This window comes from Tetrao urogallus (assembly GCF_951394365.1).
Source record: "Tetrao urogallus genome assembly, chromosome: 1".
NCBI classification, from domain to species: Eukaryota; Metazoa; Chordata; class Aves; order Galliformes; family Phasianidae; genus Tetrao; species Tetrao urogallus.
In genome coordinates this window covers 136,038,933-136,183,111 of record NC_136813.1, presented here as the reverse complement: position 1 = coordinate 136,183,111, position 144,179 = coordinate 136,038,933, and the positions used below count along the sequence as shown (strand labels likewise).

The following is a 144,179-nucleotide window of genomic DNA, read 5'->3' as shown; positions in this document are numbered from 1 at the left end:
CTCCTTGAGTCCATTACTACAAGATTAATCTCCCTTTCCTTTATCTCAAACAGCTCATCTAGTCCGTCAGGGGCTCTCAGTAGTGTATAGAGGGCCAGGGATGTGTCTGGGAACTGATGTACCTCAGCTGCTGCCACAGGATAAAGTATGGTCCAGGAGAACCTCTCTACCCTTTCCACTATGGGTTGTTGTAGTTAGCTTAGAATGTGCCTCCTCAGTTTTTGGAAGGCTATGAGGTAGTAACCTATCTTCTGACTGGTCTACAGATAAAGAAATCTTGTCCATTTCCACAGTTTTAAGTACAAATATTCATATACTGCAAAGACTTAATCAAAGTAAGCACAAATCAGAGTGTGTGGAATTTGAATTGCTGAAAGGGTCTCCTAGACACTCATTCCAGGAGAAAACATCATTCACTAAAAGTGCAAGTACAGCTTCTGAGGCCCATTAAGCCTATTTTCTAGAACAGGAGAACTTAAGAGACAAGACTTACCTCTATTTTTCTTCATTTTTCTCTATATATCAGAAAAGAAGAGGAGAGGAGAGGAGAGGAGAGGAGAGGAGAGGAGAGGAGAGGAGAGGAGAGGAGAGGAGAGGAGAGGAGAGGAGAGGAGAGGAGAGGAGAGGAGAGGAGAGGAGAGGAGAGGAGAGGAGAGGAGAGGAGAGGAGAGGAGAGGAGAGGAGAGGAGAGAGGAGAAAAAATAATGATTGAGCTTTGAAGCCTCAGTCTGATCTGCTTCCTTCTCATTTTGCTCTTCTATGAAGTGCACGTAGATCTCTGTGTTGCAGAGTCCATACCACCCACAAAAGAAAACAAGGAAGTGTATTGATAGCATTGCTGAGATAGCATCTCTAAAGGCAGGAGGGCCAGTGGAGGAGTCAACAATACAATGATTTTACAAGACACTTAAACAAATATCAAGCTTTAAATGTGAAATGTCCTCTTCAACCAGTGTAGAAACAGGACCTTTGTCAACAAAGCTGTTCATATTAAAAAGCTTTCCAGAGAGTGCAGTAAAACAGATGAGCTGGGAGCTTTTGGCTCCTGGAGGCGAATAACTTACAATCATTGTATGAGTCACAGAGACAGGCAGATACAAATATGCTTGTTAGCTCCAAGGAAAAAAAAATATTCTGCACAGGAGATCAGCATTCTCATCAGGCCACCACTCTGCCACATCTTGTATACATTCCTAGCTCAGGGCAGATAAATAGGTCATTTGAGAGAAATGGACTTCAAAGAATTACAAAACCGGAGTAAAGGACATGCACTGCCTCACTGCTGATTTTTCTCATTACTTTCAAAGGTACTGTTCAAGGGCTTGGATTTGTGCTTAGATATACTATATACAATTCAAAATCAAAATTCTAAAATAATGTAGTTGCAGCTCAGTGAAGGTTTGCGCTTCTTTTCGCAGACAATGGAGCATAGAGAACCTTTCAGGACAAGAGTTGGTTGCTTATTTTCTGTTCTCTAAAAGAAGGTGTTTTGTCTTCTCAGAGTGAAGACTTATATTTTCACCAGGGAGTAGAGCAGAGAAAATGAACAAGACTGATGGACTGTTCTTCCATGAATTTATCTCCTTGCTTTTGTAATCTACATATACCTTTGACCTCCTGAGCTTCCAAAGGCAGAGATTTTTAGAGTGCAGTATATGTAAACGTTCTTCCTTTAGTGATTCTTCCTTTTATGAAAGGAAAAAGGAAAAGAGAAAAAAAAAGGTTTATGAAGTCTAGGGAGATGTATTTGTTTACAGTAACATTCATGCAGTTCTCCTGTTACATAGCTATTGTTTAAAAATGGATAGACTCAGCTATTTGGACACGGCAAATAGTAAGTACTAAATCACTCTCACTGGTTACCTGAGCTACATATCTGTGAAAATCTGTAATATAATACACACAGAGAAGAGAAACTGATACAAAGCACAACAGTAGAGCCACATGCCTTCAAACAGGAGAAAGTAGTGGGAAAAATGAAAGGAGTTCTTTTTCCAGAATTTTATTTCTTGGAACATTTTGCCAGGATATGATCTCAAAACTGTTAGGAGGTTGTCCTGTGATTCCACTTTGGATGGCATCACCTCTCCCGACAGCTAATCAAATAGAATTCGTCTGCCTGGCAGAAGTAACCATATAACTCCAACCTCTGTTCTTTTTGCAGGTTACAAGGATCATAAGGAAATCTCAGGAGGCTAAAACCAGAGACAAGTCAGCAATAACAGTAGGCCCCAAATAGACCTTCCAAGGTGGCTCTTGTAGGCACCAGTAGTTCATGAATGTGAGTGGCACACTTCCTTCCTTCACTATTGCCTTTTCTGCTCTAGAGAACCAGACTTTCCTTCTCTTATAATGAGAGCTAAAGGAATCAACAGCTCTTCTAAGATAAAAGTTACAGTGGATACACTGGATAACCACTATGGCGTGACCAGGGCTATAGAATTATTTCAAAGAGTCTAGATTGGATACTCGTGCTCTACATTGTATACACATGCACATATGTCAGAAAGCTTGTGTGATATTGTAACACCATTCGTATGCCAGGTTAAGAGGTCCATAAGAAAGGAATTAGAGTTATTCTCTGAGGATTAGTGTGACTACCTTGCAGTCGCCTTAAGTGAAAACATAGAAATAACAAGCTACAATAGTAGCTTATGTGAAGAGGTTGTCTTATTCTTTCCAAATGTCTTTCTTTCTGAAATGTACAGACATAAAATCAGATCACTTTCCAGAATCAGAATATTGCTTCTTTCTTCCAAATCCTTTGTTCTTCAGGGACAGTGAACTAACACTGCAATCAGTCAGTGTCTAACAAAAGCAAGGTACAGTAACATAACAGAAACAGTCTCTTTTACTGTGCAATTTATATAATCCCTTGAGCACTATATAGAAGATCTCAAATAGGCTGACTTGCATTCTCACCCTTCCAATATGCCATACATGCCCTAGAAATGTTGTGAGATTTACTGTTATGCCACTGATTATGAGAAATGTACTGTAAGCTTTACTTCTGGAGACTGAATCTTGCTGAACTGATTTTTTCTCTTTATAACACTTCCTATCTTTTTAAAGGGATCTCCTTGACATTTCACACACCTTAAAAAAATGTGCACCTGACTGAAATAACCAGGGCTTCTGTCACTGGTAATGGCAAAATGAAACAAAAATGAAACAAAACCTCAGCTTCTATCCCCTCTGAGTAAAAATTTTCTTTGCACCATTTTCATGTGCTTTTCATGGACTACAGTGAGGAAGTGGTTGTCAAAAAACATCTTCGCACTAAATTCCAGGAAATATTTCCTCATGGTCTTATCCTAATCAATAAACTTTGAATCTCATCAATGCTCATTTATCTTTGCTGAACTGGCAAAGGAGAAGTGGATTTTGGAGATGAACACTTATCTCAGTCTCAGCCAGACAGAGGTTACTGTCTCTTTGAAATATCTTCTGGCAGACATGAATTCTAATCAGCCACAAATGATGATTTTCATTCAGTGTAGACTCAATCAAAATTCAATCAATTTTGAAATCAAAAACAAGAGGTGATGGAGCTCAATCTTGTTAATTTCCTGCGTCTTCAACTTGCTAAACTTAATCATATGTTACTGATATTGACCTTTCTTTCCTTGATATCAGGAACAGGGTGGACCTACTGAATTCTTTTCCTCCAACCTGATGGGGTTGCCTACAATTCCAACAGACTGTAAGATGTAGATAATGATATGAATTCCCTCTCTAATGATCAAACACAGATGATCCCATTGACACTCGTTGACAAAAGCCCACAGTGAAAATGCTGGACTAGAAACAATGTGATTTCTATGCTATATATTCCTCCCTGTGCCTGAGGGAAAATGGAAAAACTTCGCACATGGATAAAGAATATTACTTTCTGGCTATTATGGAGTTCTATATTCTAAGGTATTTTTTAAAGATGAACTAGAATGCATGCATTTTTGAACATGAAATTATGTAGAATTTGACCAGATCTGCTGAACTATAACCAGAAATTGCTGTTACAACACATCAAAAAGACATTTAAACAAACTGGGGCCGTTTGATCACTAAAAATACAAGTTCAGCAGATATAAAGAGTCTTGAGTGAATACCTGACAGACATCAAGAGCTGAGCAAAATTAATCCACCTTTCAGTAGAAGGTACACTAATTAACAAATTACAGACATAGTTCTAAACAGATTATATGCCCCATATACCCCCAAATATTCTTGTGTGTCAGAGCAGTGAAAACATTCAGTCGTTCAAGTTTCTCTCCACATTTATGCTAAAAAGCCCACTTCTGCTGGTATAGCTACAAAATGGCTTACTAGCTCTCCTGAGGAGGAAGTCAGTGTTTGTTGGACGTTAGCTGGCTGCTGTATTCTTTGCTTGTGACAGCTAACCAAAGGGGAAAACATAAACACGAGTCCTTTTGGTTTGGGGTCAGACTACAGGATGGCCCAATAAATATATAGCTAACTTTTCTTACATCGGGATGAAGAAATCAGTCTGTCAATTTGTTTTGTGTCTTGACTATTCTCACCCTCACCCTCTCAGAACATGACACTGCTCTGCTTGTGGCTTTTTTTGTTTTTTTGTTTGTGTGCTTTTTTTTTTCATATATATGTATGTCCTTTCTCAGCCATAGCATTCTGAGTATTATGAGCATAGGAACAACAGTGAAAGTATATGAAAAATTTATTTCCTTTACTCTCTCCTTGCAATTATGTTTTCACTGCTTCAATAAATAGTAAAATCATTCCTTTCACACATCATTACCATTGAAAAGATTAAAATAGACTGGATATAAGAAAAATAAAAGTTCCTCAAACCAAGGAGAAGGTTCTGCATGTACCCATCTGCCCCAAATTCCAGCATGTGGTCTCTCCTTGCTCAGAAATGTCTGTATCTTTCCAGAATTACATACAGGAGAAAAGGAGAACAGAATTACTTACAGGAGGTAGTCTCCCTCATACAGCCCAAGCAGCCATGAATGTGTTGAAATATGAGCAATGAAAACAAAAATGGATCATTAAAACCAAGATAAAGCAAAACAGAATACAAAATAAAACAAAACTAACAGCACACAGAGAAAAAAAAGAAAAATAAACAATGTGAAGGCTCTTTGCCTGCAATCTGTCAACAGCTCCAGAAAATCAAGGAGTCTCTAATCTGATATCCAGAACAAGGCAAGAGGCTGGAAAGGGCCAATATTTCAGTGCCTGAGCCATTTTTTAGTTCAGTTGTGCCTGTGCTATTACACAGAAGAATGTGTTATGATTTGTACTGGGAGTGATAGTTCATTATCCCAAAGAATATGTTGAACAGCTTCATTACACACACAATGGATTCATATAGCTGCTGCCTACCTTTTGTGAGACAAGCTTTAAGAGCAATCTATTGCTTCCTGGACATTTGATGAAAATATATTTAGACTCTTTTCTCTAAACACAGGTTTATTTGATAGGTTCCATGTCCTAATTATAACATTTCACTGCACGATAAATTGAACTCAAGAAAGAGCTATTATCCATGGTCTGCTCAGCACTTGGTACAGTGGGGTCATTTTCATGATAGAGGCCTTGCTGCTCCATTACAATGCAAATTATTTTAGAATAATAATAGGAAAACTATTTCTTATTGATTGTGATGTCTAAGCTATTTTGTAAGCAATATATAATAGCTCACGTTGTGTCTTATTCAGAGCAAAATTGCTATGGTTTCTTTCTTATGCACAATGCTATACATGAGGCACACGGTTTTTCTCGAGTCTGTGGTGTCTTTGTGTGTACATCTACATTGCATTACAAATACTCATTTGCTAAAATAACCCTAGGTATGTCATCCAGAGCTATGTCCTTGGCAATCTCACATTACTGCTGAAAGCTCCAATTCTATTCTGGCAATCTTTGCTTTTGCTCAGTAAGTTCCTCAGCTTTCAGTGTTGTTGCTAGTTAGCCAGCAAATGATCTCCAGCAGTATTAACCAGAAAAGTCAGGCTGCACACAAGAGACTCTTCAGCAGTGTGCATCTGACCTTCACTGCTCCAAGTCAAAGCCACACAGGCACAAGATGTTGGGTAATCTCTGCTGTGTCTCACATTCTGTCTGTCTCTTTTACTTTACTCCCTTTAAAGTCAGGTAGGTAACATTAAGAGATGGAAATTTTCCCCTGACTCCATCTGAATATTAAGGACAGCCCTTAAACCCTCAGGGAACAGGCAAGTATGTGAGCTAGATCATGCTGCTTAACACAATTTGTCTTCATGAAAACTCTTGTCAAAAGTAAACACCTGCTAAAAGCTGTTTAGGTCTGCTGTAATTCCACTGCTTGACTTGCCATATTAAAAACACGATTAAGGAGCTTATGTCGTGTGTCATAACTGCTCACTACTTTGTTTTTGTAGGTCATATCTTACTTATGCTATTGTCCCAGTGTACTCACTGGACCTGCAATATTCAGAAACTCAACAATTACTGTGCTACTAGGCTGTGTTACTAGGCTAAGCTAGAATAGGCTAAAGTTGGAGAGGGGAGGAGAGGAGAGGAGAGGAGAGGAGAGGAGAGGAGAGGAGAGGAGAGGAGAGGAGAGGAGAGGAGAGGAGAGGAGAGGAGAGGAGAGGAGAGGAGAGGAGAGGAGAGGAGAGGAGAGGAGAGGAGAGGAGAGGAGAGGAGAGGAGAGGAGAGGAGAGGAGAGGAGAGGAGAGGAGAGGAGAGGAGAGGAGAGGAGAGGAGAGGAGAGGAGAGGAGAGGAGAGGAGAGGAGAGGAGAGGAGAGGAGGGGAGGGGAGAAAATTCTGAAGGCTGCTTGAATTAATTGATAATTTCTTTTTTACTTTTAGGCCTTTTTTTCCAGCATGTTGGTAATTTGACACATTTTGCTATATTTAGAATAGGTTTGGGAAATGAAGACGAGCCACAAATCTATAATTAAAATCTTGGTTTTTCATCTTAACCATCATGACCAGATTTCTTTACTCCTGTGACCACAGAATGTCCTATTATGGGTGTGTACTCCAGAACGTTATTTAAATTCTATCTCTCCGGGTAGCTAGGGATTACATCAGAAACAATCTCTGCACAGTGCCATGTTTCTGTTACTCTACAGGTTTAAATGTCAGATTGATATGAAGACAGATGCAATTACTGAATCATTCAGATTTTAAGGTTATTGTGATAAACACAATTGATTTTAATTCTAATATTTCTGTTTCCAGAAGATATAACAATGTTTTCCTAAAAGCAATTCCTTAGGAAATGATATATTTTCCATGAATTTTAGTTCTATGCAGTTGTTTGAGTTAAAGCTTGTAATGTGGGTACTACAAGGTAATGTTTTACCTCGTATTTCTATACTCAAAAATGCTAGCTGTTTAAACATGACTTGTGCTGTGAATTTCCTGGGCCTCAAAAGAATTAAAACAGTGTTGTAACAACTTATTTCTTAACTTTTGGTTACGTGCCCGCACATTAAGTTCTACATTTTAAAAATAAAATATTTATGTCTGAGCACTCTAAAATAGTTTAATATAAATTTTAAAACTTAGATACAATGCACATCTGTCAATATTGCCGAGGATTTGTTGCTAGCTAATTTGTAAATCTTTTCAATTCCCTTGTAACAGTGAAGCCCCAGAGTAGTGCAAAGACTGTGACCAGAGAAACTGAGAACCCAACTGAGAAAGCACCATGCAGCCAGTGATGAAGTCATTATGTAGTTTGCAGTTTCTTTGCTGTCTTGTAGGGTGTGATAACACAGTCACTTCAGGAGCTGCTGCTTGTGCTACTTAAACAGTGAGTGTTCTTAATTGGGATTATGGCCCTGAAACCTGAGATTGTTCAGCTCGGAGAAAATTAAGAGGGCATCTTATCAACGCTAGTATCTAACAGGTAGGGGTCAAGTGCTCAGTAACAGAACATGGAGCAATGGGCACAAACTGGAACACAGGAAGTTCCATCTGGACATGAGGAAAATCTTCATTACTGTGAGGGTGACAGAGCACTGGGACGGGCTGCCCAGAGAGGTGGTGCAGTCTGCTTCTCCAGAGATATTCAGAATGCATCTGGATGCTCTCCTGTGAACCTGCAATAGGGAACGAGCTTTAGCAGGGGGTTGGACTAGATCAAGTCCAGATGTCCCTTCCCACCCTTGCAATTCTGTGGTTCTGTGAATGCCCTATCTTTGTTTCTTGGCCTCTCAAAATGAAGTTAGATTCTTCTTCGCAAAGAAGGTCTCTAATCCAATCTACAGCAAGTTCACCTGGGCTATAACTTACCCTTACTTGTAGTCTACCTGCTATTACTTCGAAATGCTTCCATGCTCCTTCACAGAGTCTTGCAAACTCCAGCCTGGTAATGTCTTAAACCATTCTATCTAGCCCCTAAAAGTCTCCATGAGTGAAATTATACAATATAAAGGAAGCCAAAAAAGCTTATGTTGCAAAGAACTCTGTAGTTTAAAAACTTCAGTGTTCTTACTTCAGCTCTGACAGTTCTTTCTACCTTATGCAGCCAAATACTAGTTACTAAAAACTTTTGATAACATTGCAAAAGCTGCCAGAGCTCTGGGATGAGCTTTTATACTGGTAACAATGAAAAACACTGAAAACGATTTTATTTATTTATTTATTTATTTATTTATTTATTTATTTATTTATTTATTCTGTTTGGGAAAAAATAACAGTTTGCCATTGATAACCTTGGAAAGAACAAACTTCCTCTGTGCTGAGTTTGGGGTAACAGAACAAGCCTATGCACTCTCCATCCTGACCTATAAGGCACACATCAGATTACTCAATCCCTGTCTGTATTCTTTTCCTGGTGCCTCTTCTGTTCTGTTAAATCTGGAAGATGGAAGGGAGATGTGAGTAGTGGCATATTCAGTCTCAAAGGTAATAGAGACTTGCCCTGTAAGGGATGTTGATATTTTATTTAGGACAAATCTTAGTTTATCAGAATATTAGCAGTATATTAGCAAACAATGCAAGAGCTGAGTACAGGATACAACATCGGAAGATGATATGTCATGATTAACATGCCTATCACCTGGAATGAGCTCCTATCACCTGGAAAAAATTTTGTTTCATGCTGTGGAGTTTGACCAAAAGGTTTTAAGATGTTCCCAGGATTTAATAATTTCTATCTCCTCTGCAATGAAGGCTGAGACAAACAAGTAAATGCAAGATGTAGTACTGCTTGCCTTAGAAGTTTGAATTTCTTAGATTTGACATCCTCAAGTGTTAATGTAACATTGTTATAAAGCAAAGCTTTTCATGTATCCAGTTACTGGTAGGAGAAAATTCCTGGGAATGTTGATATTCTACTCTCTCAGGCCCTTAATTGAAAAAAAGTAACAGGATAGCTGTAAGCAGCTTCCCAGGAGTAAGACAAACCAAAATGCCAGCTATACCCAAGGTCTTGAGAAATATGTGCTAGTCCCCAAAGAGTAACACGTGGCTTTAAAGTCAACTGCTGCTGCTGCTGTGACAATTGGTGACTGACCAGCAGCCCTGGGTTGCATGGTGCTTTCAGTTGGCTCAGGATGGTGATTGAGACTCATAATAACTTGGGTATGCTGGGCTGTGTCTGCTGTGTGTAGCTTTCATTTTTACTGCCTTTAAGTAACTATGCATTGGTCTGTGGCTCAGTTGTGTGCACATTTATTGGGAGGCTCACCAGATGTGTTACACAATTCATGCCTACATCAGGGTATTCACCATTTTCTCTGTGTTTCTCAGTGCCACTTGTTTCCTCTTTACTTAATATTGACACAGAAGTGAGTGCTGGAGTTGAAAGTCCTTTAAGTGTTTTCCTCTACGTCAGTCAATCTGTCACACATTTTTTAGGCAGGAGAATAACAGATGTTAAAATCAAATTATTTTTTAATGCTCATTGATAGAGCCAGATTGAATCTTCTCCTCATTTACAAGTAGAATAGTAAAGACCATACCACAAAACACTAGAAATAAATAGAAATAAACATTCCATTGTATTTGGTAGTCCTAAATGCATGATTTCTTCTCTAGTTCGAACATATTGATGACTTCAGAAGACGCTTGCAACATCTCAGTTCTGTGACATGAGAACATCTGGTGTGACTGGCTAATGCCGCACTGAAGCAGTTAATCCTCATTTGTGGCATTGTAGGAATACATCTCTGATGGAGGGACAGAAAGTCTTATCCTTGTGAACAACAACACCTCGAATAACTTGTGTTTGATTTTCCCACTGCTGGTTTCACGTCAGTCCTTAGCACAATTTCTGCTTATGCAGCTATGCCATTGGCAGCTTACGAGCGTGTCTCCACCAATGCAGACCTGTGTTTTACAGTCAGGCGAGGCTGAAGATCTTTGAACAGTCATTTCTCAGCATTTAGTGAAATAACTCTGAATATGTCAAGAGATGAAAACAATTATGTCAGGCCATGTCGGTGTTTGCTTTCTGCAAAGAAAGCCTCCTAACAGATTGTGAGTATTTCTCACCTAAAAACATTTTACACATTTTACTTTATTTTCTGAGGGAAGAATAAAAGGATATGTATCTCCTTTAAGATACTTAACATGCAACAACTAGTATTAAATCAAATCCTTGTAAAACATTTCTGTCTGCAGGTCCCATTTGAGTTAGGAGATGAATATTGTGATTTGGTAAGGAAACACATTGTTTAAACCAGTCTATCAATTTCTGTGGTAATAATACATTGATTTGTCTTTACCTGAATTTCTATCTCATTTTAGTTCCCTCAGTATCACTAAGAAGATTGTCTGGATCTTGATTTCTTCTATTTCTTCCTGAAAAGAAAACCTTACACTCTCCTACTGCTCTGTGAGGCCATGCAATGCTCAACAGCAAAGTTAGAGGTCACCCTTCTTAATTTCTTCCGGAATATTCATCAGTTTTGTTCAAAACATATCAGAGTGGGCAAAGATCTTAATGTAATCTGAAAGTCTCCAGTTAGGCTACACTGAGTGGGCAACGAGTGTTGAATTCTTCAAATCCAGGTTTTGCTACATAAACTAGCAGTAATTAGTAAACATGTATTCTAACCATCATCCAGAAGCAACTTGTGATATTCTTTCATTACCTGCCTTGCAAAGACATTAGGACTGGGATTTAGGTCAGTGAGCCTCGCCTCTCTGGAAAGTGAGTGCCTGGGAAGATAATGGAACAGATCCTCCTAGAAGGCATGTTAAGACACATGAGGGATGAGTGGGTGATCCAAGACAGCCATCCTCTGACGGCCTTTTATGATGGAGTGATGGCATCAGTGGACAAAGGGAAAGTGATCAGTGTAATCTATCCAGACTTGTGCAAGGCCTTTAACGTGGTGTCCCACAACATCCTTATCTCTAAATTGGAGAGATAGAGATTTGAGGGGTAGACTATTCATTGGATAAGAAATTGTTTGGAAGGCCGGAGACAGAGGGTTGTGGTAAATGACACTATGGCGATGAGCAGTGTCCCCCAGGGGTCTGTCCTGGGACTGGTGCTCTTCAACATCTTCATCAATGACATCAGTGATGGACTCAAGTGCACCCTCAGCAAATTTACCAATGACACCAAGCTGAATGGTGCAGTTGACACAATAGAAGGGATGCCATTCAGAGGGACTTCAACAAACTCAAAAGGTGGAAAGGTGAGCCTGTGTGAACCTAGTGAGGTTCAACATAGCAATGTGCAAGGTTTTGCACTTGGGTTGGAGTAATTCCAGGTATGCATACAGACTGGAAGAACTCCTTGAGAACAGCCCTGCAGAGGAGGACCTGGGGGTTCTGGTGGATGTAAAACTAAACATGAGCCAGCAGTGTGCTCTTGCAGCTCAGAAGGCCAATGGTATCCTGGGTACCATCAGAAGACAAATGGCTCAGGGAGAGGGAGGGGATTGTCCCCTTTCTACTAATGTCCCTCTGCCCTAATGAGGCCCCATCTGGAGTACTGTGTCCAGGCCTGGGGCCCCAATACGGGAAAGATGTAGAGCTGTTGGAGAGAGTCCAGAGGAGGGCCATGAAGATGATAAGGGGGCTGGAGATCCTCCCCTACAAAGACAGGCTGAGGGAATTGGGCTCGTTCAGCCTGGAGAAGAGAAGGCTGCGCGGAGACTTCATTGCAGCCTTCCAGTATTTTAAAGGGGTTTATAAATAGGAGGGGAATCAACTTTTTACAAGAGTGGATAGTGATAGAACAAGTGGGAATGGTTTTAAGCTCAAGGAGGGAAGGTATAGACTGGATAAAAGGGAGAAGTTCTTCACAGAGAGAGCAGTGAGGTGCTGGAACAGGCTGCCCAGAGAGGTTGTGGATGCTCATCACCTCCACCCTTGGATGTGTTCAAACCAGGTTGAATGGGCAATCCAGTCTAGTACCAGATCTGGAGTTTGGTGGCCCTGCCTATGGCGGGGGATGGAACTCCATGATCTTTGGGGTCCCTTCCAACCCAAGCCATTCTATTACTCCACGATTCTATGATTAGTTGCCTACACACATGCCACTTGCCATTTTAGGCTCTGTAGGACTTATCATTTGGCCTCCAGTGATCACTCCATAAAGGCATAGGTTCACTTTTGATTCACACTATATCTGCCATACTTGTGAGGATTGTTCCAGTGCTTTAGAGCATCAAGGTCATACGTGTAGTCCCAATGTCCAGATTTACAATAAGCTTTCTGAGAGGCAGAGCAGGAACTGCTGAAAAAAATCCATGTTTTTTAAGGTAAGAGATAAAGTCGTATTAGCTAGAAAGTGACGAAGCTATTGGTTTGTGGCAGATAGCCTCCTTGATTCCTAAAACCATACTGATTGCATTTTCTGCAATGCTCCCATTCACTGTGCTTGCTTCCTGCTCTGCTTCTCTTGCAGCTGTTCACCCAGCACTCTTTCCTGAAGGCTGCTGACTCTAAAACAGTCAACCTCTTATTCGCAGGAGTAGCTTTCTTATTTCAGGGAATATGTGTACATGCTGGAAGTAATGACTCCACTTAATGGATCTGCAGGATTGAGGCCAAATCACTCAACCTCTTCGAGGGTGGGATTGTCCGAGAATAATCTATGTATTTGGCATATAAATTAAGAGTCTATTACAATTATAATAAATAATCAAATCCATGATTTTGTACATGGAAAGCTGGGAGCTTAAAAACTAGCACATAAAACATGAGGAGTCAGAAATTTGCCCTAGGGCTAATGCCTGGTTTTAAATAAATCATTGAAAATTCTGGCTTTCAGTTCCATTCCAGGTTATGCACCTCTATGTCTTGCCATCCTCTTTCTGGATTACTTCATTGCTTCTTTTTCTGCATTTCTTCTGCTTCTTCCATCATACTGTTTTTTATGTCACAGTATCTAGGGCTGTACCTTCAAATAAAAAGGAAAACACTTCAGTGTCTCTACTTACTTTCCTTATTTCCTTGTTTTACAGCCCTACATGTCAAACCTTTTCTTCCAGGGATGTTATCGGGGCAAACTGCAGTACTATTCTCCGTACTCTGGTACTTGCTCTACAACACAGCTCAGAGATTGACATTGGTTCCATTACAAAACAAACAAAAAAATTGTTTTTCTCTATAATTAAAATAAATTTCCTCTTTCTCAAAAAACAACAGAATGCATTTCATTTTGTTTAGCAACTTTGTATGCTCAATTTTTTAATTACCACAGAACAGAAACATTTGTGTGAGTTTGTTGTTTTGTTTTTTTTTTTAATCACCATCTGCTAATCATGAAAACCAAAGGCATTTTTGCTTTCTTATTTTCAGACACATTACTAATCTGAGTTCAAGAATGAAAGAATTGCAGGCAGGATATTGATATATTTTGATATTATACTTTGCATCAGTAAAGAGAGAGAAAATGCTGCATTATTTTAGGTATTTCTAATGTAATCACACATAGGAAACAGCCATTTCAAGGCCCAGAGCAACCTTACCTTCCTCAGCACATGAGATATGTTCCCTTGTATAAAATTTCTACCATAGTTTCTGTAATACTGCAACTTTTTTCCCTCTGGCACAGTAAAAGTCTGAATTTACATTTTGGCTGTGGTCTTGATTGCTACATTAGGGATGTTACAATGCAAGCTTTTGCTGCTACACAAATACCTTTTTTTTGTTGGTGGTGGTTTGGTTGCAGAAAGATAAATAAAAAACATAGATGGAATATATTCTCCAATGTAAAACTTAATTGAACTTCACTGTAATCCTAGTTAAATCAGCCCTCAGACTGTGCATCCTGTGGGAACAATAAGGAGCTATATGGCAATGCATATTCCTCAACCTACAGAGGGAAAGAGAGATCAGAAATGTATACTCTTTAAAGGTAAAATCCACAGAGAGAAGCATTAGCATTTACATTATTCTAGTGCCCTTTAGATGAGATTCAGATTTAACTTTCCAAATTACCATCTTCAGGCAATTTGCTCTCTGAAAGTCAGGGAGTGCTGTTCTGTATGCCCAGTGCAATGTTTAGTCATTAATATTCAAAACAATGTCCCAAAGTTATGATATTGTTCTTTATTTGCCAAAACTTTATTAGTCTCTCTCTACTCAAAGTTGGAATCACTGGAAAAAACATCATACCATTTAGGTGTGGTCTGTTTCCTTCAATATCCAGATGCCCAATAATACATTTATATAATTTCAGCTAGACACAACTCCATGCAGCTCAACTGGGTTTTGCAGAAATTTCTTGGCAACACATAAAACATGTCTCCTCCAGAGAAACATAGCATTTACACTAAACAACAGACAGCAGTGATATATCGAAGAACTCTAAATGTGGATCAACATTTCAGTGCTCCAACAACATTTGATTTGCCTTTAGGTGCTGCCGTGACAGCTTTTCACTTGGGACAGGAGTTTCTGTCCAGGCAAGTGGCCACTCATCCACTACATCTATCCATCTTTTTTAACACTTGTGCCCAAGTGTGCCTACAAATGGTATATCTCAGTGAATGGTGCTGGTATATGCTTGAAACTGAGGTAAAGGGAGGACTTCAGTGAGGTCTTTGCAATTGTAATTGTAATTGTAATCATTAATCTAGTTACTACATTGGACGATGTTCTGTGATCCTTAAAATCAGGTTTCATATTCCTTTCTGCCTTGGAAGTTAGTATTTCATGTAATGCTCTAGATGCTCTATCATGTTAACAGCGTCAACACATTTTTCATACTATAAGAGCTTTGTTTAAACTACCTTATTTCCTCAGCCTGGCAAAAGAATTTGTCTCATTAAGAGCCTTTCAGTGGTCAAAACTAGTTCTCAGCATGGACCTAACTCTGTACCCTGCAAACTGAGATCAAGGAGATAATAACTCTTCTTTGAGTTTAAACATTTAACTATACAATCCTATCATAATGATTTTTCTTTCTTATATTACATTATTTAAAGCAACAAGTTGGTCTGGAGGTTTGTTCTCTTCCACTGCAGAAAAATGACCAGGTCCAATGCCATAGATTTGACCAGCAGCTGCAAGAGTGGAGGCCCCTGCCACTCACCATATCAGATGACACCATACAATTTGGTATTTGGTTTCTCTGAGTGCAGAAGCTAAATAGTGTCTCCTCTCACCACTCTCTTCCTCTCAGTCTCATTGGTTCATTTCATCTACTGTTTCCTCCTCCCAGCTGCCCAAGCTGGCATTAGAGATGTGCCAGGAAATTCTCTATATCAGCTCTGCTTCCCCAGAATTGGTGAGAACCAGCCTGGTGAGGTGAAGCAGCCTTCCAGCTTGAAAGGAGTTCACTGGAAAGACAGACCAGCAAGCAGGAAAAAGGCACAATGGGGAAGTGTGTTCCTTTATAATAACACCCTACTGCGAAGGCCAGTCTTGATGCTTGCCCTCCTTTAGTCATTTGTGCCCTGCAGTCTTCACTCATGCCTGTGCTGGTAGAGGAGGAAAACAGAAAAGAGACTGAAGTGAAGCTGCATGATAATGCCTGACCAGCAGTGCATAAGAGCTGGAATACAGGGGTGATGGGAGCACAGGAGCCTTGAAGACCGTGAATCAGGTTTTCCATCCCAGTGAAATTATTTATTTATTTGTTTGTTTGTTTGTTTGTTTGTTTGTTTTTATTAAAATAATATTAACATTTTGTAAACTTATCATGCTTTTGTTTTAATATGTTGACTGAAAGAAACAGTTTATATGTTCCCAAATTAGAATGTTTTGTTTGCTGAACTCAGCTGAAACCTTTTATTTGAAGTTCGTTCAAAACGAACGTGCCTCTGCCAATGATGCAGCAAACTGCTGACTTTCCACTTGCTTTGAGAAATAAAGAGTGAGATAAAGGAGATTTGCCTGTAATGGAGCATGATGAATAAGTAATATGAATTCTGACATAACAGAATTTGAAGTGTTCAAGAAGAACATTCTTCTGAATATACTGTTATGCCATGTAGTCCTTCTGTTTGGGAGACAGGGTACACTGGCATGGCAGACACAAAGGAACAGCATATTTCCACTCAGCCAAATGCAGCAATGGGTCTCTAGCAGTGCTGTCTTCCCATAAATGAAACTTGTTGCAGCAGATCAGCACGTGTTTTGTTTCAAAAAGTACCCATTGCAAACTTTAAGAAAAAAAAGATAAGTTCATGGTGTACAAGAAAAATGAGAAGTATCATTGTTGCAGGGTTCTCTATTTAACATAACAGGAGTACTCAATGTGCACGACTTTCTTTATAAGTTGCCGGGATCACTGCCAAATACTCAATACTGTGTGAAACATTTAACTATTTTTATCCCATTCCAACAGATAAAATTGTTTCTGAAAGTTCCCGTAGGCATTTTCATATCAATAGCACAATGCTTATTTTAGACATTTTAAAAACTAAGCTAAGTCCCAGATTTCAGTTTATGTTCCTTCCTTCGCAACAACCCCTAGGACACCTAAATCATCCAGCATCTGGAGCACTGGGCCTGGGAGATGAGATTCCCAGGTTCTATGGCTCTGCAGCCTAGCAGCTAAATGAGTCTGATGCCAATTTCACTTCCCTGTACTGACAAATTGTTGGTTTTGCCCTATTAAGCCTGAATTTTTAAGTGCTCACACTGAACATCCCAATGCTCCAGGTTCCTGCTGTAGAGGTAAGATCCTAGCAGTGACTAGCACTGGTTACATGCATCAGCTAAGTGCAAGCACTCCAACAGCTTTTAAACTCAATTTCATCAGTGGCGAATTAAAACACTTGGCAGTTAGTCTCAGATGATACCAAAAGTATTTGGTGGAGCTGAGACTTGAATGCAAGCCTGTGAAGTAAGAAAGACACTGTAGGCCACTGACTATCTGAAATGACTACTACATGTGGAAAACTTCAATACTGAATCACTTGTTACACAGCAGCAATGATATCATCTGGCACTGGAAAAAGGTGTTCAGTGCCTTCACACTGTTTGCAGTTCTCAGACTGAAACCAGTGGAACCACAAGGAATACAGAGCAAGTTTCGTCATTCCACTAATTTCTCCCGAGTACCAGTTTCACACTGTGATGGGATTTTCTCTCTGTCTTTGAAGGTCAAATATTAGTTTTGGTTTTTTTTGTTGCTTTTTTTTGAATTGCTATTATTTTTATTAAATGTTGAGTCACAGAACAGCTTTCTTCTCTGTAGATATAACTACAGATCATGGATGATCATTCAGATAGATTGCTAGGATAATGGTAATATCCTAGGATATGGAAATATTTATAGGCACGTGCAAGCAAAATAATCTTTACAAATGCCAGCCTCTACTGACACTTTTCACAAACAATGTGGGTTAGATGATATAAAGAGCTTGACACTGTGATGGCTGGAGGAACATTTGGAATGCACACAAGAAAGACAGAAACTGACAGAATTTTCCAGGCATATTTTAACAAGGAACTTCCTTGTCTCCATTTTTCTCCCTGAGCTCAGGATGGAGCTCACAGTATTCATCCAATTGAATGGCAAAAATAGCTTTTCCTTTACATAGGAATAGATAAAGTGGTCACCAAACTTAAAGAGTACTGTTCCAAAAACGTGTTCTTCAAGCACCAGTCAGGAATATTCAAGCCCACAGCAACCTACCTTGTAGATGGCATGGACAGGAATTCTCCAAGGGCTGGGAAAGTAAGTAATGAGAGGAGAATGGCAAGTTAGAAGAGAAGGCAAGATCCTCTAAGGCAGTGATCCAGGATGTACGAACTAATTTAGAGTGGAATACTTATTTCTACAAAGTAAGTTAATTTGTTCTATTACTATCATACTGCTGAAGTGATCAGCTCTGGTGCAAGTGTGTTCAACAGTTTTTGACTGCAGAATACATGGGCATTTCCTAAAATGTCAAGATGGGCAGTCAGAGCGTGGCTCAGCACTTGGTATGGGAGTACATGCAGAGAGGGCATTGTCACTCCATCACTTTAGGCTGCTCAGGGAACTAGTTAATAATGTCCCCTGGGAAAGCAGTTTTGAAGGCGTTGGGGTCCATCGCCTGGGTGGAGCTGGTCACTCTTTAAGTACAATTTCTTAAGAGCACAAGAACAGAATGTCAGAAGTCAAACAGGAAGGAAAGAAAGTTTACTTGGCTGAGCAGTTATCTTCTAGTAAATGCAGGACTGTCAGTCTCACTTCAGTACCTGGTAAAATAGAGAAGATTATTCTGGGAATTATTGAGAAATATCTGAAGAGAATGAAGTCACTGGTCACAGCCAACATGCACTCAGGAGGGGAAAGCCTTGTTTAGCAGACTTAATATCTTTTTATTACAAGATTACACACCTAGTTGTCCAAGGAAAGCCAGCTGATGTAATCTTCCTGGATTTTAATAAAACTTTCAATATTATTTCTCACAGTACACTTACAGACAAAATGCTCAGCATAAGTCTAGACAAAAAGATAATCTGATGGGTGAACAGCTGACTGATGGGTTAGACTCAAAAGGTTGAAGTAAATGAGGTTACATCAAGCTGGTGGCCAGTCACTAGTGGAGCTCCTCGGAGTTCCATTTTAAGGCCAGTTCTTTTTAACATTTGCATCAATGACTTTGTTAAAAGACTTGAAATCATATTAAGTAAGATTGTGGGTAACACTAAACTGGGAGGAGCTGTTCTCTTCCTCAGAGAGGCCTTGCAGAGAGGTCTTGACAAATTAGATGGCTGAGCAAACCACGTGAAGTTTAATAAGAGCAAGTGCTGGATTCTGCATATGGGACAAAACAACCCCTGATCTAGGTACAAACTGGGGGACAATGCAGGAGAGTAGCTCCACAGAAAGGGATCTGGGGGTCCTAGTTGATGGCAGGTTGAATCTGAGTCAGTCGTGTGCCTTGGTGTGGCCAGAAGGTCCAGCCATATCCTGGGGTGCATCAGGCCCAGCACTGCCACCAGACAAGGGAAGAGATTGTCTTGCTCTGCTCTGTGCTGTGTGGCCTCACCTCAAGCACTGGGTGCAGGTTTGGGGCACCACAATGTAAGAAGGACATAAAACTATCAAAGAACTTCCAAAAGACGGCTATAAAGATATGGAAAGGTCTGGAGGGCAATGTCTGAGGAGCAGCTGAGGGCCCTGGTTTTGCTCAGCACAGAGCAGAGGAGCTGAGGGGAGGCCTGATGGCGGCTGCAGCTCCTCAGAGGGAGCGGAGGGGCAGCGCTGAGCTCTGCTCTGTGTGACAGCGGCAGGGCCGAAGGAACGGCATGGAGCTGTCAGGGGAGGGCAGCTGGGGGTTGGGGACAGGGTCTGCAGCATAGAGTGGTGGGCGTGGAACAGAATGCCCAGGGCTGTGGGCACAGCCCTGAGTGCCTGAGTTCAAGGGGCGTTTGGACAATACATCTCAAGATATATGATTTAGGTTTTGGGTGGTCCTATGCGGAGCCAGAAATTAGACTCCATAATCTATGTGGGCTCCTTCCAATGCAGGGTATTCTATGATTCCATGATCCTGTTCTGCATGCAGAAGACATTATTCTATGTGTTTAGCATGAAGCTATCATAAGAAAAGTGTGCCATCTTGTGGGAAAATAGAGAAAATATTAAATCATGTTCTCATGTACATTTCACATACATTAATCAAAATGAAGAGCATGAACAAATGTTTGAGGGAATATTCAGGATGTTGTTAACCAAAGAGGAACTCCTCAGCATTAAAACAAAATAAAATCTTCAATAGACAGGTTTAACTTTCTGATCAAATGATTTACGTGGATTTTATAATTCTCAGAGATGATGAACTCAACCAGGAGATTTATCTCCAAAAATTTCCAGACTGGTGGATTAATCCCAGTCAGCTGTGAACTCCTTTAGCAGGCAAGCAGTTATAGGACAAATCAGCATAACCCAGCTAAGACATACTATCTTAAGCTAACAGCTTTTTTTTTAAAAAAGTATATGCAAGTTGATCAAAAGAGACAGAAAAAATTAGTAGAAAAGGAAGAAACAAGAACTACTTGCAGAACAGAGCTTGAATCAGCAGGGCCTCAGTCTTTGTAATTGTTGGCAAAGAACAAGCCAGAAAGACTTCATATCCTAGAGAATCCAAAGATATTAGCAGTGTAAAATGAAAACTAGGCAATAGAAATGAAGTCTTGGTTGGAGATCAAATACTCTACATCTTATCATTGGATTTGTGTAGTTTGGAAAAGTGATACTTTTCAAACAGAGATTTGGATGTGAGTATTAGTGGACTGCTGTTGCTAAGCAGTCCTGCTGATAAAAGCGCCATGAGGCAGAGAAGATGAGAGAAGAGTAACATGCATGTGTGGGGTCAGGGCTTAGAGGCAAAGAAGAAAGGTGAAGAAGCTTGTCCAGTAGCAAAGGAAAGAATAAATAGTAGACATCTTTAGTAGACATCTGTGGAAAAAAATGTCATACTGCACTCTTTCCCACCCCAATTGCTAGTGAGCCTGCCAATGGCCTATGCAGCATGGAGGGAACACACTGCTCATCTCTTTTCCTAACAGTTGGCTCAATAACTATGATACAGATCTTCTAAAACATGGAAGTTAATGAACTATTTCCAGTTCAGGCTGTTCAAGACTCAGAGTTGGACTTATCCTTTGATACAAAAAAAAGTGTCAGATCAGTCTCATTAGCTGTTCTACATTCCTAAAGCCTTCAAAGGACAACAACAACAACAGAAAATAAGATTCACAGAATCACAGAATCACAGAATTGTAGGGGTTGGAAGGGACCTCCAGAGATCATCGAGTCCAACCCCCCTGCCAAAGCAGGTTCCCTACACCAGGTCGCACAGTGTGAGAATCCTTCTTAGTTTTTTTTTGGCTCAAAGCTTGCTTCCTGAGGTTTTTCTTGTGATAAGACTCTGAGTGACTTGTCAAGGAGGCAACTGATGGGTGCTAACTGTGTGACAATCGATATCGCTTTGGGAACATTTGCAAGCCCCTTCCCCCAGAGCTACTTGCTCTGTAGAAGAGCGGAAGAGAATGCTCAGGAGTGTTCACTGGCGGAAGATCTGGCCTGTGGCCAAACCGCTCCAGCTAAGTATGGAAGGCTGGGGGATGATACCATTGTATCTTGCGAAGGCAAGATGCAAGTTGGTGCCTCCCTGCTTCCTCTTATCTGATGGCAAGGCCAGAAAGATAAGAACAAAGAAGGTTCCTGCTGAGATCCCAGAGCCAGAAGCTGCCACCGCAAGGAGAACTGACTCAACCACCTTGGGTTTGAGCTGTCACTCAAAGGAGAGCTGATTCGACCACTTTGGATTTGAGCTGTCACTCCAAAAACAGCTGACTCAACCACTTTGAAGCATTGAAAAAGGGCCATCATCACCATGGTCGTCGTCGTCATTGGCAACAGGACAACTCTGCCTGACGACCCACCACTACTGAGGATCAAAGACGGAACTACGAACCTCGCTGGATCCATGGTGGTGACTATGTCCCTCTTGCTGCCTATAAAGACTCCTTGCCTCTCCTTTTCTATCTTTTCTATCGCCCTCCTTCCCTTCCCCCATTACCCTAATTCATAATAGTGTCCGTTCTCCCCTTCCCCATTTCCCTGATTAAGATTTGTAATAAACTGGTCGGACCAACATTTGAACCGTTGCTTCTTAATCTCACGCCGGGTATATAGATAATAAAAGAACCTCCTCTCCCTCCTATAAATTGGAGCGAGACACACAGGTAGGCATCCAGGCAGGTCTTGAACATCTCCAGAGAAGGAGACTCCACCACCTCCCTGGGCAGCCTGTTCCAGTGCTCCGTCACCCTCACTGTAAAGAAGTTCTTGCGCATGTTTGTGCGGAACTTCCTATGCTGCAGTTTCCAGCCGTTTCCCCTTGTCCTGTCTCCACTCACCACTGAAAACAGTCTGGCCTCGCCATTCTGCCCCCCACACCTTAGATATTTATAGACCTGGATCAGGTCCCCTCTCAGTCTTCTCTTCCCAAGGCTGAACAGACCCAGTTCACTCAGCCTTTCCTCATAGGAGAGATGCTCCAGGCCCTTCACCATCTTCGTGGCCCTCCGCTGGACTCTTTCCAAGAGATCCTTGTCTTTTTTGTACTGGGGAGCCCAGAACTGGACGCAGTACTCCAGATGAGGCCTCAAGAAAGAAAGTTCCACTGAATTGAATATAATAGGAAAATAAAACAACAAACAAAAACATGGGTTAGGACCAGAAGCACTGCTATAAAATCATACTTGAGGTATGCATGCTTTGAATTGAAAAATGACCGAAAGATACTAAGCAATTGAAGAAAAAAGGATATTAACAAAACAAAACAAAACAACAACTACAAAAACCAGACTAGCATAAGTCTTATCAACCAACAGAAAAGAATATCTCATGTTTTTCTGATTTTTTCTATCTTGTTACTTTGAAAAACTTTCTTTGTTATTTAAAGTCCCTCCAGATAAGACTGTATCCAACGTATCAAAGAGAAAATTTTTCAGTTTTTAAAATTTATTTTAGTAATAAGCATGCTCATTACAAATTAAAGAGAAGGTCCAATATCAAAACAAGCAATGATTTGATATGCGATATGTCCAAAGTGTTGACAGAGCTCATTCTGAGTGAAAGTAGGCTCATAGAGTGGAGCAAAGCTCACACCAATGTCCGGATGCTGAAGTATAGGGCATAATTGTTTTCTGTTTTCTGGAAGTTGGTGAAGAAGTGAACTCCAGAGCCTTCTTTAGTTTTAGCTAATTTAAATTGCTTTTGAAGGAGCCTAGATCTCCCTATAGATCAGAGCTGTAAGTTAAGGACTTCAGTTAAATGAAGTTCAGGAGGAAAAGAGAGGAGGGAAGGGAAAGAAAGGGAAGGGGAGCGAAAGAGAGGGGAGAGGGGAGGAGGGGGGGAGGCCACTGTGCTGAGTGGCCTCTTTGTCAGCTCAGCACAGATATTTAATTGTATTCCGATTTCTTTTTTTGCACAATTTAATTAGTTTCTTAAAAGAAAATGTAGTAGCATTGTTGCATATTTACTCTAAATTCCTTCCAGTTGGTTTTGACCGTTCTAAAAGTATAACTTACTTTTGAGTTTTGGCTAAGGATCATTTTTTCTCACTGTAGTTCCTGACTAGAACAGGGCAATGTCATCATCCACTGATGCTAGGGAGCACATGATAAGTTCTGGCAATGCCAGGGAGCAGACAGAAAGCTCTTTGGAGGAAGAAGGATGTTTGTGAGATAGGAACTCGCTTGTCCTTGCATTAACATAGATTACCATGGGCCAGTAGGTAATGTGCACTGATTATACCACATACCTCTTGTTCTCCTTTGTTTCTCCTGGCAATGGACACTCTTCTGGCCCCTTTCCCAGCCCATGCTATTCAATTTGAGACAACTCCAAACCACAAAATTGAATCCAATTTAAATTTCTCAAAGGTTGGGATGGGATTTTAGTTACATATCTAGTTAAGAAGGCTGCTTCTTGTAACAAAATCACTTCTTTGAAAAATTTAAAATCTAACATACATCTTATGTTGCTGACAAGTCCAAGTATGGCATTATTCCAATGAATTTTTTTATTTTTCTTTCAGTTGAGCCCAGACTCCCAAGAAGAACTAACACACAGCTCCACTAACAGGACTTTTAGATGGTTTTGCTGCTTTATTTCCTCAGCACCTTTGGAAACTTACAGCCTTATGATTTCTAAAAAGCTCACTTCTAAGGCAGATCATCTATCTTCCCTGCCCCATCTCTCTAGAAATTCTTCTCTCTACTCTTTCTAGTCACAAGTTCTGCATTCTTTAAACAAACAAACATGCAAACAACAAAATCCAAAGCTGTTTTACATTACATGTATCGTATTTTCCTCTTTGAAAATTCACGGAATGAGGTGGAGGCAGAAGGAAATGTTTGCCTCCTCCTAACCCATACTCACAGTCCAAGGAAACCAATTAACAAGCCAGAGAATCATTAAAGGTGTATTACTAATCTGCTTGGGCCAGTACGAGCCTAGGGCAACCACTAGCAAATGAAGGAAATAAGTTATTGTATGGTTTAGAATGAGTCCCTGGAGGTTTTAGATCAGAACTTCAAAACTCTAGCAGGCAATTTTTTGTCCTTTTTGTTCTTTTCCAGAAAGGAAAAGTAGGTGACCTTATTTCAGCTTCTAAAAGTTTTCACAAGCTACAGTGCAAGAAAAATTTTACCTACTCTGGCTGATGACAGCATCTGTTTTCTGAACCTGGATCTAGTTGGTGCTAGGCTGTGCTAAGATGAATTGCACAGGCGGTTTTATGTCTCTGTCCTTTAAACCACATTGTTTTTAAGAAGTAGTTCACAGTATTTTTATAATTTTTTTTACTGGTTTTCCAGTCTGTCTTAGGATTTCATTTTTGCCAGATATTGTAATCATTGGAAGTAAAATTTTCACTGCATTTACTTCCTTCTGTGAAAAAAAGGAAGCTCATTCATTTCTAAAGACTGAACATTATGTTGAATATGTGCTGAAAATCTCTGCTGTCTGTATATGTCTTATGGGCACTTTTATGATGTCACATATTCACTCAAACATTTGTGCTATTGTGCTTTTTATTTGTGCTATTTAGTACTGTTCTCCAGACCTCCTTGGAGACCATAGACCATAGCTTTTTCTTTGTGCTCCTTGTTTAACCCCAGGAGGCAGCTAAGCCCCACACAGTTGCTCTCTCAGTCTCCTCAGATGTGACAGGGAAGAGAATTGGGAAAGCAAAAGCGTGAGAGCTCATGGATTGAGGTAAAGTCAGTTTATTAGGTAAAGCAAAAGCCACATATGCAAACATAGCAGAAGAAGAGAATTCATTTGCTACTTCCCATCAGTAGGCAGCCATTCAGCCACCTCCAGGATGTGCTCTTCTATTCCTCCTTCTTGGATATCATATGGTATGGGATATCTGTTTGGCCAGTTTGAGTCAGGTGTCCTGGCTCTGTCCCCTCCCAGCTCTTTGTACATGCCAGCTGGCTTGCTGTTAGGGCAGCATGAGAACAGTGAAGTCCTTGACTCTGCAAGTTCTGCTCAGCAATAGCTAAATCACTTGCGTGTTACCTACATTATTCTCATCAAAAATACAAAATGTAAAATACAAGCCTTTACTAAGAATATTAACTATCCCAGCCAAAACCATGACATTCCTCTACAAGAAATAGACTCCCTATCAAATTTCTTACTCGCTAATTAGAAAGTTTTCCTCTGGATGCATGTTTCTTCCATATTCTGCTTCTTTGAGCCGTATCTATCTATAAATGGGTGCAGGAAAGAAGAGACTGAATTATAGTGCTGTAACGGTTACCCTACAAGATCCCAAGGGACTAAAACTAATGGGAGACCACTGTTCCCCTTCATCTCATCCCCTCAGTGAATGCAGATGCTCTCAAGTTTCCCTTTTTTATTTCCAGAGGCTTTGTTTGAGGTTGAGGTTTGGTCAGGAATTGTCATTGTAGCTGGCAGCTCGGGTATGGTTGAACTTTGAGCCTGTTTGATAGTTAGCAAGAAAAGATTCTGTAGGACCAAGAAAGAAGAAGCTATTAGAGACATTACTCTGAAGCATATGCAACAAAACACTAAGAAATAGGGACACAAACAGGGAAACTAAGTTAACAAACACTTTAGCATGATCACTGATGGACAACCGCCTTTTAAAGCCAGACCAGCCCCATTATAGCTCCTAATTTATTATTCTTCTCATCCATCCCAAATGTTCTAGTCAATATATTTTATATGAATACAGGCTTTCAGCTGTTCCTGTGATCATATTCATATACATATTCAGCAAGGAGAGAAGATGTGTCATAAACGTCCTCTTGCTAACTAATGTCAAGAGTCAGGATGACTGTACTCTAGCAGCCAATCCAGACCAGGAGCTAAAGCAAGGGATTAATCTGATGAAAGGTGCAGATAAGCCTCATTTTTAAACTGCAACTGACTTCACTGGGAATCTAACCAGAGAAAGAGCTGCTGAATTTTGCCTGAGCAATTTAAATAACATGGGAAAACTTGGTCAGTTTCGTAACTAGACAGTCTCTTTAGATTTAACCCAACTTCATCAAAAAGCCTCTTTCTCTGTACTGAGAAGCCCAGTATTGAGCAATGAGACTGTGAAAAGATGCACTTTGGGTATGTTCTGTAGTTAAAATAATCAGTGATTGTGATTCTGCTTAGAAAATCTCTTAACAGACAGTTGAACCAGTATTCATCTTTTGATATCCTTGTTTAGACAAGATCCAGAGCCACCTGCTCTTGATCAGGGTTTGAATCTCCAAAGGCCCCTTCCAAATTTCATTTTTCTATAGTTCTGTGAATCCAGTGTTACAGAAAAGCTCTAGTACAGCATATCTTATGTGTTATTTATGAGTGTTAAAATTGACTCACTTCAGATCCTCCTCCAGACTTCACTACTTGTGTGATTTCATCAATTTCTAGAGCACTGCTAAATGAGTGAGGCAGTGCAGAGTACATATGTATATAATGTACCTGCTCAGACTTCACTGGGACAAAAGAATCAGCCTAGTGTATAGGACAGTAAATACCAGAAGATGGAAATACTAAATACTCTGTTGCTTAGTGACTTGTCACACTGCTCCTTTCACCAAAAATGAGACAAGTTGTGACAAAAATTATTTTGTTCATGCAGAGATGACATTATATCTTCTCATCCTAATACGGCCCTAATCAAGTGATCTTCAGTGTTTATGCACGTGCAGTTTACAAATTTCTGTTGAAGTGTCTTTGTGGTGACTGTTTTAGTCAGCAGGATCAAAGACTTGGGACATTTATGAGTTATGTGACAAATGAGAGTGTCACAACTGTTTATGTGACTTCAGACTGAACTTGCTAAGTTATTTGGATATCTAAACATGCAAAGGAACACCACAGGGGGTTTCTGAGAGTCCCTCTACTGATGTAAACAAGCACTTACACTTTAAAGGTCCAACTCTACAAAAGGACTGACATTTAAGCTGAAATTTAGGTTCCTTTGTCCAAGATTTATGTTCTGATCATCTTCTATTTGTTTGAAGGAGCTCCTAATCAGTGTTCTCTCAAGGAGGTGTTAGGGTTCTGACAGTTCTTTCTGTTGAAAGAGTAATTTTGCTTGAAATAACTGAACTATGTCAGGCCTAGAGAGAGACACCGAACATGACAACCCCAATGACCGAAAGGTAGGAAAAGTGAATCCATTGAGGAAAAGGTGAAATACCTTCCAGAAAGAATGAGTATGGAATCCTTTTGGTTATTTTACAAATAAATAACAGCTGAATTAAATTTGCCTTAGGACCAGTGTGCAAGTACAAGCACTCAGCTAGAAGGTACAAGGCTTCAGTTCCTAACCTCAGACTTACTTCCACTTCCTTTAAGGATTAAAATAATGATGTTCATTCCTTGATTTTTTTTGGCTGGGCTAGCCAAGGTGAGGCAAAGCTTGTCTGCTTATGTGAGGGAAAGGCCTCGTGCTTTCATATCACTGGACTATGGTTGTGCCTTGGGCACAATGGGGCCGTATATCCAGGCTATGAAGAGCTATTCAGCACATACACTGTGTCACTGAACTGTAGAATCATAGAACACCCTGGATTCGAAGAAACTTAAAGCTTACCCATTTCCAACCCCCTGCTATGGGAAAGGTTCACACCCACCAGCTCAGGCTGCCCAAGGCCCCTTCCAACCTGGCCTTGAGCACCTCCAGGGATGGAGTATCCACAGCTTCTCTGCATAGATTGTGCCAGTGCCTCTCCACCCCCTGATTAAAGATTTTCTTCCTAACATCTAATGTAAATCTTCCCTCTTAGTTTAAAGCCATTTGCCTTTGTCCAATCACTGTCAGACCATGCAAAGTTGATCCGACTCCTGCTTATAAGCTCCTTTGAAGTACTGGAAGGCCACAGTGAGGTCTCCCCGGAGTCTTCTCCAGGCTGAATGAGCCCAGCTCACTCAGAATGTCTTTGGAAGGGAGGTTCTCCAGCCTTCTGATCATCTTCACAGCCCTTGTCTGAACCCACAGCAACAGCTCCACACCATTCCTGTGCAGGGGGCCCGAGCATGGATGCAGTACTTCAGATAGGGCCTTACAAGGGGAGAGCAGAGTGAGACAATTACCTCCTTCTCCCTGCTGGCCACGTCTCTGTTGATGCAACTCGGGATACAGCTGGCCTGCTGGGCTGCAAGCTCACACTGCTGGTTCATGTCAAGTTAGTCGGTAGTCCTAACTCTTCCCAGAAATGTCTCTCTTTGACATGCATGCAGTAAATCAGCAGCTCTCTCCTTGGGATTTTATTTATGAGAAAGTTACTAAGTATATTTGTACTGGTTTTATATTTAGTTATTTATCGGCATTATATTTAGTTCCTGAGAGGATTAAACTGTGTATTTTCTCATAGCTTAGTATCACCGAGAAAAGCACCATTGTTGAAAATCTTATTAAAGGTTATTTCATATCTTTCTGCCTCTGTTTATGACAATGTTAACTATAGTGGTTAATAAACATGTATCTACTTAATGTTAGGGGCTCCTTTTACTGTTCCTTTTTTTAGTTAGAGTCAGATTAGAAATCCAGCTTTAACATCTAGTTGTTACTGTACTAATCTCAGTTGGTAGCAAGAGGGATAACACCTGCCTCAGAGTTCTCTGATCCTTTGTATTATTTACAGAATTACAGAGAATTGTTAAGAGGAAAAACTGGACTTTTGTTCTTGTTTTAGTATTTTTTCTTATTCGTTATTAGTGAAGTTCTGTAAAGAAAGGAATAAGGGCTTATGTTCAGTGAGCATGCACAAAGGAGGCTGATGTGTGCTTTATCTTTGGTTTGGTTATCTTTGGTTGTTTTTAAGAGTAAGCAGATGTAAAGTTCTGATGATAATTCCTAGACTAATCTGTGCCTGGAAGAGAGATAGCAGGCTGCTAGTCTGCTTTATTGCTCCGCGAGTGGAAATCTCACTCTTGCTCTTTTCCTGAGAAAAGCAGGGAGAACTGTACTATGCATTCCCCTGTCAGGGCAGGGGTACAGCAGCAGTAACTGGTATATAGCTGGTAAGTAACCCTACTTCTTGAGCAGAGTGAGCTGAATTCTTCTGTTCTGCTGCAGTTTCAACCAGTTTTCATAAGCTGCAGGCAGGAGGGATGCTTTTGTAATCATGTGAACATCTAAGAGTAAGAAGGGAAAAAAGAATAATCCTGTGCTAAGGAGCTTGAGATTTAAATACAAGCACATTGTTTCAGGATTTAAACGGATTAGCGCAACTTAACATGAACACTGGGCTAGCTAACTCTGACCTTCCCAGCTCCCTCAGCCATACCTAAGTTAAATGGCCACATGTGGAGGATCAAAGTTCTCTCTTGCTCTCTACAGATCTGTGCTCTACAGTTCTGTTGCTATCAGCTGCAGTTATCAACACAGGCTGCACATCCAACACAGGCCAAAGCGATACATTTCTCCTCCATCAAGAGCACTAAGAGAGAATTTCTGTAAACAACAGACTTTCCCAAAACAAATTTTTTAATGAATCCCTTAAAAATAGTAATTCTATAAACTTAGCTAACACTCGAAGATGATGGCATGCTATATGGGCATGCTAGTGATGGGAAAATGGTTGGAAAAGGTGATCTTTGTGGTCTTCACCGATCTTAATGATTCTATGACTTGCTGTTTCCTGACTTGCTGAAAACTCAACTCCTTCAGGCTACCTCTGGGTCACAACAGATCACATCAAATCTTTTGTCCTCCTCATCTTGCTCTCAACAAGAATCCTCAGCTGCAAGCCTTTTCAGTGGCTTACTTCAGTACTGGCAATGCAGCTAGTTTGCTATCTGAAAAAAAAAAAAAAGGGCATTATCCTGCAATCTTTTCCAGTCCCACTCCTTCCCCAAACAACTTTATTCTAATAACATTACATTTTCCAGTTTGTGTCTTTCTTATTATCCATTAAGGAAGAACAGCTTGTTCACAAAATATTGTAACAGTCCTTGATGTATTCATCAACCAAAACTGATGCACGGTATTATGTACTACCACACTTGTATTATTCCATAGTGACTTCATGTCTATCATGATAAAAATAGATCACATTAGTCTATTGACAAGAAGCATTGTTGTGTTTAGGAGGTGGCTCTGCCTAGGTAGGAGCTTATGTCACTAATGCTATTCAAGAAGTTATTCTTATGGGAAGCATCAAATACTGTTTATACGTGAAGCATAGAAGCATTCTTTTCAAGGTGTGAAAATGAGATTGTTTGTGCATTCAATTTCATTTAAAATTCTACGGGAAAAAAAACAAAACTTGAAGATGTCTCACTGTCTCACAAGACAGTGTACATGCACATGCCATTCTTTTGTATCTTTCTATATAAAGCAGCTATCAGTTGTGTTTTCTGAATCAATTGGCTCAGCCAAGTAAATATCATTAAGTTCTTGTTCATGTGTCTTTCCAGCATTTTTTTTTTCCCAGATTGGAAAAATCTTCAGCTTTGAGCCTGCTTGCTAGGGTACAGGTTAAGACAGTGCTCTGTAGTTAGATCCCAATGAACTCAATTAGTTTGAATAACCACTCAGCAAGACACAGTAATTTTGATTGATAGAAAACATTGATTAGAAGACTGACTAGGTTCAGTATTTTATGAACGTTTGTATCTTCAGCTTAATTACAATCATGTATTCCATAACCAACTGAATGTCAACCCACATTCTCAAGCAGGTGAGAAAGTCTGAGGAAAAAGCCTCTCTGAGCTCAGGTCTCCGCTTGAGTTTTAGTGCTAATTAACACTATAGTAAAAAAAGGCTCTCCAAGCTCCGTGAGACATCAGTGCAATGAAGCTTGTTCAGCCCATCAATTTCAGTGCATTTTTCTGTCAGGCAATAAAGCACTGATTTTGAACAAACAAACAAATACCAAACGATTAAGTAATTCCATGTACAATAATAGATGCATCTATAACAATGTAGGAGTTTCTATAACAATATGTATAGTGCATTTCTTCTATGCACATAAAATAAATCATAAAGTACTAGAAGGTAACAACATAGATTAGGTTTTAGTTCAAAGTACAAAGAATGAAGAAATAAAATCTAATTTCTTGTTAAGGGCTCGTGTTGAATTTTCCAGCATAGTAGTTCGAAGTTTCCAGCATAAGTTAAAGGTTAAAAAGTTGCTGAAAATGTATGTATGTGTGTGTATAATTATAAAAACAAAGGCCCTGTAAACAGCATTATTATTTCAAACCTTGTACTTCCTTCACTTTCAGTGTTGCTTGAAGAGGAGAAAAACAATGTATGAGTGTTTTAATAGTCACTTCAAGCAGATGAGAAAAGGTGACCTGTATTATTTTTGCAACAGGGCTTACAGATATATAATACTACATAGCAGATATTATATCTTTTTTCATTCCATTGTTTCATTTACTAAAACAAGATTTTATGAGAATTTGATATTGTTGTCGTTAACCTTCTCTCCTGAAAGCATTTACTATAACTTCTACCATCACTATTCCTTTCATTGGCACATACATATAAGGAAATTAAATCTTTTATTTATGTTTTTGATATACTGATGTTTTTTTTCCTGTTATGCCTTGACTTAAGAAAAGACTCTATAAAATGATCAGTAAATCAAGCATGTGAAATATACCCATCCACTCCCAGAAACAGCCCTGGAATGCACATAAGTCTGAAAAGAGGAAAAAAGAGGAAATATTTTACCAAACAAAAAAAAAAAAAAAGGAAGAAAAAAAACCCTACAAACAACAACAACAACAAAAAATAGCTATTTTGTTTTGAATCACAGTTTTTCATCCTACCATATCCCCAGAGAAAGGGGTAGCTGCTTTCCACTCGAAGACACAGAAGAAGAAGAACCAAAGGCTATACAATAAAAGTGAGAGAAAAATAGACATTTTCTTTGTCAAAGGAAGACTGTTTCCAGTTTATTTGTCATACTGCATCTGTATTTTCTTCTGAATTTGTTGTGGCGTTTGTGTCAGCGCAGATTTCACTCTAAGATTTCCCTTTAAGACAGCATTGTCTAGGGACTTGAAACACTTGAAAAAGCAAGAGAAGAGTTTTCAACAGATGGCTTACAGACTAAAACAGCAGAAACTTTGAAAATAAAAGTACAGAAGGCTTAAGATGGTCTAATGAGTTCCTACCACTGTAAGGGGAAGGTCTCCCTTGGCTTCCCAGCCTCTTAAGATACCACTTCTGGGCTCAGCCACACGCTTTCAATACCATGCCATGCCAGTGGGTTTGCATGTCTGCTGGTGACTCCAAGGACCAGAGATCTCATTACAGTCAGTGAATCACTCAATTCTGTTGATTTGGCAAGAGAAATGACCAAAGAAAGCAGGTAAGGTCACTCAGTCATTGTTTCACTTTTGCCTGGAGTGAGGTATTGGATTGACGTAGGTATTCCTATAGTCTGACTTGAGCTCATGGTTTTGGTGAAGGAAATACAGAATCCCGCTGTGATTCAGGTGCAAACAAACATAAGCCCTCTGTTTAAAAAAAAAAAAAATCACTTTAATCTCAGGTTATGAGCTGTGGCAGTGATGGGAACATTCTCTCTTTTTTTTCTTTTTTTTGTTTCTGCATTTATGATATTGCTTTTACATCCCTGTAAAAGAAATATTAGGCTATCAGAATGACAGTATGTGTGGCAAGCAGCAAAAATAATCTTGGAACACATAAGAACCACAAGAAAAAATGGCCACACACAAAACTCTCATATTATATCCCGGTTTTCTGTTTAATCCTGTACTATCTGAGACACCCACCCTTAAAAGGGTGCACATTTAATGCTTTATTGAATTCTTCTTCTGTTACAACCTGAGAGCACTGAAAATGATCGTGATTCAATTGCTGGAACCTTCTCAGTGATATAATATGAAACATCAGCTATGCAAGGTGTATCTTGATTAAAGGGACATTTCCCACACAAGGAAATTTGTGCCCAGGAAATGTAGTTATTTGTTCTTCTAACTGTGTTATTTCTTCTAACTGTGCTCATGTGATTCCTCTGTACAAACTAGAAAAAAAAACCACTACAACAACTTGAAGTTTTCATTGAAGTCAAACAAATACAGGTATGTTAGGAAGGAATTTTTTACTCAAAGGGTGGTGAGAAGAAGACTGCAGAAATAGTCTGCTCTGGTCTTGGTTGTTTTCATAAAAAGGAAATCTGTAATCTCAGAAAGCATTAGGCTTTTGCAGCTCATGGTTTAAGGGAGAGCATCTAGCATCTCAGCTATAACTATGGGAATTGACACCAAGAAACATCTACTGCTGCAGACCTTGTAAAATAAAAAAGCATCTAGGAGGGTAAAAGAAGTTGCATATGTGGTTTGAAAGGCAGCATTTGGCCACTGGGGATGCCGTTCATTCCAAAACAATATTCTCCCCTAGGATGCTGGCCAGTCATGCAATTCCAGGCAGGCAGAAGTATGTCGCCCAATCCTTATATAACCCTCCTCATGCCGTAGAACAAAAGAACATAAGTCCTTAATTGTTAAGATTCCTCTTCACCCATTCATTGGCCCACAAGTGATGTTTCCTTTACCAGGAACTTCATCACAATGCCAGTACTCAACAGGAAGGATTAACTAGCAAAGGGAAAGGATAACATGAATTTTGGTCTTCAGCCCAGCACGAAAAAAAGTTCTTCTCATCAATACAATGACCCTTTTTCCTAGCTCAGAGTGGAACTGTCTCACTTTTTGCACAAGCACATTTGCAGTTTCTCATAAAGTATTTCACAGCTACTAGGGCAGTGATAATGTAGTTCTACAATTACTCTTATGACATAGATCAATACTGAAGTGCTTGTTCAGCTAAGATATAAAAGGATTAATCTTTGTTCTCCTATTGCCTGCTAGCACGTCACCTTTTCCATGCCCTAGCATGCCTGAAAATCTTCATTCTGAAATAGTTTTCCATAGCAATCACAGAACAACAGTGATTCTATGATCTACATCGTGCCTCATTCATCCTGTCTTGCTGAGGAATTCTAAGGTAGTAATATAATAAAGGCAGCACAATTTATCATTTATTTAGTCCCAGTCTAGTGCCTTGATCACCACAAAATCACCTTCTTTACCTCAACTTGGTTTGTAACCTCAGTGGAATTCATCTGTGCTAAATGTACACTTTGTATACTGAGGACTGGTTACTACAAAGTTTCCTTAGTGTATGTTTTAGCTTTCAGTTAAACATTTTACTTTTTTTCATGGAAAACAAAAGCTAAATTACCACAGACATCCTAGTACACCAGAAATGCATGGTAAATTATCTCTCTCCTCAGATTGGGTTAGTAATTACAGTGCAACAAATGAATAGCAAACACAGGCTTTTTCTGTGTGCATCCTATCTAATTATAAGTGAAGTTAATCAACGTGAAAGATGAAGCATAAGCCTTTAGAAGAGTGTATGTGGAAGGGAGAAGGATACAAAAGAAGCACCCATCCATGCACTCGCTTCTTGCTGTCATTTCTATACTGAATCTTTTCTACCTTAAACTTGCCTGTATGTAGTCAGTAATCAAAAGAAATATTAAAACACTTCACAAGCAAATTACCCAATAAATCAATATGAATTCAGCCTTGGCTCACCTACTGAGCTTCTGAAAAAGATAAAACGCTGCAATAACAGCTTCCTGAAACTGCTGTGGGAGTGCTCACCTAGACTTCCATTTTCTAAGAAACTTTGGGAGTCTTGGGAATAAATGCCAGTGAGAACGTTCCTCCACAAAAAGTATGTGACTATGTAATTTTATTATTTGTTGTGCAGCTTTAAATTAAAACACTGTGATGTTGATAACGAGGCAGAATTTTTATAAGGTGAATTAATCCCAGTTGCACTGTCTGAAAATACAGTTGTGGGTACGACCTTGTCTTTTTTTAAATAGCCATAAGAACAGTGCAGCTGGACGTAAGATAAATAAAAAAACAGTGGCATAACCAAATGCAGAGTATGAATTCCTCTGAAGGCATCACCTTTTGTGCCACTGAGATTATCCATTTCCTGTACTGCCTTTTTACTCATATGACTGTACTCTGTGCTTTGGTGTCTTCAGTACAGTTTAATTTCATATTAATTTCATTCCATGTAACTAGTAATAGGACAAGAGGGATTGGCCTCAAGTTGTGCCAAGGGAGATTCAAGTTGGATGTTAGAAAATACTGCTTCTCAGAAAGTGATCAGACGCTGGCACGGGCTGCCCAGGGAGGTGGTGGTGTCACCAACCCTGGAGGTGTTCAAGAAACATTTAGATGTTGCACTGAGGGTCATGGTTTAGTGGGAAATACTGGTGACAGGTAGACGACTGGACTGGATGATCTTAGAGATCTTTTCCAACCTTGGTGATTCTATGATTCTATGATCTGACTACAAAGTGTACGTCAGCTGGAAATGCCATATTAGTCAATTGAAAACAGGAACATTTGGGCATTATTTGAACTTCAGTTTTCTGTGTTATGATGTTCTTTTCAGCTAGTTTTCAGCTAGTATTTATAATTTCATCAGAAAACATTAGTATTTTAAAAGCCTTAAAAAATCCCCTAATCTGTAGTCAAATCCACAGGTTTGTTTTTTTTTTTTTTCCTTGGAAGACAAGACAGGTAGGGTAACTCTTTATGTCTCTTAAGTGTCTATAAAAGAAACCATATGAATTTGAAGTCTAATAGAAGAGACTTTTTGTGGTCCAAAAGTTCAGAATATGGGTCATGTTTCATGACTGAGAAAATATTTCAGAATAGGTTATTTCATATTTGAATTACGGTTTTTATTAGAAATACTTTTTTAAAAGTTTTTACTTTTTTTTTTTTTTTTAATTTGTACTTATGATGGTGTCCAAAATAATAATTCAGATAATTTCTTTATTTCATTTTTAATTCCCCATGGCTTCAAACAGATAACTCAAAGCTTCCTTAAACTTTGAAACAGGAGGAACACGTTTTGCTCCTTTATTTCAAGGAAAGAGAAAAATATTCTCATGAAAATAATTTTAAGTTAGTCCTCCAGTCTAGTACCAGCAGAAGGTCGGAAATTCAGTGCTTAACTGCAATATAAAGCTCAAGTATGTCTGTACTTATAAAGGTTTAATCTCTTTCTTCAATTTCACTGGGCTCTGAAATTGTGGAAAACTTAAAAGTAGACAAAATGTTCATGATTGTATTTCTCCATTTTGGGGTAAGTGGAAAATTAATCCCTTTCTGTCAGCGCAGAAACTTTGTTGACCAGCCCTGCAGTGCTTTTTAGCCCCCAGTTCTGTATTTTGCTAGTGGGGAAGGAGCAGCCCCTAGCCAAACTTGGAGCTCCACTTGCCATTGGCAGCACCCCAATTCCATCCTTTGATACAGACAGCCCCTAGGATGCAGGGAAAGAGCTTGGAAAGGTTGTGGATTCCTCTGTGAGTTTCCCTCTTCCTCCAGTATCAGCAGAGCCTCCAACTATAATACTGACCTTAGCTGAAAATACACCTATATATCATCTTTGCTGTTTGTATTGCTGAGCTAGAGCTCTCTCTGCGTCTAATCTGAGTGGAAGCAGATGACTTTCCAGGTGAGAAAATGGCTTTTCATTTCAGCTGTTGTCCTATGTACAGGATGAGTGCACCAGACTCCGGTCTCTAACTGACAAAGCTCACACCTGAAAGCTCAGAAGGATCTACCAATTCAGCAACATCAGCAGTCTGTGCTTTTTTGGCAGCAGCTATCCATCTCAGTGAGGTGTCCAGGGAGTGTTTTCCCAGTGCAGTGCATGCTCATTTGAGTTACACTGAAACATAATATTTTCTTTCTGACACACAATTTGAGATTTTCTTTTACAAATTTTTCAGAATGTACATTTTTATTTCTTAAACTTTTCCAAGGCTTCTCCAAATTTGCAGTCAGCAAGTATTTTCTTTCTTCTGATTTTATGCAGTCCTCACATATTTACAGATATTTTTAGAAGGGCACTCACATTGCAGGCAGAATTTTAGTCCTGCAATCAGTCATATATTGAGATTTTCTTTCTGAAAACAGGAATTCTTTTCCTCCAGTTTTGGAGTAATACATAAGTACAAAAAATATATATATTTATTAAAAAAATATATCCAACATGGCTTAAAAATAGACCTTTTATATATATTTCAGAGATATTTTCTCTATGAAAAACAGCCATCTAAACAGAAATAGCTCTAGGCTCAGGTTAATGGTCATAAGGCTCTAAAGAATATGACATTAATTTTCTCAAGACAGTTTAAACCAGATGAAATTCATATCAAAAAACAACATGCCTTCCTAGCTGGCACATGCACCAAAATCCAATGGCCTTATTTTCTTACCACAATCTGATAATTAATAAAGAAAAAGCAGCTCTCTTGTTAAGAACAAACAGTTCATTTAAATAGGATTCATAGCTTTAGTACCAAGTTCGAGATCTTGAAAATTTAATTTCTCTAGGGGAGGAAGAAGTGTTCTCCTTTCCTTGCCCAAATACAACCTTCAGTTGCACTAGCTGAGATGGGCTTTGGATATGTGTCATGACACAGCAAATGATGATTGTTTCATTTTGACTCCTGGGTGAGCATTCTGTACTCTGTGAGGACGGGAGAGAAAAATGAACTGTTGGAAGAGGCTTGAAGTGCTGTGAATGGCCATTCACATACACAGGTAGTCTGCCAATGAAGGTGAGGGGACAGCAGCCTCAGTCCAAGCAGAGCCCAGGTTTTGACCATAGGTTTAGAAAACCTCCTATCCAGCTCCATATAGAAGCCTGCTTTAACTGTGCAGGGGAAGACTCAGGCTAAGACACAGTTACAAGATAAATAAGAACATATGTTTCCTAAAACATGTTTTTCCTTTCCCTCTCACAATGGTGAAAACTAATTTTAAAAGAATGTGCTCGTTATAAGGCTGACCAAGGTCCCATACGGGCGTCTTCCTAATTTTTTCAGTACTCTCAGGTGGGGTCTTGGACATTTTGGTCACTTTTTTTTGCCAGTGGGGTCAGCTGCTTCCTCTGTGTTGATGTGTGCGCATGTGAGAGAGGGAGACAACAGCAGGAAGGTGTTAGCATGTTGGTCTTCACTGCACATCCTGGAATCTAGCAATGCCTTAGCAGACTATTCAGCAAGCCACAGGGAGTAAGTGCTTGAAGATATTCCAATTAGGAGTAAACTAATGAGAGAGAGACCTCATCAGGGAAACCTCATTGTGGCCTTCCAGTAAATGAAGGGAGTTTACAAGCAAGAAGGGGACTGACATTTTAGGCAGGGTGAATGACTTTAAACTTAGATGGAAAATTTAGATTAGATGTTAGGAAGAAATTTTTTTACTCAGAGGGTAGTGAGACACTGGCACAAGCTGCCCAGAGAAGCTGTGGGCGCTCCATCCCTGGAGTGCTTAAGGCTGGGTTGAATGGAGCCCTGGGCAGCCTGATGTAGTGGTTGGAGCCTTGTTCATGGCAGAGGCTTGGGGCTGGATAAGATTTGAGGTCCCTTCCAACCTAGGCCATTCTGTGATTCTACAGTCTTATGAGAGCATTTGGACAAGGAGGGAGGCAGACTAAACAACTGCATGTAAAGAGTTCAAAGTCACAAACCTGACATACAGCCCTTGTCTCCAAGTCTGCTCTCCTCCTGCCATTCACCCTGTCCTGGGCACTGATATGGGAGGAAGCAGGAAGCTGGGTCCCTACAAGGGGAGACTGTGGGACACAGGGGAAGGAACAGCAAGTGGAGCAACTGTATTTGCTGGAGATAATTTAAATCCTTCCCACTTTGTGACTTTCTACAAGTCAACAGCATCTGAATGTCTTATCTCTTTTCTGGCAGTCAAATGCCAGACACAGTTACTTTCCATTCAGCTCTCCATAAAGACCTATTGGGTCTGCTGTGAATATTCTGCAATTAAAATGGGACTCCTGTTATGTGTAAGGGCCCCTTGTCTGAGAGTGTTTCAGGACCAAGCCCTAGTTTACTAGGAGAAAATTAGAACAACGTCAGAGCTATTATCTCCCTGGGACACATGCTTGAACCCATTTATCTGCTCAGTTTCTACTTTCCAACTAGAGGCAGTAGGAGATGAACATCCCCAGAGGGAGGGGGTGGAGGGAATGAAAGAGGTTATTGTCACAGAGGCAGTAACCTGCAAAATCTGCAAAGCTGCCTTCATCTTTTCCCTTTGCTGTCCAATGTTTCATCAACTTAGCTCAGCTGTTGGTATTTTCCATTAGGCTTACTGTCAAAATAAAAATAAGAAGGAAAGATAGAGGCTGAAAGGGAGAGAGAGGGAGAAGAGACCAAACATCTTTAATTTATAATTTCAAAAAGGATTATGTTAAATTCCCTTTTTTATGCTTTCACAGTTTGCTAACATTTACATTTAATCTCACTTTGATACTTACCAGTATCTGCTTTAGCATAATCTGTCTCTTACCCTCATTCTTCTATTTTGACGAAAATGTGACATAACCACAAGATTCAGCTCTTAAAGATACAGGATCATATTTTGCTTTTCCCTCAGCTCTGCTGACAACAGCCAGCATTATTCCAGCAGATTGTCAGACCTTTCGCAAGGGAAGTGAATATCTTTGTGGGGTTCTCCATGCGTCTGTTCCTGTTGTATTTTAATGATCAAGTGGTTATAGAAATCACAAAAGGAGGCTATCCTGTGAAGAGCTTAACAGTGATACAGAATGTACATTCAGAGGCTACTTGGGCATAGCAGTAGTCTCAAGAGGTACAGTATCTGGACATTTTCCCCAGCACAAGAAAGATGTGGAGCTATTGATCCAGAGGAGAAAACCAAAAATACTCAGAGGACTGGAGCACTTCTTTTCTAAAGGCTGAGGGAGCTGGGCTTGTTCAGCCTGGAGAAGAAGGGGACCACATTGTAGTGTTCCAGTACTTGAGGGGAGCTTATAAGCAGGAGAGGGTCTGACATTTAACATGGTCTGACAGTGATAGGATGAGGGAGAATGGCTTTAAACTAAAAGAGAGAATACTCAAGTTAGATGTTAGGAAGAATTTTTTCACTCAGAGGACAGTGAGGCACTGGCATAAACTACCCAGAAAAGCTGTAGGTGCCCCATCTATGGTAGCAGACTGGACCAGGCTGGATGGAGCTCTGAGTGGCCTGATGTAGTGGGTAGCAGCCCTGCCCCCAGCAGGGGCTTGGGACTGGATAGGCTTTGAGGTCCCTTCCAACCAAAGCCATTCTATGATTCTGATTTTTTTCTACTCTTTTTTGAAGTCTTATTTGGTTTCTAAACCACCTTTTAATGCACACTATGCACTATACTTGTTACTACTATTGCTCAGAAAAAAATGGTCCTGCATGCTTGCAGCATCCAGCCATCTGCATGCTTGCAGCATCCAGCCATCTGCAGGCCCTCATTAGCAGAAGGCACAACATATTTCCTGGAAAAAAACAGGTCTGGGCCAGTGAGGCCAAGGAGGTCCCACCTGCACCAGCTGGATTGCCAAGAAGAGAGACCAGTTAAGGGCTCAGGGTTGTAATGAGTCTATACGAGGTAAGGAAGCTGCTCTGGCTGGAGAAGAGTAGCCTTCCACTTCCCCTAAAATAGAGCAGTGTCAAGTGAGGATGGAAGTATTCATGGCCTACTAAGCCCTTCAATAAATCAGCTCCTGTGAAAATATTAGGTAGGGACTTACCAGTACCCTGAGGCTGTGTATTTTCCTAGTTAGGAGCAGATTTTTAATGCGTGCAGTTTGGTGTTGCTGAACCTCTACTCTTAGTTTTGGCTCAACAAGTCCCAGCTGAGTTCAAAGCATGCACTTGAGAGTCAGAAGAGAACAAAGGTAGGGCTTGGGAAAGTGTTTCATTTCCCCTAACTTTAGGCATTTGTGATAAGGAAATCTGTAGCTGAGCAAGCTGTCTGCATTCCTTGGGCAGTCAGTGAAGAGTCACTTCAGACGTTGAGTCTGGGACTTGTACAGCTGTACTGTGGCTACAGCAGAGGCTGGCTCCTCTGTGAGAGCAAGGGGCAGGCCCAGTCTGTTCAGTACTTGATGCCAGCATAAAATGACTCCTTGTTTTTTTTTTTTCATTTCCAACTATTCTTTGCAGTTTGGCTCAAATTTGTGCTTCTATATTACAACTACACCTGCATTTGATAGGAGGGTACCTCTTTTGTGTTTCACATTTCTTCTCCATGCTCTATTCTCTTGCGGAAAAATGGCTGCATATTTTTTGGTGTTCACAGGAATATGTTTAGTCAGTGTTTCAAAATGCATACAATTATTTACCATAATTTGAGTTAGCACTGTACTGCACCCTCCCTCTGCTCTGGTTTCAGCCGAAATGGCACTGACAGCACACTGATGTTGGGCTGTTGCTGAGTGATGGGTGCATGCTTAGGCCTGGGCTGGGCTGCTTGGTGCGGGGCAGGGCAGGCCATATTGCAAGCTATGCTGAGCCACATGCAGCCCGCAACCCACAGCCCACGTCCCATGGAGTGGACATTCCTGAGTTAATCCCACCATGTCATTGATGTTGCACAGCTCTCCTACTATGGGCCCTATGAGCAGACCCTAATGCAAACTGGCCTAAGTCTGGTGTCTTGCCAACTCCCATGCTATTCTCCTCTGACTCTCTTGATGGTTCTCACTATCTGCAGTCTGTAGAGCTGAAGCATTTGTCTTTTCTGCACTCTGGATAGCCATGCCACTGCACCCTCTCAATGCTGAGATCTTCCAGTTAGACCCAAGTTATTAGAGATACAAATTCTGCTTGCTGGAGCCTAATATCTGAAGGCTGACTTAAAGGCACAATGTTCAAACAGCTGTATGAACGTAGACATATGAGACAAACAGATTAAGTGTCTTGCTTTACATTAGATATTTACATGTTTCTTTAAAAAGAATATTCATAAAATCTGTATCTACAGATTAAAACCTACCACTGCTTTCAATGGAGCCTGATGTAATGATTTGGTTCCAGGGGAAGCCAAACTGGAAACAAGTCTTCAGCTGTTCGCAAAGTCTTCCTGAACTCTGTGAGCTCAACTATCAGAAATACTAAATCCAGGCCATCCTTGATTTGGACTTCAGTATCCACACCATACTTAATTAGGTTTATTAAATTCTGTTCTGATATCTTGATACAGAGACACAATTAATACTGAGTGAGAACTAGGCTTTCTGACCTATGAAAGCTTTTCTAACATCAGAAATGTTTTATTTGTGTTAAGACAAAACTAACATCTTTAAGAAGAAGAAAGAGAAAAGTTCTACTTCACTACATTTGTGAAAGGGGTTTCACCTTTAGTAATTACTCATACAGAATGAAGAAGGCATTACTCAGGGATACAACATTTTCACTGGATGTAGAGGTGCCAGTTGCCTCAGTTAATATTGGTTTACTTGGAAGAAAGTTAGTGCTTACAACAGAAGTATCAGAAAAGCTCTCTTCAATGCAGTCAACAGACAGATAAGGATCTTGACTCAAATATGGGATTTACGAGGTGTTGAGCCCATGTTTTCCATACCTTGTAGCAATGCAGTGGAAAATTTCATTCATCCTGAGGCCTAGATGTTTGGCTAGCAGTTCTTGCTGGGGCATAGAAGCATTTTCTCCCAGAATTAGTACGTTTCCCTTACTTTAGAAAATTTCAGTTTCGTTTAACTGTTGTTTTCCATGAAAAAACATTCATTTCATCCAGTTCCCTACTAAGTCTGGACTACCTGAATTGCATTGATTTTCATATTTACAAAAGGGAGACAACACTTTCTACCTCTCCTTTGCATTAACACTATCATCTATAAGTACTTCTTGGTTTTTTCCACAGGTTCTGCACAAGAAATGAGTTAATGTGACATCCACAACAGAGTGGCTATTGTGTAATACAGAAGCAGCTGGGAAACATGGTAGTGGTTCAACCTGAACTGAACTGAAGCGACTTAGCAACAGGGAATTGGCCATCTTTCAGACAAGAGCTAGATCTCTTACATGGTGTAATGTACCACTAGTTTATTAGGGGATGGTAGCAAGCATAGAACTAATAAGACTGTTCTCTTATCTCTTGAAACCTGATAGCACACCCCAAGAGGCAAGGAGCAGCTGATACAGATTTTCACAAATGACAAATACAAATATCACAGAAGTAAGGTTGCTGCAATGTAAGTGATTCCATACTGCTTTGCCTCATAGGGATGAAAGAGAGTTTTGTTTCTCTTGGGGGGATCTGTTCTAAGTAGTATGCTCACATTCTCCATACATATACTCACATATCGTATACAATTATATGTGTAATTCTGGAAAGAATTTGCTGTTCTTTTTCCATTACATTTGCTTTTAAGCTTTCGTGCCAAGCAGAGGATGGAGGAAAATGATAGTGCTTCAAAAAGAAATCAGCCCACATCCTACTAAGCAATAAGAAAGGTGATTTGTTGTGCTGCCACTTGTCCACTGTGCCATACAAAATCAAGAAATCTTGGCAGATAATAAGCACCATATGCTATTAATTTTGGCAGTTTGTGGGTGCGAAGCACAGGAGAGGAAACCAGTTCTTGAATGGGGCACAGAAATATAACAGGCTGCACTGCAAACTGGATTTTCCCCTGAGGCAATGTCTGACACAATTGGCAGCTCATTTCTCTTGCCTTTGGATGTGAGCTACTGCTGAATGCCTCCCTTGTGTAGGGCTGGTACTGAGCTCAGAGTGGGCCTCTTGCCAACGATCACAGTTCCCATTAACTGGAATATACATTTACTTGAGAGATTGTGGAGCTCTCAAGTGAGGGAATGATCTGCTGTGTGCATCCATTATTTCTCTGGAGAAGGAGCTCTGTTGTGTGCTTTTTATTCACTCACAGAATCTGTTTGTTTAGCTTGTTCTTGCTGGTTTTTTTTCTTCTTTTAGGGGGGGGGGGGGGGGGGGGTCAGGGAGACAGGAACTGGCATTATTGAAAACAGTTCCATAAAGGCCCTGGGCCAGTTTCATCACTGTTCTTCAGGATTTCAGGCTGTACCACGGCACTGGGCAGCCTCAGACTGCTGGGGATGGGGACATACCTAAGCAATAAGTAGCTCTCTGAGCCCTGCAGAGTAGCTGGGAGTTTGCATCTGCCTCTGCCTCACCACGTATGTATGTAAAAGGTGAGAAGATACCCTAGAATCCTGAGCAGAGAGAAGGATCAGAGCTGAGAAGACAGTATCTTGGAAGTGCAATAGTTCAAAGCAGTTATAAGAGCTGTTCTGAACCTAAGACTCTATCCGTGGTTTAGATTCACTTTTGTTGCTTTATCCTTGAATGAGTTTGCCATCCTGGACAGTTCTTAGGTACAAGCATAGGTTGTTAAATCAATTGGCTGTGAATCCTGAAGCCTACAGTACAGTTTCTGGCTTGAAATGCTATTCACTTTATACATAAAGAAAAAAAAAATGTTCACATGTGAGAAAATATGTCCTGAATAGCCATCCAACTCTTCATGTGTTCAGGGCATTGATTTCTAGTTTGGTCTGTACAGTCTAAAAGATTTAATTGGTCTGTCTTGACCTCCTTTCTCTCTCCAGCCCGTGTATTATCTTCTGTTCTGTCAGTAAAGCCGTGTGTGTCTCAGCTCTTCTCACTAGATCAAGTCATGATTCACAAAAGAGAGGTGAGGAAAGCCCTGGAGAAATGAGGAGCGAGTATCTGCTGCTGTTTTTCCTTCCCCACTCCCTTCCAATATAAAAATATGTCTTGAAATTTAACTTCAAGGAGTTGGCCATTTTTTTCACCTCCTTAAGGCACTGGAAAATCTCTGTGCTAAATATCACAATTGATCAGGTCATTTGGCAATGAATTGGGATGTGGCCTGTTGAATAAAACAAAGGGAAAATACCTCTCTCTCCTCATCTTGGTGGCTCGCTACAGAATCATATCATGGAAGACTGATTCAACACCAAAAGTCCCAGAAGAAATTAAGTCTCTCATGTTATTGATGTGACACACTCTCTATTCAAAGCATTTTACAGCCTAAAGAGGTGAAGAGATGAGGAAAAAGGGCAGCATTGCCTTCCCTACACATGAAGAAGTCAGCGATTTACTCAAAGTGCATTTTACTTGAAGCTTATGCTGCACAGAGAAAGATGGGTCTGTGAATACCTCTTGAAGACCTTTGACACAAAAGTCTTCTTGTATTTGATAATCTTACTGCTTCAGAAAATAATTAATTTGTTCTCTAAAGGTCTGACAGCCAAGCATGCTGATAGCATGGAAAAATAATTTCTTTATCTCTGAAGATCTGAATGTGCTCAGTTGATCTGATGTGTCAGGCATTCATAAGGCTTTCTCTTTTTTCAGGATGTTTTATCTCCCTGCATCTTCCCTACCTGCAAAATAGATCGAAGGGCTCACTTAAACAGGTAGAAATGACTGGGATTTAATTTTTCAGAAAAAATTAAATTGATCTAAGATTTTTGAATGTACAAATGAGCTTTATGGGGCAGCATTGCTCATTTTGTGAAGGGGAATACTTAGTCTACAGATTAAGGCATGTTAAAGTTCAGACATTGCTTTGCAGCTCAACTGTTGCATCTCTCCTTCTTTTGCCAAAGTGGCTGTTTGTGGAGAAAGGAAGAGCTAGAATACTCTACTTCTTCAATGTGAAGGGAAGGGTCTGAGTTTTTCTCATCATTCTCATGTTTGAAGTCACCAACGTTTCATTAAGGAGTTGCACCAGTGCTACACTGCAGTCAGCAGAAAAAGTTTTCAGAGCAGGAACAACTGAAATTTAACCTTTATTTTGCACTTCCCGTTGTTTTAAGCTTTATCACAGACCTTCTGTGAAGAGCCCAGCTCTGTTCAGTGTCTCTGTCTGTATGTTAATTCCATAACCTTGTGTGCATCTGGCACTTATTCTTAATCCCACTCCTCTTCTGTCATCCTCTTTTAATGATCTAACTTCATCCCACTCCCATTTGACTCTTTATATAATGCAACTCCTTACCTCTAATGCTAACATCACCTAATCCATCTTTTCTGTGTCTCTAATATCACAGTTCTTGCAATTATTAGCCAGAGACTTTGCCTCTCTCCTTACTTCAGAACAATTCCTTCCACAGTTTTTGCAAATTCAGAGTCATACTCCAACTAAAACAGAAAATCTGTGGATCTCTGCTCTGGCTGTTCTTGACTTGTGGTAATAAGCTTGTATTTATCATTTGGTGTTTCTTTCCACTCCAGAGATGGAATCAATTATTCTTGATTTTGTATTGTCAAATTCTGTTTTTCTTTTGGTCTGGATTTAACATTTCATGGCCATATTTACTGAAGAGATTTTTTTCTGATGTTCTGAGGATTCAGTCATAAAACTCCACCTGTGAATGTTCACTGTAGTCATTATTGACTTTCTAGGCTGAAAAGCAGGAAATTCTCTGCATAGCTGATCTTCCTTTATGTTTTTAGCAGTGACTTGTGACACAAAATTCTAGTCTGCTTCATTTCAGACCTTGTCCTACAGTAAGTAGCTCTGCTAACAGCATTTTCTGTTGCTTAACTGCAAGTCATGGACTTAATGTTTGCATTGGCTTTGTGTCACTAGGGCTTATATTCATGACCAAGAGACTGCAAAAGAAGAAGAATAGATGGAATATTTTTAAAAGTTTAATCTTTCAAAAGGGTGGTGCTGTGTTACCCAGCAAGGGCTACTTCCTTATAAGCTGGTGTAAATCAGCATAGATTCTCAAAGATAGGTGGAGCTCTGGTGAATTTACATCAACAAATTCCCTTCAAGCCACAGTCTGTATTTTATAAGGTGCTGCCAGAGAAATAAGTCAGACTTTCATCAGTGACTTTCCATGATAAATTCTGTATTTCCATGCTGACTTCTGTAACTCCATGTTCCTTCCTTTGTGGGCTGGCTTGAGTACCATATCTTGACTGATGCTTGAGGAAAAGAATAAAAAAATTCAAACCAACTAACCAACCAAAAAAAAAAAAAGAAACAACCACTTCCAACAACACCCTGCTTATTCTCGTAATAATTTGGGGCAAATATTTGAATTCCTCAGTTTTCATGTAGCCCTACACTCATTTGATCAAAACAACCTTCCTAGCACGTTAATTTTTATGAAGATCTGAATCAGGACTCTGGCTCAGCACTGCAGTGCTTAACTGTGATCATACTTTACTTTGAGCTGTATTCACAGTCCCAATTGCAGTATCTAGGTTGTCTGTACAGTGCCTAGGAGAGAGTTTGATGTCTGAGAATAGTTCATGTAATCCAGGATGAAAACCAGAAAGATCTAAGCTAGTCAAGAGGAAATACCAAGGAAAAAGGAGCATATTAAATTCTGTATCTCTTTGGAGCTTCAAACTAGTGGAAGTTATTTGCCTCATGTTCATAAACATGAATCCTCCCCTGACTTTTTGTATCTAATGTAGGAGAAGGATCTCTTCTTGGTTATTGGTTTGTGTGCATAACTAGGATTCAAGAAACTGTATTCAAATACCTGTTCTTCCTAAGGCAACTTGATCTTTCATTCTTCGTATGCGTCTGGTGGCTATAATGTTATTCTGTTAATGGAATTAATCCTGCTCCAAAATAAAAGGAAGGAAAAAGTGGATATCTGAGTATCTGAGCAGATAACATGTATTTCATGTATGAATACTATCATCATGGCAGAAGTGTCATCCTTTCATTCTTTCTTTATGCCAGAATGAATATTTAATTACCTCTTGTACATAGCAATAGATTCAGGCCACGTGAGATTCTGTTATCCAAACTGCTGCTGCAGGAAACTGCAAGAAGCAGTTGAGGGGCCATCTGAAGTTATCACCAATAATGAGATTCAGCTGCCAGTAGTGTGGTATTGAAAAAACTTTTCATCTCCTGTAAGTTCTTGTGTGCAGCTATATCCTTATTATGAGGGTACTACTTGGCATTTTGTACAAGCTTCTTTCTCTTCTTGGTAGACAACACTTGGTGCTGTTTGAGCTGTGCAGACTGGGACCTTATGTTTTGGGCAGAGAAATGAAAAGACTGGCCCTCAGTTTCTAAACCCAGCTCTGCCATCATTCACTAGCTCATTACATGAGTGAGTCAATTCATGTGTATGTCTAAGATTATCCATCTCTATGGTGCAGTGGATTCCAATGTCTGTGTCACACGTAGACATTCCACTGTGCTGGCATACCAGCAGGCAGATGCCTCATGGCTTATTTAGTAGGGCAGGAGTCTGGCTGCAGAGCAGAGCTTCCAGTTCAGAGGAAGTTCCTCCCCACAGTTTTCAAACTGAACAAAGATGAATCTGGAAAAAAAAAATATATATATATATATATATAGTATATATATGTAATCTAAATATATATATATAAAGATTTTTGTGGAATTAAAGTAGTGACTGAGGTGTCAGGGCAGACTGGAACTCCATATTGGGTTTGGCAGAAGTTCATCAAAGCCAAAACTGAACTGACATGAGCTGGTATTCTCCAGTGAATCATCTTGGAAGACCCAGTAGGCTGCTGATCTTGGATTATCTGGTGTCTTATTTCCCCATGTACTGTCTTTTTAGATTGAAAATTATTCCACAAAATGAGCTACTGAAGATAACACAGGGGCACCTCACCTAAATTTTTGGTTACTACAGAGCATCCACTGGAAAATACAAGTTTTTTATGCTTCCAGCCTGCTGAAGTCCTTCGCCAGGATAATATCTATGATGGGAAAGAAGGGCAGCTTGGAGATACCACTACTAGCTCTCTGCCCCCATTGTGCATGGGCCACAAAAGGATGAGTGACTTCTTCCCTGCTCAGCCACACCTTTTCCTCCTTCCTTATTTTTCCTTATATTCTTTAAAAGGTGGTGGTGGAGCAGCAGTGTGTACTGACACTCACTGACAGCATCAGGATGGATGACTTGAATGGAAAAGCTTGGAGTCTAGTTGTATTGCTGAGAGTTATATGAATGTTTATTCTCACCTTAAGCAACCTGCATTTTCAGTGTCTGAAAGGACTCACAGGTACTGGAGTTCTGGAGGACTTGCAGTTCCAACACTAAAATGTATGAGAACTACCAAAACATACAAATTTACCTTAATATGACTGTGTCAATGTCTGGCACTATGCTGCTTTAAGATCTAAATATCAAGCAGCCTGGAGACTAGCTCTCTGCTTCCTGATTTCATCAACATGGTACACTTTCTCAGAAAACACATCTTCAGGATGAACTTCACCATAAAGCTCTTCAGCTTCAAGTTTTCAAAGCAATTTAAGAGTGTTTAATACTTGTAATTATTGAGGATTTCTGTACTCTTTTAGCAATCATTGTAGTTGCTGTGATTCAAATCTTCAACAAAGCCAGAAACTGCCTTGAGCCATAGCTGGGCAACGATCTAATAAAACATAGTCAAGAGATGAATAGAAGTTCTAGAATTGAAGTACCCTGGGCACATTTGAAAGATTTATCTCCTAGTTTCATCTGGAGGGCTTTTTATAGAGAGAAGATATTGCTCTGTGTGTGTGCATCCATATGGGAGAGAAAAACATCTATAGTTTTAAGCGGTGGGAATGGGCCGTTCATAGTTCTTGAGGAGATGCCACAGAGAAAGCATTCTTTATTTTGCATGGTCCTGTTATATCTGCAGCTGAATTTCCTTTAAGAAAGCAGATGTGAGTACATCACTCATGTTCCTAATGCCAGATTTGCCCTGCAGTTGTGGTACATGCATAGCTGCAGTCTAACATGGACTATCTGAAGGCTCCAGTCAAGGGTGAGGTCTTGGACCACAGGTGGGGAGAGTTTGTGTCTGAAATAAGGAAAGGCCACTAGAGAGGATCCTGCAGCCAGTCTCAGTTTAAGGATAAATAAATAAATAAATAACACAAAAAATAGTAACAATAGAAATAATATCACAGAAAATATAGCTTCAGAGCAAAATCTCTGGCATCTGAAAAAGGAAATTTCTGTTGCTTCTCTGTTCTCCTGCTTTAGAGGCTGGAAGTAGAGTGGAAGATTAGAGAACTAAATTGCTGTGATTCTTCTCCTTTCCCTATATAGGCTAAATATATTAAGCAGTGACAGTGAATGAGTTTAAGAAGTGTCCTGTTGCCAGCAAAAAAAGCAGGGCTTTTCCAGCAAAATAGTGTGAGACAGAGCCAATCTGAATTCCTCTCTTCTCAACAGCTTTTTCTTTAGATAAGGAGTGGAATGATACAGCACTTCAGAGCACATCTTTTACTCTCTACCCACTACAGGGATAGTCATTTTCTTGTGGTACCCTCTTTTCTTTTTCCTTTCTCTAGGCAATCTGAAAATGAGTTTATCCCTGCTTCATAACTACTGGACAAAGTTTTTGTGAAAGCTCTCTCCTAGCTATAACATTATATTCAGTCCCATCCTTAATATGTTAGGGAAACAGGATGATTATACAGCAAGAGAGTTAGTCACCCTCTGTTTTAATGATGTCTCTTGCCATCTCTTTGGCATGCAAAGTTCTGTCTTACATTCATGCGCTCATCATGTGGGAGTAACCTGAAGCAGTCTTAGCACAGGAAAATCTGTACGTGTAGGAAGACAAGGGGAGTCTCCTTAGGCAAGGCAACCTTATTTGACCCTCCTCCTTCCTTTACAGCTGGTATTACTTGAAGCTGGTGCAGAGAAGAATGAGGGTACTGAGGCAAAGGCCAGAATTTGGCATGAGTGAGGCGGGAGCTGAGCAGGTTTTCTCCTGCCTTCTTGCCAGTGCCTATTCATTCTGAGCCACATTGCTGTCTGTCATTCCAGCTCCTAATTCTTCCCCATAATTCTGGTATTTATAACTTCTAAGCTAGAGTCTTCTCTCATGTATGCCAATTTTACACCAGTATAAATAAAGCCAGTGTATTTTTTCTGGCTTACACTTACCTGTAAAAGATGTGAGCTAGGCTCATCACTTTGACGCACCAAATGGGGTATAGCCTTTACCTCGAATCTCTTAGGTACTCTTTGTGTCCTTCTTTTTCACCTGTCTATTCCAACATGCAGCAACTTGCTCTGAAGCTGTTGCTGCATCAGAGAGTATGTACTTGTAGGTCCTCCATGCTATCTCTCTTTGTGATAACAGTACCAGTGTTGTTTTCATCAGGGCTAGTGTCAGTGAGGAAAAGACTGACAGTAACCTTTTTGTTCAGCCTCACCTCTCCACGTTCATCCTGGCTATTGCGGATTGTCCCACAGTCCCACTGAAGAGAGCCAGTTAAGGATTTGGACCTTTCTGTGCTCTGCAGTGGCCAAACAGAGGAAGTGGCCAGCACTTGTCCTGTAGAAGTCTAAGCACAAGCATTATACGTTCCTAATAAAGAACTGATTATATGAATCACAGTAGCAAAATGTTCTTGCAGAACATATGCTCCACTCCCTGACTTAAGAATCCAAGTGCAGCTGTACATCATTCCAGAGAAGCTTTTTGACTTAGATCCAGGTTAGCACATACCTCCCTGTGTTACAGAAAAGTAGCAACATATCTAGCACTCAAGCGCACTTTAATGAAGTTTTTTGTGGCTGTTTTATTGGATGAAAATAAATTCCAACTGGCCCATATAACAAATGAAACTCAACTACAAAAATGTAATGATATTTATTCTCACAGCTGCCAGCAAACTCACATGCACCATGAGTCATTCCAGATGTGAATAAAAACAAAGTCTGTCTGTAAAAGTAAGTTTCCTGATCCTGAGGAGACTTGGTTTGGGAGAGGAGCTGCACGCTGAATTCAGCTGCACTCAGAAGATCAGACAGGTTCTCCTTCAAAGGGGAAGGGGGTGGGGGGTAGGAAAAACCATTTATTTATTCCTGAAAAGAAGGGAGGTAGGAAAGAAAGAAACTAATATATAGCTAGACATACATATTTCACAGAAAAGGATGCTTTGGAAGACTTTGCTTCTGCTGCTGTTCTATTATAGTGCTCATGCCACTGTAAACTACAGATGGAGTAGAGGTAAGATTTAAGCATGAAGATTACTTATGAGAAAACTTTGAATGTGTAGATTTGATCTGAAGTTATTTTGCATTATATATGAATGTATAATTCAACCTTTCCAGATCTGGAATTTTTTCTCCATCAAATGGGTCAGTTAAACAAATACACAGACAAATAGAAAATGTACCTGCACAAGTGCATAAAGGTAAAATGATATATTCTGCTATAATACAACCATATACAAGAGATATCTCAAGAATATAACTGTGCTCTTTTCTCACTTTCTCCTTTCTCTTTCTCCTTTTCCTCTTGAATTAACAAGAATTACAAGTCATGAAACCTCAAAGCAAGATCCTTTGCAACCACAGGTGGCATAGTTCTCTGCCCTATCAAGCAAACACCTGCTAATAGGAAACATAGCAAAGCAAAGCAAAAAAAACTGCCTGGATGCCTACCTGTGCGACCTGATGTAGGGAACCTGCTTTGGCAGGGGGGTTGGACTCGATGATCTCTTGAGGTCCCTTCCAACCCCTACAATTCTGTGATTCTGTGATTCTGTGAAAGTTTGTGCAAGGTGCCTAGAAGTGCTTATGATGTTACCTTGATAGATCAGTAGGTACAATACGGAGAAAGCTAGCTAGGGTGTTACCAGTTTTCAGTGGACATTATTACAGCACATAGTCATGATATGTTTGTATTAATGTGTGTGAAAGTAATTTATAAGCCTGTTTGGAACAATCAGATTTCATAGGAAGGTACTTCTTTGACAGCTAGTCATGATGGTCTTTGTTGTTGTTTTTTTCTCTTTTTTTTTCAATTTTTTCCTCTGATATTTGGCACGAGTCCTGTAGCTACTTGGTAAATCTGCTGGAAATGGAGAAAGTAAACACCTCCCAAAAGGCGTACTTTATTCTTATATAGAAATGTACATATTCTTAAAGGCACTGGAGTCTGTTAAAAAAGAAAAAGAAAAAAAAAAGCAAACAACAACAACAAAACAATCCACTCTCTCCCACTCCATAGTTCTGATCTTCCATTCTTTCTCATTATATCTAATTTCTTTTCAATCTGCTCTTTGGATTTAGTTCAAATTTTGTTTGAGAGACAAATTCTGAGTGACGTAATGACGAGACATTCAATTCTGCTCGGTCTGTATAAACATTTAATTCTTCCTTACAGCTAGTGGGAACCTTCTGATAGGGCACTGACCCAGGACTCAGAGTGACAGATTTTTTCTGCAGTTTTTCCATCAGCCTCTTGTATGATATGGGATGAGTAATTATATTTTCATGTACCTTACTTTCTTCTGACTTTAATAGAAGTATAAAAGAAGTTTAATAGAAATAATAGTACTGATTCTTCCACTACTTCAGTTCTCTAGATACCTTTCCACTGAAGACACATAAAAAGGTGAGGAACTTAGAACTAAATCTGAATATCTGAAACAAATCTATACGTATATATATATATATCCTACCTTTTGGAAGACTTATTACATCTTTTCTATGAAGGGATAAATAAACGGGGAGGTGTCCATTACCATGAAATAGTCAGTATGCAATTTAACTCAAGGTTGTTCTTGGTGTTTGCTAACTCTCTTATTTTAATTAAAAAGCAAAAACATAACCATAAAAGAAATCCATACAACTAGAAAAGTCCAATTATAACCACCAGAACATTTAAAGGAAAATATCAGAACTCTATTCTTCCTTTTGTGAAAGCAGATTATTTTCAAGCTGGAGGCACTACCGCTTGGTTTTAGAGGCTTTGGAGGAAAAAGGAGATTCAGTCCCTGTTGTGATAAGGAGTTCCTTTCTTGCAAATATTAGAGATCAGCTGAGGAGGAAGCCAGAATAATTCTCCACAACTGCTGGGATTTTGCAGCACCAAATATGTTTTAAAGGTTTGATTCTTTCAATAATAGCTACTTCAGAGTCACTTAAAATATCTATCTGTCAGCACAGTCAGTCCCATCTTATTCTGCAGTATTTAGGGGGTGAAAGAACCTTCCGAAGTTGTAAATTGCTCCAAAACGTCAGAGGAAATCTGACTGAATAGTGAGGCACGACACACCCTTCTGTGCATTTATTACTCTTCTTTCCTTCCACAAGTCTCTGGATTAATTCCAGTTACTTAAATCTTATCCAACTACTAGTCTGTGTTCTGCAGTGGAAAAGCAGACAGATCAGCCTCTGGTCTGATGGAAATAAAATACAAATCTGCATATTAGCTCCATATTGACCAGTAGTTTGCAGAACAGTAGGACAGAGGGCCCTGATTTAATTAGCTACAGTTGATAGGTTCTTTTGGTTTTGTTTGTTTGTTTTTCCCAAAATAAATAAACAGTGTAAATTGGATAAAGCAAGATCTAGCTTATACTTTTTACTTTTCACTAGAGGTACTGGGGTACCTTCCATGCCCAGCCCTGTAACAAAGTATTTAATCTTTGCTGGGAAAAAAAAAAAAAAAAAAAAAAAAAAAAAAAAGCAGTCATATGAGGAAAGATGAATATGCTTCCATTGACCGGTAGGTAAATGGGAACTCCAGTCTGCCACCTCTCTTTGCTTTTATGAGCATCAATGAATAGCATAAAATAAAATAATCTGACAGGAAAATAGAGCTCTTCTTTTTTTTCCCCTTTGCTTTTCTCTTTTTTTTTTTTTTTCACTCCCTCATCCTTTTGCAAGAAAAATGTCATACTTCCCTCAGTCTGTTTCGATCCACCTGTGGACATTGCTCTAGAAGTTACAGGCAGATCTTAGTCACGAGGGTTGATGTGTTCAGAACATTAAAGATATCCTGCATTATACTGCATTGGTGCAATCTAACCCATGCACTGGGAGCAATTTATGCAGCACAGTATGGAAAGGGCATAAAACTGATAGAGAGCATCCAAAGGAGGGCTATGAAGATGAAGAAGGGTCTGGAGGGCAAGGTGTGTGAGGAGCTGCTGAGGTTCCTGGTTTTGCTTAGACCAGAGCAGAGGAGCTCAGGGGAGGCCTGATGGTGGCTGCAGCTCCTCAGAGGGAGCGGAGGGGCAGCGCTGAGCTCTGCTCTGTGTGACAGCGACAGGACCCAGGGGATTGGCAGCTGGGGGTTAGGGACAGGGTCTGCACCAGAGGGCGGTGGGCACAGCCCTAAGTGCAAGAGTTCTTCAAGGAGCACTGGGATGCTGCTCTCAGAGGGTTTGGATTTTGGATGGTGCTGTGTAGAGCCAGGAGTTGGCTCGCTGATCCCTGGTGGATTCCTTCTAACTCAGGATATTCCGTGATTTTATGATTTTTAGTGGTGACAGTGATTGAAATAATCAGCTCAGCTTTCCTCAAGCCTTCTGTAGCCTCTGCTCTATGGCATTAGCCTCTTGCATTTGTGAAGTACAGGTCTAGGGACAAAACATAATGTTAGGCCTCTAGTAAACTGAATTCCCTATAGAGTGGTAGAGGTGATGTGATATTAATTTCAGAAAGGAAAAAAAATAACAATTCCAGTTCTTTAGAAATGTGTTTACTGTAGGAAAAAAAAAAAAAAGAGGGAAAAAAAATAAAAATAGCACACACAACTGTAGTAATATGAGCCAATATCACTTCTTGTGATCCAGTTGCTTTCCTTGCACTGCTCTGACAACTACTAGTACACTGATGAGCAGAAGTGAGTTTCAGGGCTACATTACAAGAATTGCCTATTCCCTGAGTAGAAACCCTAGGGCAAGTCTTGTTAGTACATTTCATCTCAGCTGGCAATATTTTCTTTAAGGGCTTCCCAGTTCAAAGAAATGGCACACAAACAATAGAACACCAGCTTCATGGTTGCTGGGGGGAGAAGATGCAGTGCTATTCCTTGCGGTTGTGGCTTCTTGGACAGTGAGAAACAGCTGTAGTGGTAATTACCTCTCACTGGGAATGAAGTAGGAAATACTGGAAGACACACAATTGGAAGACATAAATTGTCAATGAGAAAAGGATATACTAACTATAGTGACACCGATGAGGCTTCATGCTTTTGCAAATGGTTATGGTGTGCCTTTCAGGCTATCAGCATTATTATATGAAGCTATATCCAGATTTACCTGGTCTGCATGCATTATTCAAATAAAAAGTTTTTTCCAGAACCCTGGAGGAGTAAGTTGATCTCCTTAGAGGCTCTCTGCAGGAGCAATTACTTGGAAGAAGAGAAGGTCCATAGTCTTTGATTTCTGAACAATGGTGAATAGCTTTATTTTTTTCTCCAGTGCTTTGGTAACTCAGTTTTTGAGTTTGATGAAGCATGAGAAACTCTTGCAGACTGCTTCTGCTGATAGGCTTAGCTGCAACAGACTGGAAGCTCCAGTGTCAAGAGAAGGAGGACTACACAGAAGACTAACTGCTTCCAAAGAACCATCCAGTCCTTTTACCAGGAAGTAGAATTTAAAATTTTCTCTACTATGTGATCATCTATATCTGCATACCAGGTTGGTTGGTGGCAATTTTGCCATATATATATAAAAGATGAGTGCCTTGGATTTAAGATATGCACAGCATCTTTGAAATAGAATCATCTGGAACATCTAGAACATGTTGCCCAGAGAGGTGGTGGATGTTCCATTCATGGAAACACTCAAAGTCAGGCTCTAAGCAAGCTGATCGAGTGCAGATGTCCCTGCACGTTGAAGGGTAGTTAGACAATATGACCTGTAAATATATGATGGAAATATATGACCAGGTGCAAAATACAGGTCCAAATCACATGATTCTATGATCTCCACACATTTTTGCCATATTTGCCTCTCCTTCCTCTATCTCATATTGCACCGTTACAGCCAGGCACTCCCTTCTCAAATGACCTCTGGGATTCCACCATTGACAGTAATACTAGTTTGACTATGCTAGTTTGGATGGCGTGAGGAAAAGGAATATGACTTGAACACAGCATGTAATTATGACATAAATGGTCAAACACATATTCACATATAAACCCAGAAGTCCTCAAATATACCAGGTCATGGTTTTGGCTTATTTTAAAGTATCCAAAGGTCTGGCTCAAGAAAAAAGGCAAATTATGCAATCTGGACTGCATACAAATTTTTTTTAAAATGCAACATTTATTTACTTTGATTTTCATGAAGTTATTTTTATCCAATTCATAAAATATGTGTTGCACATAAAACTATGAAAGATATGAAATGTTATGGAGCAGAGCCAAATCTTCCCATGCCTGGCATAGGTTCCTTCTTGTGGAGAAAAATAACAGTGTTTCCCTTATCTCTGGCTCCCACGTGGTCACTTGGAGAATTGCATCATCTGTCCCACCTTCCCAGCTTGTTGGACCTATTACACTGACATCGATTTGATCAATCTGCTGCAGAGGTTATTCTCACCTACCTTGCATCTGTTTCACAAACCTTTAACAGTTCCTGAGAATGCATGTTTGTAGGCTGTAGTGTTCTGGTTTGGAGGTTCATCTGCCCAACGCAAATCACAACTGCACTAAATATTGCCATTGTACCTACAAAAAGATGGTGACACTGCATGAATGGCAGTCAGGGATTGAAATTCAGAGGAATTAGCATTGAAAATGATGACCTGAAGAAGAGAGTTTTTATATCATCTGTGCTTTTATTTCCCCAGCAAAGAATTTTGCAACAGATGAGTGTAAATCTACGTATATAATAGGTCCAAATAATAGGTCTTTAAAAAACATTAGGGAGGAGGCATTAGAGGAATGTTTCCTGCCCTTTCATAAGTTAGCAGTAGACAAACACAAAAACATGTTTTGAATCAAGAAAAAAAAAAAATTGAACATTAATGAATGAAGACAGCAACTAGGACATCTGTGCTGCACAGAGGTTTGTGGAGCAGAGATCACAAACCAGGAAAAAAAAAGCAGCACAGTATGGAGCAATGCAGGGACCTCAGCTGGATTACTGGCAGGTTGACAGTCACACACATGGCATGTGTCCAAGGGAAAGAGCTCTGCCTTTCAGCAGGCTTCACCTGGTTGGACCTAGTGCCACACTGATGTGACCATAGTGTCTGGCTCGAACATCTCTTCAGTGGGAAGAGAATTGAGGAAGGTGCTGAAAGGGAATTTATTCTCATATCTCTAAAAGCTGCTTGGTGTTGAAAATACATCTAAACTACAATTGTCCCTGAATGAATTTCACCTGAATAGGAAAAATTTCCAACAGAGTAGGGCTATAACTGTAATCAAAATCCTTTTTAGCACATCCTGATTCCCCAGGTGCTTCTATAGTGCAGACTTAATTAATTTAACCTGTATGAAGATGACCCATGAATCAGAATTCACAATGGGTACCTGAAACTGAAAGACATAAAAAGGATGCTTAGTAAATCACAATTGCCCTATTCTAGGGCAATTGTGCTAAATTGGGATGAGATCAGAGGAAGGACAGATTATAGAATTTTTCACATTTTAGTTTAGATCACAGATTTTGTACTCTATAAAGTAGTCATGCTGCTAACAAGGAAGGATCTAAATGATTCTGTGGCTCCTATTGCCACAGGAAGCAGTCAAAAGTTGGGTAAAACAGCTTATAGTGTCATAAATAGCTTGACAGAATCAAAAGTTGAAAGACAATTTTAATGACATCTGGGTAAGCAACTTTAGAACACGAGGAACACATGTAAGGTACAGCAGTTTTTTCTTCAGTATGTGTTAGACTAAGCGAGATGCACAAGCTGAAAGTGGACCAGTAGAATCTTCCCAATGATCTCAGTTCTATCCCAGTATGAGGACTGGTGAGCCAGTAAGGCACTTTTCTATTGACTTGGTGATTCTTTTTAGGATTCCGGCATGCCTAATGTGTGTTTGTGTTTGTCTCAGTCCCAGGTGTAGAATTGCCATGGGATCTGGATCAGTTTGCACAAGGGTTCTTATCTCGCAGCCAAACTCTAGCTCAGAAGCAGCTCCTGCCATCCAAATTCCTCCTTACACTTTCAGGCTATAGTAACTCCTTCCCCTTACCTTTACCAAGCCACTCACTGTTCTGAATGCACAGTGTTCACTTCCACAGGTGAAGCAGCTCTGTCAGGAATGAAATAACTCATGTACCCTTTCAAAGACAGCAGAGCACTCAGAGTCCCTTCCTGATTATATTTACTCCACTACTGTGGCCCAAGATCCCACTTGTATCTGAGACTGTGTGAACACACATAGAAAAAAAGTCTTTCCTTCTCCAAAGAGCTTTCAGTGTAGTTAAGGAGGGAAATGTTAACATCTCTTTTCTTTATGAGGCGCAGAGTAATTTAGTAATTTGTCTCAGACCTTTTCAGGATGACTGCGTGCATGTAGTCCAGTATGTTGGCATTACTGGTGATTTTTTTTTCCCCTTTTTGTGAAGCACAAAGTGTTTTTCTTGTTTTCTTGGAGCAGATCATGCCAGATTCAGCAGGAGGGTAATGACTTCTCAAGCAGAATGCAATCTTGTCAGAAGCACTGAATAGTGTAGTGTCATTGAAAGGAAAGTCAGCAGGTCTTAACAAACATTATCAGGCTGTAGAGACTCTGATTACTCAGACTGTGCCTGGCAAGACGTAAATCACTGAGGTAAAATGCAGAACAGTGGAACAATTAACTCTGCATGCAATGCCAGTACTCAGGTTCAAGGCAGGGCAAGACTCAAATGCTGGGCTGGGATCCTGAAGACCAACACTGGGACACTGGGCTCTAAAACCATGCACTATTCCTCTGCATCCCACTGAAGGGAGCTTTTGGGATGCAGAGAATCTAGAGAGTGTGTGGACCCCAGGTGCAGGGAGTTGTATGACTCTAGATCTGCTGTGTGTAAGACTATCTGTAACTTGCTTTAAAAGCACTAATATGTGCACATCGACAGCACTGATGTCAGTGGGAGTTTTGCCACTGTCTTGAAGAAGCCTATGATCTTGATTGTTGTCTATTACTTAATTTCCTAATAGCACTGAGTATTAAAATATCCCAAACTCAAAGTGTTATTTGTTGGTTACAGTGTTTTTCAACAGGATGGCACTGGTATAGGTTAAGCTCATGCAGGTCAGCTACATGGAAAGCTGGTGGTACAAAGTAGAGAAGGAGATATGTCAAGGTATTAAGAATGGGAAAAAAAAGGCAAGTAGAATGAACTACAGGTAAAAGTTGCAGACAAAATTTCACAAAGGGACAGTCATCTATGGGGTTTTCACCTCCACTGAAAGAAAACAAGTTGAAGGGATCCCATATGCCTCTGTTTTCCCTGTGTCCCTCATTAACCCCAAATTCTGTTTTACTTGGCTGTTTCTTTGGCAGCTTTATGGTACATCCCCCGCATTCTTGCTCCATAAGAAATACAAAACTAGCCTGAGTCTACAACCCAAGTCACAGGGCTTCTTTCCTACTCAATGCATTATCCTTTGGCAGCAGCTCTCCTTATATCCCCAAGGTGAAGTGGGTTGCAGCAGTAGTTTGTACCTCTCACCTTACTGCTGCTGTTCTTGTACCATAGAGGACTTTGTGCTGGGCTCAAGGCTAAAAAGAAATCCAAGAAGGAAGAAAGTGGAGTTAAATAAGCTCCACTATTCCCAGTTTCCACAAACATTCCTTTCCTGGCTCAGCTTGCTGGTTTGGTTTGGCAGTTCCCCAGTTCCCCTGAGATCAGCACACATACCGCTCGTCCTCTGGAAATTCCTCACTGGCCACAGGGAAACAGGTCACCAGCCAGGATCTGGGCTCCAAATTCATGAGGCTCTCTCTTTTCAGAAGGAGCCAGGTGGGTAGCTGAAAAAGAGTTGCTGAGAAAGGGATAAATAAGGTCTTCAAAGCTCAGAGGTGATCTGGGGAGGAAATAGGGGTGTTTGAAAGCAAAGGTGGCAAATGAAAGCTGTTAGTTTGAATGAAAGAAAAAGAGGAAGAGAAGGGGAATGTGGAGGGACAGAGAAGATGTGATAAATATGGATAAGAAAGACTAAAGCACACATATGCTTAAGATTAGGGTAGCATTCACCCCCTTGTCAGCATGGTATGCATCCCCATTTGAACCTGCTCTTCACCATCTGTCACAGCTGGTCTTCATCTATCTTCTCAGGCTCATGGGATGGCTGCATCCTCTGGGTCTGGCACTGCCAGCCTCAGCCTCTTTCTCAGGGATGTATTTGCTTCTGGTCCCCACCAGCTTCCCTCTGCTCCAGGATGTTGAGATACAGCAGTCTGGGCAATTCACCACTGGTCACTGTGTAAAAGGTAAAGTTACTACTGCTGAATCAGAAATGTGCCAGGGTCCTCACATAACTCTTTTTGCTCACCTCCCTTTGAGTTTTTAAAATTCTATATGTATGAAAGGAATTTTTTCCACTGTCCAAGAAACAGCCTGTTTTTCACATGGAAGTTGAAAGAAGCACATTCTTTTACAAGGTTATGGGACTGCAGTGTTCCCCAGTAAGACCAATTGTCTTCTGCCATTAACATCAGTCACAGCAACAGTAATATGGTTGTCCCTTTTTTCCCCCCTATCAGACTCTGGAGCCTTCATTTTCCTCCCTGGTTTCCATAATGCTCACAGCCATGACATTATGTTTTATGTTTGTGCCTGTCTCTTAAGAGGCATAAGTTACCTTTTATTGATTTTGTTTATTAAATGCAGATTCTCTGTCTGAGAGAATTTTTTTGACTTAAAACATCTCCTAAAATAAAAGACATTTAATGCATGCTTCATTTGTTGCTATTGTTCATGGCTTGGCACTGAACAAACTCCTTTTCCAGTTAAACACTACTTGTAGACATCCTAATATAGTGCAGCATGTTTTAAGTGAAAGCATTCATTTTTCAAAGTCACAGCAACTTCTGGTTTTCTGGATTACCATGCCAACTTGGCAGAAAGTGATAAGTCTAATGACAAAAACGTATATGCAGGTTGTTTTGATGCTTTATTCAACCAGGGTTTTTGCTGGGACAGAATTAGCTTGGCTTGGACTTATTAAATCCAAAACTCACCTGGCTTCTCACAGCGATACGGAGTTAGAAAAGCACCCATGAGTTTTTCATCATCTGTGTGCCCCATAATGGGAATCATATACAATCAGTTCCAGTTAAGCTCAAGTCACAAAGAGTGGTTTTGGCCAATAAGCAGAGACCCAAACCTGCCTTCTGCCTCAGGAACCAAGCCTGTGGTTCTTGCCTGTGTTGCCCAGATCCTTTTCTTTATGAGATCCCTGTCCCTCACTGTTCTCTGTCTCTCCCTAAAACCAAGCCCTGATGCACGAAGGGAAGACAGCAGCTGCTTGGCTGAGATCTGGACAACAGCACATGTGGTGGATGTAGGGAATCCTCCAGGAACGCAGGAAGCTGAGAGGAGATTCAGCTATTTATCAGTGCAGCTGAGAAAAAACAAGGCAGTCACAATCTGGCTGTAAATGGACTTGAGGCTTGTCTTGTCATGGTGTTGTATTTCTCATGTTCACAGTAAGGAAACTTTGTGGGCTCCAGATTACTAAGAAGACCTATCCATGTGGTAAATTGCTAACTGTTAAGGATACCCTACATTTGCCTAGAAAGACACTCCTTTTCTAGCCAGAAATGGTGTTTATGGAGTGGCTGTTTGATGTCTACTGAGAATTTCTGGATGCCCTTCAAACCCTGAATGACTGATGCATGTGCCACAGACCATCAGTCCAGCATTGATCCTGGCATGTCAGCCCTAATCTCTGTGCATGCTGTTCATGGCCAGCATGCCCCAGTAGAGGTGAAGTCCAAAATAAATACGTGTATATATATATATATATATATATGTATCCTACAAAGGAACATACAGGGACTCTTAATCAAAGCATCACCATCAAAGCAGATGGTGTTCTATTTGCACAAATTTGTAGGTGGGGAAAACATAACCAATTCATCACATGTATTAGATACCCCATACTCACCCCTCCTTTCTATTTATTTGATGCAAATTTAAGACCATCACATCAACCTGGCTCTTTACTCCAGACATAATGTCCTATGGTTTTCACTTATGATTGCATTCATGTTGACAAACAAGACAATAACCATCAAAGGAACAAATGTGTCTCCCCCAGCACTTCTGTGTATGAATATTGCTGAACCCAGTGCTGGACCTTAGTACCCCCAGAATGCCTGCCCATTGAGGTGGAAGAGTGCTGACCGTCTAGCTGCAATTCAGCCAAGATCAGCTATTTAATTATATTTCATTTTATGTATCTTCTTCCAAAATTTAATTCATTTCTTTTTGCATGCTTTTGTTTACCAAATAAAGCATGTATTAGCTATATGAAGCTATAAATCATCTTCTGAATGTCCCTTTCCCGACAAACAGGAGTGTTATCTGCAGACGAATGCAATGGGTCATGGCTGCTTGATCAGATACAGGGTGTCTGAGGTGCTTACCCCACTATTTTACATTCTTCTTCCTTTATGCAGTGCTTAGAGGTCAAAACAGAATTAAAAGAGTACTGGGGCTCCCATTTAGAAATAAAAATACGAGGCCAAGCTGTCCCTACCTCTTTTGGCAGTCATGCTAAATGTCAACCTAACACCATAAATGATTAGTTTGTTTTATGTGTAGTGTGTGTTTCAGTACCTGAAACAACGATTGCCTCTCGCCTACAATCCAGATCAATAATAACACAGTCATTATGTAATGTTATGATAGCATAAGATGAATATCAATCATGTACTCAGATCTTGATGATCTCTCTCAGCTTCCCTTCACTACGATTAAGCTGAGGAAAAAGTGTCATGCAGAATTATCACATGATGAAATTTGGTTTTTGCAAAGAGTGTTTCTCTAGTCACAAGACAAAAGAGTCAGAATCACCTAACAGTGCAAATTCACTAAGTGTATACTTATTGGTAAAAGCTATTCTAAGCAAGCACATTCCATTATGAAATCTTTAAAGATTTTAAATTAGTGAGAAGAAAGCCCAAATCTGGGTAAAAGCATGTTAATATTCACAATGTAAGTATGACAATAACTTCTATACACTGCTTCTCTACAGTCATGTCTTCTTTTCCCATTCCCCTACACTGAAGAGTTAAACCTAAGAATAAACTCCCAGCTGGTTTCAGTCAGCAACATGCTAGATGTTTGCACTCGAAATCAAGTCTTCCTCCCTTCATTCATTTCATTCTTCCAAAGAAAGAACATGAGATCATTAGAATTTTTTCCTTAAAAACTTATTTAGACTATTTTCATGGAAGTAAAATTCCATTTTACAAATTCATCTCAAAAGACTCTAGAACAGATTGTATGAAAAGGAAAAAAAGTTCTGAAACAAATATCTGACAAACAAATTGGCAGGGTCTTCTTGCCTGGACACAATTGTGTGATGACATTTGTAGGTGACAGGAAATGGAATAGCAGAAGCTGTAGAGTTTTGAATTTTCACCAGTGTCAGGAGAAGCTCCCAATGTTTGATACTTTTTAGGTCCTTGGAAGAAGCATTTTGTAAGATTTTGTAAGATTTCTGGAAACCTGGATCTAACCTTATAGAATTAGGGAATCAATTGAGATGGAACAGATTCTTAAGGGCCACCAAGTCCAACTCCCCTGCAATGAACAGGAACACTCACAGGTAAATCAGGTTGTCCAGAGCCCCATCCAGCCTGACCTTAGGTGTCTCCTGGGAAGGGGCATTTGGCAATCTGTTCTGGTGCCTCACCACCCTGACCGTAAAAAGCTTCTTCCTTATATCCAATCTGAATCTCCCCTCTTTTGATTTAAAACTATTTCCACTTGTTTTATCACAGCAGGCTCTGCTAAAGAATCTGTCCCTTTCCTTCTTATAACCCCCCTTTAGATACCAAAAGGTTACTCTCAGGTCTGAACAGCTTCGGCTTTCTCAACCTGTCCTCACAGGGGAGGTGTTCCATCCCTGGGATCATTTTTGTGGCCCTCCTCTGGAAGCATACCAACAGGTCTACATCTCTCCTGTACTGAGGACTCCAGATCTGGATGCAGTACTCCTGGTGAGGTCTCATCAGCACAGAGCAGAGGGGCAGGATCACCTCCCTCACCCTACTGGCCACACTTCTTCAGATGCACCCTAGGATACGGTTGGCTTTCTGGGCTGTTAGGGCACATTTCTGGCTGGTTCATGCTCAGCTTGCCATCCACCAGTACCCCAGGTTCTTGTAGGCAGGACTGTGCTCTATCCATATTTCTCCCAGCCTGTACTGATAGAGGAAGTTGCCACAACCCAGATCTTGCACTCATGAGGTTCTCCCAGGCTCACTTCTCGAGCCTGTGTAGGTCTCTCCGGGTAGCATCCCATCCCTTGGGCATGTCAGCTGCACTACACGGCTTGGTATCATCCACAAACTTGTAGAAAGTGCACTCAATCCCACTATCAGTGTCATTGATGAAGATGTTAAAGAGCACCAGCCCCAGTAATGACTCCTGATGGACACCACTTGCCACTGATCTCCACCTGAACACTGAGCCATTAACCACCACTCTCTGGGTATGATTTCGCAACCAGTTCCTCATCCATCGAACAGTCCACACATCAGATCCATGTTTCCAATTCAGAGAGAAGAATGTAATGAGAGATCATGTCGAAGGCTTTACTGAAGTCCAGACAGGTGACACCAGTGGCTCTTCCCTTATCTACTGAAGCAGTTATTCCATCATAAAAAACTTTCTATTTACACTGATCCTAAACACACCTTTCACAGCACAGGGCTCTCTGTGACCTGGCTGTCCACAGAGCAGCACCATAGGGCTAGTGGTGGTAGCTCAGGTCATTTGAGGACCAAATCCTTGGTGTACAACCACCTTTAGCAGTTTGCTGTACTCAGGGTTCTGGTTGGTCTTTCTGCATTTAATGAGGAATCCAGTTGTATATCTGTCTTGGCTTTATTTTGGCAAATTATGAAACCTGAAGGATCCAGGAACATTCAAATTTTAGGAGCATGAAACAACAAACAATAGAAAAATGTCAACTTTGTAAGGAGGAAATCTCATTTGCGTGTTTGTGAAGTTGGGGAGGCAGCTATAAAATGAATTCCTTTTGTATTTATCCTTCAAATTTCTTTGATGTGTTTCTGACAATACGGAGACTGATGAAATTCTGCTAGCCCATCATTGCTTCTGCACATTGAAACCTACCTTTTTTTTTTTTTTTTTTTTGTGGATGATTATATTTGAGTTCCATTAATTTTTAGTATTATTTTTATGGAAATGCAGAAAATAACACAGTGGGGCCCAGAAATGAGTGCAGGTCTGAACTTAGCAGAACAAACTCCTTCTCACTTTGATCCTCCCACACTACTTCTGAAGAAACATGTTATCTCCCTGCTTGTTAGCCGGGGATACAGAATGGATTTTCACCCCTGGTATTCTGCTCAGGTTGCAAAACAGCTGTACCAGTCTAGTTCAGAAATGTAATGTGAATGCACCCTCAGCTCTCAGCTACTTTCTCAGACTTCTTTTCTTTATCTTCACTGCTAAAAAACACACAATACTTTGAAAATACATTATCCTCAAACATAATTCACTTATTCGTGAAAAGGACAAGATATCCCTCTGTTTGTTTTTTTTTTGTTGTTGTTTATCGAGCAATGCTGATTTATACATTTTTACAATCCAGCTTTTATTCATGTCATTAAGAAAATCATCAGCAGGTGCACTGACATCTGGAGCTCAATGAACAGCTGGAAAGACAGCTGGGGTTTTACTGTTTTTGAGTAGTGGAAGCAGACAAATAAGATTTATGCATTCTGCTCCTACTGAAGAGTTTAGTGAAGACTTGAAGGAAGGGGAAAGAAAATTTTGATTCAGTCTAATCTGAGGGAGAATTGAAAATTGAAAATTTTTATGTTTGTTTGTCATCAGTTTGAGCCGTGATACCGATAAATAGTCTGAGAATAGCTTGTCATTTTGCATGTCTTCAACTATATGTGGGTGAGAAGTTCGTGCACAATTTGAAAAATAAATATTTTGTTATCAGCTTAATAGCAGTTCCTAGATTGACAGCTATATGCTGGAATCTACCTGCTAGTAGAAGGTATTCACAAATGGCTTAAATGAATAATTTCAAGGACTCCATCTTTTCTGTTTCTCTTTACCTCAGCTAACAGCTCCATGATCTCAGTGGAGTAGTTCCCACAGTATGATTCACCACAGGACAACCGAATCAACAGCAGCAAGAATCCTTCATTATTTTCTTTATTTTGCAGATAAGCATATGGCCATAGATTTAAAGTCAGAAAGCCCATTTATTTTTCAATTTGGCCACCTGCATAGACTTTCATGCAGTGACCTTTACTACAGGTCCAGTGCATTGTGTTTCATTATTGCAAATAAGACTGATGGGTGAACTGAAAGGCACCAGGAGACAGAAATCTGTTAATTCTCCTATTAGCATGTAGTAGGGGACTGCCATTCTCCGGGTTGAAAAGGCAGGCTAATCTTAAAGAGAGTTTCTAAATCTGTGTAGTACTAGTTGTCCAACTGATAACCAAGATATTATTTCTACTTTCTGTATAGAACATTTTATGAAATTAGTCAACAACAGCAATAAGTAATTCCACTGAAGAAACTGAACTGCAGTTCATGACTGTGACAAAATCCATACTACTCCCTGCTTGATCTGTGGTTCAGACTGGATGTTTGATTCCTTTCTCAGCATTCAGGCTTGGAATAAATTTGAGATATTCTTTACTCCTGTCAAATTTACTCTCTTAAAAGATAAGGGGAGTATAAGCATAGAAGAGAAGGAAACGGTCAGCAGCCTGTTGTCCTGCAGCCTATCTTCATCTCTGGCAGAAGCAACTGCATTTAATGAGTTGGCCATTCTCTAAATGAGCACATGAACTTGATGGCTAGATCAAGGATAGGTCCCCTGCTTTCTTAACCAGAGCTACCACGTACCCTTCGAGACCTGGAATCATCACATCATTCGAGACCTGGAATCATCACTAAATATCCAAAGATCTGTTGGATCACATTTACACTGGGAGTTGCTCACAAGGAGGAGCACTGCTGGCAGAGCAGCTGTGAAGGGGAATAAGGGAGCTAAAAGCTACCACACTTTTTTTTTTCTTTTATTTTATTTCAGCATTCATTCACAACCAGCCAGATTCCTGGCTTGGCTCACTGTGCGGTTGCACAAAGCAGAGTTGGCCGAAAGGAAAGGAGGGAGAGCATGGCTGGAGGCAGGCACATGGGACTGCTCCTTACAGCTGTAGCTGGGATGAGGTCAGCCTGAGCAAAAGCCTAGCCACACAGTCACCTTTTCCTTCCTGGAAATCAAAGGAACCTGACTGAAAAAGAAAGTACAAAAAGATGCTACTCAATCTTCGAACACCAGTGCCTAGCTGCACTTTTCCCTCCCTCCTTCTCTTCATGGTAAAATTGGAAGTTCATCATTATATCCCCTCATTTAAAGAAAGCATTTTTAAATGGATTGATTTAAGATTGTTTTCTACTTTCCCATTGCAAAAGGCAGTTGGAGAGAAGTTCTGGAAAGCACTGTTATGCAAATAGGGAAGGACAAGTGGTTCCTACAGTGAGAATGGAAATATAAAGCATTAGTCTGTTTCCCACCTTTACCTGAGGTGGGAAAATATCTTATTGCCTCTTTGTTAGGTCTGTGCAACAGGGTTAGTATTATCTTTTCTTATTGCTGTGTTTCACTCATATACTACACTGTCCACTACAGCCTATCTCCAGTTCCTGAACTATGTCAGTAAACTGAAGTACAAAACATTTCACTTCTCTCATTCAGTTTCTCTGTGTATATTTTTTCTCTTCATCTCAGCTTCAGCAGCTTTGCTCCAGCATATTAAAAAAGCTTATTTGGGACACCTGCAAGATTTTATGAGCGTAAATAATTTCAGGCAGGGATCTTCTCTTCATGACCAAGGTAAAAATAAATAGCACAGCATACATTTTTCCAGGCTGGGAACAAGTGAAAATACTGCGTAATGGAAATCCCATGTGAGGAAATAAATTTTGAGACCCTTTCAGTTGGTTGACACTAGTCAAATATTACAAAGCATTTACATAAACCATAAAAGATATACTGCTACTCTCACAAGTGCAGGCTCAGATGGACTACTTCCTTCTCTAGTAGTATGCATTACTGTAAATAGAAGTTTTTTTGATCTTTTTAATACCCCTTTAAATTTCCTACTCATGCCTAGTAAATAGAAAGTCTACTACCTTTGTTTAACGTAGGAACTTCACTATACACAATCTAAAATAATGTAATCTAATTTAATCTAGCCCAGTCTAGACTAGTCTCATATACTTTAAAGTAATATATCACAGGAAATTTATGAAATGCAGAAGTATAATGTAGGTTGGATCCTCCTGCATGGAATTAAAACACCCATTTAGAAAATGTATCTTTTTTTAAAAAAAGAGATAAAATAATGAAGTAACTTTGAAAGAACTGATTAGGTCATTAACTATGGAATTATATACAACTTGTCATTAATTCTAAGATTTTTTAACTTTTTTTTTTTCTAAAAAGTGTGTTGGCTGTTGCTGTTTTTCATAGGAAGATCTCTTCATATCTATATTGACAACAGTCAGACTTTTAGGATGGAGCCTTTCTCTTTTTAAGCTTCAGTTTATAACTGAAGAGGAAATAAATGCCTATTCTCACTCTTAGCCAACAGGCAGGAAGAAAAAAAAAGATAATTTTCATTTTAGATTTCATTCTTAGAAGCTAATATACCAGCAATATGGAGCTAAAAGTACAAAGACAAAAATTCTCTTGGTAGTTGCTTTTAAAAAGTGTGCTACTTCATCTTGCTTTGTAATTAAAATGTCTTCTCCATCTCACTACTGTGCTCTCCTGAGGGGCACTGGGATTTCATGTCCTAATAGTAGAGATTTTAATGTATTAAAGCTGGAATGCACAAGTCTTTGCATAGCACTTGTTGTCATGGGAGCTACTTGTGTAAGTAACTGCAATTCCATATACAGATTTCAGAAGCTGGCCTATAGCACTGCTGTGGTTTTCCTTGTCTATTTTTTTTTTTTTATTATAATTTATTTATTTTGTATGTGCTTCCTTTCTTTCTGTTCTTCTTATTCTTTCTCCAGATTCCCATTCATTTAATTTCTCCTGCAAAGTATTCAATTATTTCTAATACAGCAATTTTGATACAGGAAGGCAAAATGTCTGAAAGCGTAAAGAAACTGTGCTTGAGCACACTTCATTGCAATGCTGGCCAGCTAAAACTCTAGTCCTGTCCCAGGAGAGACCATAGGTCCAGGATACCTTAAACATCTTGTATAGATCCTTCTGGGGACAAAGCCAAGCAAGAAATAAAGATGGTTGAAGTTACTGTGCATAGATCTGCTCATTACTTAATAACACTCTACATTCAGTGGACTACAGCACAACTTTTGCTGCCTGCCACAAAGCTCCCACAGGCTAACAGCACTCCACTATGGAGGAAGTAATTCTTTTGGAATCAAGATCTGCCCCACAGCCAGAGCAGGTAGTTTCTAAGGGCAACAAAATATTCAGTGACTTTGAATGACTGCAGGAAAGTAAAGGCACAAATTTCACAGTCTGAGGCAGTTAACTTCTGATAGTGAGTTGTTACTCTAGCAATGGAGAAACTCAGCCCAAATTAAAACTGTTTATGCATAAAATATGCTCTGATCTGATTAAAAACTCTCGAAGTGATGAAAGAGAAACTTGAAACAAAAAGCTTTCAGACTTTTGCAAAGCTTTTGCAGACTTCAATACTCATTTACTCTTCTCTGCAGTGTATGGTCAAGAAAAAATGTGGGGATCAATATCAAAGCAATACTTCCCATACTCTCTTGAAGAAAATCCTCTTGCAAGCATTTCTGATATTTGCCCTAAGACCCAAGGTAGCAGTGATCCCTAGGAAATGTGCTGCAACCTACACAAGTTCAACCAGTCTAGATTACAAATAATTTTTATGTGACATTATAATAGCTGCTGTCTGCCTATACAATCACCCTGTGGGCAGTGTTCAGATCATTTGCTCTGCCAAATACTTGAAATTCTCTTGAATAAGGAAGAAAGGAGAAAATCATTTAACAGGTTACCAACAAATATCTTCTCTGACAGGATCCTCTGGGTGTGCTGAGATCCATTTAGTGCAAATTCCAAACAGATTAAACAAAAATATCACGACACCAAGAAAATTTTCATCTTCCTAATGGAACCAGCATGTGCTCCATGCTGATCAACAACAAGCTAAAAATTGCTAAGCATTGGAGCTGATTTTTTTTTTACTTTTGTAGAAGGTTGCATAAAAAAAAAGAAAAAGAAAAAGAAAAAAAAAAAAAGGAAAAAAAAAGACTGAGTAAGCCACAGATTTTTTCATTCTTTTTTCTAATCGTGTGATTTTTAGACTATAACTGGAATATAATACAAATGCTGTGTTTCTCAAAGATTGTCATAAACCAGAACAAAAAATAATAATAAATAAAGAGAAATTGCTGTAATTATGATTTGGGATGCATTAACTTCCTTTTGTTGAGGCCTGGAAGTCATGACTTCAGAAGCTTTAGGCAAGAAAGCTTCAAAAGCTTTAGGCAAGAAAGGGAAATTTTTGCTGTGAGGGGTCAAGTTGGATGTACCACCAAGTGTGTAGCAATTTCTCACAGCTAACCAGTGGAACTAGATGATTCTATGATTCTAATGATTCTATGACAGTAACAAGTGTTTAGTATATGGCTAATGAGGTCCAGAAAATTATGGCACAGTTCTGAAGAAAGATGAAAGCATCTTTAAAACAAATCATAGAATCATAGAATGGTTTGGGTTGGAAGGGACCTTTAAGATAATCTAGTTCCAACCCTCCTGCTATAGGCAGAGATCCCTCCCTCTAGACCAGGTTGTTCAAAGCCCCATGCAGCTTGGCCTTGAATGCCTTCAGGGAGGGGGCATCCACAATCTTCCTGGAGAATCTGTTCCAGTGTCTCACCATCATCACAGTAAAGAATTTCTTCCTAATATCTAATCTAAAGCTACCCTCTTTCAGTTTAAAGCAGTTTCCCCTCGTTCTGTTGCTACCTGCCCTTTTAAGAAGACCCTCCCCAGCTTTCCCCAGCTTTTGATATATTGATAGCTTCAGATTTTTTTTTTTCAGACATCACATTTAAACAATAAAGAAATCTCAAAGCTGTTGTGAGCTAAATAGTTAGAAGCAGGACAATTAGTTGGCAAACCCTACTGTAGCTGTTGTTAGTCCTCAAGGAGAAGTGGAGTTGAGTTAGCAGTCATACAAGAGTGGCCACACTCCTGCAGGGAACAGTGGGGAGGAAGATGGGTAGTCCTTCACTACTTTTTGAGATCACTTTCAGCCACCTTCAAGATTAGACTTGTTGGCTGAGCACCAGTTCCAAGCCCATGCATACTCCTAGGCACAGGATGAGGCCACTCTGGGTGAGGCTTGGGAGCAAGTGGCTATGTTCAGACACTGCTCCATCTTTCTACATTAGCTATGCATTTTCACCAGCTATGAACAGAGCTTGCATGATGCACTCAGAAAAATCTGCACCAGAGGAGGTAACTCACAGTTGTGTTGCCACTGCTGAAATGCACCACCTCACCATGCTCACATTCACTGTTCGGTTTCTGTAAACATTCAGCAAGTGTTAATGAATGTCATTGGATGCCATTTTTTCCACAAAGAGGAATTCAGTTCCACACCTTTCACTCATCCACACTTCCATGTCAAACACCATTTGTCAGACTGCCCTTCTGCTGCCGTCTGTCACATGGCAACAAAATGTAATGGAATACTGGTGGAAAGATTCAACCTATACTACTGTACCAACAACCTCTGGCATCATGGGCCGATATAATAAAATAAGAGGCATTACTTTCAGAGCAGCCCTCATATAATTGAAAATGCTTTCAACAAGATTAATCAAAACCTTTTTTGTTCCACGTCATTTCATACATTATATACTTTTTATTATGTGACCACTCAGTCTTTTCAGAGGAGTACCCATAACTTATTTGGAGATCACTCAGTACATTTGTAATAGAACTAGAAACAATAAATCAGAAGTTTCTCCATTGCATTAGAGCTCTGGGTTGGGCCTTCTCTATCAGCACGGATCAGGGATCTCTTGTCTTCAGACATTCAACCAGCCACTGAAATGAATTGTTTGTATCATCACCACAAAATGATGCACATTGGTCTGCATCTTTCTATGACAAGGAGAAGAAAATGGCTAAGAAATGGTAACTGTTTCAGTGAAGAAAAGAGGTGGTAGCTAATCTGCTACTCACTGATATGGCTCATCTAAATTATCTCAGATCTGGAAGTAGATGAGGGTGGAAATAAGGTCAGCAGAAGAATTTAAAGTGGAACTTGCAATCACCAAATGCAGAAACTCGCAGCAAATCTTTCCCTGACTCAGTTTTTGTGCTAAACTTTTAAGTGTGTTATATCAGTGTGACAGAAGTCAGATAGCACTGGCTCTAAATGCTCACTTGGTCTCTGAGGAATTTGTGAATTCATGAGGAGGATGGTGGAGGGACAGGGAGTAGAAGGATTTAACTACTGCGCAGGAAGAGAAAGAGAAAGAGAAGGAATCAAATAAAACGTGGAGCAGGAAAATCAGATCACCATGACAAATACAAATGAGTTCAGAAAGAGTTTCTGAGTAGAGTTTGCAAGAATGGTAACAAAGTTTAATATGCTGTGGGAACAAGATAATGAGATCAGGGAGTCAGTGCTAATCTGACCACTATAGAGGTATGGTTCTGATACGCATACAAAGCCCTTTCTCACAACACAGCAGCTCAGGCTTGAGTCTGTTTGAATCTCCTAACGTAATCCATGTTATCCTGGGAACAGCTGGTTAGGAAAACCCAGCTGCCTGCTGTGATGTTACCTGTGATTCTGTAAGTAGGTCAGTGCTCAGTCAATAATACATTATTCAGTAGCCTGAGGATTGCTTAAGTTAGGCATTTCTGTTCGTGTGGTGATGGGCTAAATCTGAAGTCTTCCTGCCAAGGTCTCTGGTTGGAATCTGCACTTGGCCTGAAAGCTAAAAGCGGTAAGTGTGATGATAATAAGCATAACAGCACCAAAACTAGATGCCACAGACAGATTTTCCATGGCTCGTGGAATATTTTACATGTAAATTCATCTGCATATGTATAGGTACTTTGCACTCTGGCGCTGTTTCCATTGAAAGGGCATATAAAAGATATAAAAATGAATAGTCATCATTATGGGCTGGACTTCTGCCAGCTGCTTAGTAATTAGAAATTTAATTGCCCAGTGATAAAAGTTTTAATTACTCGGCAATTAGTACTGAAAGTTTCAAGTGCTTCACAAACAACTTGATTGCATTCCTCAACTGCCAATAATGAAGGATGAAATAGCTCTAGGACGTCTCAGCAATGCTCTCAGCAAGAGGGATGACATAACGGCAGCAATATATGTGGATAGCCCTGCTTGTCAGTGACTAGCCAGTTTGGCTCGGTCAAGGGTGGTGAGCATTGGAATAGGTTGCTCAGAGAGCTGGTGGGTGCCTCATCTCTGGGGACACTCAAGGTCAGGCTGGATGGGGCTCCATGCACCTTGATCTACCTATGGGTGCCCCTGTTCATTGCAGGAGAGTTGGACCAGATGGCCTTTAAGGATCCCTTGCAACTCAAACAATTCTATGATTCTATGAAACCCATATATTGGATAGCTGAATTCTCTTTTCCAAGAGCAGGAAGGCCATAGGGAGGATGCTAGAGAGGAGGTTTCTACCAACACAGGGCATATTGACTGCCAGGCGAAGAACTGCCCTAGGTGAGGCCTGTTCTTTTGATCACTTCCTCCCTCCCACGGTACTCCAAACACAGGGTCAAATGGACTAAATCTGAATTGTCTCACTACAGGAAGGCAAACTCACACCCAGAGCAGAACCTTCAGTCAACTTGTGACCTGTACCATTACTTGATGCATTCACTCTTTCAGGCTTTTAGTCACATACAGTGCAAGCACCATTCAGTTTCTTAAGGAAGTTTTAATCTTAATTCATATGAATTTGATATGAAGCACCTAGCTCTGGAGGTGTTTTAATAAATTGCCTGACTCTCATCACTGCAGGATTTACAAGGGTTGTTCTGAAAGTAATGCCTTCTATTTTATTATGTTGGAGCATGACACCAGAGGCAGATGTTGGTGGTGTGACAGTAGAGGTTGAACATTCTACCAATATTCCCCTACATTTTATTGCAATGTGACAAAGGGCAGCAGAGGGACAGTCTGACAAAATGGTGTCTGACATGAAAGTGCAGATAAAGCAAAGGTGTGGAATTGAATTCTTCCATGTGAAAAAAATGGCACCCACTGACATTCATCAGTGCTTGCTGAATGTTTATGGAGACCATACACTGGATGAGCACAGTGAGGTGGTGGGTGGTGTAGATTTTTACAGGTTTTTTGTAGGTGTGGCATGCAGGCTCTTGTTCGTAGCTGGCAAAAATACATAGCTAATGGTGGTGACAGAATTGAAAAATAGCGTTTTGTATCTGAGAATTTGCTATATCAAATAGTGTTATTGTGCTCTTTCCATCTGCTGTAGTTTCCATAGAAATCAATAGGAGGCATTACTTTTGGAGCAACCTATGTATTTACAGTTTGTAGTATCCAGCTGAAGTTTTTTTATTGCAATATCACAAACTATTTTAACTATACTATATTGCCCAGCTAGCTCAAGTGGAAAATACTCTCTCCTGGGTCAAGCATGAACTACTTTATACCTGGTATTATCCAATTAATTTTCCATATGCCAAATAGCAAAGGTCCTAATTAAGTAAATCTCTTAGGGCCTAGTTTCTTTCTCATGGAATTGCTAGAACTTAAATATCATTAACAAGTCAAACGTTAACGAAGTCAACAGTTGGCAACAGTCCAGGAAACAGGACTGCATTTAGGCTACGGAGTTCAGAAAGAACTGCATATTTGTTTTCTTTTTCAGTAATCAAAGAGGAAAATTATCTGAGGAATTGTTTGGTTAGGGAGCAGGGACAATTTTTGCACAAAATAATTACAGATACTGCAGAAATTTTTGCATGTCCAGCAAAGAGTTCTTTAAATAACATTCAGGTTTTCGACAGACAGCGTGCAAAATCCATCATGAGGACTTTGGCAAAACAAGACAAAATTGAGCTAGTAAAAATATTTCATGGAAAAAAATATGGTAGACTGAGGATGAGATTAAACTTCTCAGAAATTTAAAATAAGCTGAATGTTCTATTAAATGTTACTTGTAAATATATATATATATTGGGATTGAGAGGAGAGGGGGGAGACAGTGAGGGAGATCATAGTGTCTTCCAAAACTTTTTCTCCTTTTTTAAACTGTTTTCCAAATTTAGCTACTGTTGAAAAACAGCTAAGGTTTAGAAGTGAAGCTTATGAGAAAATGCAGCAATAATCGTGCAAGCATGGCTTAAAAAAATGCCTTCCTTTTCCTGGGCATTAGAAGAAATCCAGCAAACCCTAAACATCAACATCCAAATCATATGCATATAACACTGAATGAAATATTTTTTCCCCTCAACTCCAAAAGGAATTTACACCTTTAAATATTACTTGGCCAGTAATTATAGTAACTCAAAGCCTTTAAGTGGTCTGTAATACCACATCAGATGTTTTCTATACTCCTGACTATCAAGGTCATTGATTCTGCAAAGTCTTTTCCCAACTGATGTGCTGGGTTCAGGGAATATATGTATGCTTGCTTTCTTATTTCAATAGTTCATTTTGAAGCAGAGAATAAATATCTGATCGTTGACTGTGTCTAGCTTTAAGACTGCATAGTATTAAGGTCATAATAAATCGGGATTCACCTCACTGAATGTAGCTGTCTTGTGCAAGCTGGTACCAGGCTTAATGAAGAGACATAAACATCTCCGAAGGATGAGTCACTCCTTCCAGACATAAATACCGGGGACAAATGAGGTGATCTAGGAGCTATCAAGTACAGAGAGATCAACTTCTAGACAGCAGAAACAAGGAGAAATGTAAAGTCTTATAACTGTGACAGCTGGAGAATGGCCTGAACAACACAGGTTGCATGTAGGGTCAGCATTGGTTTCCCCTTGCTGAACTAGGAGAGGAACACACATTTCAGGCTGTGGCTCAGAGTCCCAGGCCGGATCATAAATGACACTCTGCTGGATACTGGATACAACACAAGGAGCTGGTCTCTTCTCCCAGCATGTTGCAATCAAAACAGCCCATGTGTCCCATTTATTTACAGTGAGAAATTGTACTTTATAATGTTTTTGCAGTAGGCAGTTATTTAGCTCAATCAACTACTGAAAAAGTCCCATGTTTGGCACCGTGTAGAATTTCTCTTTTCCCATTATTATTTTCCAGCTATGCTTTACCCAGCTGCTCAACGGTTGAAGAGGTCCTCAGCTGCCTTCCTTAATCCAGTGCTACAAAACTCCCTGGAAGATGTGGTGCTGCTATATGAGGTTCAGTATATGGGAGCAAATGGTACCTCAAGTGCTAACCAAGTTCTGAGGTTATTGTACATGATGGGATTACCTACTACCTGTCTTCGTGCCACCTTTACTCACCCCAGTCATAAACTCACTGAACCCTAACCCTATATACTACCTCTTCAGAAGGGAGAAAACAGACATATATACACCAAATACCAAACACCAAGCTCTTTCAGTACTTAAGCAGGCAGCAGCTGCCCACACAGTACTTCAAATGTGGGTTCTAGCTTACAGACAGATACAGGGAAAGTCAGAGCAAACAGCTTACCACTGAAAGTAGCTTTCTTCCAGAATAATCGTATATTAACAACACAATGCATTTTAATTCTTTGGTCTGAGTCTCAGTCCCAAATTACTTGTTCAAACAATTAAAACAACAAGTATCAATCACTGCAAAATAATTCCAAGGGCATGACTGTTATCTTCAAAGATATTCAGGCCCACTCTTGCCCAGCAGTGGAGACTACAATTCTACTACACAGTCCAGAACAGTGTTGTATGATTAGCTAAAGGAAAGTAGCCCAACTGAAGAATGGCCAAATCTAGTTATCCTACATGTTCAGAAACTGATACTGGATGTTCAAGAAAGGAAGATGGGCTGGGAAGCCATTGCTGTCTCCGTCAGAGTAGAGGGTATTTCCCAGTTGTGTTGCTGCCCCCATCTCTAAATCACATGTGATACCAGCAGCAACATATGCCTGTTTTGGACAAAAGAAGACTACCTGCTTTTTCCTTTTCTCTCTCCTTTCCCCGTAGCTGGTCTCTAGTTTCCCTAGAGACGGATGTAATAGAGGAATCCAACATTCACATATAGATATCTGATCTGCCCCAGCTTCAGTCAGTGGCACATGAGGTTTTTCTTAATCTCACCTATAACAAAATCCCAAGGACATGTTGTTAATTTGTGTTAACTCTGCCTAGAGTCTCTTGCAGAAGATAAGCAGCTTTCTGTGTTCTGATTTTGTGACAGTTTCTTTTAGCTGAGCTTGACATTGACAAAGGTCAGAGGATCTCCATCAAAGATGAGGAGCTGGCTTCGCTTAGGAAGGCTGCTGAGTTTGACACCATCTGCAATGAGGTTATTCCCAAGAGCATCACAGAGATCCGCAGGCTGAGTAGCAGGCTGTCCTCTTACCCAAGAGTCCTCAAGAAAGAAGACTTTGAAAGGACAGTGCTGACCATGGTCTACACAGCCTACAGGGCTGCTCAGTCCCAGGGACACCAGAAGGACACTTGGGCGGAATCCTTTGTCAATCTTTACAAAGCACTGAAGAATGACTTGATGTTTCCATACAACAAAGAGACATCATAGGAGACTCGAAACAGCAGCTGCTCAGCCATTTCTTCTGGTTGATAAGGGGCACACTTAGCACGTCCACCCCTTCATGCTATGAAAGGTTTAACAGCCCGCTTCATGAGAGATTATTTGTTTTCTAGCTCCCTCTTGTGGAATTCACTTTATAGATACATGTTAAATGGGGAAAAAGCTTGTCTTCAATCTCCCCAGTTTTTGTTTGTTTGTTTGTTTGTTTGTTTTGTTGTTGTTCTTTTTTGTGTTGGCTTTGAGGCATTTTCTGTAAAAGGAAAATAAGGAAGTCTGGTGTATATCCCAGACAGATATGCCCTTATTTCATCTGTGTGTTTCTTATAAGCAATGTGCACGTGTGCTGGAGAATGCTGCTTTCCTCGCTGAGGAAATAACTTCATATTTCAGCTGCTCAGTAAAAGAATACTAAAAAGAGATGCAAAGGCCTTCTGTAAAAGGAAGAGGTTTCATAACTGTCAGCCTTCAGAAATTATGGAAAATATACGCATTCCAAATATTCCTGTAAACAAGCACTGTCTGACTCACTTCATTTGGCTGAGCCAGTTTTTAATCACAATAACATTCGCAGAAAACAAAGGGCATTGTGACTACCAGCAGCAAACAATGCCTGTGAACATATTCCCCAGTCCCCAGAACCACCCTCCCGATGTCTTTCACTATTTGCACATGACTTTGCTTCTGCTCCTTTATTTTTGAGTTGAACATGGATTTATCCTCTGTGGAGTAAAAGGCAAAACAAAAGCTCTATTTAATTTAATGATGACAATTTATTTTCTGATTCTATCACTTGAGCTTAGATCATCTAAACCAGTGTGTCAGAATCCCTCTGAGGAAGGGGAAGAAGGTGGATTAAAACATACATGGTGCTGAATTCATCAGTGTGGCTCATTTCTGATTGTAAATTATGTTGTTCACCTGTGTATATGTGTGTGTGTTTGTGTGAGTGCATGTGAGTGCATGGAAGAGTCTTATTTTATTCACTCAGGAAATAATTATATCCAAGCACCTGGAAGGAAAGGCTTTTCTTCAGTCTGGTGGTGGGAATAGTAAATGTGGGAGCAGAGGAAAAGCAGTACTTGTTTATAGCAAAGCCTGTTTGTAGAAGTCATGCAACAGATTATTATAAACTGTTAAAGAAAAAGTGTGGAGACTGTGGCTTTAATGGACAGAGAAAGGAACTACATCTTGTGACAGAAATGGCAAACAATGAAGGATCCAAACTCTTCATACTTTGTCCACAGGTTATATAGATACTGGTTCTCTACTGGCATTTGAGTTGTTTCTGCTTCCACAGTGTAAGAAAGAGATGAGCATATCTCATCCTTTTATACCAGCATTCTTTCTATTTACATAATTTCTTAAGGAGAAAAAAAAAACAGAACTGAGGCTGTAAAGGATGGCTGAGGATACCAAATCAGTTTCTGAGGCATGTTTAATTGCTTTCACAGCTATGATGTGCTTCCACACATAGGGTGGGGTACTGTGGGTGCCCCATCTCTGGAGGTTTTCAAGCCAGGCTGGATGGGGCCTTGGGTGGCCTAATCTAGTGGAAAGTGTCCCTGACCACAGCAGGGGTGTTGGAACTGGAGGGGCTTTGAGGTCCCTTCCAACCCAAACCATTCTGTGATTCTATGTTTCTATAATCTGGGCAAATGGAGCAATAAGATCTACATCTATTAACAGGAATACTCCAAGGCCTGGAGAAGAAAAAGCCCATCCAAAGCCATTTAAAAAGAAACACTCGATCAGTCAAAGCACACTGGGTTTGGCAATTGCTTGTGGGAATGGGGGCTCACAGCAGCCTTAGTGACAGGTTGAAAATGGCAAGAACATCTGGAAAAATGGCATATGAAAGTCAGAATCAATCTTTTTTGTTGTTAGCGGTTTCACTATGAGCATGCATGAGTATACACAGTTGCAGGTACATAGACATGTGTAGTTTTGCTTTTGCACCTGAAGGCTTTTGGTGGTCATTTTTGACATCTGACAGGTATACTTCAAAGGAAGCTGAAAATCTTAGCTACAAAAAAAAAAAAAAAAAAAAAAAAAAGCTATGAGGTACAAATACCTCCATCTTCAGTACTTGCGTACATGGATCAGTGCCCACAAAGAAGCCTTGCACTACAGCTCACATACCTTTCAAAGCCTCCAGCATAAACATTCTTGATGTTTGTTCTTTCTTCCCTTTTCATGCTTTAGAAAGAGAGGGAGCACATTTCTGCCTTTACGGCTTTGCTGCTTCTTGGCTCCCTAAAGCACCACTTGTTTGTAGAGCCACAAACAGGGAACATTCACAAATCCTTTACAGACAGTGACTCCAAATCTGCAAAGATAACAGGAAAGAGCATCTCAGAAAATCTTAATTACTGGCAGTCATCCTCCAGAGAAATATTTCCCAGCCACCCCACAACAGAACTGTCCGGCAGGCAGTATCACAGGTCCTTCAGAAAGGAATTGCAGATAGTTTTGAATACAAAGTCATTCCCAATAGCATACATACCTTACAGGTTGGTATTTAAAACCTTTATCTCTGCAGCATAAAATAAAGTTTTTCTGAGTTTGTTTTGCCCCTTTCATTACTGCAGGAAAAGAAATTTATTTCTCAGGAATGTGCTTGGACTGCCCAATTTATTTAAGAGAAAACAATTACTGTAATAATAAAATATTCTACATAAAACTAATTGTATTTCCGTTGTATTGATTTCAGCAGATTTGCTATTAAGAGACTGGCAGCAAGAAAAACTGGTTATCCCAATCTATAAAACTCAGTGGGATCAGTGGTACAGGAGAGAAGGGGGCATAAAACATTCCCTTTAATGGTTGAGAGGAGGAAATAAATTGGGAGCAAGACTGTCTTTTTTATCCAGAGTTTGAATGGGAAGGAGCACTGTCTCTGGGCAGCATTCTGGGTTTAGGGCAGCTTCCCTCAGTACTGCATTTCCTGCCTCAGGTCCAGGGAGCCTGTTTCTAAAAGAGAGGGAGAAGCTCTGCTATCTATGCTTTGCTCCACTTGCCTTTCATTTCTTCAGAATGAGTCATGTTCATAGATGGTCCCTCTCCCATGGGGCAGAGTCATTTCATTGCCTTTTTTTTAAAGAGGAGTCTTTTGTTCACCCTTTGACCTTGCAGATCACGAAGAAGTAAAATAAAACATAGTTTTGTTCATCTAAAAGTACTCTGGAGTATTTTTGACATCCTTTAAGGGGGGGTGTTTTCTTTGTGGTTTTGTTTTGGTTTGGTTTTCGTTTTTGTTTTGTTTTGAAGCAACTGCTGAAACATATAAATTCCCTGGCTGTATTGTTCTACTGGCAATTTTTACACTGATCAGATTTTTGCTTTCAGATTTAATTGCTAAACTTACCTTAAGGTTCTCAAGGTGCTGATGTCTGATGGCAGTTTCAAGGCATAGAAATACTACACAGTCCTGGAAACACTTGCGAATTTCAGGAAAAAAATAGTGTTATGCATTAGACTCATCAGATGAGACAAAGTCTTCTCAGGCAAAGATCTGCCTTTCCCAGCTCTCCATGATCAGTGTCACAGAGATGCACCAACTCAGTCAGGGGAGCCAGCTTCCACTTGACTAGCAGGGTTTGAGGAAATGTTCAGCAAGCTGGATAGATTTGTAAGCATGGAAAACATTAGGTGTGAGATATATGGTAAATGGGTGATTATTGTTGGCACATGGGTCGGTAGATTAACTCTTCTGATTTCTTTCTATTCCATGAGACCATTAGTCACAGAAGAACTGTAGAAATGCTCCTCCAATTGAAGATCAGAGTAGATAGACTAAAAATTCTTAATTTGATCCTGCCTCTTACTGTCACTAATGAAACACGTATCAATGAAGAAATTAGCCCATGCCCATGAATAAGTGATATTCATGGGTCAAAATGGAAGAAACATGGAAGACAAAAGTTACTCTTTATAAAAAAATATGCATTCATCAGCACAGGGACACTAAAACAATAACAAACTGTCAATTGGAAAAAGATCTCCTTGTACAGAAGAAAGAGAAGGCGGCTGGTTTTTTCAAATGCTCTGACTGGGTTTTAGATAATGAGCTGAGCAAATACAGCCTCCTGCAGTCCTTATTGGTGAATTAGAGTTGGGGGGAAAAAAAAAAAAAAAAAAAAAAAGGTTTTAAGGTTTTTTTGGGGGTTGTGGCTTTTTTTTCTTTTTTTTTTTCTTGAGACTGAGTATAATCTGTATTGGAATTACTACCCTGTGAATTCCAAGCTCAGGGCAAAAGTAGGCGAAAGGTAGATTCAGAGGGGAAGCTAAAACTACAAAGAGACAAAAATCTGAACAGAATGGAATATGACGAACTGTAATTGGTTTGTTTTCTATTTTTTATTTTTTTTAAGAAAGAATTCCTACAAATTTGTTTCTGTGCAGTGAACAATAAATAATTTTCCAGCAAAAAAGAAACCTATATTTGAGAAATTCAGACTAGCTACCAGGGAAAAAAAAGCAGCACACCAGAAGATATCCCACCCAGCTTATGAAAACAGAAATTACTTTGCTGAAAATCAGATGATGGAAGAAAAGAGCCTTTCAAAATATGGGGATAAGGATGGAACACAGTCATAACTGTGACTCTGAATTAAAAAGAGAAAATGTCAAATGATCATTATGATCCAATTTGCAAACATCGTGTTATGGTGTGAAAGTCATTTGGATGTGCTGGTGAGCCCTACAAAAACTGAATGCCTTTTTAACAGAAAAATCATTAGGGTTTCTCTTCAAAACAGCAGACTGAAGAATAAGCAAATTAAGGGAGCTATCTGAGGTGGCTGTGTGAAAATAGGAAACGAGGCAGAGAGAGCCCTGTCTGCAAAATCCAGGCAAAGGCAAAGGAGAACGTGGAGTGGAAACTGGACAATCTGAAGAAATTCAAAGAAAAGAAAATCACCACTAAAGGGTATGGCAGTGGTGAAGGAGATTCTCCGATCCAGAAACATCTTGCTCGTTGTTCTCATTCCACTTCTGCTGCTTCCTCTGCCGCTTTTGTACCCCTGCAGCGTAAGTACATTTTCTTTTTCTACAAAGCCTCTGAGTACAGCAGGCGCTCTAGCTGGATAAGCCTACAGTGGACAAAAAGAGAGGCAAGGATCTAAAAACAAAAACGTTTCTCTCAGAAATATCAAGGACTCAGATTTGAAGGAGTGAAAGTTATTGGGCAGTCATCACAATAACAATCAGAGCTATTATGAGCAATGTCACAAGCAGAGATGAAGAACTAGGTGAAGACTCATTTTAAGACAGACACTTTGCATCTCTGCTGTTTCTTCAGCGGTGTGTGTGAGGGAGAGGTGTTTAAAATGAATACTTAGAGTGCCTTTCATTTTTAATAACAAATACGCATGGAAGAACTTTCTATTTGGTGCATGTAGAACAGTTGTTCAAGTGAACTAGGAGCTAGGACTTGGTAGGACAACACGTGGCATCTGCTACAATAAAGCAAGTGTATGTACTGACATACTGCAGTTCTGACATTGGCTAACAAATGATAGCTCAGAGGCATTCACAACAATACAAAGGAGGGAATCTTTGCTTAACACATAAGCAAGGCAATGGCAATGAATACCCCTGGTTAACTTCTCTCCATGCATATCTCTGCTGTGGTCAAGCATAAAATAATAGTGCACCCCTACCATATAGAAATGGTGATGTTTAACTTGCCAACATTTGCACTGTCTTAAAAATTCTGCGGCTCTGGCTTTCACTGTGCTAGACATAAATCTGGCTGAATGGTGCAGCAATTTCCATTCCTTCTTTTACCCTGTTAAAGATTAATTCTTCTTTCTAGCACTAGAGGATTTATGAATACTACCACTGTTATCAAATGACAGTTCAAAGGATTAGAAAACTGTAGGTTTTTGTTTGGAAAGAAAAAATAGGATTCACAGAAAGATAATGTTTTTACACCAGTGAATTGTATTTTACAGTTTGAATGAGTTCTTCTGCACTCTTATAGTGGTTTTACATCTCTTGTGACTTGAGTGAGAATGGATGACAAGAAATTGTACTTTCTTCAGAGAACAGTAATGCCCCCCTTTTTGCAAAAACCTGTTTTTAAAAGGATTTCATCTCCCCCAGTGCCACTGAAGGGGCAACATAAAGAACAGATTTTCTGTGACATGCTTGTATGATACTGAAACTACAGCATGCTCTGTATCCCCTGAGACCTTCTCATAGGCAACACAAGATTCACTGCATTGAGACTTGTCACCTATGTTTGCTCACTGCCAGACTCGAATGAAATTCTGTAATAACCAAGGGATTTGTAGTGGTATGGTATGAGTTTTGGAACAAGAACTGCTATTATACTGCATGTGTTCCATAGCAATATTATTCTGCACCTCATTGTGCTTCTGTACTGCAAAGTGACTTGAAAAGTCATCAGATGATATTTTATATTCATTTTGCATATGAGTGAATACTGCAGATGGTAAAGCATAGCTGTTAATCTGGCCCAGAGCTGGACAAACATTTATAATGCCATTAAGAAAACATCTATAGTTAATAAACTCATTTGACAGGATACTATTCAAGTGCTTTAAGCTAGTATTTACTTTGCTACAACGCATTGACTAAGATTACGTCTTAAATCTGAAGATTAAATTTGCCTCCTGATGATTTTCTTATATTTTCACTTATCAGACAATTATAGTAGCTTTCAGTTTCATAGAGAGCAGAATTACTAGGTGAATTATGTTTGCATTTCTGCAGGGAATCAGCTATAGCCTCTTTGGTGATAGCACAGCTCTGGAAATGGGGTAATGTTATATGTGTAGTGTAAAGGGACATCAAAAGGAGCATGGGGACTCAGAACTCTTTATAGATAAGGTTTATGGGAATAATGTCCACAGCTTTCTATTATTTTGTGACAGTAAATGATTGGGCAGAAAATAAACCTGAGGAAATTTGTTTGAACTCTTCCCAAAATTGATACCTGAAATGTGACTTCTGCAACAGGTCTGAGACACTCACAGACATTTTCCATACCATGACAAATGCAGAAAAAAAGTCTTTTCCAGACAGTGATATTTTCTCATTCTCGTAATCTCCTTAGCTGTTAGTAGTGACTATTTCTACCATATTTGTTTCATCCTTATCCTTATTATTTTTTTTTTTTTATCAAACCACTGGTGATACCATTAGCATTTTACATGGAGTCGGTACTGGGTATGGTCTCCTGAGGCCCTGGGTACTATGTTTGCAGTAAGTCCAGTTAAGGACCACTGATTGTTCCTCAAAAGGCAGCATGCACAGAACAGCTACGGCTGGCATATTGTCATTTACCTTTATTTTTGCTGTACACCCTCTGAAAGGAGGAAATTACACTGTGACCCTGTCAGCAAAAAGATAGCAGACCAGAGGCTGAACTATCACTTCTGTGCATAGCTTAACCACATGCCTATATGCAAAATATGCATTGCAGATTTTTATATGGGTAAATCTTGAATCCAGACTTTATTGTTAGTGAGTATTCTGAGATTCTCAGATGGTTTAGCTACAAATGTATTGTGTGTTGAGCATATTATGGAAGTTTCAGCCATGGCATTCCTTTCAGTCCTCTTTTCTTTGTTTATAAGATGCAGACTGAAGGTAGGTGGAAGCTCCCCCAGCCATCACGTAAAAGCTCACTGAAATGTATTTTCCTATTCTGGGCTACATTCCCTTCTTAGGTGTGTTTAACATTCATTTTCACCTCTGCAAAAGAAGTAAAAGAATGAAAAAAATAAATAAATTACATAGCCATTATTTCAATACAGTATTTAGTAACTCTGGTAACTATTACATAAATACAGAAATTGAATTCAATTGAATAGAAAAGATTAATTTATTTCTTCTTTCGAAAGAGCTGGTTTAGAGCACTGAGAATAAATAACAGTAATAGGAAATAAGTAGCACAAAGATTTAGTGCCTGTCCCAATTAATTTTTCTTAGAGAGGTGACTTCCCTATGTCCTATTTCATTTCCACTATTAGTCTATTGCTACATGCATACAGATTATATAGAATAACTATGCTCAAAGAAATTCTAGAGAAAAATATTTTTGGAAGGAGAAAATAGTTTGGGATCAGGTTAGTATAAAAACATTATTCAGAATTTTTTCAAAATATATCTCTAGTTTTTTATATCTGCCCCATTTTAAAATAAAAATTAATGCTGTTTCATTCAAGCAATTTTGTCTTCAATATTGCTGGACATCATGGAGCCCATGTTAAAAAAAAATATATATATAGCTTGTTAGCAGAAATTAATTAGTTAAATAATAAAAAAATATGTTAAATAGTCACTTGGTCACTAAAAGAACCCTATCCTTTGCTCTCTGTGGAATATCAACCATCAAGTTGAATGCAGTTAAAAATTACTAAGAACAAGTTGGCTAATGTTTATGAGCCCATCAATCAGTGCAGTGACTCACACCTAGAATTGTTTTGTCTTTATAATAGGGATTACTAAAATCTCTAATCCTCATCATCTCACTTCCATTTTAATTCAAAAAATTTGCTTGCATTTTCTATAGAGAGGTCACTTCAAGCTGATACAGCTGGAACACTTGTCTTTCAGAGCTTGAAATAGTATAGCAATTCTATTTCATAAAATGTGTTCATCATAATCCATGAATATTTTACTAAAAAAATCTCCCTTATCCATTATAACCCAATACTTTCTAGCCTACCTTACAGCTTTTGATCTTGCTAACAATGAAGCTACATCTGCAGCAAAATCTTTTACTATTATATGTGAGCAGAGAGGACTAGTGAAACCTGTTTTTTCTACCTTAAAACATAAAACACTCCTATAATGAGTAAAGGAGAGAAATATGTATGTTTTTTGTGTGGTGCAGGATTTCAGATGGTACTTTTGGGTACTTTCCTACCCAAAAAGAAACACTTCAGAGCTAAATTTGTCAACTTGTCCAGTAGCATTCCAGATACTCTCAATAGTCTCTAAAATCATTGGACTTTATCTGATTCAAGAAAATTATATTTCTTAATATCTCTTTTTTTAAAAAAAATTTTTTTTATTTTCAGGCTCTAGTTACTTGGATTAGAACTATTAAATGTTATAATTTTCTGAATTAGGAGTCAGAACAAGGTCTGATAGCTAACTTTAACCCATGTTTCTGAGTAAGTTTGGCTACAATTTTCAATCAAGTAAAAGAAATGATACATGGTAATATATCTTGACATTTTCTCTGGGTTTTGTTCTGCTTGTTATTACCATATTGTATTGTTGTACTGAAAAAAAAAAAAAAAAAAAAAAAAAAAACAGCTGAATGTGATTCTTCATACATCAGAGACAATGTAAAAAAATACATATAGAGATTTAAAGAGAAGTTAGTTATTGGTTCATTCCAGTGAATCCATGCCCCTGTTTAGACTCACCTTTGACAGTCATACAAGCCCATTGATTTGCACAAAGACCTGTAGGAATTTCCTACAGGTGACTTCTTGAAAGCTGTTTAATTTGTGAATCAGAAAAGAAAAATAAGAAAATCCTATTTGATCTATTTGAACTACCCACTTATAAAGAGTGCATTTTCTAAACCGTAGCCATTGTGAGCCGTGAATCCATATGACGATGTCGTCATAGGAAATAATGAAGGGCAGATTTATAGCTAGTGTAAATCAATAAGAACATAATGGCTTCTGTAGAACTTCTGGGTAACCTCAATACCTAATTTGACTTCAAATTTGTGAATAGGGAGATCAAATATTTTTTCTGAAGTTAATTCCTCTGATTAATAACAGGAAATATTTCTAAGTTTTTAAGAAAAGTAAAAGAAAAAAGGGTCCCACTTAAAGCCATAAGTAACGGCATATCTATCTAAAAAGCATGTTTTCCTGTAGAAATGTCCAGGAGATACCATCTCACTCCATCTCTCACCAGTTTTAGCCCTGACAAAAAAGAACCTGGGTGTACTGGTAGCTGGCAAACTGGACATGAGCCAGCAAAATGCCCTTGCAGCCCTTAATCCCAAACATATCCTGGGCTGCATCAAAAGAAGAATGGCCAGCAGGGCAAGGGAGGTGATCCTGCCCCTCTATTCTGCAGTGGTAAGACCTCACTTGGAGTACTGCATCCAAGTGTGGAGTTGTCAGTACAGCAGAGGTGTGAACCTCTTGAACAGCATCCAAAGGAGAGCCACAAAAATGATTCCAGGGATGGAACACCTCCCCTGTGAGGACAGGCTGAGAAAGCTGGGGCTGTTCAGCCTGGAGAAGAGAAGGTTGCAAGGTCATCTGATAGAGGCCTTTCAATATCTAAAGGAGAGCTACAGGAAAGAAGGGGCAGACTCTTTAGCAGGGTCTATGGTAATAAAACAAGGGAAAATGGCTTCAAGTTTAAATAGGAGACATTCCAGTTGGATATAATGAAAAAGTCTTTTACAGTGGAGGTGGTGAGGCACCAGAATAGGTTACCCCATCCCTGGAGTATTTCAGGGTCAGGCTGGATCAGGTCCTGGGCAACCTGATTTACCTGTGAGTGTCCCTGTTCATTGCAGGGGAGTTGGACTAGATGGCATTTAATAATCCCTTCTAACTCTAAGGAGTCTATGATTCTAAAGCTCGGGACCACATTCTCATGGCTTTGTGTCCCAAGATTTTGGAAAGTAGCAAATTTGCTACTAGATTAACCACATGACCCAGTGGCCCGTAAACCCATCTGAACTTTGGTCTTTCTTTTCACAGAGAACTGCAGAAATTACCTGGGAAAATACAGTCAAATATTTCCCAGAAGAACCACTGTGTAGCTTTGTCCATTTTACAGCATATGTGAATACTTTTGAATTATTCTGAAAACTCCTCATTCCTGTGCTTGCCCAACACTGGGAGAAAAGCCAGGTAGACATACAGGCTCCATGGGGCAAATCTGAGGAGTCATGGAGAAATTTTTGTTATATACTGGGTTATTTCAAGCAAACAAATCCATCAATGAACCTGGAACCATGATTTTGCTGATAAATAAGTATACCTAAATATTTTGCACTAGTTTCTGTGCCAAGATTTTTATTAGCAACATCTTCTTCAGGTATTGGCCTTTCAGTTTGCAGCTTAGATTTCACATCCAATCAGCTGTGCTTTAGAACACCCTTGTGTGAACATTGTTGAATTATGAGGTGCTGGCACATGCTGCCCAGAGATATGGATGCTTCATCCCTGGAGGCATTCAAGGTCAGATTGGATGTGTCCTAGGGAACTTGATCCGGCAGATGGCAGCCCTGCCCATCGCAGGGGATTGGAACTACATGGGCTTTATGGTCCATTCCAACCCAAGCCATTCTATGATTCTTGTAATCCAGGCACCCTCAGCCTGATGAGTCCTGTGTACATATTCACAAAAGTTTTCACAGCAGGTTGTATGACAGCAACATTTAACAACAGTGCTTTCTCCATATAGGAAGCCTCATGTGCCTACGTGTTGATTGTGACAGCTGTATACTGGGTTTCCGAAGCAGTACCTCTTGGTGCAGCAGCCTTAATTCCTGCTTTCCTATACCCACTTTTTGGAGTCATGAAGTCCAGTGAGGTAAGACCAGCGTGCACATTTTTGTCATTTCATCTTTTTACTCTCAGTTAATTATATGATTAAAGCAAATTTTAGTGGACTAGCAAGAATGAGTCTGGGAGGAAGAAGCGTACATCTTACAATAAGTAACATGGACCAACCAGCCCTTACTTGCATTGAAAACTAGACATAGGAAAGGACATAGTAGCCAAAGAAGTGTCCATCCTATTGGCTACTGCATCATCAGCATTCCTAACACATACTGCACCATGATTCGACCTTTCACTTCCTCCAAAAAGTACATATGGGATAAACTGGAAAGTTTACTTCCAATGAGGGATGGAAAATGTATAAGCCTTACAGAATCACAGAATCACAGAATCAAAAAATCCTAGAAGGGGCCTCAAAGATAATCTAGTTCCAACTATAGAAAGGGTTGCCAATCACTAAATTGGGTATTAGTTCAGGTTACCCAGAGTCCCTTCCAACCTGATCTTGAACATTTTCAGGAATGGGGCATCCACACAGCTTCTCTGGGAAACCCCTTACAGTGCCTATAGATGATGTACAAGGTATGAGGCCACATATGCTAAAAAGTATTACCATGTAATACTAGGAAGATGCCTAGTACTTTTTCCAACCAGTAATCCTAGTGGTGCCTTGAAGTCATCAGTTCTCAGGAAAAGGACTAGCTGTACGAAAAGTCTCTTTGATACATTCTGAATTTGCTTCATCGAGTTTCTCTTGAATGTCATTTTCTTTCAGGATATGCCAAGAATTCCTTCAATTTCATCTGCAGCTTTTATTTCTTACATTTTTCCATCTCCCTTTCTTTTTTTTTTTTTCTTTTTTCTTTTTGTTGAGTGAAGTAGCACCACACTTGGTTTATTAGAATTAGAAATATAGGTAGCACAGAAGAATATATAGCAACCATAAGGTTGGTTAAAATTCTAACACAGTCTGGCAATGTGCAGGCTCATAAACATCTGTAATCAAACACAAAACAAGAGTTTTATGACATCTCTTATTCCTTCCAGTACTGCAACAATTGTATAATATAATCAAATACATTTCCCCATCTGCATATTTCAATATTTTCAGGATCTTTTTCTTAACATAAAGGTTAGCACAAAACATTGTAGCATATCAGAGAAAGAAAATTTAGGGGCAGCCTCACAACTTCAATGTAATATTGAATGAAATGATATTGGGATTACTGCAGAGAATGTATTATTTACTTTAGGAAACAGAAGTAAAATCCTGTTTATTAAAATAAGCAAAGCTGATGGTGCTGCAGTATTTCCAGTCTCCTGTTCTAAAGCACCATAGAAACTGGGTCTCATACCTTGGAGTTTAAGCTACACTTCACTCACAGGCCTTGAGAGCATGAGTCTGGGTGCTGTGTGTGTGTTGTATGTATAAATAAGAACCTTAGTATTCGCTTGTTTCTCAAAATTGGTTGTGAAAGGGATAAAGCAAAACAACAGATTCTTTGTGCTGCTGGCTTGGTAGATTCCTTTCATTCAGTTCAAGATTTTTTGAACAAAGTATTAGGAAAATAAAGTTAATGAGAAAGAAACCAGTAGAAGAAAGCCAAAAAAAAAGTGATATTTGAAAGCTCTGGCATACAACCATGATGGCCAAGTCTACTAAGGATACTAGGGGTATTTGTTAAATAAATGTAACAATATCCTTAACACTTACTGCAACATGCACAAAATAACACTAGTGCCGTTTGTATATTTTTATCAGAGTGTAAGAATAATGGAGGATAATGGAAGGAATATGGCTTAAACTGTTTTAAAATGGTAGGGCCTACACTTGTTTACAGCAAAAGGCATTTATACAGACTGGAAGGAGCAGTCCCTCAGAGCAGCCCTGCAGAGAAGGACCTGGGGGTCCTGATGGATGAAAAACTGAACATGAGGCAGCAGTGTGCTCTTGCAGCTCTGAAAGCAAATGGTATCTTGGGCTACATAACAAGAGGGGTGGCCAGCAGGGACGGGGAGGTGATTGTCCCCCTCTACTCTGCTCTTGTGAGACCCCATCTGGAGTACTGCATCCTAGTATGGAGCCCCAGAACAAGAAAGACAGAGAGCTGTTGGAGAGGGTCCAGAGGAGAGCCACAAATTTGATCAGGGGGCTGGAGCACCTCCCCTATGAAGGCAGGCTGAGGGAGCTGGGCTTGTTCAGCCTGGAGGAAAGAAGGCTGCAGGGTGACCTCATTGCAGCCTTTCAGTACCTAAAGGGAGCCTACAAACAGGAGGGGAATCAACTCTTTACAAGGGTAGATAACAGCAGGACAAAGGGAAGTGGTTTTAAGTTGAAGGAGTGAAGATTTAGGTTGGATGTCAGGGGGAAGTTCTTTACAGAGAGAGTAGTGAGGTGCTGGAACAGGCTGCCCAGAGAGGCTGCGGATGCCCCGTCCCTGGAGGTGTTCAAGGCCAGGTTGGATGGGGCCCTGGGCAGCCTGGTCTAGAATTAAATGGGGAGGTTGTTGGCCCTGCCTGTGGAAGGGGGTTGGAGATTCATGATCCTTGAGGTCCATTCCAACCCTGGCCATTCTGTGATTCTGTGATTCTGTGAAACCAGAGAGTCCATGTTTAAGAAAAAAATTGTAGACATATCTCATGAAGCATTTTATTTAAATAAAATAAAATATTCAGCTAGATTCCAAACACTCACTTATTTATAAATTTTATTCTCTCCTGTTTTGTTTGTTTTCACCAAAAAAGTGTGTGATTTTTTTTCTTATTATTTTTGCAGTAGTTTCACAGAGTATCTTCTTGTGTTTTAGCAAGTCACGCATTCAAGAATTCTGCTTTGGAGTTGTTCCTGCATTGTCTCTGAATATTTTCTTAAGCCGTAGTTGATTTTTGATCATCCCTTCCAGATTGAAGTTCTCTTTATTTGAAATTTTGCCTTCTTTCCCTAACACAATGCAGGTGGATTTCCACTCTGAAAAGTTCTGGCACAGTGTCTGCAGACCATCAAAGCAATATCACAACCTTTATTCATTGCATTCAGAGTGCATGTCCCCAAATAGTTGTTTTTTTTTTTCCCTGAAGCCACAGGTTCTAGAGATGCCAAATTTTGCACAACAATTGAACATGGCTTAAGAAATACAAACAAGACAGACAATGATATTTCCATAACCAAAAAGCAGATGACACACATAAATAAGGTGCTCTCAGAGCAGAATTTTGTGTCTGTTTCAATTTGTGCCTCATTGAGCTACAACTAACTCCAGGCAATGCACATCCTGAGCAAAGAAGTAAGATTTCTCTCAATCTCTTCAAAGCTGAGAAATCTACAAACAAGAGGGGATGCAGCTCTATTACTTGTAAATGCCAAATGAGAGAGATTGAATACAGCATTATGACTTCTGAATTCTTCAGTTTCCCTGGCTTGCTGTGATTCTTCTTGTGGGAGTGTGGAAACCCACAATATTTCTTACTCTTCAGCATGATCTCTGTGTTGGCTAGCTACTGTGTTTTTTAACAGATTCTTTCCCCCATGTTCTTAATGCAGGTGGCTGCTGAATATTTCAAGAACACAACTTTGCTCCTCATGGGTGTGATTTGTGTGGCAGCTTCTGTAGAAAAATGGAATCTCCATAAACGTATCGCTCTGCGAATGGTCATGATGGCTGGAGCAAAGCCAGGCATGTGAGTGGATCTTCAGATTTCAGGGCAATCTGAGGTTAATAGAGGCAGCTTGTAAAAGCAAATAACTCAGGCTCCTCTATCCACAGACAAAACCCAGCTGGGTTTGGGGCAACTGTTCCTACCCACTATCCCTGTCAGAATTTGAAAGCTTTCAAACATTCTCAGCAATTTTTCTGCCACCTCCTCCTCCTCCTCCTTGACTTACATAATTCCATTGCTTTCTATTTTCGGCTGATTCTTTATTCCTAATCCCTCTGTTCCCTCTTTGTTTGTTTAGCAAATATAAAATAATTCTTAAGGTATCCCTGAACGCACTGAAAATCAGTCTTTCTCAGGTCACTGGTTTCCAAGTGGGGAAACAAAGGGTTTTCAATGATATATGATCTTATGACAATTCTTAACACAAAGCAGAATTTTATCAATGCACACAGTAGCATTTTGGTACCAAGAAAAAGAAAAAGACCCTACCTATATGCTTACCATCTGACTAATAAAAAGGTTAGGTAGGAAGGCCTTTAGTATTTGTGAAAGTGCCTCAAAGTCTCACTGTGTTACACTTCAGGTTGCTTCTTTGCTTTATGTGTTGCACCACGGTGCTTTCCATGTGGCTTTCCAACACATCCACCACAGCCATGGTGATGCCAATTGTGGAGGCAGTGCTCCAGGAACTAGTGAATGCTGAGGAGGAGCGTGATGTCATCAGTACTGCAGGCAGCACCATTATTGAAGAAAACGAGCCAATAGGTATTTGCCAATATTGGCCATTTTGTTCTCATTTATCAGTGACCAGAATGATTGATATATATAATTCAAATTCTCCCCAGATCATAGCTGTTTGATTTGTACTGCCAAAGATATTGGTCCATTCTTTTTCTTTTTGCATGGTGATATTTCTTCCAAAATTGAAAGACAGTTTTGCCTTGAAACATAGCAGAGGCCCAAACACATGCTCTGTGACTATCCCAATCTTGCCTTTCTACTCCTGCCCTTCCAAGCTGCCCAGTTCAGACCAGGTGCCAGAAAAAATTTCTTCTGCACTGGTATGAGCTTTAGCGGTTTCTGACATACCCAGAAAGAAAGAATTTGGGAAGAAAAAAATCTCCCATTTCTTTCAATTCACAGATTCCAGGCTGAACAATGACGTTATCTAACCTTACTTAAATTCTGGCATCGAGGCCTTAAGTCCCACAGGCATGACAATATTTTAATTGTAAGAGGCATGCTCTGAGGACAATAAAACACAACAAAATGCCATGTAAGTGTCACAGAGTTACCTGAGAAGATCCAGACCAGCTTTTGCTTGCAATAGTTTCTCCAAGTTTAGTCACCCAAAGGCTCAGATCAGTTCTTACCACAAGCTTCCTGTTCCTTCTTTACAGGTCTCAACGAAAAGCATGACCAACCTTCACTGGAGCTTATCTTCATCAATGAGGAGTAAGAATGAACCCCGTACGACTGGAGATTTGAGCCCTACACAGGTTGCAATGAAATGAACTGAGGAATAGAGCAGGAAGGGCGTGGAAAAGCTTATAAATTGATGTTTTACATGTAACTGACGAAGGCTGATATGAGAAATAGGATTGATGTAATGGTCTGGATCTCACTAATGTTTGCAGGGATCTATTTTATTTATTTATTTATTTATTTATTTTAACATTATTACCACTATAAAGTGAAGGAAATACCCACTTACAGAGGATTCTTGAGGGAAGCCTTAACTGCCAAGAGTATTCAAGAAACAGGTGATGGCAGAGAGAAAAAAAAAAAAAAAAAAAGAAAAGAAAAGAAAAGAGAAGAACTGTAGAAGATTTATTTGAATGCAGCCAAACTTCTTCAGAAGTTTATAACACTAAAAGATTGAACCAGGCCTCTATTTTTGGTAAAATAAGAGCAGATAAAGGAAAGGACTAATTTTTAATTTTGAGTTATCAGATAAACAAGTCAGATACACAGGAGTCTATACAAAGTTCTTGTTCTCCAACTGCAATACAGGCTTAATTCTGAGAAGCAACTTCTTAAAAGGTATGGGGTTAAAACATACAGTTTCTTCTTTAGCTTCTGTTTTATTCACAAGAGTACAAAATAAAAGACACATAAGTTCTGGTTACATCATTTAAGATTTTCTTTAAAACAAACATTATCATTCAAGTAGCTCATGTTGACAACTTGAAGTTAGCTTGCAAGTTCTAAATAGCTTTCTTATTAGTCTGGAGACTAATGAACTCTCTAATAATTTGTCTTTTTATCCTCTCTTTTTATACCATACATATTTTCTTCAGTATAAAGGAAACCTTTCATTTTGGTATTATGCCATTAATTACTTTAAGACTTATTGAAAAATATGTGAGAAATATTTCATAACAGAACTATTATTAAAACAGTATTACTTGAAAAAAAAAAAAAACCTTGAAATTTATTGGGAAAAGTAGCCCACATTCTGAAATTAAATCTGATTTCAAAGTAAAGTAAAGAAAAGTAAAAGCTCTTTGTATTATTTGCATGGACCACATGCTACCCATGACAGATCTTAGTGAAAGCTTTAGTGTGGCACGGGACAGTGCTCATAAAAAGTGTTGAAGAGGCTGATGGAGGAAGAACTTGAATAGAACAAGATGGAGGTAGCATTGGCTTGCCTAGTAATTCACTTCATTGTGAACTGAGTCCATTCCTAGAACAGAGTATATACTACTGTGAATGCATATAACTCTCCTGGATGGAAGTGGAACTGCCTTGCTACCAGGCTAGAGAGAGTCCAATTGGAACATAATTGGAAATAATGGTTTTAAGTTGAGGGAGGGGAGATTTAGGTTGGATGTCAGGGGGAAGTTCTTTACAGAGAGAGTGGTGAGGTGCTGGAACAGGCTTCCCAGAGAGGCTGTGGATGCCCCGTCCTTGGAGGTGTTTAAAGCCAGATTGGATGGGGTCCTGGGCAGCCTGGTCTGGTATTAAATGGGGAGGTTGTTGGCCCTGCCTGTAGCAGGGGGTTGGAGATTCGTGATCCTTGAGGTCCCTTCCAACCCTGGCCATTCTGTGTGTGATTCTGTGGTAATAATTGTTCCCATGTATCTGCACAAGATACCACAAAAGAGATACTAATAATTGGTGTTCTTCACCATTTTAGTAGGCATTACATCTCCTGCAGCTGTTGCCTCTCCTTCTCTTGATTTGCACCTTTTGGGGGAGCTGGGTGAATAGACCTTTTTAAAGTATATTTTCCTTTCTTTGTTTTTAGTGCTACTACTACTGACTTCAACTCCTTGATGCATTCAAAGGTATTGTCATAGGTAGTACCTGTATCTTCTGAGCTACACTATTTGCTAATACCATCAGAACACAGTCCACACAGCTCTACGACTCCTTCCTTTATTTCAAACAAGAAGTGGTTGTTGTGTGAGAATACATAGCACAGAATGTTCTGCTTCATATTTAACCCATCAGACTTCTTGCACAAATCACAATGGGAAACATTAACGCCACAGGGTTTATTTCAAGTGCTGCCAAGGATCCAGTCAGTAAACTAATAATTCCATCCAGACTCTCAGTTTTTAGCAAGTTCAGGTAAGGACTTTTATTCTCCAGTTACCGTCAAGTTCTGCAATTGAGATGCCTCGGTTAATTAGAACTACACATCTTACAAAGTCACCGTCTCTAGCAAGGGCACTCTTAGATTCTGCTACATGATAGGGGGAGAAAACTGATATATATATATATTTTCTGAATTGTAACATCACTTGAAAACAAAAGCAGTATTTAAAAAAAAAAAAATCTCGTGTTTTTCCAGTGTGGTTCAATTCTGAAGTTTTGGTGGTTTTGCACTCTTCTGTTTTCATTTGTTTGTTTGTTTTGAAAGTCCACAGCCCATGAGTTTTATAAAGCAATATCAGTCTAAGTGCCCCTAGAAACAGAAGAAAGACTAATCTAAAGGCGTTTGCCTCCTTACAGACTATAAATAGTGTGCATATGATAGCCAACCCAATTGGAACGATGAAATCCAAGAGCAATGGGCAGCAACTACCTCAGGTAAGGAGATGTTAGAAATGGAGGGTAAAGGAAGGGACAGAGAAGAGCATCATCTGTTTATCACTGCTTCGTTTTTATTCCTTGTAAGCTGCTTTTAATGAAATCATTCTCTATCATTTTACAGCAGTTACTTTTTAGCTCTATGTTAATACTTGTTCCCATTTAGAATTCCTCAGCACAGGTATTTTTGTACAGCCATCTTCCAGTAAGACATTTCTGAATGGCTTGTACAATTCATTTAGCTTTATACTCAGTAATGTGACCACAAGTTTCACTTCTTATTTCACTGTTCTACCCACTTTATTTCAGCAAATCCTTCCTGGAAAATGGTGCAACAGAAAAAGAAGAGCAATCCTTGACTCACAATGTCCTACTCAGAACAAAACTAACAAGAGATATGGATCATTTAATTGTTCAACCAGTGGGTTTGGCAGTCTTAGTATTCATCTCCTTTTTGTACTGCCAAATATTCTACATCAAAATCCTCTACTACATTACACGACTGCAGTATTTCTACTTTTCCTCAGTGCCTCCAAGCAGTGACTGTTTTTTCTACTGCGGTTGTGTAATTCCTAAATGCATAAGTTAACGTTCAAGAAAGATTAGACTAAAATCAACACATGCATTTGCATTAGCAGTTCTAATGAATCTAAGTGTATGTTTCTAAACTGAATGCACTTCTCTTGTTATTTAATTTCCTCTTGCACCCATTTGCCATTTGCATTCACTGATTATTTTGTAGGTAGTATGCTCTCTTCACTTTTAACCTACAGGGACATGAACCAGAGATCTCTGACAAGGATGACAAGCATGATTTACAGCACGACTGATTTTATGGCATAAACACAAACCCAAATTAATGATTTAACAGATCTATGTGACTCCCGTGATACCTTTTTCCTGATCATAAACTATAGCCTTAGTTGCATGTAAAGTGCTCTGAGTTTATCTACCTTTACAATATAACTGCTTGATTTAGTAGCATGGAGCTTTTCTTGTCACTGTTAAGAAAACTTGTTTTGGAGCAATATTTTTTCTGTAGCTTTTCTTTCATGGCCCAGCCTTTTCCATGTACTTTCTGAGAATCATTCTTTAGGAGAGGCCCTGAGCCAGTCTGAGTGCCAAAAGTCCACCAAGCATTTGTCTGGTGGCTGTTCATAAGCCTTAAGGATTACAGATTCCTTCTGCTGCAATGCTGGCATCCTGCCTCTGCAGCCCACAAAGGCCTTTTGGTATCCAGCTGAGATTCCAGTCAGAACTGGAGCCGACCCAAACTGTGGCCAGAAGTCCGATTACTGTCTATTCCATATTTCGCTGCAGACCAGGCAATTTCAGGCTCTGAGACAGGTTTCTAGTTCTGATCCCAACTAATACCAATGAAGAAAAAAATCTGCTCCCTCTTTTTCGTAGCACTGTGGCATTAGAGAAAGCTGGGAGCGGGCTGCTGTTCTGATCTCTTTCTCTCCTTGATCAATGTATCCCCTCACAGGCTCAGATACTAGTCCTACCTCCTAAGTCCTCTGAACTGGACCTGAGCACTAAGTACCGGTATCAGTCCAGACATGACCACATGATCTGCAAATGCCTCTCACTGAGTATCTCCTATGCAGCAACTATTGGAGGACTGACAACCATCATAGGGACTTCAACTAGCCTCATATTCTTAGAGCACTTCAACAAGTAAGTGACGCTGTGGGTGAAAATATGATTGGTCAATATCATCCCTGTGACTCTCCCTGTGAGTTATTTATTCTCTCAGGGAACTATTCTAAGATGATCTCTCTAAAGACAATTTTGTTTCCTTTCCTACTTTAACATTTTTTGCCAATGATTAATGATTGTAAGGGGGAGCTTAAGTTAATATTTATATCCATATCTTTCTCCCATGCAAAATAAAAATTTCTCAACATTTCTCTTGAGCAACTTCTTCTGATATGAAAAATTGATTATCAAGAAGGCAGTAGGTTCCTTCAGAAATTAAGCACTAAAGCCATGTAGACAAAAGAATGAAGAAAAATGGAAATCTGTGCAAAAGATGAAAAGTCATAAAACTTGCTTCAAGTTATTTTTTGGCTTCATAGCAAGCTGATTCTCATGGTGAACCTAGAATCATCATTGGTAATACTTGTGCTGTTTAACATGCAGTGCAGAAATATGTACATTTAGAAGTGTGGCCTTACACCTTTGCTTCATGGATGATGGGAAGCAGCTCTGAGCTAAATATTTCCTCTATCATATATGCCCAGAGCTCTCAAAGGCATGAATGTCATCTCTGTCAGAAGGCTGATGGAAGTTCTCCTCACTCACTGATCTGTAACCAGGCTCACACCTGATTCTGATCATCTACTGCCATGGCTGTAACATTATCCTGCATTTGACATTTTGAAATGCTGGCAGCAATGATAACTAAATTCAGAACCCATCTTTAGCCCATGAATCTGGATTTCACAACACTTCCGAAGACCATGCTTTTTTGACACTTCCACCAAATGCATATATCAGACATCTTTGTCAGAACCTAGCAGACTATAGTGATTATTTCTGTGGTCCAGAATAAGACACACATAGAGATTCTGAGTGAAATCATTCTTACTTCTACTGACTAGAAGGACTTTGAACAATAAACTCAGATAGAGACAGGATTTAATTCCTGGTAATTGCAATGATTTTTGAAATTGGATAGAGAATCTAGACCATCTGGTCTTAAAGGTGTGAAGTTCTATCTGGTTCATCTCAGGCTTGGTCAGTGACTGGCATTTTTTGACCAATGGCTTTACTATGAACAAGTACTGTATTTGTCACATTTATATACTGATGAATTTTTTCTGTCATGCCATAACATATATGAACGTAAATATATGTTTGTACTTCTGTACATATTGGAAATGTTCTTTTACCATTCTAAACTCTCACATAATGTCTTTGTGTTGTTGTTTTTTTTCTTTACAGCCAATACCCAAATGCTGAAGTGATGAATTTTGGAACCTGGTTTTTGTTCAGTTTCCCCATTTCCCTCATCATGTTGGTCCTTACTTGGTTCTGGATGCACTGGTTATTCTTGGGCTGCAAGTGAGTGCAAGACGTTCAAGATGAATTGATAACTAAAACAGGGCATCACTGACCTCATTAGAGTGGATCTCATTAGAGCTTTTCTAGTTCAAATGATTAAAGCTAAGGTACAACTTTCTTCTTGATAGGAAACAATTACAAGAGGAAATAATATTTTTTAGTTATGACAGGTAGGCAGCAGTGCTCATTATTGTTGCACAAGAGTGAAGTGCTTAGGTATTGGTGATGGAAATCTTTACTGTGCACTCAACTGATTTTTTTTTATTTAAACTCTCACAACTGAGTCTCATCATGGACCAAAAATCTTGATAAAAGTCCTTTTGGAAAGGTACAACTGAAAAGATGAATAGGAAAAAATAACAGTAATTGAACAATTTACTTTTCAGATCTGCCTTCAGATAGATGAAGTTAATATAAGACAGTTAAAATTAATGGTAAACAAACTCCATTTATGTATTTGATTTTAAAGGAAGAAGAACTCTTAGGCTGAGGTAAATACCCCTTGAAACCACCAGTTCTGAGATCCGAAACAAGAACAATTTCTGGTCTCCTATATCATATGTATTCTCTTTGCAGAAGCACTCAGCAAAGTTAATGAAAATTGACAAAGTATATGCATTTAGAGTGAATTAGTTAATCTGCATTAAAATGCATTGCATACATATTTATTCAGAATTAAAGTGGCCTTAATTTGATTTAGTTTACTCTTAAAAGTAAGATGAACTGACATCACTAATTTATTTCACCTATGAAAGTGTATAAAATGATAATCAATTCTGCTTACAGCTGACCTTGGGTTGATTTTAAGACGTAATTTAGAGGTGAATAACTTCCATGTCCTTCAGTCCCCTGAGTGTTTTAGTTCCAAATTAAAAGGCTAAAATAAATGTCTTTTTCTTTCTATTTTTTTTAAATTTTATTTATTTATTTAATCTTGAGTGGAAACAAGCCCTAACACCACTTTCAATTACTTTCTGCTTTTTAAAATAAAAGCCATTGAAATTCCACATTGCATCCAAGACCTCATGCTGATTAATGTTTTTGTAGATAATACCAGAGACTGAACCATTATTGACTTCTTGAGAAGTGCTGGTTGGTTCCAAAACTCTTAAATCTTTGTTCATTTAAAGTCATTAAAGAATGTGTTATGTTAAGCATGTGGATACAATACTATAACTTCACACAGTCCTAAGCCTAGCAACACTGAGAACATGTTGAAACAGCTGTTAATGCTTATATATAAATGTTTATTGAATTCCCATAACGTTCATGTTGCATGTTCTTCCTCCTAGGAAGCCCAGTGTAGTCATTCTGACTTGGACTGATTGAAACATTTCAGACTTTTGTTGTAGGTTCTAGACAAATTCAAAGGAGATGGAGAATAGACCCACCAAACAATCATTGCCAAAAAAAGCAGAGCTAGGAGTAGAATTGTCATTATGGAAGTGGCCATTAAAAAGCATATTTCTTTTCTCCTCCAGCAGATGCATGACCAATGGTGAATTTTACTGGAGTCTAAGAGCAAAGTTTGCAAGGAAATTTAAATGTGCGCAGGAGTGCTATGTGAGTTTAAAACAAGAGACACATAGGTACTCAGTTACTAGGGACATGAAAACTGAGATGTTTTTGTTAATCAGAAATGGTCAACCTGCACCTTTAGCTACCCAAACTATGCAGATAATTTGACCTTTGTCAAACACACCGTTTGGCCAATGTGGTAGCATAGGTCTCACTCTTGTGGGGAAACAAAGGAGACAATAAAATGAAAGAAACTTAAAAACCAGACCATTTCACCTTCGACACACTTACTTCACAACTGCTGCAATCTATTTTAGGCTGGCTTAGCTGCAGAAGTTTCTCAACCCACCCCATACACCCCTGTCCAATAGATAGTACAGGTGGCACAAAAAAGCAGAGTTGTGGCCCAAAGCAGAGCAAAGTGACACAGTAGGAAAGAATAAAAAGAAAATGTTTATGTGAACTTGAAAGAATATTCCTTTCAATTAGGAATGCTTTGCTATAATGTGAAGGCTAGCTGCATAAACTAGGTGCTTTGCCTAATTTGCATATAAATGTATAGCAAATTTAAATGTGTTCCGATGTTAAATGTACTTGTGCTTGTATTTACCTGACAGATGTACAGCCATTTTTCACCATGAGAAAACATATTGACTGTCTTGGACCCTGTGGCAGAGGCAATGTGGTCTTGCTCTTGGTTTGGAGAATGTTAGGAAGAGTAGAAGCAGAGAAACTATGAAAGCTATTGGGTTCCTCAGCATAACTTTTATCATTACTTAGTTAATCCTGAACATTCAAGTGAAACTTGGATTCAGAAGCCAGATCAGGACATATGCATGTTGGCTACCCTTGATCCTAGTGGAACCCATACAAATCCTTCACACCCAATAAAATTATTGATAGTTGATCACAGTCTTTCTATGGGATAGTATAAACTAGACCTAGTCTTTGGAGGTTTTGGGCATTGGAAAAAATCTGGCCACCAGCAGCCATCTGAGGAAGCCTACAGAAAGGGAGTTCAGCCACAGCCTGGGGAGGCTCAGTGATATCAGTCAGGATTAGACCGGGCTCCACAAGGACCTTCATACCACGTCTAGGATTTTTTCTCAGAAAGACCTGGAAAATAGACTATGCAAAGGTCACAAGCAATGTTTTCCCTTTCCACTGCCACGAGGCCCAAATCACAATTTTACCTAAGAAGAATTGCAACTGAAGTTTTCAGTTTGTCTCTTTATTGTTATTTTTCTTACACCTTTTCACTTCACTTCATGCCATTGTCTAATTTTACTGTACTATTTACCTCAGTTTTAAGGAAACCTGTTCTTTGAGCAAGAAGAAGAAAACCAAACGGGAAGAAATGTCAGAGAGAAGAATTCATGAAGAGTATAAGAAACTGGGGAATGTCAGGTAAAACAGACCTCAGGAATTTGCCTGATTAGCCAGGACTACATGCAAAAATATTGGTATGGATTTACATTTTGATTTGCAAATATTGTTATATGTTGCTATAAGCATAACTACGCTTATTACATTCTTTGAAAGGTTCAGTACCAAGTGCTTACAGAGAAATAGAAACATGAGCTTTACCTTGTATCCAGATGATGATGCAAATACATAACAAGCATTTATAAATATTTTCCTTTAGCTCCTGCCCATGAAGAACTGAATTGAAAATAATGATATTTTAGCTTGTGTTTACTGAGTTTACTTGGTTTTCAGTTGAGAGTTTTCTCAACTTAAATTTTTATTACTTAATTCAAATGATTTTTTTTTTTCTAATTTCCTTAATTCAAGTGATTTTTTTTTCTAATTTCCTCATGGTTTTTTATTTCTTCTGTTAGAAACCCTTCTAATTCCTTATTTCTTCTCAAATCTGCTCTCAGGTTCTCAGACTGACACCTGTAATAGTTAGTTTGGTTCGTTTTGTTTCTAGCTATCCCGAGATGGTGACTGGATTTTTCTTCATCCTGATGACCTTGCTTTGGTTTACTCGTGAGCCCGGCTTTGTACCAGGCTGGTCGTCATTTTTTGAAAAGTAAGTGAAGTTCCTTAAGCAACTACATCTTCAGAATTTATGCCATAAGTTTGGTCTATAAAATGTTATTATCCACTATTAACAAGGTAGTGAAAATTGAATACTTATTTCTGCTTTTTAAACTACAGCTGTTCACTCAGCAGCAAATTCTTTTCTTGCTTATGAGTAAGGCAGAGGGAACTAAGCAGACAAATTAAAACATATTTCCAATGTAATAAGTAGGAAGGGCAGATGCTGAAGTTTAATGCATTCATAGAGATGGTATCATGGAATATATTGATTGTATAATTCAAATTAAAATGTTTTGTTTTTTTTTTAGTTTTATACTGAATAATATTTTGACAAAACAATGTATGTTTGAGAAAATAAAATTTATCAAGAAAATATTTATTTTGGTTGAATATTAGACAGAAAATTGAAACAACGAATGTTATTTTTTTTTTATTGTAAATAATATTGACAAAAATCTATTTAAGTAACATTAACAAAGAATACATACCAAAGATTATATAAATGAAGTTAAATTTTCTTCAGGTTTCCACTGTATAAAATTATTTTGACATCTCATCCCAATTTTGACTGAAAAATGGTCTTTACTTTTGGGATTTCCTGAGGGTATTTGTAGTTTGACACATCTCAAAGTATATTATCAAACTGAGTTTTAGAAGTTTAATTTAAAAACAGCCTTGTTCACTTTTAAGGATCATTTATGTTTGCCTTTTCCTGAGAACGTGTTTATTCTTTACTGTTTCTAGCAAGCACATTTTTTTCTGTACATCAAAGTTAATATTTAAAACAGAAAGGGATATCTTTTTTCACTAGAACGTTAAAAAATATTGACATGGATTGCAGTTAGCTAAATACATATTGCTATATTGAATAAAAATCTTATCTGTATCCTTGATGTGAAGATATATTTTTCTAGAAGACTTCAGATGAGGAAATAAAAATTCAGCTCTAAATGCTAGAGCACAGGGTTGGACATGGTGATCTCCAGAAGTCCCATCCGACCTCAGCTGTGTTGCAATTCTGGGATTCTGTAACTGCTAAGAGATAGTTTACAAAGGCTTTGTAAGTGTGTTTTTATGATAACCCCATTGCTTCTTTCTCAGGAAAGGTTACCGGACTGATGCCACTGTTTCTGTTTTTCTTGGTTTCCTCCTTTTCCTCATTCCAGCAAAAAAGCCATGTTTTGGAAAAAAAGAAAAAGGTAAAGTACATGCGGCAAGAAAGAGAGCTGGCAGGTTTTTCCTTAACTATGTTTTTCTGGTTTCTGCAAAACGTTTGATGAATACATTTTAATTGTGGAATTGTAGAGGTATTTTCTCTGATACCATCCCTTGCATCAGCCTCCTCTTGTTTTCTTGTACTTTTACTCATGTGGTCTTATCTAGCAGATTACCAACAGGTTTCATCTGTATTTATAGAGTTTTCAAAATTTAAGAAAGCGTTTTAGGAAAGATTGAGATGTAATTCTATACTGAGAATGCAGAGATTTGCAAAATTGGCTGAAGATAACATCTAGTAAATAATCCAGTCTTTATTTGTATGGAAGAAGTAAATGATAATCTCATTAAAAAGATGTAAAAAAGGTAACAGTTGTTACTGTCTGGCAGTCGTAATTTTTGGCAATGCTCCTCTTGCTGTTATCCCAGTAATAATAATGATTAATTAGTAGTATTCATTTTTGATGGTGTTCAGAAGTGCTGATCAGTCTGCTGTGCCAGACTTTCAGCAAACATTTATGAAAACATAATTTCCTGCATAGTGTTATGTAAAAATTACAAATGTGTATATATATGTTTGGGTTTTATACTGAAATACATGCAAAATACAGGAAAAATAAAACCCTCTATCTCTTACTTCCATGATATACTCAAGTATCTCAGCAAACTGTCATCAGCTAAAGCGTAGGAACATAAATGCACATTGTTAAACTTCATGACTTAGTGGAGACAGCAAATGCCTTCTTTTGAGAAAATAATCCCATTGTATCTCCAACTTGGGATCTACACATAATTTGCACGTGCACGTACACAACGGAGAAGATTGTCTCTTGAAAAGCTGTAGCATAAAGCAGAAGGGTTTACAACTATTCAAATCAACAGAGCAGCCAAAGAGGTCAGGATATTTGGAATCAGAATGATGCAATTTCTGAAGCTGAGATAACCTGAGAGATAACCTAAACTCTTTTTCACCTCTCATAGACGGTTCTCAAGATAACTCCCATGAATATTGTATTACTGCTAGTAGTGCAAAATACGCAAAGATCTTTGCATAAATGCCAGTTCAATTTTGATCATGCATGTGCCTTATTTTGATATAGGAGATGCTGAAAGGTCAACAGACACCAACACACTGGACCCCATCATCACCTGGAAGGACTTCCAGAAGACAATGCCCTGGGAAATTGTAGTGTTGGTTGGAGGCGGTTATGCTTTAGCAGCTGGATGCAAGGTACTGATTTAGATTATATTACCCTTCTTAAAAAGTGAATAAATAAACCTGAATTTCTATCCTTTCGTATGTGCTCCAAATTGAGATTACAGTGCAGAAACTTTCAAGTTTGTACATCTGCTCTCTCAACAGAAAGCTACCTAACAAAGGGCTCAAATCAGTTTTGTAAGCATAGCCTTCTATTGCCATTTCAGATTTTCTAGAAGAACTAGATACTCCTACATGGCTGGGAGAAGTGAAAGATCTGAGGGACACATCTGAAGGACCCTTTCTCAATGAGCAGCTAAGCAGCTTGGGGAAAACATCTCAGCTGCCACAGGATGCTCATATTTAGAAAACAGTCACGCTTCTAGTGCTGATAAGACAAATCATGCTCTGGGCTGTACTGAATATATCTCCCTGCAGTACAATTTATTAAAACACACCTAGCTCTCCTGCAGAGACCTATGTGTAGGCAACTAAATCTGTGTATCTTCATCTCAAAATTCTACTAACATTAGGTGGTCCTTCATTACCAATTTATAATACTTCAGTTCATATATTGAAGAAAGGGGAAAATTCAGTCTTGGTGCAGATTCAAGTTATTAACTGTCAAATGTATCTCTGTGGTACTACGGACAATTCTTTATTAGACATTACACTGAAATCCAGTTTACTAAACAAAAGGTAATGGAGAAAAGATTGATCTTAATTTTGTTTACTTGCTGGTGACATTCTCTGACTATCCTGAAGAAAACAATCCCATTAACAAGCATCCTACTTAAGTCAATGCTGTGCTTATGTCCTTTCCTCAGACTTCTGGACTCTCTACATGGATTGGGCGCCAAATGCTGTCCCTGAGCAGCCTTCCCTACTGGGCTGTAACTCTGCTGGCCTGCATTTTAGTGTCCCTGGTAACAGAGTTTGTTAGCAATCCAGCAACCATAACCATATTTCTACCTATTTTATGCAGCATGGTGAGTATAAACAACAGCAGTTTTAATCTGTTGTTTCCTGTTGTATCCGTGGCACTCAGATCACAAAAAATTTAGCCTACATTCCTCAACTCCATACCCCCCCAAAAAACAACGTAACAAAAAAATAACCTCACAACAACAACCTGAAAGGCAACTTTAGTCCTAATAAATTTATTCAAGACCTGTAGGACAATATAAAAACATAGCTCCTGCCATGAGGAATAGATGGACTAAATACAAGGAAAGGTGACCACGCAATTGAAGCCTATGAAGTGAAGTCTAAATAAATCTTCAAATATCAATGTTATTTTAAATACATTATTCATTAATTAGTAGTTACCCACTCACCACATGTAAGGAAAGGCTAATCAAGAATTTCATATCATCAGATTAAAATGGATTCAAGGGGATGATCTGGTAAGCATGCTAACACACAACATCAAAAGCAGAGATTATTGTAAGCAACAGAGGAAAAAGTCAGAATATTGGTATCAAAAGCAGAGAAACGAGATGCAAATTTCATTCTATATTGGAATAGCAGCTCCAGAAAACTGTCTCATTTCTTTTCTTTTATGTAATGTGTACCTTTTCTTACTAAGAATGTAGAACATGAATTGTGGTTACCTGCTACAACAGTTTTATGAGGTTGTCCCTAAGTACATCATGTGAACAACTCTGAGTTAATATGAATATATTATCAGATTAAAATAAATAATTGTGTTAGTATGGCTTATGAGTACAAATTTACCTCTGTGCTCCACAGAGGCTCTTCTAAAGAGAAATTTAGAGTGGTAATCTACTTTAAGTATTCTGAACTGGCATCTTAAGATGTCAGGCTTTCTTTATTGACTCTGAAAGTAACCTGGAGATGCTTTCCTCTCCAGTTAGCCTTGAGAATATGGTTTCCCTTTGCCATAGAACTAGGCTACAGCAACACAGACTAAAATGCAAAATTTCACCACCAGTGAAGGGTCTAATGCAAGAACAATTCTTTAGATCGCTCTGAAAGTACGTTCCACCAGTACTACCTTCTCACAGTGCAAATCTGGACCACAGACAGCTGGGTCCCAGATGAATGGAGGCTTGCCATGTGACTCCCATCTACAGCAAGGAGGATCTGGGGAACTATGAGCCTGTCAGCCTGACCTTGGTGCTGGGAAAGGTTATGGAACAGATCATCTTGAGTGTAATCACATGGTATGTGCAGGACAACCAGGAAATTGGGCCCAGACGATGTGGGTTCATGTAAGGCAGCTCCTGCATGACCAACGTCATCTCCTTCTACAACCAGGTGCCCCACCTGGTGGATGAGAGACATAGTCTACCTAGACTTCAGTAAAGCCTTTGACACTGTCTCCCACAGTAATCTCCTAGAGAAAGCAGGCAGCACATGGCTTGGAAAAGTACATTCTTTGCTGGGTAAAAAACTGGCTGGAGGGCTGGGCCCAGAGAGTCTTGGCGAACAGAGTTAAACAGAGCTGGCAATCGGTCACAACGAGTGTTCCCCAGGGGTCAGTATTCAAACTCGTCCTGTATATCTTTATTGATATTGATGTATTTATTGATTGATTGGAGGGAAGGAATCTGGGGGTGCTTCTTGGTGCTTGGCTGAAGATGAGCCAGCAGTGTGCTCAGGTGGCCAAGGCCAAATGGGTCCTGGCTTGTATCAGAAATAGTGCTGCCATCAGGAACAGGGAGGAAATTGTCCCTCTGTATTCAGCAGTGCTGAGGCTGCACCTTTAGTACTGTGTGCAGTTTTGAGCCTCTCACTTCAAGAAGGACATTGAGGCCCTGGAGGGGTATTCAAAGAAGGGCAACAAAATTGGTGAGGAAGCTCGAGCACAAAACTTATGGGGAGAAGCTGAGAAAATTGCCATTGTTCAGTGTGAAGCAGAGGGGACTCAGGAGAGATCTTATAGCTCTCTATGACTACCTGAAAGGAGATTGTGGTGAGGTAGGAGTTGACTTCTCCCAGGTAACAATGATAGGATAAGAGGGAATGGCCTCAAGTTGTGCCAGGGGAAGTTTAGGTTGGATATTAGGAAACATTTATTCTCCAAAAGAATATCAGGCACTGGAACAGGCTGCCCAGAGAGGTGGTTGAGTGTTTGAGGAATTTGTATGCAAAACGTGGTTTAAGTAAGCAATATTGGTGGTGGGTGGAAGGTTGAACTAAATTATATTAGAGGTCTTTTCCAATCTTTATGGTTCTGTGATTTTACAGTTCTTTCTTAACCATAGTTAGGAAGACTTTAAGAATTGTTTCAGTATCTTTAGTAGCTGAAATAAAAAAAAAATCCATAATGCCAACATCTTGTTATCTGTCTTGGAGGACGACTGAAGCAGTACTTAGTGATGAGATCAAGAACACACAGCATAGAATGACATGGGGAACAAGTAGGAAAAAGACAAAGAATGGCCTAACAGTAGCAATATGCAATCACTGTGGAGTTACTTTAGCATTAAATAGCTGAACAGAAATCCTATGAGGTTTACCAACTCCAAATTACACCATTTTCCCACTAAACAAACAGAAGTACTTTCATGCTTATGTGTAAAAATGAGGGAGCTGAGATTTATAGCCTTGTTATCTTTATACGAAGCGGATAAGTTCTTTTCAGCTTATTTATGAGCATTGGCTTTTACTGGTTAAGTAAAACTTCTCTCCCTGCTCCTCTCCTTCCAGTCAGAAACCCTGCTTATCAACCCTTTATACACCCTGATTCCTGTCACCATGTGTATCTCCTTTGCGGTGATGCTGCCCGTGGGTAATCCTCCAAATGCCATTGTCTTCAGTTATGGGCATTGCCAGATTAAAGATATGGTGAGTTCTGAGATTGGGTATATCCTCCCATTCTTCATGCAATCCCTGTGCCTTGTACCCATGCACAGTAGCCTACAATAACAATGATGGCACTGGTGTTAATATAGTCATACTTGTCTACTCTGCTGCTATGGCACAGAGGTAACAGGTTAAGAACGGTTAGACACCTCCTGTAGGATACACATATTTCTCATCTTTGTCTTTATGAATATAATGGTCAAACAGGTATCAAACAACAGGAGTACACAAGACTTTGTGGTGACCTGTTAGGACAAGCACAACGGCAGTTGCAGAAGAAACAGACTGAACAGTAGGGTGCTTAGGGAAGTCAGGAGAGTACAAGAAATCAGTTTTATCATGTTGTTCCACACTGAATCACACAATTATCACCAATCATGCAGTTATCCCTCTTCTATGTGTGGTTTAAAAACCCATTCTGATTACGTGATTGAAAAGTTCAAGCAATAAACTAAGCAGTTTTCTCATGAGCTGCATCAACCTCTGACTATCAGTCCTGAATATTCTCACAGCTTACACTTTGATACATAATACCGAGTCCTTTTTTTCTATCTGTTTTAGAAATTAGTATATATATATTTTATTACTATACATATAAATACATACAAATATATTCCATCAGGGTTCTTCACCATGCCCACTGTTACCTTTTTTGCCTTCTCTGTTTCTATTTTAACTGATTTTGATCAAGCATCACTGATGCGTTCTGATAAATTTTGTTTTTGCAGGTGATAGCTGGTCTGGGAGTAAATCTGATTGGTCTGGCTGTTGTCATGGTGGCAATCAACACGTGGGGAATTAGACTCTTCCAGCTGAATACTTTTCCAGAATGGGCAGCAGTAAGCAATGTCACTAGCCAGACATAATCTCCAACTAGAAAAAAAAAAAAAAAATTAAAAAGAAAAAAAAATAGTGCCAGACCAAAGCGAGTTCAGACAAAATACTAAATGTAAATTGCACCCATGAAAGAAAGGAGAAAATTTGTGCATGTGTAGAACCAAGATCCAGGGCAAAACCACAAAGAAAACTCACAGGGATATCTTCTGCATAACTCTGTTCTGAAAGGCAATGTGAGAGATTAGTTTTCCCCTATTGTTGCTTTCCTATAAGACTGGTGGTATTGTATTCCAGTATAGAATACAAGTATACGTACGCTACTGTATTCAAGAGTTGACTTCAATTTTACTGCTGACACTTACAGAGAATGAAAAGCAACTCTTGTTTCCAAACTCAGAGTTATTGAAGCTTGCTTCTTTTGAAGGCAAATCCTTCTTCTTCTTTTGAGCTAAGTCATCAATGTATTGGAAAAAAAACCCCACTCTGACAGTTAATCGATATGACCTGGAAAGAAATACAGCTAGCAATCTTCAGGTACAACATTTCAAAGGGATGTCAGAAACCACAAAACAGACAGGAAGGGGAAGTATCCTGGTCAGGAGAATTGCTTTTTTTTGTTTGTTTGTTTTGTTTTCCACAGCACTAGTATAAAGTTTCCAGTATTGCAGTACTTGCAATCCCCTATATAAAGCTTTGATCAGTATCTTCTCTCCTTATTACTGCAGTGAGAGCTTTTTCAGAAAGGAAACTGTGACCAAAAAAACATTACCTGGTCAACAAACCCATTACTCTCCTCTCTTTTTTTGACTCAGATTAGATAGTTATGCACTTACAATTTCCCTGAAAGAGAAAGAAACAAGATAGTGCTGCTCCATGAGTAAGAAGGGAGTGTACTGAAGTGAGACGTGCTGACATAGCTCCTCATCATGTGTATTCACTTGAACATCACACCACCCTGCTCTCTAACAGCCCAGGGAGCAGGAATTTCAATCATAGGAAACTGTCAGATAAAGCAGATAATTAGCAGAACAAAAGGTCAATCTTTTTATCATATGCAAAGTGAATGTCCTGCTTTTCTGACTGGACTCCTGTGTTATCTAGTAAACCCTCTCTTGCATTATGTACTGTTTTAAATCATTTATATATAATTTTTTAAATGACAGTGCCTTTAAGCTGTATATTAAGATGATTAGCTCTTGTGTAACCACCTTCTTCATATATATACTTTAATAAATTTGTATGCTTTCTACATATAATCTAGGCTCTCTAGATGTTAGTGTGAATGCTTGTGCCGCATAAATAAGATGTCAATAAAATAAATTATTCACTACTGCATATTTTTGTGCTTTATGAGAATATAAATAAGACACATTTCTTCTCATAACCCACCAAGACCTTATAGAAGCAGTGCTGAGACAGCAGGAGCTGTTGGATTATGGCTTCTATCAAAACAGAGAAATTCCGCAGTTATGTCTTGTGAGTAAACACATGCAAAAAGAGGTCTCAGGTCAGCAGAGGAGGAGCAAAATTGGAAGATCACAAAAGCACTTTTTACCGAAAGCAGAAGGCAACATCATTTAGCAGAATAATTTCTATTCATAGCGCTTCCTGTAAACTTGTTTTGGAAAAAGAGAGTAGCTCATGGCTCAGTGCATCCCTGCAGCCTCGTAAACCACGGAAGTTGGCCTCTGTCTTACTTCTCACCTCCTTCATTCCTCTTCCCTGAGTCTGCCTCTGCCACACTACGACACGCAAAATCCATGGGGCCCCTCTAGGACCTGGTCCTGCACTCCTTGCTGGCTCCCCTCTCTGGGCAGCCTCCTGCTCCCCAACTAGCAGCTGCCTCCAGGCACAGTCTGCAATGCCCATCCACCAATACGGACAACACTCTCCAGGAGCAGGTGCTTTTGAGAGCTGGGTGGCTGCAGTACCAAGGGTAATCACATACACAACATGCAGGACATCTCTTTGTTCACAGTCCCCAAAGTTACTTTCCACCATTCTCCTCTCAACATATCTTTCTGGCTTACTTCCTTTTCAAGGCTTTAGTTGCTCTGCACTCCTATTCTAATCCTTTTCACTTCACTCTCCATCCAGCACCACCACCCTCAAATTGCCTAGCTGCTCAGCCACAAATCACTCCGCATTGCTTAATACCTGTTTTCTTGGCTCTGCTCCACTCCCATCAGGTCTCGCTATCCCACGCAGCTGCCAGGGGATAAGAACACAGGATATTCTTATTTTGAAAGACAGATGTGCAGCTGGTATTCCAATCAGCTTTAGGGAGATCTAGGCTTAGTCAAAAATCAACAGAGTATCCACCAACACTCTCCAGTAATAACATCAATAACACTAGTTTAAAGGAAATTGTTTGATGTTGTGTTGCACACCTAAAGCAATGTTTCACTCCTTCAGAAATATTTCCATGAGCCTCAGGCACAATTTTGAGTCTCACAGGATTGACCTCAAGGCTTCTGGAGTGAACTCTGGTAAGGGATTTCCCCAGGAGTCTTCCCTCTTTCATTGGTGCTCTCGGCACCTTTTGATGTCCTCAGCTGCTGGCACTTGTCACTGTCATGTCCCATCGTGAAGGCAGTGTGCCACACTGGCACTTTCTCCACTGAACTTCTGATTTATAGTGAGCAAATCTTAACACTGTAGCTGGTAGAATAATGTTTCATTTCTCAAGAAAGAAAAACAGAGCATGATAGCTGTACATTCACAGGGTTTGTTCGATTCCTTCTTGCTTGCAGAAAGACTGAATAATAGTATCATTTTTTTGCAGTTATTATCTTGCTACTTGGCTTGCACCTTTGATTCCAAAAATGCAGTTCATAGAGAAAGGTGATGAAATCAGTGTGATGAAATATTGCAAAATCCCTGTTTTCACATGGAAAACCAACAGTATATTCCACTCCAGGATTTGGCCTCACAAAGATTGCTATCAGGGAGGCTGGGCAAAGGGTAAGCTAGAAGAATGAAACTTCCTCTATTCTTGAGGCAATCTGCATTGATGAGAAGTAACTCTATGGTGTGTCTTTGTCTTAGTAATTCAGCCTGAATTATCATTTTTTATTATTATTACTTTTGAGAAGAATCAGCTCCACATTAGAAGAACATCAGAGTTCCATGAACCCAGTGAGAGAAAATAACATAAAGAAAAAATGTAATCTAAGTCAGGGAAAAGTTACAAAAGTTACAAATGTAGTTTTGGTTTGAGTCAGTGATTTAAAGGAGTTGTGTTATGTAGGTATTTTCCAGATTTATTAAATACTAAAGTCGGAACTGAGTTTGGTGGGAGCGTCTATTCTGAAGGTAATTTATGATATCTGTTTTATTTTTCAAGAAAATAAAACTGGCTGTCTGTGATTAATGTATGTTTCAGGTGAAAAAGCAAACAACATCCACAACTATTTTATCTCAGTACAAATTCAATAAAAAGTGACCTTGGCTTGGGATTTGTAAAGGTTAGCATATTCCACTCTGAAGCGCAGTAAGTGGAATTTGTTGTCCATCTGAAGCAAAAATAGAAAGAGCATTAAGGGAACTGTCTCTGTGTAGTTTACCAGTACTATCTACGTTACCATATACACCATAACTTTCTAATATCTGAAGTAATTCTACCACATATGGAGCAGCTATTAATTTTTACGTAGAAATACGAGTTCACAGTCATGTTTCTACAAATACAGATAAAATTCAGGCTTATAAAATCAACTCCTTGTTAATTTTGAAAACACTGATTTCTTCCTTTACAACATTTCAATCTCAAAGTTAATCTAAGGGCCATCTGTTCTTTGGGCCAACAGGAGTCTGGGCCATTCAAAGCACATTTCCAGATGCTTGACATGTATAACATTGCTCAATAGAGCATACACTGAGAAGTCTTAACAGCTGTTACTGCACACAGCTGCCAGCACCACATGACAAAGGAGAACCACAAAGTAGAACCACAGTGGAAAAATTCTTCCATCACACAGGCAATGAAATTTTTGAGGATCACCATAATTCCCTGCAACACCACCACTTAGAAGTGTGCTGTGGTGATAAATCAGTCCTACATTACTTTACTCATCAGCCATCAAAGTAGTTAACTTTATTAAGATGGTTCATGAACTACATATTTTTCCTTTCACCAGAAAGGAGAGCTCTCTTATAGAACGTTCTCAACATTATGCTAAAGTAACAGGAGTCATGTGTTCTTACCTGAATTCACTATAAAATCTTCTGATGTAGATAATGCTACATAATGTAAAACCATAAACTGGTAGCTTCATGAATTCTTGTCCTATGCTTAATTAACTCCTCTTCAGCATAATCTATCTTTTACACAAGTAGACTGGAGATATTCGAGTTTTAATTAATTCACATGGGGTTCAGAAAGCCAATGCCAGAGCCCTGAGTATAATAAAGAGCCATTATAGCCCTTACTGGTCTCACCTGGGATTCCCACCCATGTTATCCTCCCTTGGACCAAGCCATGCTTGGGCACAGATCTGGGACTTCAGCTTCAAAACTGCTATGCCGAGTTCTGGATCAGGACGTGAGCATACTGGAGTGTCGTGGGAATGAAGTACACCCATCTTACCAGGGTCTGTGGTTCTGTGACAGAATATGGCACCACAGAGCAGACAGCTCAGTGAAGTTGTGTGTGGTAAAGCGCTAGAACTCCTCTCAAAACTCTACTTTCCTTATTTGAACACTGATGACCCACAAGCTAATAATCATCCTTGCTATCTTCTGTCTTCCCAATATTAAACTTCTACTGTATTCAAAAGAAAAGGAGCAGCATTTTCCCTAGGGTACTGTTTTCCATCACAGGATATGTCTCAATCTAGAGTAAATATTTTAAGTCTGTTAGTAGCTTATATGTTCCTTTCTTCTGCCTTTGCTTCAAATCTTCAGCTCCTTTGAGAAGGCCCAGAATAATCAACAGTGGAAAATGGATCCAACTGCATTTATCCTAAGAGGTTGTAGAAAGGAAGATGGTATATTTTAGCAGATCATTCCAGATATTCACAGTTACTGTGGATTTCTGCACATTCAAAATGTCTGTGCGGGAAACTTTCTCCTAGATGTCATGAAAGTGTGACCTGATACAGCAGCACCAAAGTCCCTCTGAACAGTCTGATGCAAGATCTGCATCAAGCAGTCATTATCCATGTGGAATTTTTGCCATTGAAACACAACATAAAGTTAACCTTTGGTATCATCTAGGATAACCTCAGGCTGAATCACTCATGTAAAATGAGTGATGACATAGGTCACTCTGAAAGTAATATCCATGGAAACTGCAACAGATACAAAGAGCATAATAACACCACTTGACGGAGCAAATTCCCAGCTACAAAACACTATTTTTCAACACAGTCATCACCATGAGCTAAGCAATGAACAAGAGCCTGAATGATGCACTCAAGATCTATATGGCCATATGGAACATGGCTTGTCTTCCACATCGCTGTCATCGTAGTTGAAATGCACCACTCACCATCTGTGCTCACATTCACTCTTTGGTCTCCATAAACATTCATCAAAGAATGTCAATGGGTGCCATTTTTTCTGCATGGAAGAATTCTAGGACACATCTCTCTTCCATAAGCACTTCCATGTCAGATGTCATTTTGTCAGATCGCCCTTCTGCTGCCACTTGTTTCATGACAATAAAATGTAATGGGATATTGGTGGGTAGGTTCAACCTCTATTGCTATACCACCAACATCTGCTTCTGATATCATGGACCAACATAATAAAATATTGCATTTGGAGCAGGCCTTGTATTAGACAGTAGTTGCAAAGTTGAAAAGAAGTGTGTTGCAGTATGTTATCTAACATTCCAGCTTATTATAAGAGGAAAAAAAAAAGACAGCTTGAGCTAAAATGGAAAGTGTTACAAGCCTTGCAAAATGCTAAAGAAGTCTTGTCTCTGATATTAATACACAAATATTGTTTGTACAGCACTATAGCTGTAGCTGTTTTGCTTCATAATCTGATAGGAAAAAAAGGTGCTGACATGCTTGGAACATTCAGCTGAAAATTTCTGCTCCAAAGCTGTTATTCTAGAATAACACAGTCCTATCTGGCACCAAATACAGGGATTTTGAGCATTATTCCTCTTCTCATCACTCTGTAAAGAACCATAAGGACATACAGAACGTTTGTTGAAATAACTAGTTCAATATTACGTTAGTATAATTTTGTGTGACAACCAAAGAAATGCAAGTAGGTTAGAGCCAGTATTTTTCAACATTCTCCTCAAGACTACAAAGTAGAGGACAGTAAAAGATATATATACACACATACATTTTTAAAACAACAACAACAACAAAAAACAGAAGCTGAGGGAAATTTAGTTCATTACATTCACGAAGGCAGTGAAAACAGCTGTACAGTGCTGTCTCGCTTCATGGAAAAGCTTCTGTGTGTGGAAGATATGTCTTTCAGTCTGGTTTGTAGTCTGTGAAAGCTAATTAAAACTCTTCAAAGACCAGAGTACACTTTACTAGTTCAGTAATAGGTAAACATGGCTGCACTTGATTTGCAAACTCCCTTCACAAATTACCTCCTTACAGTCTTCAACATATACTGCTAGCGTGAATTTTCTACTAACTTATATTAGGTGGTCAAAAATATTTATCTTTCTTTTCAGTTTGTTATTGTTTACTATAGGAAGAGTCAATAGCATAGCTGCTAAGATTGTCCAACTTGAGATGGCTTTAAATTTGTCAAGTATTTATAGGGCAGGTGAAAAAATGGAAGGGTGGGAAATCATGAGCAATATATATCTTAGCTATTTATATTCTCTAAGGAGAACCTTACGATGACAAATACTTTCTCAGGACTGCATTGCTGAAGAGCTCTATCATCACCAAACTTTGGAAAATGAAGTGAAAGTTTGGTGTAAGATTTTTGTAAACATCTTTGATGATTCTGTGAAAATTCCTGAGCTCAGAATCCACCCAGACGTATTCAAGTTAATGGGTTCGGAGAGTGAGGGGAGGGGGTGGAAACCATAATGAACACACAGGGAGTCCTGTATTTAACAGCTTAAAAGATGTGTGTACCTGGAGCAGCACAATTCACTGTGTCTATAGAACAAAACAGCATTCTTTGTAGCGAAGACAAAATTTGTACTTCAAGTTCAGCTGAAGATTGTCAAGTGGACAGGGATTTAAATAACCTTTGAGAATTGACAAGACTTCTATTTTACAGGGAAAAAAAAGGAGGTTAAATGTTATTAATTTAGTGATCTGTCAAATAAAGCTAACATCTATTCAAATTTCTGCAATATTTTCTTAGAAATTTAAAATAGATTTTGTCAAAACTATGCTTTCCAAATGCAGGCTTTGCTTTCCATTCTAACAGAAGAGGACAGTGGTAATATGATGTGTATTTTCAAAGATCTTAGTGGCTAGAAAAAAGTGATGAGGAACATACCAGACTGACAATAAGAGGTACAGCAGAGAAGTGGTTCTAATGCTAAGAAAATACATGGTAGACAATTGAGCCAAACAAAAAACCAATGGGCTGAAGACCACGCAGAACACTGAAGAAGTGATGGAGAATATAAGATATATTTGACAAAAGCAGAATCACAGAATATTTTGAGTTGGAAGGAACGCACAAGGATCACTGAAACCAACTCCTGGCTCCAAGCAAGAACAAGTATGTAAATTGGGCCATTAAATGCACTGAGTCAATGGCTTGCAGGTGCCTACTGTAACCGCATTCCTTGGTTACCATGATTCCCTTTCCAAGCTAAGGCCGGTGTCACATTCTACCCATCATTCCAAAGACATCCTCAGGTTAAAAAAACAAAAAAAAAAAGAAATAGAAAATAGAGACAGGCAATAGTAGAATAAACAATAAAATGTGGCTTAAAGTTGGCAATGTTTTATGCCTTCTGGAATCACAGAATGGCTAGGTTGAAAAGGATCTCAAAAGGTCACCTACTTTCAACCCCCCTACTGTGGGTAGAGTTGCCAACCATTAGACCAGGCTGCCCAGAGCCTCCAGGGATGGGGCACCCACAACCTCCTTGGGCAATCTGTTCCAGTGTTTCAACACCCTTCGTGTGAAAAACTTCATCCTAATATCTAACCTAAATCACCCTTGTCTTAGTTTAAAACCATTTCCCCCTTGTCCTATCACTATCAATCCATGTAAACAGCCATTCCCCCTCCTGTTTATACACTCCCTTCAAGTACTGGAAGGCCACAGTGAGGTCTCCCCAGAGCCTTCTCCACACTTGTACAAATGTTACACTGGTGGAAGTGATCATTTAACATAATGGAAAAAAAGGGAACTTCTCCCTCCATCCAGGCTCGTAGTTTGAAAAATGTACTTTACTGTCATGTCCCCCATTTCAGAATCCCAGGAAGTTCCCATCTCCAATAAGGGAATGCAGATCTAAGAAATACTCGCAACAAATTACAAGAAATCCTGAAAGTTACTTCTTGATGCATTTAATTTCTTTTGCGATCTAGTTCTAGGATCTAGAGTATTACAAAGTGTGAGGTATACATAATAACAGGACTAACACTATTTTCCAGTTGGATCAGGTAAAAATGGGTTACAAAATACTAGGAAAAGCAATAACAAAAAATACAAATGATCTTATCCAGTCACATTATCAGTTGCAAATCCAGAATTCTGAAACCCTTGAAAATCAGTCCCAGGAAAAGTTCATGGTTGCTTTTTCAAAACAAGGACATTCTGGCTCTAGCAGACTAAAAGTGGAGGAACTTCCCATGCCAAATCTCTACTTTGTCAATAGAAGGGTAAATTGCATCCTTGATGCATGCACTGAAGTGACCTGGGTAACACTGCTCTCTTAGGACTTGTCACTGGGAGGTTTCTTCTTAGCTTCCACATCTTTCTTAAAATCTTCAAGCTTCTTTGCAATGTTAGGAATCTTTAAAGACAAAAACAAGAGAGAAACAAAACTGAACAACAACAAAATGATTCATGTGATCTGAAGAGTAGGTAAGATCATACCATAAACACTGCAAGAAATTCTAAGAAGTTTAAACCACTTTCTAAAAGATGCTTGTTTTTAGGATTTGTTAATTTTCACAAAAGTTAAGAGCATTAAGCAAATGGCAGAGAAAAGAAGCTCACCTGGACTTCAGGAAATATTTTTGACTAGGCAGATTGTTAAGGAAAAAGACAGCCAGTATTGGGGAGAAGAGAGGAAAAGAAGTTACTTCAGAGGAAATTCCTTAAGATCAGCCTGGCTTTCTCACTGACAGGAGGAACTGCCAAAGAATAAATGATTCCAACACTGATGCATAGGCATCATAATGAATTTGGAAGGAAAGGTAGACTGTGCTACGCTAGTCAAAAAAACCCAACTCGTAATACAAAACAACCTTCCCCACCCCCACCCCCCCCCCCCAAAAAAAAAAAAGAGAGAGAAAAGATGTTCAAAAACAACTAATATCTTCTAAAAAAACTTGTGAAGCAATCCGTCTCTCGATACATTTTGCAGATACGAAAATTCCCCACTGGGAAAGTTTACTGCATTGAAAATTGGCAACCTTATGCAGTTTCATACTTGAATGAAAAATTCAATTTATCACTTGCTAACTTCAAACGTTCAGCTTTCTTTTACAAATAAAAGCATTTTGAGAAAGCAATCAGTCAGCATTGACCACTTGGGGGAAAGAAAAAAAAAAAAAAAAAAGAACTTTTAATGTGAGGACAGACTCACGACTTGAACTAAAACTGAAGCAACACCACAGGATTTTGGACTCAGTGATCCTCATGAGTCCCTTCCAACTCAGGATATTCCTGTAATTTTATAAGCTAAATGAGTAAATGAAAACAAATGAACATTTCCATTGGTATTTATGACTTTCTTTACAATCATGAATATTTACTACACTCATACCCTAATCATACAGCAGGATATTCAACTCAAACTGACATCCTTTGCTTGGATGGTTTGATAGTGATAGTACAGAAGATGTCAGAAATTTCTCTCTTCCTTTTTGAGAAAGCTAACTTAAAAGCCCAATCCATAACATGCCTGACATCTACAATAAACCAAAAGAAGTCCGCTGCTATCAGCAGAATTATCCACATGCTTATAACTAAGCACAGTTCTATATGGTTGCCAAATTAAGACCTCATTAAGACAAGTTCACCTTCCATGCAATCTAAGAAAAATATTTTTTTTTGATACCAGCAATAAAATTACCATTTTAATACTTGAAGTCATGATATTGCCAGTAAACCATTTCCTCCAAATCAAAAGCAGAAGTCGCCCTCTTGTGGAAAGACATTATTAGTGCTTCCAGAAAAGCACTCCATTATGTTTACAGCACATATTGATACACAATATTTTCTTTTGACCACATTTCTATAAATTTTAAAAAACACTAATTGTAAAAGAGACAACAGAATATTGTTACAGTTATTGGATTGACTGGACAGGAAGCATCACAGAATTTTGCCTCTGACTAGTGGACAAAAAATAAGAATTCTGCTAGCAAGATGACTGAAGATACTGCAGATGAGAGGCATAAATTTCACCACAGACATTAAACTAAAATTCTGGTGAGGTTTAAGCTTTAGTTTGGTATAGATTGCAAAATAAAGGAAACAACTTTATGTTAAATTTTACTCCTTTAGCCTGAAAGAAGCCAAGTGGAACTGATCTAATAAAGAAATTTACCAATATATATGCCCAGCTACAATAACTGTGCTCTAGAATTACTTGAGGGTTTAATCACTACTTTCATACAGATGAGACAGCAAGGAGATAGATGTTCTGGTTCCATTTGAATTTGAGATTACCTGTAGCTAAAGTTAGCACAATTTGTATTCCATTCAAATCCAATACAAACATCAAAATAAAGACTGATTCAATTTTGATTGAGGGAAAACATTTTAACATTTTCAATTCAAATTAAGTTCAACTCTAAGAATACAAGGATACATACATCATAGTTCTGAGCCAGATACATCCCAACCACATTGCCAAGAGTAAAACCAAGCTGTAAAGGAAAGAAGAGAATAGTTAGTGCCCTTCTATCAAAAGCCTTTTGATTAAATGGAAAATTTAAAAAATTAAAAACTGAAGAAATTTCAATTCCAGTCATACTTTCGCATCGTTCTCCCAAAGAGAGATACAGTTTCACTCAACTGCCTCGCCAGGAAAATCTTATAATAATTTCCAAAATACAGCACAACTGTGTTTTAAATATATGTCTCCAAGACTTTATGCATAAGCCTATGATCATCTTTGTCTGCAAAATTCTTTACACACCTATAAAGTCAGGCAATAACTTCCATAACAGTGGAAAAGTACAACATCACAACAGCAGGGGCCCACGTATCTCAATGACTGTGGGCCACAGCTGAAAATCCAAGAGCAATACCTCAGCAAAACAACATTCCATGTTACAGAGAGGACAGGCCACAGAATGACTCAACACAATAATAATACACGGTAACAGAACTGAAATTTTAAAACAGAAAGGTTCTAACGGTACTTTAATAGGTTCTTCTCCACCAATTATAACGATACAGAACCGCACTGTCACTGAGGGGAGGTTCCTCACCCCTTTCCACTTTGCTCCAGCACTCTACTGCAGCTACTTCTACAACACCAGCACCTGTACACCCCCTAGATAAGTTTTCATCCAAATCTACTCTGATCTAAAGTGGGAAAGCACTGACAGTTGAAAGCAGGTAAAACTATTTTTGACAACAAATTAGTAGTTGCTTAAAGTTTGGCTGTGAACCTGCAACCTGGAAGGGGAGCAAGAGCAAAATGGAAGCACAGTTCCAGTTCTATCCCCCTCCTTGACAGCTGAAGAAAATCCTCAAGCATAACATCACTTTGGGAGGAAAATAAATTCATCTCTTCAAAGACAGCCTACATGATTTTCAGTCAGGAGCTCCAAAAGGTTCTGGATAATTAGTTATTACATTCCGCAGTAAGATACTAACCTATGAAAGCTCTTTTGATAGTTTTGGGAGACTACCAATGCTGTGCCTCCATTCCAGTTCTATTTAAGAAAATTATTATTGCTTATAGCCACTGCTGCCAAAATAAGAATATTTTAAGAAAATTAAAACTAGTGTCCACAACGACTTTACCATCACATCTGAGTAGACATCTTTTCCATACCCAAAAGAGGATAGAGAACATCTCATTTTTACAGTGACTCGGACTCCACAAATACCAGTGCTGAAACCTAGCTACAGAAAACAAAACCTTGTTGAAAGCTGCCCCATGAGCCACAACTGCATAACTTCAGTATTTTCTTGCACAGATTTTTGATCTTATAATCTATTTATAATTACTTCCTAAGGAGCTGTTTACAATTTAAGAAGAATCATTGCTCTTTTTGTGTATACTGCAACGGTTTTAACTTGCTATTGCAGTTAAGTAAGTACTCTGGAAGACATTAATAAATGTTGCACCAAGTGTACCAGACTTATGACTCCTGTTGATGTAGTGTATCACTCCAACAAGTTTCCTCAACCTCTAGCATATGTATCTTTGGGAATTCACTTGAAAACACAAACCAAGTCCTTGCTTACGAGCAGGTTTCTCAATTTTTGCCATAGAATATTTCTAATGATGGGTCAACTATCTGATATTCTGCCAGATGATAGGCCTTACTCAGTACGGCTGACATTAGTAATCCATTTAAGTATATGCCTTTATTGAAAAGTCCAGCACTGCATTCAAAAGCAAGCTACCCAGTTATGTTTACGTTAATAATTAACAATTCAAGCAGAGGGAAAAGTCCCACTATTCAGACTTCTGTAATTTGGACTGCATAAAAATACAGCCAATTAAATGTGTATGTTAATTAGCAACAATAAAGCTGATGAAAGTGCTGGGTCTTCCAATACCCAAAATTTCAAGTTGCATTTTAAGCAAACTTTTATGCTTAACTCTGGGTAACAAAAATGTAAGGTTGTTAAGATTATCCTTTTATCTCCCTGCAACAGCCCTGACAAGGGACAGCAAAAAGTCAAACACCCAATCTACACCCAAAGAGGAAGAAAATTCAGAACTAATATATTACTTCTTAAACTTTCAGGCACTAATTGAGAAGCCATAATAAAAGGCTTTCATCTAGCAACTGGAAATAAATAAATAAATAAATAAATAAATAAATAAATATTAGCAGCAAGCAGTAGAAAACACATAAATTTTGAGGTGACTGTATTTTTATTGTTACTGTGTCTTCAATGGAGTCGAGGCAGACAAAGACTGATACAGAAATGGCAGACTTTCATAACTGCTGATTGTTCCATTTTGTTTTGAACTTGAGATACAAAATAACACTTATCTTTTCAACTCATAAAATCATGCAAGACTCAGAACTCACAAAGGGCCATCTCTTCTATCAACAGTGAGTATGGAACTTATTAACCAGCCGACTCACTCTTCCCCTATTTAAAGATTAAAGGATGTCATTAAGTATTTGAGCATAATGCAAATCTAGAATAGACCTTCCAATGATTTGCAGGCCACTAGAATGAAAAATGGGAGTCTGCTTCTGTGCTCTGTTACAGCAGAGAGCAGCATCTTTTATTATTACTTTGGTCTGCTAATGTCACATTTGTCAGTGAAAATCTCAGTGTTAAATAATGAATTAAGAGCAGGCAGGCATCAAACCTCAGACATCCAGAAGAATTATGGAGTCATCTAGTTTGGAAAAGAGCACTAAGATCATCTTGTCCAACACCAGCTCATCCCAACCATGCCCCTCAGTGCCACATTCACATGGCTCTTGAACACCTCCAGGGACAGTGACTCCACTACCACTCTCTAGGCAGCCCATGTCACTGCAGCACTTCTGAGATTAAATTGTTCCTAATATCCAACCTAAACTTCCTCTGGTGCAACTCGAGGCCATTACCTCCTGTCGAATCGTTGTTCCCTGGGTTAAGGGGCCGACCCTCACCTCACATAAAGGACATACAGGGACAGAAAATTAAAATGAAAAGAAAAATAAGTGTAGAAACATCTAATCTATTAATTCTTCTGTTGGAGGGGCTTAATGCATGGCAGTGATTAAGCATTACTGCTTGCCTTAACATATATGTAAGAGAACCTGCATCTTCCTAATGCTGAAAATCATCGCTCTCGTAACAGGAGCAAGCGAGGCACACCTGTAGTGCTAAGAAATCAGAGCAAAAAGAGGATACAACAGCGAGCAAGGAAAACGTGCTGAACCTTAACGACAAACTAAAGGCATGACTTGGAGAGAAATAAGGCATAAACTCCGCATTTTCCGAACGGCTGAGAATAACCTCCGTGCATGGCGATGAACCAAAGCCAACCACCCGTCACAGCAGTAAGAGGGGCGGGGGCACTGCCAGCCCCTCGCTTTCCCCACGTGAGGCCCATCCGGAGCGGCCGCCGCCGCCGCCCGCCCCGCGGCTTAACCCTCGCCCCGCCGCCCGCCGCCCCCTCGCTCCGTTCCGTTCTGCTCCGCTCCGCCCCGCCCCGCCACGAAATGGCGGCGCCGCCGCCGCCTCGCGGAGCCTCACCAAGAACTGCAGCATGGCGTCCGCCTGCCTGACTGCCTGCTTTCCAGCCGGGGAAGTCAGGCGGGCGGCGGTGGCTCCTCTTCCGGGTCCCGGCCCGCCCTCGCCGCCCTGACGGTGGGGCTCACCGAACTCGGGAGGAGCCACCGCGGGGAGGGTGCGCCCACCGCCGCACCGAGCTCCGACCCTGCCCTATTTCTAGATTCTATCTAGATATCTAGATTCTAGACCTCACCCGGCGGGCAGAGCGTAGCGCTGTGGATGTCCCACATCTCCTTGCCACTTTTTGAGATAAAAAAATGGGGCAAAAGGGGCTGCTGGACACCACCTGGCAACCAGGGAGGGGTCTGGTGGCAGCCATCGAGCCTGGCATTTCTAAGGTGGCTGCCGAGAAGTTAAATAAGAATCTGAGTATTTACATTGTGAACAGTTTTGAGCTGAATCGTAGAATCTTTAGAATTGGAAGGGACCTTTGAAGGCCATCTAGTCCCCTGCAATGAACAGGGACACCACAGTTAGATCAGGTTGCCCAGGATTTGATCCAGCCTCACCTTGAAATTCTCCAGGGATGGGACATCAACCACATCACTATGTAACGTGTTCCAGTGCTTCCCCACCATCATAGTGAGATATTTTTTCCTTATATCTAACCTAAATCTGCCTTCCCTGAGCTTGAAGATCTTAAGGAAATGTCAGGGGAATCAGACACTCAGATGTAGGTGAAATCATGAATGATTTGAACATCCTCTGGTTTGGTGCCTTGGGAGATATGGGTCTCCCTTGCCAGAGAACACTGAAAAGTTTTCAGCAGTGTGAGAATAGCAAAGCAAAGCAAGGCAGCCAGGAGGAGAGAGGGGTGGGGTACCAAACAGCAGCTGCCAGGGCCTACAAAGGGATAATAGATAGAGCCGGGCCATTCACAGTTGGGTGGATGAGAGGGACAAGATGAAACAAGAGGCCTGAACAGGATTTAAGGACAGACTGTTGCCTCATGAGGGAAAGGAGTGGCAGAGATTGTGCCATCTCCATTCGTGGAGGTTTTCATATAGTGGGTGGCAACGCTGCTTACAGCAGGGGGCTTGGAACTGGATGATCTTTAAGGTCCTGTCCAACACAAACCATTCTATGGTTCAAGACGTGAAGGGGTAAAACACTGAGCAACTCAGTTGGAGCTCAGAACAAACCCTGCCTTGAGCAGGAGATCAGGCTGGGGCCTTTCTGAGGCCTCCTCCCATGTGAATCATCCAATCGCCTCTGATCTTAGAAGAGCTTTCAAAAGGTCTTTATTTTTTTTCTTCCCTGCTCACACAAATAAAAAATGAAGAATAGTCCTTTGTAAAACACACTAAATTTAATTTCTTCTAAAGGCTACACTAAATTAGTTGAGATTTGGGCAGCAAATGTCAGACAGATTCTTCCTGCTGAAAGTCAGTAAGAATTTGGAGACAGTAACAATGTACCAGAAATCTGTTTTGTGACATGAAGTTTCAAATGAAGGAAAGGAAGGGGGAAAAAAAAAAAAAAAAAAAAAAAAAAAAAAAAAAAAAAAACATGGCTATTGTGAAATCATTAGTCACCTCTACTCTGAAACAAAGTTAATTCTATAATTCTCATCGAATTAGAAACTGAATAGCAAGCTTTCTTTCCAGAGCAGGAACCTGGTGAGGTAAAAAAGTATCTTCCAACTAATTTAGGAAAGGAGGCACAGGAAGATACAAAGTGACATCTTCGTTAGGGCTGGTGGCACTAGCCAGGAGCAGAGCAAGGGGCAACTTTCAGGTTGCTACTGAGTTGCATTTCCCTCCTTGGGTCAGACCTGGTATCAGACAATAGCAAGCTGCGGCTCATGTCAGTGTAGCACAACAGCCAGGACCGGATTCCTTGCTTCCTCAATCTTTCTTGTGAATTCTGCCTTCTGCTCCCAGAACCATTGGAAATTACCTCGATCCTGGAATCATAGAATCATAAAAACATAGAATGGTTTGGATTGGAAGGGGCCTTTAGGATCATCTAGATTCAACATTCCTGCTATATAGGCAGCGTCACCTCCCTCTAGACCAGGTTGCTCAAAGCCCCATCCAGCCTGGCCTTGAACACCTCCAGGGAGGAGGCATCCACAACCTCACTGGGAAACCTGTTCCACTGTGTCACCACCATCACAGTAAACAATTTCTTGCTAATATCTAGACTAAATCTACCCTCTTCCAGCTTAAAACCATTTTCCCTTGTCCTGTCACTACTTGCCCTTATAAAAATTCCCTCCCCAGCTTTCCTGTAGGCTTCCTTCATGTACTGGAAGGCCACTATAAGATCTCTTTGCAGCCTTCTCTACTCTAGGCTGAAAAGCCCCAACTCTCTCAGCCTGTCCCTGTAGGTGTGATGCTCAAGCCTTCTGATCATCTTCATGGCCTTCTTCTGGACCTGCTCCAATTTCATTCTTGTGCTGGGGACTCCACAACTGGATGCAATACTCCAGGTGAAGTCTCACAAGAGCAGAATAGAAGGGCAGATTTCCCCCCCTTGACCTGCTGGTCACACTTCTCTTGATGCACCTGAGGATATGTTTGACCTTCTGGGCTGCAAATACACGTTGTCACTCCCACATCCTTCTCAGGGCCACTTTCAAGCCATTCTCCACCCAAGCTGTATCTGTGCATGGGATTGCCCTGACCCAGATGTAGAACCTTGCACTTGGCCTTGTTGAAATTCATGAGGTTGGCATGGACCCATTTCTCAAGCCTGTCCTGGTCACTCTGAATAGCTTCCTTTCCCTCTAGCATGTCAACTGTACTACTCAGCTTGGTGTAGTCTGCAAACTTGCTGGGGGTGTACTCCATCCTGCTGTCCATGTCACCTACAAAGATGTTAAATTACACCAGTAGCAGCACCAATTCCTGAGGAAGGCCACTCATCACTGGTCTCCGCTTGGACATCGAGCACTGACTACAATTCTCTCAGTGTGACCATCCAGCCAATTTCTCATCCAGCAAGAGGTCCATCCATCACATCAAGGTTTTTCTCCAATTTCACAACTAGCATGTTGTCTGGGACAATGTCAAAAGCTTTGCGCAAGTCCAGGTCGATTACATCAGTTTCTCTTCCTTCATCCACTGATGCTGTAGCTCCATCATAAAAGGCTACCAAGATTGTCAGATATGACTTGCCCTTAGAGAAGCTATGTTGATTACCACCAATTACCTCGTCTTTATTTTCCACATGCCTTAGTCGGGCCTTTGGAAAACAATTATAAATCACCCAATAACAACTTTTTTTCCCCAAATACTAAGGCACTCAGCACACCTATAGCACTAAGGAAATGTTACAGATTCTAGTCTTTGCACATGACAGGTCAGAAGAAGAAAACAGGACTTCTAATAACAGTAATGCCTCCACAGTATCACCACAAGGAGATAGGCTTTTCCTGTTTTTTGCTCATTGGTAGTGATGTTATTATGCTTAGACTATAATGGGTAAAACATCTGCTGGACAGTCATCACTCAACAATACTGTACACAGCTCCTTTCTTCTGTGACATTTAATGGGTGGCCAAAAACTTTTTTTTTTTCCTTTAAAATAAGTCAATTCCATTTACACTAGCCAACACTGAATCATATTTAGTTAGAGACTGTAGAAGTATGGTGGGTGGAATATTTTACTGGAAGGAAGAACTCAGTCCATTTCTGATGTATGAATGCAACTATCACACTTTAATAGCTGGAAGAAAAAAGAAAAGGAACAACCAACAGCCCTTACTTTATTGAGCTCCTTCAAAATTTGTCTTAACTTCAGAGTCTCACGGACTGGCAACACTCACTCCAAACTGCACTTATTTAGTCTTGGAGAGGAGAAGCGATCAGGAACATGCACATAAAACTCCCTGTCTCCAGCTCTGCTGATGCTGTTCTGGGCAATGTTCAGGGAGTGGAAGGAGTCTGTTGTGTTTTGCGGCAGCTGTTTTGTTTTGCCTGCTTGGAGCTTGGTCAGTAACATGGTCTGCTCTTAATTTGTTTTGTTTCATTATTCCCTGCTTGTTCTGTCAGGGACAATACAAGTAATAATCCTTTTCAGACCAGGGGCTCAAGGCTGTCTGGCTCTTTCAAAGCAGCTGTTGCAGCATTTTTACTCTTGTAGTTTCCAGCTGTTGCCATAGAGACTGGAAGCAGGGATGTACTGAATAAGGAGAGAATAAGGAGCAGTGACTCAAACAGAAATGCATTGAGCTTGTGATGCCAAGATGGCTACAATCAGCTGACTGCCCTCAGGAAACCTGGGATGAGTCAGACTGACAGGTGTTTTACAGCATTTTTGCTTTACCTCCTTCCACCTTGCTGTCATACACATGTATTTTAGGAAATGGAGTTCTTTACGTAGGAGAGGAAGAAGTCCAAACCCAGAAATGTGAAAATCTGCAAGACAAGCATGTACAAGTCAAGGAGCAGCAATGAAACCCTGGGAACTATTGTGTGCATTCAGTCAAAACTGAATCAGAAATGCTAAAAAACAAGAACAGTGAGTTCTTCAGTCACCTGCAAACGAATTATTCAGATAGTCTGATAATTTTGAGCAGTATGTATGCGCAGGGAAGCCGTAATGACCACGGTAATACACATAAATAAATCAGCAATATCTTTAAGATTCCAATTTTAAAGAAGAATTATGAAGAATAAACTGCTTAAAAATGAATAAGGTTGGAAAGTTCATCTTTCTAATTGAAATGCTGACAAACAAATTATCATTTCTAATACTTCTGCTGCTGCAGAAGACTTTTTCAATGCTATCTTCTTTACTCAGGTGCTCTAGAAGTATGGTTGAGCACTTTAGCTATGCTGAAAATTGTTTGACAGGAAGTACTGACTGTTCTGCATTATTTTCAACTGCTGAAACATACTTGAAAATGCATTCATGTTCATCTAATGTTTTTAACATATGTGCATGTCTGTCTTAAGTCTTCTCTATGGCACACACTCAAGAGTCGCTTCCCTGAACGATAGTAATTAAATTACTCCTTTTTATAATAAGTTAGGACATATCAGGACATACAATTTTTCTTGTTAAGCCCAGTAGAAAAAGAAAGTTGTTATGTCATAGTACTATGAGAAATGCTATAAAAGAAGAGGAAAGTGGTTTATGTCCCAGACTGTACACATACTCTCTCCATAAACATTTGACCTAGTATAGACAAGTGGTGGGCTTCTCACTCTTCATTCCAACTTGCTTTTGCTGTATAGTCAGTAAATATGATATTACCTGACTTGAAAGCAGCAACAGTAAAAATGTGATGCAAAGACTCACGTAATTGTGTTGCAAGTGTTTGGGAGTTCATTTGAATAAAGAAGTGGTACTGATGTTTTAACCATCATGAGGATGTAGTTGAGTCAAGGTTGGAAGAGAGGGATATTATTTTAGTAGTCTGATTGAAACTATGGGGAAAGTGGTAAGTCATGAGCCATAGAAGTTCTTTATCAGCTCTGAATAGTAACAGTGAAAAACAATATACTTGCACCTTCGCTGGAGCAAATAAGCCCTCAGAGTACATGAATCTTCTAATGTTTCAATGTTTAAATGTCAATGGAATCCTTTTAATGTCCTTTAACCTTTTATTTCCACTATAAAGCTGAAAAGGGGATTAAGTAGTTTTCTTGAACTAGAAATTCTGTGAAATAAACACCAGATGGAGCCAGAAAACCACATATTAAAACTTTTGTTCATGAGTTACTTTGTTCAAGCCTCAGATTTTGATTTTCTTTCTGAAAATTTTCTTTTTTTTTTTTCCTCCATAAATATTTTTTTTTATATATATATTTTCCTCCATAAATAATGTATCATTTAGATTTCAACTATTCTGTTGGGTTTCAGTCAGGCATCAAAGCAAGCTGCCTGAGAGGCTGTGCCATCTCTATCTGTGTAGGTGTTCAAGTCTCAGTTGAATAAGGATCTGTGCAACCTAACCTAAGCTCAGAGCTGCTGCTTAGAGCTGAAGAAGAGATCTTCAATGGTGGTTTCCTCTTGAATTTTCCTATCCTATAATTTTACGATGGCTTTCTGTTTAGAATCAGTAATTCCTTTCTCCTTCCTTCTAGTGGAGGAAACAGATTTTTCAGCATCACCAAATCTTGCACCCAAAAATCTTGAAGTGCTCTTCTACTGTGCCAGACAAAGTACAAATCTACCTAGTAAATCTTCCAGCATGTAAAGAAAGGAAAAAAAAAACACAGCTCCCAAAGCTTTTTAATTTTATAATTAGACAAGTAATGGAGAGTCTTGAACGCAAATGAATCATAGTTTTTAATCTTACCCTCCAACTGCAGATCTGGAAACATTTTCTAAACAACTCCTTCCCCAGCTAACTGAGCTGTTCACATAAGTGTATGCCTCTGGGACAAGGGATTCAAGAATGTTAAAGGCTAATTTAAGCAAGTTGAGCACTGATAGCTTTTAGCTCTAGCTGCTGAACTATGGCCTGTCAAGGGCAGTAATATGAGAAACACTTTAATTTCCTAATGATCACTGAGAAGCATAATCACATGAAAAGATAATAAACGTCATGAATTCCATTCTGTGCCAGACCTACAGAGGTCATGAATGCTGACTGCAGAGATTCAGCTCACAGTTTTAAGCTATAACTGCGCATGCAGCTATGGGAGCTCATGGTTCTGCTCCCCAGGTTTGGTCTGGAGACAATTGTCACAATCACATCAGGTATGAGATAGTGGAAAAGTAGCCCTATCAATCATAAGATGACAACAATACAAGCATGCTAATTTTCTGGAATAACATCACAGTTTTTAAGAATTCTAGTCCTACCGAATGTGCATGAAAATGAGCAAAGAAAAGCTTATTTATAGCTAAGCTTATTTGCTACTGTTGGGTAGCACTTGTGGGAGTGCAGCAAGCTCTGTCAGACTTGGGTTTGGAGACAGAATGAGGAGAAATGCTCTGGGGTCCTCCAAGCTTTGGCTACAGGGCTTCTCCACTGCTTGGTCCTGTCCAGCTCAAGACTGTCCCGACTGCAGTCACAGCTCAGCTACCAGCTCAGCCAGGTCTCTGCCTCATCAGGACATGCTGGACCACCACCCTCGCTGCCCAGCATCCTCCTTACACCCACCTGGCAGCCCACCATAATGCCTCTGGGCAGCTACTTTGCTCTAATGAGCCAGAGAGTAATTGCTTAGCTATTAGAGAAGAAGAAAATAATGAATCTGACCAAATCTGTGGAATCTTTTTCTTCTTTGTGGAAGAAAAATCAGAGCATTCTTAGCAGCTATAAAAAGAAGTATGTGATATAATTAAAAACATATGATTAGAATGTGTCTGGTAGAACACCTGAATAACAACCTGAGATTTACATACAGATACATCTTTAGGGTGTGAGTGGGGAGAGTATTTATTGCACAGGATGAGTATTGCTCTCACCAGTGCTTTCTTCTTCATTAGCTGTTCTTTGTCACTGCTGGTTCTCTGGCAGAAAACCAAGCTCAAAAAAGCTTTGGAGTTGAACTCGAGCTCACTCATTTTCTCAAGTGCAGAAGAAGTACGTGCTTTAAAGTAATGTTAAATTAGACTGTAATTGGGCATAAATCTGTGCTGGAAAGAGCAGTCCTTGTCCTCTCTTACTTGGGCAAACAAAAAATAGGTCCTACTTAAAGAAATGTCCTTTGTCCTACTTAGTTTTACTTAGCTTTTCAAGTGACTTAGCTTTTCAAGTGACTAAAAATTCAAGTGCAATGTCTTGAACCTAGGTCCTGGCAACTACTGTTATTGGTACAAGCTGGGTGATGTAAGGATGGAGTACAGCCCTGCAAAAGATGGATTTGGGGATACCGTTGGATGGCAAGCTGGACATGAGCCAGCAAAATGCCCTCGCAGCCCAGAAAGCCAATTGTATCCTGGACTGCATCAAAAGAAGCGTGGCCAGCAGGGCAAGGGATATGGTCCTGTCCCTCTGCTCTGTGCTGGTGAAACCCCACCTGGAGTGCTGCATCCAGATGTGGAGTCCTCAGTACAGGAGAGGTGTGGACCTGTTAGAGTGCTCCCAGACGAGGACCACGAAAATGTCCCAAGGGATTAAACATTTTCCTTATGAGAACAGGCTGAGAGCTGGAGCTGTTCAGTCTGGAGAACAGAAGATTCCAGGGAAACCTGAAGCCATCTGTATCTGAAGGGGAGGATATAGGAAAGAAGAGGATAGATTCTTTACAAGGGTCTGTCATGATAGGACAACGGAAATGGTGTAAAGCTAAAGGAGAGAAGATTTAGATCAGATCTAAGGAAGAAATTGTTTGCAGTAAGAGTGATGAGCCACTGGAGCAGGTTGCCCAGAGAAGTAATGCATGCCCCATCCCTGCTGACACCCAATGTCAGGCTTAACAGGGATGTGAACAACCTGATCTACCTGTGGGTGTCTCTGTTCAAAGTAGGGGAGTTGGAGACCAGATGGCCTATAAGGGCTCATTCCAACTGAAATGATTCTGTGATTCTATGATTCAATTAATTAGTTGTTTGTGTGACAGATGCCTGGCAAAGTATCAAAAGCATGTATTGTCCTTTCAATGATAATAGGGGTTTATTTTTATCACCATCGTTTTTGAAGTTCTTAGACGTAATTTCTGCTGCTACTAATAACAATAAAATATCACATTGAGCTGATGGCTGAAAATGTATAACTCTTACAAACATATTCAAGAACCTTCCAAAAGCTTCTGGGAAGAAGATTATGATGTTGTATATAAGTAAAATCCATGTAAATGAAACACCATATGGAATTTCAGATTGATGATCAATAGATGGTGCTCTTTTCTCAAGTTAGATCTTCAGAAATATTTTCAAAGTATCAAAAATTTTATCATCCTTTTGCAAACTTTTTATCCCACAGTTAGATAGTATTTATTAAAAACAGAATTTTAAGCGCTCTTTCCAAAAGTCCACTGAATTTCATAACAGGCAGAGAGCCATTGGCTTAACTGACCCTTTATCACAATCGTAGGAACAATCTAATTACAACGTTGCACTTTACCAAGCAGCTCTTCAAAAACAACAAGATTATCTGTTGGGACTTCACTAAGCTTTCCCCTTTCTAACATATGGTTGGTTGTTCTGCTTTTCATGAAAGCAAAATAAAACAAAGTGATTGTGTGGTCTGGTGTTTTTTTTCTTAGATTCCATTTCTTTAATTTACTAGAATAATCTGAATAACATAGGTTGTGGAGTCAAAATATTTTACCAACTGTTCTCCTTACAGTAGCAATACGAAAAAGAGGAGAATTTTTAAAGGATCCCAAAATCAGTCAAAAACTTCTGTCTTGGATAGACTTCTATGTTTACAATGAGTAGTTCAGGCGAGTTCACAGGACGAGTCACAGCATGTAGACATTTGTCGCTGTGGCTCTAAATATTTGATTTTGACTGATGCAAGCAAATCAAATGTGATGCCCTCCTCTGATCCTTGTTTGTTTCTTTATAGGCTTCAGTGAAAATGAAAAACCTGCACACGTCTCACACAAAACTGAGAAATCTGACTTACTCGATTCAAATTATTTGATATTTACTTTCTTTCACATTTTTGTGACTGTTATCACAGCCATGCAAGTGATCAGAGTTTAAATGATTTACTAACTTTAAAAGAAATACTGTGTTGAAACTTCCTACGTATCCTTCACTGAACAAAATGACCCAAATGGCCAAATCTACAAGGCACAACAGCTGTGAATTCTCTTTGTCTGCCCTGACTATGCCCACTGTCTGCTATACCTGGAAACCTTGGATCTCTCCTATTGGATAGTTATAGCCCCACGATATCTCAAGCCTTCTCCTGGATTTGGGGTTTGAGCTAAATATTTAAGTGGAGCCCAATGAACATTTAGTATTTCAGCTGCTAGTAAAATTTAAAATACTTCATATGCCTTTCTGAATGCTGCTTATAATTGTATTATGGGATTTTAGTATAATGGCTGGTTTTACACTCATTAATACAGTGTATGAGAAAGTCAGCATCTGGAGCTAGCAAAAAGAAAGAAAGTAAAAAACACTTTAAGTGAAAAATTCAAATACTTCTTAAATCCCTATAAGAAACCCTTTATCACCACAGATTTTAATGTTCTTTTGATAATAATTATTTTCATCCTATCAGACTTTCAGAAGAATCCGAATTATGAGAACATTTTGACCACTCTTCAGCAGCCCTCTAGTGTGTGCCAGGTCTCATCTAACAGCTACCCATACAGAATGGAAAATCTACAAGAATTTAATAACCTACGAGCCAGAACAAAAAATCTGGCATTTCTCCACGTATACTGACTTTTTTAACTATTTGAATGGTTTGTCTGTTTTGGCTAATGTGACGTTAAAGAAAGTACAAAAATCACTGTAATTTTAGACAGCTAAAATCAAAGATACTGCAGGATCTGATACTCTAGATTAAGCAAAGATTTATTTATTTATTTATTTGTTTGTTTGTTTCCAGATTAGTCAGTAGAAGATCAGCACTATTCTCTGTACTTGCCTGCAATACGTCACTCAGAACAGGTATTTTAGTTCTGTTTCAGTAACTAAGTGCTCCCATTTTCATAGGTCCATTTAAGTGTGAAGAATGACATCATAAATGACATCTTTTGCTTCAACAGCATAACTTTTTAAGATGGACAGATAGATAATTTCTGTTGTGCTTGGGGACATTTCAGCTTCATAGATGTTAAATTCTGTGGGTGATGAAATGTAATTTAAAGGCCTAACTCTAAATTATGAGAAGCATTGGGCATTTGAGACCAAATTCAGAAAGGAACTAGTGTTATGCCTTGTCTCTTGAAAGGTTACTGAAATAACACAGTGAGAAAATCCAGCCAATCCCAACTTCTCTCTGGTAGAGTTTGAAGAAATAGCAAGGCAAGCTCCCTGTTGCTATGAACAGACATTAGTATTCACACTATCTTATACATATACTTTCAAATAATAAACCATATTCATGTATGTCATTATTTAGCACTGTATATATTTTAACATGGTGCGAAAATATAAATGTAATTTAATGATTAATGTTCTGATGATCACTCCTAAGGAAACATTTCAATTTTTTCTTTCCTTTCAGTTTGATGCATCTGTTGCTGTTGATATTTAATTTCTGAATGGAGAGGAATGAATAAGCTCAGTGATGAATTGCTGTGTGTATTTGATTCTGTGTGCTTGTGGGAAGCTAGACAAAGGTGTCTTTAAGAGCTTTGTGAAGTGCTATTATATTGTACAATGTGTTCGAGTTCTTCCAAGTCCTTATCATAATGTTCCTTACCTCTGCAAACAATCGTAGGCCAGCAGTGTAGCATATATTTTCTGAACATATTATTCCCATTTTTCAGAGGAAAAAAAAACATAAGTGTTCCAGTCTCATCTAAAATGCTTTGTCTTGGCCATATATTCAATGCTGCATATAATTAGATATTCTTATTGTGACCCTATGTGACAATGCTTGCACATTGGTGCTAGGTATCTAACCAAGCGTTTTGGCCTTTTTTTGCTAATTTCATCATACTAGTTGTTTCAGGAGATGTGACCCCTGTCATTATAGGTCCTGCTGTTTTTCAGGCAGCTCTCTACAGAACCCTATTTAGAGATTCTTTTTTGATGCTTTATTACATGGAAGCAGAAGTTATTCTTCAAATACAAAGACCTGTGCTGCTCAAGAGGCATCTTAACATGTCACTACCAGTTCTGAGTTCTTTTCATGTTAATCCATGTCCTGCCACTTAGGTCAAAGTAAAGAGGTTCTGGCAGCATCCATTTTAGAGTGAATATTAATAAACAATGTGATAGTTAATGAAGATGAGGATACAGACTTGAATCAGGTATTGAATGCATGGTCCTGTTGCCTTAGTTACCATTTGTTCCACACTGAGGATTTAACTTAACCCAATAGTTAATGCAGATTTAACCCTCAAGTACTCAGATACTTCCTTATTATAGTAAATTGAAATATTTATTAGAGCCTGAATAAAACTGCAGGAACAAATGGTAGCTAATTTATAATATTATATCAAATCTTTGGCTCAGTTCACTGTTCACCTGTTAAATATCCACATTTTCTCCTACCCTTTTTGTTTTAGATCCCTGAGCATGATAGTCAAAAGCCTCATTAAAAATCACCTTTTATCAAAGGCTGTTTCTGTGGAAACGCTCAGGCAAACAAACATCTTTCTGAGGTTGCTGTAAAACCAAGAAACATGAAAAACAAAGCTGTTTTTCCCTCCCTGTTCCTTATCTACATCAGATATCTATTTGCACATTCAATTCTCGTATTCATAATGAAGATGTCTAGATTTATCTTCCACTTTCTAACATCTTCCTTTAGTGTAACCTGTAGAAAATAATAGTTATCCATAGAACAGAAAACCATGGGTAACAACTAGAAAAGTAAAGAGAATCTTTGTATCAGACTGAAAAATAACTTAAAGACCTCTTTTTCAACATTTCTATAAGGTAAATGAGGGACCAGGATCATTTTTCAGTTTAGTGCAGTAGCCTCTCCTCTCATTCTCCTCTCAGTTGGATTTCCAAGAAATGAAAATCCCAAGAGAAAGTTCAAAAGCAGTGGTGCCATGTCTGGGAGGCTGGGAGCCCAACGCTGTATCACACACCATGAGGAACACCAGCATCTTAATGCAAGCACAGCATTAACTATTAACTATTCCTCTGTCTCCCATACCCAGGGTGTCCAAGTGGTTATCCGAGATACAACCAAACATCCCAAACTGGAGATGTTTCTGTAATTATGCTTTTTCTGTAATTATCTTTTTCACAGTACAATGTAATTAATATCTTAATGATAAAAAGGGAGAGAGGGAATTAAGCTGCTCTCCCTTTGAGGAGAAAAAGAGCTCTTGAGCTAAAATATTAAATATTTGGTATCAGGCCAGATACCAAGCTCCACAGAGGTTAAATTCATGACACAAATATATGCTTACACTGCTCTGGTGTATGAAGAAGTGTGAATTCTGAGTAGTAGAGTAGTGTTACAGGTTGCAAGTGTGTCTGGTGGAGCTGTATCACCAGTCAGAGGAATTTTGTGTCAATACAGGCCAGAATTAGTGAAGACTCCCTGGATACTGTCCTGTCATTTAAATGTTACTAGATCTGTATCTGTTTTTTTCCCTTCAAAATCTTGTCTTGGTATTGCAGAAGTTTTATTTTCCTTCCCAGTAAAACACACAGGAGAGCACATCTGTGTTGTGCCACACGGCCCTGTTAACTCTGTTGATGTGCAGCAACATAGGAAACATGTTCATTTTGTACTGTCTGTTGAGTTGACAGCCTGGACCCCAGGAAGGAATAGTTAAACATTTAATCTTAATCTAAATCATGTTTAAATCTTCAGAGAGACTCAAGACTTCTTTATAGGAGGAAAAGTGCCTTTGAGAAAAATAATAGGTTAACAAGAAAGGAAAACTTACTCGACTACACAGGAAAATAATTTTGCAAAGGGGAAGAAGTGCAGATGAAGAGTCCTCTTTAACTATCCCTAATTTTTCAGAGTAAGATACAGTTTTTTTGCCTGTAGTATGTAGTTTACTGTGAAAGTAATGCCACCTATTTACTTCAAAGGAAACTACAATAGATAAAAAGAGCACAATAGCACTATTTGGTAGAGCCAGTTCTCAACTACAAAACACTATTTTTGAACACAGTCACAACTATTAGCTGTGCATTTTTCAGTCAGCAGTGAACAAGAGCCTGCATGCTGCAGTTGTAAGAGTCTGCAGCAGTGGAGGTGATACACTATCACCCTTGCTGATAAGCACAATCCACCTCCTCAATGTGCTCACATCCCCTGCTTGATCTCCATAAACAATGAGCAAGCTTCAATGAATGTCAGGAGATGATGTTTTTTCTGTGTGAAGGAATTCAATTCCATAATTTCTCTTCATAAGCAAGTCCATATCAGATGACATTTTGTCAGACTGCCCCTCTGCTGCCATCTGTCATGTGCCGTCAAAATGGTAGGAAGGTTCACCCTTCACAATCATACCACCAACATCTGCCTCTAATATCATGGGCCAAGGTATTAAAATAGGAGGCATTTCTTTCAGAGCTGCTTTCATATATCATTATGATTTGAATGCTTCAGGACAAGCTGAATAACTTCAGACAAGCCTTATTCTATCTCAAATAAAAAGGCCTGTCAAAACCTCCAAAAAAAAGGAGAAGTTTAATGTAAATATATCTCATTAGAAGAAACAATTTTGTAAAGGTCATTCATAAATTACCTTTTTCTTCTATTCTCTTTGTTTGAGGATTCCCGATAGTTTTCTCTGACTTTTCTGCTTCAGTGTTTCCACTTCCTTTACTCCTAGACATATATTAAAGACTAAAAGCTCAGAAACAATGAGAAGAACTTTTGTTGCAAATTGGGCAAAACAAGCACATTCCAGGATATTTGCATATGTTTTTGCATAGGAAGATGGTAAACTAGACACAGGTAAAGTGCATTTGTGCTGTTTTCTTCATAGAGATAGCAGCAATTACTATAAAGATTTTTGCTTTATGTAGCCTTAAAGTTCTTTCTTCAAGCATGATGATGAATCATGACTTAAAGTTGAAGTGAAAAAAAACATTCAGAGGGTATCACATGGTTGTAATCTAATTCTGCAATCTAACAAATCTCTTCGGCACATACTAAACTGAAGATATGAGCTCAAGATTTTGTTGCAGTCTGGGGTCACTTCCTGCTATCCTACAAATTTACAGGGGAAAAGGAGCCACAGGATTTTAATATTTTGCTTTAAAAGCAAGGCTTTCATGTTGCAGAAGAGTTCTGGGGCAAGGTGCTGAAGGACATTCAAATAAACATGTAGTTAGGAATGGCTACATTGGCAAAGAGTGCTGAATTGGTGCTGCAACATCACTCAACCTCAGGGCAAATCAGGTTTAGCAGAGGGTAGACCAACTTCTTTCTTTGATTCTCCATTAAAATAAAGGGTTTTGGGGAATGGAAAAGCTACCAAAACAGCATGCTGAGCTCCTGTTTCCCTCAGTCCCACAATTACAAGATCTAACTGATTGCTGAATAGAAAAGTCTCTTCATTTCTTGGAAAATTTGAGTCCATTTCATGCACGTCCTCCCTCTGTCCCCTTTTCATATCTTGCAACAAAGAGAAACGATGTTGTTAAGTTGTTAGCAGAATTTCAAAATGGTTTTGTGTCTACAGACTGTGCATCTGTTGGCTGTCAGGTATTATTCAGATTCATTTTTGCTTTGAGAGAGATTTATGGCAACATTTTAGAAGACACTGAATAGCTATCCTTCAGTAAAGCTCTCAATGAACATGAAAATCATTGGGGCAGGCAGGCAGGGAGCTGTTCAGAGCCTGCTAGAATGGGAGTGTGTAAAGGAGTCAGTGAATAGGCTCTTAGTACAGAGGGAGACTTTCACTTCTCTTTTATTCTTCCCCCTTGTATTTCTAAGCCTCTGAGAAATAAAACCACCAACAGCATGAGGGATAGCAATATTGGAAATGCTGTGGAGGAGGCAATGCTGAGGGGTATGAGTGCAGTTGATACAAATGCATTGAAAACTCCCATTAAAGATTCCTGAGCTCCCTGGGGCAATGAAACCTTCCTGTGCTCTGTGCACAAGTGCTGTGATCTGATAAGAGTTCTAAATTGTAACACAACACCAATGGAAAGAAAAGCGCAGCAAAAAGCTGGCACCGGTTTTTCTTCTGAAGTCAAGCTCCTAGCTGTAATTTTAACTAACGTGTTCTGAGAAAGAGCTGTAAATGGTTTCCAGTCCATTAACATGAAATATTTTTTGTCAGCAGATGTCAATACTCTGCCTGACATAATCAGTATAATTAACATCATTTTGCAAATAGGGAAACCTAGGCATTGAGAAGTAACATAGTCATGTCAAGGACCACTCATTTATCTGACAGTTCCACAATGCACATTGCTCAAGAATCCAGAGGCTGAAGTCAACATTCTGCAAAAGTAACTTACTACAAAGTGCACATGCATATCTAAATATACAGACGAACACATGCTAGCCAGCATTCACTCAGTTCAACTAATCATCTTCTCAGGAAGGCATTGGGTAGCACAACTAATCAAAACGGGTTTAGAATAATCTTGTCTCTAATCACTTTTGCCATTGTAATCCATTAGAAAATGCATCTCAGTTGTTTTCATCTTTTTTATTCAAGAGACCCTACTGATCTGACATATATTGATCTGAGTCTTCAGATCTCAGTCTTCAAAATTGCTGATTTATTTATATACTTCTAAATGGCTCTAAGTTTCTGTCCAGACTCTTGTAGAATTTCAAATAGGCTTTTTTGACAACTGAAAGTGCAACTCGTATGGTTCCCATGATAATTTTAAATTATTACTCATCATATTGGGATAACCAAGGGATCAGGCCCAGCCAGCATAGGTTCATGAAAGCGAGGTCCTTCTTGACCAGCCTCATCTTCTCCTATGATTGAGTGATCCACCTGGTGGATGAGAGAAAGAATGTTGAAATAGTCTACTTAGGCTTCAGCAAAGCCCTTGATGCTGTCTCCCACAGTAATCTCCTAGAAAAGCTGGCAGCCAGTGGCTTGAACAGGTACACTCTTTGCTGGGTATAGAGCCAACTGGAAAGCCAGGCCCAGAGAGTGGTGGTGAATGGAGTTAAATCCAGCTGGTGATGGGATGAGGGAGGAAAGACCTCAAGTTGAGGGAGATTCAGGTTGGATGTTAGAGAAAATTTCTTATCCATAAGTGTGGTTATGCACTGGAACAGGCTGCCAAGAGAGGTGATGGAGTCACCATCCTTGGAGGTATTTGTGAAACATTTAGATGTTGTTCTAAGGGACACGGTTTAGTGGAGAAATACTGGTGGTAGGTAGATGGTTGGGCTGAATGATCTTGGAGGTCTTTTCCAGCCTAGGTGACTCTATAATTCTGTGATTCTATGTTTGCACAGAAGAGATTAATACCATAGAAAACAACACCAGTCTGTGAGTAAAATGGCTACTTTTAAAATATCGTATGATAAACATAAATAATTGATCCTTTAAGTGAACCCACTTAGATAAACTCAAGATAGCCTGCCTAAAATTTTCCCAAAGGTAAAATGAAATCCTTTATTTTTTTCCTTTAAAAGATACATTTCCTTTATCACAAACCTTTGAAATTAACCTCATCTTGGCTATTTTAAAGAAAAAAAATAAATTAGGAAGTGTTGAATGCAAGCCACTGAGCTACTTTTTGTTCTTTCAAGATGATTGTATCTGTTACAGTCACAAAGATGAGATGGTGGGTAGCAGGGTAGATAGGATAATACATTTGGACCAATTTTTTGTGCCAGCACTATAAACTTTACTATTAATTATTATTATTATTGTTATCCTTTTATATTTAATTTGTTATGATGATGATCTAATTCTCTGTTACTTCAAGAGGAAGAACTGCTTAGAATTTGGATTCTTTTTGAAGTCACTTTTATCATCTTCTTTTTTTGGATAGTTGTTTATGATTTCATTGGAAAATGCAGCTTAATGGTTCCATGCTGCTGTGGAAGTGAGTCAAAGCATAACTTCTGAGGTCCTTCCTTCTTCCTGGGGAGATCACTGTTAGTCTTCAAGGAAGCATTACAAAAAGATGAAATGGAATGAAATGCTCATAGACTAAATTTGATCCCATTATATACGGAGGAATATCTCAAAGTTAAAGCATCAAAGATTCTCATTTCT

The 144,179-nt window shown here is 39.4% G+C and overlaps 3 protein-coding genes across 3 annotated transcripts; 2 read left to right on the top strand and 1 right to left on the bottom strand.

Annotated features, from left to right (window-relative positions):
• Positions 1–52,193: 52,193 nt before the first annotated feature.
• Positions 52,194–78,999, top strand: FAM180A (family with sequence similarity 180 member A; the record flags this gene model as incomplete). The annotated part of the gene is made up of 3 exons (XM_079543366.1): positions 52,194–52,269; positions 77,557–77,657; positions 78,658–78,999. 3 exons carry the CDS (start codon positions 52,194–52,196, stop codon positions 78,997–78,999), a joined length of 519 nt encoding a protein of 172 aa, XP_079399492.1.
• A 4,941-nt stretch (positions 79,000–83,940) lies between these two features.
• On the top strand, positions 83,941–111,974 carry SLC13A4 (solute carrier family 13 member 4; the record flags this gene model as incomplete). Its single annotated transcript, XM_079544592.1, has 16 exons — positions 83,941–84,039; positions 90,436–90,564; positions 94,075–94,211; positions 94,774–94,955; positions 95,591–95,645; positions 97,444–97,483; positions 98,154–98,231; positions 99,721–99,911; positions 101,181–101,300; positions 104,124–104,225; positions 104,752–104,853; positions 105,966–106,063; positions 107,180–107,310; positions 108,105–108,266; positions 110,953–111,090; positions 111,837–111,974. 16 exons carry the CDS (start codon positions 83,941–83,943, stop codon positions 111,972–111,974), a joined length of 1,902 nt encoding a protein of 633 aa, XP_079400718.1.
• An 8,758-nt stretch (positions 111,975–120,732) lies between these two features.
• STMP1 (short transmembrane mitochondrial protein 1) lies at positions 120,733–126,489 on the bottom strand. The gene is made up of 3 exons (XM_079546512.1): positions 126,469–126,489; positions 122,892–122,945; positions 120,733–120,859 (listed from the first exon to the last, which is right to left on the bottom strand). Exons 1-3 carry the CDS (start codon positions 126,481–126,483, stop codon positions 120,779–120,781), a joined length of 150 nt encoding a protein of 49 aa, XP_079402638.1. The 5' UTR covers positions 126,484–126,489; the 3' UTR covers positions 120,733–120,778.
• Positions 126,490–144,179: the final 17,690 nt, after the last annotated feature.

Excerpts from the sequence above, each read along its gene's own strand:
- STMP1 (XM_079546512.1), bottom strand. Across the intron at positions 120,860-122,891 it reads ATCTGGCTCAGAACTATGAT|ATTCCTAACATTGCAAAGAA; the intron begins GTATGTATCCTT and ends TTGTCTTTAAAG.